General features: G+C 41.4%; 3 protein-coding genes, 1 long non-coding RNA gene, 2 other non-coding genes and 1 pseudogene across 11 annotated transcripts; 3 read left to right on the forward strand and 4 right to left on the reverse strand.

Annotated features, from left to right (window-relative positions):
- Positions 1-24,859: 24,859 nt before the first annotated feature.
- On the forward strand, positions 24,860-34,290 carry LOC103286625 (thymocyte nuclear protein 1-like; annotated as a pseudogene).
- Positions 34,291-37,547: 3,257 nt separating this feature from the next.
- APTX (aprataxin) lies at positions 37,548-53,325 on the reverse strand. 4 transcript variants are annotated; one of them, XM_008141993.3, is made up of 8 exons: positions 53,271-53,325; positions 47,423-47,559; positions 45,735-45,781; positions 45,196-45,498; positions 44,510-44,569; positions 43,519-43,745; positions 38,561-38,664; positions 37,548-37,817 (listed from the first exon to the last, which is right to left on the reverse strand). In XM_008141993.3, the coding sequence occupies exons 2-8, from the start codon at positions 47,553-47,555 to the stop codon at positions 37,663-37,665; spliced, it is 1,029 nt and encodes a 342-aa protein (XP_008140215.2). In that variant the 5' UTR covers positions 47,556-47,559; positions 53,271-53,325; the 3' UTR covers positions 37,548-37,662. The 4 variants fall into 4 exon arrangements, with proteins under 4 accessions (XP_008140215.2, XP_054583520.1, XP_054583519.1 ...); XM_054727545.1 differs by lacking the exon at positions 53,271-53,325 and adding an exon at positions 52,961-53,101; XM_054727544.1 differs by lacking the exon at positions 53,271-53,325 and adding an exon at positions 52,788-52,933.
- LOC114231759 (small nucleolar RNA SNORA79) lies at positions 45,927-46,063 on the forward strand. The gene has a single exon (XR_003617753.1). It is a non-coding gene; the product is annotated as a small nucleolar RNA SNORA79 (small nucleolar RNA).
- Positions 53,326-57,699: 4,374 nt separating the features above from the next.
- On the reverse strand, positions 57,700-70,772 carry LOC129151614 (uncharacterized). The gene is made up of 3 exons (XR_008558253.1): positions 70,685-70,772; positions 59,648-59,726; positions 57,700-57,871 (listed from the first exon to the last, which is right to left on the reverse strand). It is a non-coding gene; the product is annotated as an uncharacterized LOC129151614 (long non-coding RNA).
- DNAJA1 (DnaJ heat shock protein family (Hsp40) member A1) lies at positions 70,566-81,740 on the forward strand. 2 transcript variants are annotated; one of them, XM_054727024.1, is made up of 9 exons: positions 70,566-70,686; positions 71,780-71,921; positions 72,076-72,253; positions 74,195-74,299; positions 75,342-75,569; positions 77,793-77,907; positions 79,395-79,510; positions 79,829-79,929; positions 80,525-81,740. In XM_054727024.1, exons 2-9 carry the CDS (start codon positions 71,790-71,792, stop codon positions 80,741-80,743), a joined length of 1,194 nt encoding a protein of 397 aa, XP_054582999.1. In that variant the 5' UTR covers positions 70,566-70,686; positions 71,780-71,789; the 3' UTR covers positions 80,744-81,740. The 2 variants fall into 2 exon arrangements, with proteins under 2 accessions (XP_054582999.1, XP_054582998.1); XM_054727023.1 differs by lacking the exon at positions 70,566-70,686 and adding an exon at positions 71,055-71,127.
- Positions 81,741-90,423: 8,683 nt separating this feature from the next.
- SMU1 (SMU1 DNA replication regulator and spliceosomal factor) lies at positions 90,424-110,665 on the reverse strand. Of its 2 annotated transcripts, XM_008141992.3 has the most exons (12): positions 110,544-110,665; positions 106,608-106,818; positions 105,154-105,306; positions 104,043-104,153; positions 101,874-102,002; positions 100,296-100,415; positions 97,911-98,027; positions 97,137-97,264; positions 96,500-96,626; positions 94,708-94,875; positions 92,747-92,899; positions 90,424-90,924 (listed from the first exon to the last, which is right to left on the reverse strand). In XM_008141992.3, the coding sequence occupies exons 1-12, from the start codon at positions 110,567-110,569 to the stop codon at positions 90,826-90,828; spliced, it is 1,542 nt and encodes a 513-aa protein (XP_008140214.1). In that variant the 5' UTR covers positions 110,570-110,665; the 3' UTR covers positions 90,424-90,825. The 2 variants fall into 2 exon arrangements, with proteins under 2 accessions (XP_008140214.1, XP_054583212.1); XM_054727237.1 differs by lacking the exon at positions 100,296-100,415.
- LOC114231742 (U6 spliceosomal RNA) lies at positions 98,298-98,401 on the reverse strand. Its single transcript, XR_003617742.2, has one exon. It is a non-coding gene; the product is annotated as a U6 spliceosomal RNA (small nuclear RNA).
- Positions 110,666-121,310: the final 10,645 nt, after the last annotated feature.

A 121,310-nucleotide genomic window follows, 5' to 3' on the forward strand; every position in this document is an offset into this window, starting at 1 on the left:
CCTGAAGAGTATTATACTAAGCGAAATAAGCCAGTCAGAGAAAGACAAGTACCATATTATTTCACTCATGTGAAATCTAATGAACAAAATAAACTAACAAGTAAAATAGAAAAACATATAGATAGAGAAGAGACTGACAGCTGTCAGAGGGGTGGGGGGCTAGGTAGAAAAGGTGAAGGGATTAATAAAAAAAAACACCTCATAGACTGACAACAGAAAGGGAGGTGGGGGGAGAAGGAGAGGTCTAAAGTGGGGGGTAAATGCTGATAGAAGGAGACTTGACTTGGGGTGGTGAACACACAATACAATGTACAGATGATGTATTGTAGAATTGTACCTCTGAAATCTATATAATTTCATTAACCAATGTCACCCAAATAAATTCAATTTTTAAAAACCATCTTACATCTAGAAAAAGAGACTGCTGTTAATTCTGTTAAACTTCTTACATTCAAGTAATATGCTTGGCATAAAAAATGGGAAATTACTTAAAAGCTCAAAGGCTCTGTGAGTGCGGCCTTCACGGAGCCCAGAGACCATCTGGCATGAAGTCTTTACTCTCGATGCCCTAAGCGACCAAGAGGAAAAGCCGTGGAGATTAGTTTGTGAATCCAGAGGGCTGTAATGATGACAAACCTGCTCCCTGAAGGGCTGAGCCTGTCACTGTTGGCCTCAATCCCGCCCCTTCTGGGAGTCCTGGGGAGCTGCATTACTGAGGCAACATTTTGGTGGTACTTGCCAATTCTAGAACTTGCTTGGGAAAGGAAAGCTTATTCTAGGGGTGCTTTCTGGGTCTTTCTGCCTGAGGCAGGAAACAAAGAAAGTTCCTGAGAAGGATTGGGTAGGGAATATGGGGCCCTGCATCAAGAAAACGTGTGTAGAAAGAGCTTCTACTCAAAGTTCCTCTATGTCCTCAGAGGCTCAGTGTCCTGGGTAAGGATGAATTTTGCCTCATAAAAGCCTCCTGTCCCCATCTAGCACTTGAAGAGTCTGTCCAGGGCTGCCCCCTGATCAATCTTCCAAGTCTGCTTGTTCCATCTCTGTGCCTCAAACCTGAGTTTGCCTCTCCACCCAGCCCCTCCAGAATAATGTTGCAATCAGCATGGTTCTTGACTCTGAATTCTCCAAATGCTGAATGCATATGTCCTATGTCTGTATTCCCAAAACCAGCTCAGGCCCCAGAACCCAGCCAGCGCTGCAGAGCCACACTATGATTATCCAAAGACACTAGGAGCTCTAATGCAGATATCTCTAGAGCTTCTGTGTAGAGATTCAGCCAGAACCCTTGAGGAAGGGGACAAGTTTGACCATGGAGTAATAAACCCCCTTTAGTAATTCATCAGTACTTATTGAGTACCTATGCTATGCAGGAACTATGCTAGGTACTCAGGGTACAGCAAGGAACAAGGCTTATCTGGGCCCTGTCCTCACAGAGCTTAGAGTCACCTTCTGACCTACTGAACACATAATCTGCTTCCTTACCCACTGTTGGTAGCACAGTGGTTTTGGCTTCCAGAAAATCTTGCATCTTTCCAATTCTGATATGAGCAATGAGAAAGGGTACACCCTCATAGACCACCACCAGCTGGAATAGCAATAAAGCAAAGCATCAGTACAGCCAAGGTTCATTCCATCCCTTCTACCTGATTCCCATTCTAGTTCATGCACTGTTGTCCTGGGATATTCATGATCTCTGGGTACCTCCAGAATATATCCATCAGTCGCTTCAAGTTGCAGCTTTAGGGCAAAGGAAGAAAATATGATAGATGATAAATATCCTATGGCTATTCGTTGTAGTGCACGTTAAACCTATCTTTCCACTGGAATAAGTATTTAGCTCATTAGAGCATACATGACAGCAAAAAAAAAAAAATGTAGCTCGTGAGACCATATTTATTTTCTATTAATCTTATAACAACACCCTTCATCCAGATTAAAATACTCATAACCAAGATTCATAGTCACCTGTAGGGCTTATGACTGATTAGAAAGAAGCCTTCCTAAATCATGTTGCTGATTCCTTGAAGAGGTGATACAGGAGACAGACTGTCTGCTCTCTTACAGATCTCAAGATAAGGCTTCTCTTATCTATGACCATGGATGCTGGTTTCTCTGAATTTTGCAAAGCTTCTAATGTCTAAACTAAATCCCTCCAAAATACCATTTAATCCTTACTGTCTTGTGCTATCCTCAGTGATATTCCATTTTGAAGATCACATATACATCACTTCGGTAATACACATTAGCATTTTGTTGTTGTTGTTAATCCTCTCCTGAAGATCTTTTCCCACTGATTTTTAGTGAGAGTGGAAGGGAAGGGGAGAGACAGAGAGAGAGAAACATTGATGTGAGAGAGATGCATCAATTGGTTGCCTCCTGACTAGGGCCAGGGATCAACCCTGCAACCAAGGTACATGCTCTTGACTGGAATCAAACCCAGGGCTCTTGATTGGTCATCCACTGGCCAACGCTCCATCCACTAAGCCAGACCAGCTAGGGCCACTTTAGCATTTTTAAATTATAAAATTATTTTTAAATTGGCTAATTCATAGTCTTCTCTACATTCACTGCAATCAGATGTATCTCACTTTGTGGAATAAATGCATCCCAGAAGGTTCATTTTTAAAGTGAACCTTCCCCCTCCAACATTCATATCAAACCAGCCCCAAGACAACGAAGATCACCTTTAAGGATGTATAAATCTTTTTTTGAAACCACACATTTAAATGAGAACTTTAAATAAAATAATAATAATAATACATATATGAAGGCTAAAGTTTCTTTCGTTTGGCAGAATCACTTCTGGAGTTAATGGGAAAACAGCAATTATAGCTTAGGGACAGAACATCCTAGGCTAAAAATTCACTCAGCACTTATCAAATCTCCTTGCTATCATTTTAGAAAAGAATAACAGGAAACTCTCCTTAGGTGCTCAGACCTTGTTTCCTAGCAATTGATGGAGTCTGCAGGCTGTTAGGAATAAGCAATTGAGCTAAGGCTGAGGAGAGTGATGATTGAGGTTCCAAATACCATAGGAAGCGGATCAATAGGCAATTATTTAAAAAGTAGACTTCCTTCTTATGTGTTCCTAGTGTTACCTGTCCCAATTTAAAGTTGGGCTTTAGACATCAGATAATAATTCCTTTAATCAACCAGAATCCATAGACTATATATTCATAATGGCTGAGAAGGGGGGTGCAAAACAGGTAGGAAACAAAGTAACTGTATAGTAAAAGGAGCCCCAAATGTAGAGTGTTGCAAATGCAGTTGCAGAGTGGCCAGGAGTTCAGCACCTGCCCAAAGGCACACATGCACACACAGATACACACATGCACACACAGATAACAGTATAGAAACAGCACCATGTCTTTCCTAGGGGTTGGTACAGACTGAATCAGAAGAAAAGATCAGGAGGAAAAAACAGAATACAGATCTGAACATACAGTTGACTTACAATTATGTAAAAAGCAAAAGGAAATTCACCAAACTTCGACTATGGTTATTACTAGGCTGTAGATGATTGTGGATGGTTTGTCTTTGCACTTTTCTGTATTTTCCTAATTTCTACAGTGAGCATACATCTTTGACTTTCTTACAGCTTGAGCTGTACAGAAATGTCTGCTCCAGGTATATTTTAAAGGATGTATGACCAAATCTGGAGCACAATTCTTGACAATTTTATAACCTGGTACTCACTAATAAAAGAAAGGTTTCTTTAATGAACCAATTGCATTTACCATAATACGCAGTGCAGGAATATTCACTGCCATGGGCACAGTCTAGAACAGGGATAGCACAAATGTGGCATCCGTGCTACCAGCCCATCTCCAGTGACCATAACAGACACCCATCAATTGATACAATCTTTCCTGCTGAACAAGGTGTAGTCTCAGAAACTTTCCATTGTAGTTCTCCAGGCTGTCACTCCTAATGGATTAGAGCTGGCATAGGAGATGAAATCTACCTGTCATTCCTAGCCTGTGGGATGGTTAGGGTCAAAATGTAAATGTGGGGACCAGTGTGCAAAGATCCCACCCCAAGGGTACACAGGGGCTGCTGGAGCTGATGATGCAGAGACGAACTGACTGCAGAGCTAGCCTGCAGAAGGCCAGGACGCCTATATTATGCCACCCTTCTCCCTAGGCCACAGCTGCTTGGATCAGAGATGAACATCTGACCCAACTAAGCCAATCATCTTCTCTTTCCTGGGACTCGGATTGAGACAGTTATATGTATAGAACAGTGATCTCTGAACTATTTTGGTTGTATATCAGTAAAAAGATTTAACTACACTTTCAACAGATATGGTTATTTTGTTTTGTTTTTTTAATGTATTTTTTATTGTTGATAGTATTACAGCTATCTCCCATTTCCTCCGCACCCCTCTCCTCCTCCCCCTGCCCCCAGGTCTTCACTACCCTATTGCCTGTGTCCATGGGCTACAGATATGTTTTTATTTATAAACTGCATTCATAATTATATTTTTCGTAAATGACATATGATTTTCTATTTTTTAAAAACATTTTAAGTGAGATAAGTATTTTTAATATTTTAATTTTATGACATACAAAAATATTTTATTCTTTATTTAAAATTTATTAATAAAGCCCTAGCCAATGTTGCTGAGTGGTTAGAGTGTTGGCCCTTCCACTCTCTCTTAAAAAAAAAAAGGAATGGAAAAAATATCCTTGGGTGAAGATTAACAATTTATTAATAAAATGGCTAATATTTTATTGATTTAAGAGACCTCATTCAACTCTATGACACAAATATTCACGCTGGATGCTATATTCATATATAATAGTTGGTTTTAATAGCTGCATGGCTGAAAACCTAACTCAATAATGACAATATGTCCAAATAGGGGGAGAAGAGGAAGATAGGTCATTGGCAGGATTTTCAACATTATGTGTTTTTTTTAATATATATTTTTATTGATTTCAGAGAGGAAGAGAAAGGGAGAAAGAGATAGAAACATCAGTGATGAGCACGAACCATTGATTGGCTGCCTCCTCCAAGCCCCACTCTGGAGACCGAGCCCGCCACCCCGGCATGTGCCCTGACTGGGAATTGAACTGTGACCTTCTGGTTCATAGTTCGATGCTCAACTACTGAGCCACACCAGCCGGGCTCAACATTATGCTTTTTAATCCCAACCACTAATTATGGGAAGGCTTTTGTTGAAATTAGGCTCGGAAATTCCGCCTTCTCTGATATCAATCAGTTCTTAGAAACTAATCAAACCCATTGACTTGCTCTTCTGGAAATTTTTATGCTGGTTAGAAAATTCTGGTTTTTAAAATACAGAACTACCAAGGTTTTTGTGGTTGAGACACATCATTTTCAACCACAAAATCATATAATGATAGAAACATTCCAAACATCCATTTTTAAGATGTTCTCTCCATAGCAAGAGTTCTTTTGAAAAGCAGGTATTTTCTCTCTCATTGATAAAATCACCTTTGCCTTGAAAAAGCAGAATAAACTTAAAATAAATAAATAAATAACTGCTAGGCCCTGGCCAATGTGGCTCAGTTGGTTGGGCATCATCTGGTGCACCAAGAGGTCACTGGTTCAATTCCTGGTCAGGGCACATGCCCGGGGCTTCCAGGCTAGATCTCCAGTAGGGGGTGTGCAGGAGGCAGCTGATGGATGTTTCTCTCTCTCTCTCTCTCTCTCTTCCTGTCTCTCTCTAAAATCAATAAAAACATATTTTAGGAGAAACCAAGATGGCGGCATAGGTAAACACCTGAACTTGCTGCCTCGCACAACAACTTCAAAACTACAACTAAAAGACAAAACAGACATCATCCAGAACCACAGGAAGGCTGGCTAAGTGGAAATTCTACAACTAGAAGGGAAGAGAAAAGCACACTGAGACTCAGAGGAGCTGCGGAAGTGAGGTACAGAGGCGTGCACGCGGAGAGGGCTGGCAACTGAGTATGCGGCTGACTTTTTCAATCCGGAGGGAGACACAAGCTCCCGACTGCTCTGAACTCCAGTTCCGGGCAAGACTCTGGGGACCCAGACTCATGCAGGGAGAAACTGGACTGTTTGTCAGCAGGTGGAACTCGAAGGCGGCTTTCTCTCAGAGGTGCTTGCAGCGATTACCAAGGGACACTGAGACCTGGGGGCCTCTTAGGGCAGGACTGATGGGAAGCCATTGCTGTTTGCTCCGCCCTGAGACTCCACCCCATCCAAGCTGTGCACAGAGGCTTTTGCATATGAATGGCCTGGTCCTTTGAAATCTAAACTTACCTATCAAACTGCAGCTGAGTCAGAGAGACCCAGAACATCCAAAAGAAGGCCCAAGGCCCCGCAGCAGCTTGCATTGCTTCACAGCTGGGCCTCATCTGGGCACCTCCAAAACCCAAACAAAGAAGAGGAATCTGCAGATCTCTCCTAGCTCCCACTGAGTGGCCTCAGGCAGAGGCTAAAATTAGCACCTCCTTGGAGATCCAAGAGCCAGTGTACCCAGGGGTCAGAGTAGGACCATCCAGATTACAACTCCTCAGATCCATAAAGGACATATTCAGGGGGCAGACTCAGTGAGCACCAAAGCCCAACTGAAGCAAGTCTTGCCTCATAAGTGTGTCTCCAGCACAGAAGTTCTCCCATCGTAGACACAGCTGATCCTCACAGCCAATTGGCCTGGAGGTCAATTCCTCCCAGTGATACCAATAACAATCAAGGCTTAACTACAACAAGACTGTGCACACAGCCCACAAAGGGGTGCACCAAGAGTGTCCACCTCAGGTAACTGGGGAGGCTGAGCCACTGGGCCCTATAGGACACCTAGCACACAAAGCCACTCTATCAACTCAGGGAAGCAGCCAAAATGCAGAGACAAAGAAACAGGTCACAAATGAAAGAAATGGAGGAAAGCAAATGACTGGATATATAGTTCAAAACCACGATTATAAGGTTTTTCAAGAATTTCCTAGAAAAGGCCGATAAATTTAGTGAGACCCTCGAGGATATGAAAAAGTACCAACTAGAAATTAAACATACACTGACTGAAATAAAAAATAATATACAGAGATCCAACAGCAGACTAGAGTATCGCAAGAATCAAGTCAAAGATTTGAAATACAAAGAAGCAAAAAACACCCAACCAGAAAAGCAAAAAGAAAAATAATCCAAAAAGTTGAAGATAGTGTAAGAAGCCTCTGGGACAACTTCAAGCATAACAACATCAGAATTATGGGGGTGCCAGAAGAAAAGAGAGAGCAAGATACTGAAAACCTATTTGAAGAAATAATGGCTGAAAACTTCCCCCACCTGGTGAAAGAAATAGACTTACAAGTCCAGGAAGTGCACAGAACCCCAAACAAAAGGAATCCAAAGAGGACCACACCAAGACACATCATAATTAAAATGCCAAGAGCAAAAGACAAAGAGAGAATATTAAAAGCAGCAAGAGAAAAACAGTTAGTTACCTACAAGGGAGCACCCATACGATTATCAGCTGATTTCTCAACAGAAACTATGCAGGCCAGACGGGAGTGGCAAGAAATATTCAAAGTGATGAATAGCAAGAACCTACAACCAAGATTACTCTACCTAGCAAAGCTATCATTCAGAATTGAAGGTCAGATAAAGAGCTTCACAGACAAGAAAAAGCTAAAGGAGTTCATCACTGCCAAATCAGTATTATATGAAATGCTGAAAGGTATTCTTTAAGAAGAGGAAGAAGAAGAAAAAGGTAAAGATAAAAATTTTGAACAACAAATACATATCTATCAACAAGTGAATCTAAAAATCAAGTGAATAAAAAATCCGATGAACAGAATAAACTGGTGGATATAATAGAATCAGGGGCATAGAAAGGGAGTGGGGGGTGCGGGAAGAGACTGGACAAAAATCGTACATCTATGGATGAGGACAGTGGGGGGGTGGTAGGGCAGAGGGTGGGGTGGGAACCGGGTGGACGGGAGCTATGGGGGGGAAAAAGAGGAACAATTGTAATAATCTGAACAATAAAGATTTATTAAAACATATTTTAAAAAATAAGTAGCTGCCAGTGTCACAAAAAATATCAGTGAATTTTGTGCCTTGGAAAGCGTCGCGGTAAAAAAAAAAAAAAGATCAGTGAATTTGGAATACTTGTTGAAAAAGAAAAATGTATGACTCATCTTTAAGAAGAACCACTCTTTTCCCACAAAGTAACCAAAAAGCTTGTGATTCAAAAGGTTTTCATAGCCACTCCCTTTCTCTTTACAACGTTTGGGAAGATTCTATTATTAAATCCTTGTTTTTCTCAAATTAATCCCATTAATTGCCTCCACTAGCATGCTGTACTCCTCTGACTTCAATTCTTTCCTACATTAGATTAATTATCAATAACAGTGAATGAATTTCACATGTGGATCCAACACCATAGTCTCACCCAGAATTATATTGTATTCCAAACATAGCAATTACTCCATTAGTGGTTACACATAGGCATGAAACATTTTATTAAAGAATTTATTTCCTGTGTGACTATGGCTGAGCAGTATGTTCAAACACATATGTCTCATACCTTGGATGTCCAGTTTCACTGGGTCATTTGCCAGCAGTAGACAGAGTATGAGTGAATATTGTCCATCATCATATATTTTATCTTTCCCCTTTGTAGGAAGAAAGAAGTTGCTTTACTAACAAGAGATACAGGTGAGCCGAAACGGTTTGGCTCAGTGGATAGAGCATTGGCCTGCGGACTCAAGGGTCCCAGGTTTGATTCCGGTCAAGGGCATGTACCTTGGTTGCGGGCAAATCCCCTGTAGGGGGTGTGCAGGAGGCAGCTGATCGATGTTTCTCTCTCATTGATGTTTCTGACTATCCCTCTCTCTTCCTCTCTGTAAAAAATCAATAAAATATATTTTTTTAAAAAAAGAGAGATACAGGTGAGAAAGCATCAGTTACAATGACAAGAAAGTGTGAAGCAGCCCAGATGGCATGGCTCAGTGGTTGAGCATTGACCTTTGAACCAGGAGGTCACGGTTTGATTCCCAGGGCTTGATCCAGTGTGGGGCGTGCAGGAGGCAGCCGATCAATGATTCTCTCTCATCATTGATGTTTCTATCTCTCCCCCCTCTCCCTTCCTGTCTGAAATCAATAGAAATGTATCTTTAAAAAAAGAGTTAGCGTTTTAAATAAATATACTTATTTATTTAAATATATTTTAAAGCCCTAACCGGTTTGGCTCAGTGAATAGAGCATTGGCCTGCGGATTCAAGGGTCCCAGGTTTGATTCCGGTCAAGGGCATGTACCTTGGTTGCGAGCACATACCCAGAGTGTGCAGGAGGCAGCTGATCGATGTTTCTCTCTCATTGATGTTTCTAACTCTCTATCCCTCCCCCTTCCCCTCTGTAAAAAATCAATAAAAAATATATATATATTAAAAAGAAAGTGTGGAGCAAAAAGCAACTGAGAAAAAAAATAGTGGTGGTATTATTTAAGCCCTTTCTCCTGATTAGGGCGACTCTGCAGCAAATGCAGAGTGTAATCACTCTGAAGAGCTCTGAAACTGGTTAATTTAGCTCCCTAGTCAGAATCTAATGGAACTAAATGGAATCCACCTTTTCACACACACACACCAAAAAAAAATTTCTTTTCCCTGTCTTTTGTTCTCAAAGAAAACCACAGTAAGGAGCTGGATACTCAAAGTATAGTTATTATTTTTAAATGCTCAAATAGTTCGGCCTATGTACACTCCAAATATTTGAGTCACCAGAGGAAATGAAGAAAATGTATTGGAGGGTTAGAGAGATTTCCAAAGGAATCATATTTTCACCTCAAATCAGAGACTCTTGGCCTGCCATACCCATAAGCTTTGGCTCCTATTTTCACTCTATGTGAAATATTTTGAATGTTTCTTACTATTATAAAGATTTGAAATTTAATTTTAAAAACTCTCATAGAGCCCTAGCTGGTCTGACTCAGTGAATAGAGCATTGGACTGTGGACTGGAAGATCCCAGGTTCGATTCCAGTCAAGGGCACATGCCTGGGTTGCAGGCTCAATCCCCATTAGAGGGCGTGCAGGAGGCAGCCGATCAACGATTCTCCCTCATCATTGATGTTTCTATCTCTCCCTCTTCCTTCCTCTCTGAAATCAATAAAAATATATATTTAAAAAATTAAAAATGGAATTACCTTATTTTTTAAAAAGTCTCATAGAAATGACATTTCCTGAATTAAAAGTAAGCACAATCTTTATGGCACTCTTCATACAAATACCTTTCAATCTTAAAATTAACAAACCTCCTATGATTGCTAATGGAATTTAAACCTGAACCTACTGTGACACCCCCCCCTGGTGGGTGGGTCTTTCCTCGCCATCACTGAGAGGAGTCTTTGGGAAGGGTTATCAGTCCTATATATATTTGTTAACAGGACTGCTTTCTGTTTCTTAGGATAAGGTGCTTAAACATCTTTATTTTTTAAGTCTGTTTGGAGGTGAGAGGATTCAATTCAACAGACATATGTTGAGCTCCTGCTTTGTGCAAAGATGCTTTCAGTTTTGTGAGGGCTTCAAAGATGAAGAGGTTGCTGCCTTCAAGAGCTTCATAGGGGAAAAGGTAAGTTCATTTAAAAAAAAAAAAAAAAGCTGGGAAACTCCAAGATATAAGAGTGAAAACCTATTTAAAACCCATTTTGTCACATTGAAGATGCCTCAAAGGTTCTAAAGATTAAAAAGCAAACTTTTTTTCCTTTGTGAGCCTTTGAAGCTGGTATTCAATACTACAGAAGAGATTTTGAAACTTAGATTCTTAAATGGGAAAAAAAGAAAAGAAAAAGATTGGCCTGAGGTTTGAAAGAGGTTGTAGCAGCCACCATGAGGCATTCTGCAGGAAGAACAGTGCTCCCGGTGTTTATGAGTTATTCATTATACAGGCAGAGTCTAGCTGGCTGCACTGTGGGTAGTGTTAAGGCAAATTTTTCATCCTGGCTGGAGGGTAAGAGCTGTAAAGCCAGGTAAGGGCTGCCGTGTATTTCTGGAGGGCCATTCTAAATCATAAGAACATAGAGAAACAGAGAGAGGACAGGAGACATGAGAGAGAGAGAGGGCTTTGTTGTTTTGTCCATGAAAGGAAATGACGTGTCAGAGGCAGACCTGCGGAACATCGTTAGTGAGGGTAGGAGGCAAGGAGGAGACCTCATTTCGAGAAGACAATCAGGGATCAGAGCAGCTACCATAACTTTTAAGTTCAAACGCTAGAGTGGTACAGCCTCATGACTCTTACTCAGATAAAAGATTGTTAGTTTGAGACCCAAGATTATTAAGTAGATAAGGTTTAAAGATAAGTGATTCATTGAAATGGATTACAGGTATCCTTCGCTTCACAGGTTCCAAGAGGTACAAATTTCAGTTTCCATGGTTTAGTTAAGTAATACCACCCAACTAAACAATGCAAATTTCAGTTACAATTGTATATTAATTGTAAACAATTGGCCACTGAGCACTCTTTATTCAGTTCTTGCACAGACATTAAAGAGTATAGTTGTGTTGCCTCCTTGTCTCCCAGTGATAAACTAACAAAACATTTTACAACAAAGAATCAAGTACACCAAAGAAACAAAAAGTGATAATGCTGAAAGTAAAATAGGATGTAATTAGAAGACTTAAAAAATGGCAACAGGAAAACAAAGATAGGATGAGATCTAGACTTTCAAGAAGCTAGGGTATAAACTATATTGACAAAATTCAGTGAATATGAAAACAAGGTAAAGTTGCTGCAATATATTTTAGTTTAAATTGTAGTAGGAACAGAAAGCCAATTGTGGTAGAAATGTGGCACTTACTTGTCTATTTTGGATTGAAGGCTGCAATACAAAATAATACCAATAAATTCCACCAGGCTTCAGGCCAAAGTGTTAGAATTAGCTGCCATAATGAAAGAAAACAGTAATTGTGCCCTAGCTGGTTTGGCTCAGTGGATAGAGCATTGGCCTGTGGACTGAAGGGTCCCGGGTTCAATTCCTGCCGGGATAGAGGGCTGTGCAGGAGGCAGCCAAACAATGATTCTCTCTCATCATTGATGTTTCTATCTCTCTCTCCCTTCCTCTCTGAAACCAATAAAAATATTTTTTTAAATCTATTAAAAACAAAACAGTAATTACAGGGAGACCAAAAAAGAATCTTTTACTGCCAGTAAAGGCTGTTTTCATTGTTTCAGATGTCAGCATGAGTTGATTAATGTTAAATTAATCTGGTGAAATGACTAGCACAAATAGGAATACTGCTGTGAAATTTGAACCCAGCACATACTCAATACATATGCACAGAACACACACACACACACACACACACACACACACACACACACACACACTAACAGTAACATGTGCTACCTCCACTTATGGTATAATTGCACCTTTCATTTTCAGTGTGAGTAGTACAGCTCTGTAGGGGCAATTGTTTTAAACTTGAAAATGCCTGAATTAAATGACAATTTTAGTTAAATTTTTATAGTAAAAAATGCAGTTTACATTAACCAAAAAAAAAGTATAGGGCTTCAAAAACCATGCTGTTAAGCTTACAAAATCACTGCAATTTTAAAATCTTGAATCTGCCATTAGGGGGAAAAGGAAATCTATTTTGTAATCTGGCATATTCTCACAGTGACTTTTTTACTGTGACTCATGCCTTGTACAAATGTAAAAGAAAATAACCGGACTGATATGTGAAAAGAATTTCCATGATGGGGGAGAAGCTGTTGGGAAGGTGAATAAGAGTACTTCCCAGCTTTCACTGACTTGGTGGGGCTCTTCAGACTGCCCAGGTCATGTTAAAAAAAAAAAAAGTTTTCTCATAGTTGGGAAGAGCTTCGTAAAACACCGATGAAAAATAAGAGACAATTTTTAAATCTGCCCTTACCAACACTTCCTGTGTCCACTGAAAAACACTCTCTTAAGCATAACAGCCTGTTATCTAGTTCTTTTATTCTCCCAACTTAGAACCTTATGGCTAAATGTGAGTGGCCTCAACTGCCTTCATGCTTAGAGCTGGGGAGGGCAAATGGAAAAGAAAAAAAGAAGTCAAGGATGTTAATTAATGGGAGATTAGGCTGAGTGGATTTCTCAGAGGCGGGGCAGGGGGCAGTAGAGAAGAGGGCAGGAAGAGCATAGGACTGAGGAAAGTGGGTCATGCCCATAACTCAGAAGTGTGTGCCCTATTCTCAATAAAATATGTGCCAAATAAGTTAATTAAATCCACTTTGTACGGTGCCTTAATGAGTTTGGTTTACATTGCAATTTGGGGTTACCCTTGACCATGTAATTATCTCACCCTATTACTTATTGCATTGTGTTTAATTTCCAGGAGGCAGAACTGTTGAGAATTCTTTTTTCTTCATCTACTATCATAGAAGAAATCAGGTGTATGTTTTTATATAAGTGTTGATTACAATTCACCTTTAAGGAAGGTCTTAGAAGTTTATTGTGCATCATTTACAATACTGAACAATGTTTGAACCATTCATTGTGCTTCTTCATAAAGACCACTACTAATATAATATAAAATTTAAATATTTGATAAGTAATAAATACAATATTATAATTTACCTAAACAATATTTCATAAGTGTTAGAGGCAGGAACTTTTTCAGAGGGTTTATTGTGTGCACAGGAAAGGAACTAAAGGATTTTTTTAGTACAAGAAAAATTCTTATCTTCTCCCTCGATGTCGGAAGCTGGAGAACAGTTAGTTCAATCAAAGCAAATGCATTTGTCTTGGGAGACTTTTCTTGAAACTTCAAAATCTAGCTAACAAGCACTTTACTGATAAGTTGACTTCTGTTCTTAAAGGGGGGAATTGCATTTCTGTTCTTATAATTACCTTTCTTTCTAAAAAAGAATTTACTTCCATATCCAAGTTGACATGATTTGAAAATAACATATCTCCAAGGTACAGATCATTTCTGTGCTCTGTAATCCATTACAGAGCATTAAACTAAGGAAACAATTTCCTTCACTTAACAAAATGTACACATCCCTAAATAGTAAAACAGAAAATGAGAAATCAAGTCAGTCAGAAATATAAATATAAGTTTTAGGTTCAAGACAGGGATATACAGTATTACAGCTATCAGTTAACATTGCCTTTAGAGGATTTTGGCAAATGGGGGTGAGAAGGCAATTTAAAAAATAGATATAGCCCTAGCTGGTTTGGCTCAGTGGATAGAGCATCAGCCTGCGGACCAAAGGGTCCCAGGTTCAATTCCGGTCAAGGGCACATGCCTGGGTTGCAGGGTCGATCCAATGTGCAAGAGGCAGCCAATCAATGATTCCCTCTCATCATTGAGGTTTCCATCTCTCTCTTCCTCTCCCTTCCTCTCTGAAATCAATTAAAATATTTTTTTAAAAAATAGATATAACTATCAGAAAAGAGAATTATCACATGATAGTCTATCTAAAAATTTCAGGATATCAACTGCCAAACTAGCAGAACATTCACAAAATAACTAATTTTAATTATTTCTATTTTCTTGTATATTTCTAATTACTAACTTTCCTATATATTAGCAATAAGCCAAAAACATGATAATAAAAATATAAGTGCCACTCTAATAGCAACAAGATCTCTTTGTATATAATGAATAACCACTAAGATAAACAAGAAATAAGGAGGATATAGATTGAGAGAAAAGTTACAAAACTGCTGTAAGACATAAAGGAAGATTTGAATCAAACAGTTTTAATGCAAGTTCAAAAGTTGTACAACTGAAGTCCACCCAGACCAACTGACATCCATTAAAGGCCAAAACCCAGTAACTTTGTAATGCCCAAACCTAGAGAACTGGCTTCCTGCAGGAGTCTAGTCATCAGCCATTGGACCATGGGAAGACATTATGCCAAAGGCATCACCAGGCCCATTTGTCACCATCTTTTTTTATATACTTGGGCTTTGTTTTTTTAAATTTTTCTTTTTCTTTATTGATTAAGGTATTACGTATGTGTGCTTATCCCCCTGCCACCATCTTTTAATGGTAAAGAGACTTCACACAAGAATATACAAACAAGTGGAAGTGGATTATCCCTGCAGATTGCCAGGTTTCCTAAGGTAGGACTAGGTTACTCAGTATTAGTGGAATATTTACTGCTGTTAAAATAAACCCTATTTTCAGAATAGCTGAACAAAATGAAAATTAGAGAGACCTTGCCATACTTTCTTGCTTATCTAAAAGTCCAATCAGCTCGGGATAAGAAGAAAGGACAGGAACTAGGTGATGGGGGCCCTCCCATCTTTAATACATGGCTTTTCAGGTTGCCCAGAAAATCTGTGTCCTATTAGCAGATGGGAAAAGAGAGCGAAGGATGTTGTTTATGAGCCCGATCACCACTTCTACTCACATTCCCTGGAGACAATTAAGTCTCATAACCAACCAACTTCACAGGAGCCTGGGTGGACTCACATTGCTTCCCCATCCTCACAGAAAGAATGGACAACTGGGTTTACTCAAAAGGCAGAGAAGCAGCTGCCCAATTATCTTCTTCTAACGAGAGCTTTTTTCAAGCATTTAATTTTTATTTTTACTTTTATATTTTAAAGATCTGTTTATTGACTTTTTAGAGAGAGAGGAAGGGAGAGAAAAACATCGATGTGAGAGCAAAACATCAATGGGCTGTCTCCTGCACACCCACTACCTGGGATCAAGCCAGCAACCCGGGCATGTGCCCTGACCGGGAATCAAACCAGCAACCTTTCTTTTTTTTTTTTTTTAATTTTATTTTATTTATTTATTTTTTTAATTTCTTTATTGATTAAGGTGTCACATATTTGTCCTCATCCCCCCATTCCCATCCCACCCCTCTCCCCACGCATGCCCCAATCCCCTGTTGAACTTAACCGTTGGATAGGCTTATATGCATGCATACAGGTCCTTTGGTTGAACTCTCCCCCTCCCCCCACCCTCCCCCTACCCTCCCGTATCCTCCCTCTGAGGCCCGATAGTCCGATCGATGCCTCCTTGCTTCTGGTTCTGTTCTTGTTCCTCAGTCTATGTTGTTCATCATTTCCTCTAGATGAACGAGATCAAATGTCACTAGATATATACTAATAAGAACTGAATGTGAGACGAGCAATAATATTTATGCTGACAGGCAAATGAATCAATCTGTAGCGAGCTTCCCCCTGGACCAACAGTTCTTTTGAGACCCAATTTCGATGTCCAGTAGTTCCTTATGTGTACATGTCAGCACTGACCCCTCAGCTCTGGATGGTGGACAAATGGTGGTAATGGAGGTCTGACTCCCTCTGGTTTGGTCTCGGCCGATCCCAGGGGCACGGCGTCACCTGGACTAAGGGGCACGTGGCCTCACCCATATCCAAGGGGCGCGTGGTCTCACCCGGGCCTGGGACCCAGCCTCACCCGGATGGATCCAGGGGCGCACGGCCTCACCCGGACCCAGGATCTGGCTTCACCCGTACCCAAGGACACTTGGCCTCTCCCAGACCCAGGGGCACGTGGCCTCACCCGGGCTTAGTTGCACAAGGCCTCACCTGGATCCAGGGACACATGGTCTCTCCCAGACCCAGGGACGCTTGGCCTCTCCCAGACCCAGGGCCACTTGGGCTCACCCGGGCCTAGGTGCACGAGGCCTCATCCGGATCCAGGGACGCATGGTCTCACCCGGACCCAGGGACGCTTGGCCTCTCCCAGACCCAGGGGCACGTGGCCTCACCCGGGCCTAGGTTCACGAGGCCTCACTCGGATCCAGGGACACATGGTCACACCCAGACCCAGGAACGTTTGGCCACTCCCAGACCCAGGGCCACTTGGGCTCACCCGGGCCTAGGTGCACGAGGCCTCATCCGGATCCAGGGACACATGGTCTCACCCGGACCCAGGGACGCTTGGCCTCTCCCAGACCCAGGGCCTCTTGGGCTCACCCGGGCCTAGGTGCACGAGGCCTCACCCGGACCCAGGGACACATGGTCTCACCCGGACCCAGGGACGCTTGGCCTCTCCCAGACCCAGGGCCACTTGGGCTCACCCGGGCCTAGGTGCACGAGGCCTCACCCGGATCCAGGGACACATGGTCTCACCCGGACCCAGGGACGCTTGGCCTCTCCCAGACCCAGGGCCACTTGGGCTCACCTGGGCCTAGGTGCACGAGGCCTCACCCGGATCCAGGGACACATGGTCTCACCCGGACCCAGGGACGCTTGGCCTCTCCCAGACCCAGGGCCACTTGGGCTCACCCGGGCCTAGGTGCACGAGGCCTCACCCGGATCCAGGGACACATGGTCTCACCCGGACCCAGGGACGCTTGGCCTCTCCCAGACCCAGGGCCACTTGGGCTCACCCGGGCCTAGGTGCACGAGGCCTCACCCGGATCCAGGGACACATGGTCTCACCCGGACCCAGGGACACTTGGCCTCTCCCAGGCCCAGGGCCACTTGGGCTCACCCGGGCCTAGGTGCACGAGGCCTCACCAGGATCCAGGGACACATGGTCTCACCTGGACCCAGGGACGCTTGGCCTCCCCCAGACCCAGGGCCACTTGGGCTCACCCGGGCCTAGGTGCACGAGGCCTCACCCGGATCCAGGGACACATGGTCTCACCCGGACCCAGGGACGCTTGGCCTCTCCCACACCCAGGGCCACTTGGGCTCACCCGGGCCTAGGTGCACGAGGCCTCATCCGGATCCAGGGACACATGGTCTCACCCGGACCCAGGGACGCTTGGCCTCTCCCAGACCCAGGGCCTCTTGGGCTCACCCGGGCCTAGGCGCACGAGGCCTCATCCGGATCCAGGGACACATGGTCTCACCCGGACCCAGGGACGCTTGGCCTCTCCCAGACCCAGGGCCACTTGGGCTCACCCGGGCCTAGGTGCACGAGGCCTCATCCGGATCCAGGGACACATGGTCTCACCCGGACCCAGGGACGCTTGGCCTCTCCCCGACCCATGGCCACTTGGGCTCACCCGGGCCTAGGTGCACGAGGCCTCACCCGGACCCAGGGACACATGGTCTCACCCGGACCCAGGGACGCTTGGCCTCTCCCCGACCCAGGGCCACTTGGGCTCACCCGGGCCTAGGTGCACGAGGCCTCATCCGGATCCAGGGACGCATGGTCTCACCCGGACCCAGGGACGCTTGGCCTCTCCCAGACCCAGGGCCACTTGGGCTCACCCGGGCCTAGGTGCACGAGGCCTCATCCGGATCCAGGGACACATGGTCTCACCCGTACCCAGGGACGCTTGGCCTCTCCCAGACCCAGGGCCACTTGGGCTCACCCGGGCCTAGGTGCACGAGGCCTCACCCGGATCCAGGGACACATGGTCTCACCCGGACCCAGGGACGCTTGGGCTCACCCGGGCCTAGGTGCACGAGGCCTCATCCGGATCCAGGGACGCATGGTCTCACCCGGACCCAGGGACGCTTGGCCTCTCCCAGACCCAGGGGCACGTGGCCTCACCCGGGCCTAGGTGCACGAGGCCTCACCCGGATCCAGGGACACATGGTCTCACCCGCACCCAGGGACGCTTGGCCTCTCCCAGACCCAGGGCCACTTGGGCTCACCCGGGCCTAGGTGCACGCAGCCTCACCCGGATCCAGGGACACATGGTCTCGCCTGGACCCAGGGGTGTGTGGGCTCTCCCAGACCCAGGGGCGCTTGGCCTCGCCCGGGCATGGGGTCCAGCGTCATCCGGGTCCAGGGGCACTTGGCCTCAACCGGACCCGGAGTCCGGCCTCACCTGGACCCAGGGGCATGTGGCCTCACCTAGACCCAGGGACGTGAGGCCTCACTTATACCCAGAGGCATGTGACCACACCCGAGTCCAGAGGCGCGCAACCCCGCCCGCACCCGGGTCTCAGCGGGGCCCCGTCTTCCCGATCCCAATTCCTGCCGGTCAATCCCCCCTCAGCAATTCCCCTGGCCATCCTTCCAGAGCTCCAGTATGGCTGCTGCAGAACTCGTCGGGCGGCGGCTCGGCGAAGTTCCGGTGCACCCGGTGCATGGCGGTGGGCCAGTCTGGCGTCGCTGCGTCGGCCCTTGGGTCTGCATAGGTGGCCGGTCGCCGAGCATGCGCACCTGGCCGCTTCCGGGGCGTTGAGATTCTTGACGGACTCAGAGGTCAGCAAGCGCGGAGTCTCCCACCCCATGTCTCATAGGGGCTCGTCTGTCCGTGCTTGGCTGCCAGTGGAGCCGTCCCCTCAGCCGGAGACCGCCGAAACCAGCAACCTTTCATTGCATGGGATAAAGCCCAACCAACTGAGCCACGTCAGCCAGGGCTAAACATTTAATTTTTAAATTTTACGTATCTTGATGAAATTGTTCCAAAACTGCATGACAATTTTCCTGTTCCAACAGAGTGGGCAATAATGAGCTTTTTCCTATAGCTCAGGACCTTCATTATGAAGAGCCGCTCTCTTCCTGGAACTGCCTTTGGGAACCCTTGAGGAAATGCTGATCCTTTACATCTAAAAGGCTCTGGAACACTATCCTTTTTTTAAATAATCGGGTCTTTTGAAATGTTTTTTGGGTCTGAGTCCTTCCTCGGAGTAGAATGGCACTTGTCACTTCTTGCAGTTCATTTCCCCACAAATGCCTTGCTTTACTAAGGGTATATACTAAGGTACAAAATTGTGTGTAAAGGAAAAGCAAAAATCTGGCCTACTCCTGAGTAAAGAGTATGAATTTCTATCACCTGGACCTGCTACCATTTACTTTGGTTATCTAATGTCCTTTTTTAACTTTCTCCTTCCAAGTTTTTACTGCTTTCAGAAGTTGCATATAACCAGATATAATAAAGACCTAAAGTCAAAAAACAAAAGTATAAAAGCACCGAAGAAAATATAAGAACATATAATAAGGAAGACCTACTTAAGCAAAATATAAAACCCAGAAACAATAAATTAAAAAGAATGCCTTATTTGGCTACAGAGTAATTTTAAACCTCTGTATAACGAGAAATGCTATAAATAAAATTAAAAGAGTAAAATGGTCAAAATTAATAAAATATTTGCAATATAACTAATAAGTAAAGGAGAAAAGGAGAGGCAACCCAATTTTTTTTCCTGTGCAAAGGAACATTGCCAGGGACTGTTCAATATCTCCAATTTTCATTCTGTGATGTCTCTATAATAATAAAAATTCTAGTTGGGCATGTAGTTGCCCAAAATAAAGGTATTTCAGAGACTTTCTTAAAGCTTAGTCACTTGTAGCATGTGACTGAATTCTGGCCATGGCAATATAAAGAAGGGTCATGGAGGAACGTCTAGGAACCTTCTTAAGAGATAATATGTGTGCGTCCTTGAACCACTTCTTCATATTTTCTCCATCCTGCTGCCCAGAATGCAGATGTTTCCATCTTGGACTTGCAGTCCAGGCAAGGAGTAGTATTTTAACAAGAGGAGGGACCCCTTTTTCTGTGGAAGAAAGTCAGGAATGGTATACATGTAGATAGATGAGTGGCAGTGAGGGGGATGGAAATTTGAGCAAGATAATGTTTCATGGCTTCCATTTTTTTTTTTTTTTTTTTGAAGTAGTAGAAAATATAGTTAAGAGTAAGGAAAGTGAGAACTTATTGACCTGGCACAATTGTTGAAGACAATGAAGGAAGAGCCTGAAAACAGCCAACCCAGAGAATGAGAGTGCTGAGAGCTTAGAATGGGTTTAAGGCCATGAATGGGTAGTGGTACCAATATGCAAGGTTTATTGTAAGGTCTACTGAATTTTTTTCTAACATTGATTAACTAATCTGAAGATAGGAGCAAAGGAAGAAAATTGTGGCATTGATCCAACACTGGTATATAGTGGAATGGGTTTAGCAGTAGGATAACTTATATCAACCTATGAATCAAGAGGTCACAGTTTGATTCCCGCTCAGGGCACATGCCTGGGTGGTAGGCTCGATCCCCAGTGTGGTGTGTACAGGAGGCAGCCAATCAATGATCCTCTCTCATCATTGATGTTTCTCTCTCTCCCTTTCCCTTCCTCTCTGAAATCAATAAAAATGTTTTTTTTTAAAGAAATAACTTAAATAGCTTTGTTCAGTGCCCAGCACAACTAAGCTCTCAATAATTGCAAAAAAAAAAGGGGAAAAAAGAACATAGGTGTCCTGTTATTCTGCCTACTATTAAGAAGCATAACACATTATTGGATAGAAAATGCACTACCTTTAAAATTGATGCTAATTTTGCCTCTAGGCAGCAAACATTTCCAAATTCTAAACAAATGCCTAATTAGAAACAAGTGAAAATCCTAATCCAACTATGAGCTCTTAATTTTCCTTGATTGAAAATGGCTTAGAATATAAGTGAGCATTATGGTGAGTAGTACTTCAGGAGGGTGCCTATCTTTATTATAAAAGGAACACCAGAACGACCAAACGACTGGTCACCAGGAGGTGCATTGATGGGTCTCGCTGCACAGTGGGAGTCAGTCTGGGTCTCACACTATTTCACGAGTTTGAATTCTAGTTATAATTATAATTTAACTCATCAAGTACAGCAGAAAATCAACCCCTTCAACTAAGCCAACATTTCGAAAAGAGCAAAGAAATATTTTTAAATGAAAAAAAGGAGACTATCTCCAGATAACAAGTAAAAAATGATAATAAATAAATGGACAACAGAGCCAGTGTGCTTGGAGATGAAAGAATTATTCTTGGTAAAGCTAGAAAGGACATGAGAGTTACCTGGGCAATCAGTATGCTCAATGTCAGAAAGCTTTCCCTTCTCCATATGCCCTTATCACTCCTCCCTCACTCTGTAAACTATTGCCTGAAGTGTGAGAACTGGATACCTGATATCAAAGGTATGAAATAAACCACTTCAGCAGAATCTCTTACAATGTGGTTGAAGAACAGGGATAGCCCCTGTCATGGGCTGAAGTGAATACAGACTTGTTATCTGTTAGTTATGTTTGAGAGCATATGTTTGCTCTGTGATATGCCAAACTCCATTTAACTCAAATGGCTTTAGAACACACAGCTATGGGGCAATACCTGCTATTCATTGTCTAGCACATACAAGGTTCTCAATGCAGGTTAAAATTCATTTGTTTATTTATGCAGCCAACATTTATTGAGTGCCTAATATGTGCCAAACATTGTTCTAGACATTAGAAACAGAAAAAACACATTTTTAATTTTTTAAATTTATTTATTTTGCATTACAAAAGTAAATATGATTGTTACAAAAAGTGAAACATAAAGATGTATCAAATTTTCTTTGTGGTCAAATGTGAAACCATCTATTTTATTTTTATTTTTAATATATATTTTATTGATTTCAGAGAGGAAGGGAGAGGGAGATAGAAACATCAATAATGACAGAGAATCCGAAACCGGTTTGGCTCAGTGGATAGAGCGGTCTGCGGACTGAAAGGTCCCAGGTTCGATTCAAGGGCATGTACATTGGTTGCGGGCACATCCCCGGTGGGGGTGTGCAGGAGGCAGCTGTTCCATGTTTCTCTCTCATCGATGTTTTTAGCTCTCTATCCCTCTCCCTTCCTCTCTGTAAAAAATCAAAAAATATATTAAAAAAAAAAAATAATAATGACAGAGAATCATTGATGGCTGCCCCTGCACGCCCCACACTGGAGATAAAACCTGCAAATCAGGCATGTCCCCTGACCAGGAATTGAACCTGACCTCCTGGTTCATATGTCCAACACTCAAACACTGAGCCACACTGGCCATGCTGAAACCAACTATTTTAAATGTTTTAGAAAACGAGTTTACTTATCGTGTTGTTAAATTCCTATATGTCCTTATGTGTATTTTGCTTCCTGGAGATGTCCAATTTTGATAGTACTAAATCTCTCACCATAATTATTTTACTTATCTCACAGCCAATAAAAAATTAAGATTAAAGACTCACACAACAATAAATTGAGATGCAAGAGTTAAAGCAATTCCTTTGCTAAGCACCAAATAAATCAGAAAAACATTAAATGCATTCTGTCAATAGAACTGTCTATAGCTAAATCTATGGTAAATTAAATTGCAATTTTTTTTCTTCAGAAAATCCTTTGTTGATCTCAAATTACCTAAAGCACAAGAACTACATATCAGCTTATTTACCTCTTCCCTGTCTGCAAGTGGTAATTATTTCCCTTGGCTGGTTTTTAATGTTGGCTTTTATATAGTTGAAAGTAACTGTGCAATTAGGCAATTCTGTTAAAAAGAGAAAATGTGGGTTTTTATCTCAAGAAACAGAAGCCATATGAATATAGTGATGAGAAATTAAAAAGCAATTCAGAAATACTGTTAATTATAACACAAAGTTCTGGTAGGCTAGCTACACATGTGGTTGGAAGCAATGAGCCTGTCTGCATTGTTGCTCTTTAAAAGGTCCCTTTCTTTTCTTTCTGATAACTCCTCTTTGGGTTTTACAGAAAGGAGTAGATAATGTGCAAAACACAGTTATGTGCATAGAGGAGCCCCATCCAGAAAAAAATGGACCACAGAAGAAGAGAGGATGGATGTCTGTTGAACATCGTTGCTATTAGTCACATTAGTTTAAAACCTCGTTGGTTTTGTGAAGATAGGATCCTGAGAGTGGACACTATGATAATGAGAGGTGTTTGTAATTATACAAAAAGTTTACCTTCCATACAGGCACAACAAATGAGTTGGAATGTTCATCTGTGCTTGGCAAAATGACTGGGAGTTTAATCTTGAAGTTGGCTGTTGCTCCAAACATATGGGAAGTAAATTCACCTAAAATCTTCACCTATCAATTACTTTCCACTTTAGAAACATAATAGTTTACTACTTCATATAGAAACTACCATTGCAAGCTCTTACCTATAGAAGAGGGACTAAATTATTTCATTTCTCAAAATTCTTTTGAATTAAAAGTAATTTGTTTTGTCAATGATGTTTTATATGGTCCTAAACCATATTTGTAATCTACCAACATTATTTTCTAAAGCCTGCTCACTGTTGTGTAGTTCCTTATCAGAAACGAAAAGAAGATTCCGATTAATAAATAGATTAAACCAATTCCACAAAGTCTCCTTTGAAAACAACTATTTTCCATAATCATCATAGTTAGTGACCATCTTACCAAGTGCTTTACCCTCATTATTTCATTTAATGTTCAATGTAATCCTACATGGTGTTATATTAGTGTCCCTGTTTTACTGGTGAGAAATTCTAAGATCAGAGAAGTTGAACAAATTATCAAGTGCCGTACAGTTGCTGAGTGATCTAGGATTGAACCCAGGGGCTCCAAAGCTCTACTGTGGCTGTCATCTAGGGTGTGGGTCACTTTGGTTAACATGAGAGACTAAGAAAAATCAAGATTGGTCATTGAGGATAGAACAGGTGCAAGTATTTCATCAGGAAGTGACTGAAAAACCACTTTTAGACTGAGGGCCCTGGATCCCTGAGGAAATTTAGGTCCCCTTGCTCACAGCCCAGCCTCTAGGAGTTCAAGCACTGGCCCAGCAAGTCACCAGGCGAGCTGCATTTACCTCACTATCCAGGATGATGCCCTTGCCCGGGTAGAGCAGCAGCCAGCAGTTGTGGTCTCTGCTATCCAGATCATGCCAGGTCCGGGTCCATGATGAGCAGCACCTGTTGGGGCAAGAGCCTCCCTGAGCCTCCCACAACCCCAAACCTCAGGAAGATCCCCACACCCAAGCTTGTTTCTCCCCTCTTCCCGCACACAGCCCCAGCAAGCTGCTACTGTGGAGGGGAAGGTGCTTCTTGTAGGCACCTGGGGGAGGATGGGGCAGGGGAGGGGCTTACCCTCCTTTTGCCCAGCCTTCTGGGATCCAGGTCTCCCTATGAGTCATCATCTCCCCTGTTCCCCACCTCCTCTGGCTCAAGCCTGCATGGGCAGCCTCCATAGCCACCAAAAAACCAAGGGACCCACAGAGCCCAGGGCACTCTCGTGGTGGGTTCCCATGGTGTCTCCTGAAGCTTCTCCTTCCCGCCAACTCGATGCAGAGATCCTGCTGGGCCCTCAGCCCATCTCCCCCAGGAGGAGGGGCGAGGAAGAAGGCAGGTAAGAGCTTCAGAGCTGCAGCCCCTTGTCCCCTCTCCCTAGCCTACCAACTTCCTCCCCTTCCTGGGGGTTGTGGGTCACACCTTCCTGGTACCTTCTCCCAGGCAGGCCCTCCATCCCACCTCTACGAGAATTAAAATCCACTGTGCTGGGCACTTTAGATACTTTATTTCATTTCTTATAGTTTTAACTGCTGACTTAACAGCAAAGGAAACTGAGGCTCAGAAAAGCAGCCAGAGCAGGGAGGACCCAAACAGTCCAAACCTGCTCAGTCTGCTCTCTGCCCTTTCCACCTCACCACCCTCAGTGGCAGCGGAGGTTTTACTGAAGTCATTTTTTAGCTATAATTTCCCCTTTCTCTGTTAACACAGTTAAAAGAGAATGCATTGGGGAAGCACTGGTGCTTTCCTGAAGGGTGGAAGCAGGTGGTCCAAATAACATGCCCCAGCCTTCAGAGTTAATCCCCTCAACTCAGCCAGGTTTGGTCATTCTCAACTTGCCTAACATATTTTGACTCAAATTTGAGGCTCAGTAACCAGTTTAAGGGAGATGTTATATGTGGGTACGGAAGGAGACACCTGGGTGTGAGGAAAGAGTTCTATCTCCTGACTGCCCTGTCCTCCACCACCAACCCCAACCTGGTCTGTGACATAACCACTCTGAGTTGTAAGTTCCTCAGGCAAAGTGAAACTAAAGTCACCTGCCTCATGGCACTGCTGCCAGGGTTGATGCCTGGCACAAAGGGTACCTTGATACTGTTGATGTTGGTGCCTCTATACCCAGCAGACAATATACCCTAGGCCCCAGCAGTGGGGGGTAGGGACGGGGAAGGGTGGGGAGGAGATCTCATCTTAAAGAGACCAGTTTCTTTTTCTCATGGTTAAACGTAGCATGGGAACTACTTGTCTCCAAAGACCTCCCTGACCTCACTGCTCACACATGCGGGCAGCCTAGTGTTCCCTGTGCCCATCTGCCTTTCACAAATGAGTTCCCATCTCTTTTTCAAAAAGTGGACACCACTCTGGTGTTCCTTCCACCACCAGGAACTGAAACACAAACTCTGCCTTTACAGAACACTGTGCTCAGCAGGTCAGCTGGCTCCTGCAAATGCAAACTGGAGTCTTTAAAAGATGAAAAGATTCCTGGAGGATTTTGTGGTATTTTGGAGAGTGCCTCTGGGCAGATCACACACTGTGACAAGTTCTTTCCAAATTGTGACATTTCAATCATGCCTTCTACAAACAACTGACTTTTCACATTTAGCCTAGATGGTACCTGCCCTTGCTCATTTTCTCCTAATCTTAAAGTGAGTCTGGGATTTGATACGGAGGCCAATGCAGTTTTCTGAACACTGCCCCCATTCCGTGGTGCCTGGGAACTGGCAGATGAGCACAGGCAGGAAGTGAGGGGCTTCTACTGATGGTTACTCTAGAGTTAGAAATAGCGTATCCAGCCCAGGGAAGGCAACGGCTCCCATAATCCCACCTCCCTCCAGCTATGAGAGGAGAATACAAACAAAAAGAAAAAAACAGCTGAAGGAGTGGAGGTCTCACACTCTAGCCTCCCTAATTTCCATGGCTTTCTGCTGGCAATTGTATTATTTTCCTTTGAAATTTTTCTCTTTAATCATAGATTCTCATTAGTAGGAAAGTGGAGCACTGGGAGGGGAAAAAAGAGATGCTTACTTCATATTTAAAATTTCCCCCATCTGGTAATGCTTTAAAATCCTTTAAATGAACATTTGCAGAAGAAAAATAATGTAGACGCAAATCTTACACCTTTCACAAAATTAAATCAAAATGGATCATAGACCTAAATGTAAAATACAAAACCATAAATTCCTAGAAGATAACATGGGAGAAAATCTAGGTGACCTTGAGTTTGATGATGACTTTACAATATTAAAGCATGATCTAATTGGGGGGGGGGGTTGTTTGATAAGTTGTATTTCATTGAAAGAAAAATCCTTTCACTGGGGTCAAAATGTTTTGTTGTACAAATAGAACTGAAGTGCAGATATCTGGAAGAGATAAAATCAAGGTTTAAAATTCTACTATAGTGCCCTGGCTGGTTTGGCTAAGCAGACAGAACAGACTGAAGGATCCTGGTGAAGGGTCCTGGATTCAATTCCGGACAAGGGCATGTACCTCAGTTGCAGGCTCGATTCCCTGGCCCGGGGCGCCTATGGGAGGCAACCAATCAATGTGTCTCTCTCTGTCTCTCCCCCTCCCTTCCACTCTTTCTAAAAAAAAATCAATGGAAAAAATATTTTTGGGTGAGAATTGACCAAAAAATAAAATAAAATAAAATCATACTAAAGTATAAAAGACTAATAGTAGATCCTTGCCTAGGTCACATTGTGTCATTGCTGTAGTGCAGGTAAGAAGAAAGATGAGAGCACCCTAATAAAAGTATTCATTTATTTTTTAAAAAGGAAGAAAAAACTTTTGTGAAATGTACAAGGAACAAAGCCTTAACCTAGGGATAAGCACAACAATTCCACTTTAGCATCCTGAACATCAGCCTTCCCTGATGGACATAAGGAAACCTGATGGTTCTGGTCTAGAAATTAGAATAAGTATTTCCTTGTTATCAACAGCCAAGGCAGTCTCAGGTCTAGCCCAGAAAATTCGTTAAATACTTTCATTATTTTAAAAATTGAATTATTAATAAAAAATATTTTAACAGTAAAATATAGTAACTCAGTATTTGACTCAAAAAACTTTTTAAAAATAATAAAGCAAGAGAAAAGAAATAGACAAATGCAAAAACAAAATTATAAACACAATATGAAGCCCAGACGGCATGGCTCAGTGGTTGAGTGTCAACCTATGAACCAGGAGGTCACAGTTTGATTCCCACTCAGGGCACATGCCTGGGCTGCAGACTTGATCCCCAGTGTGGGGCATGCAGGAGGCAGCTGACAGATGATTCTCTCTCATTATTGATGTGTCTATCTCTCTCTCCCTCTCCCTTCCTCTCTGAAATCAATAAAAATATATATTTTTTAAAGAGACAATTATGGCCCTAGCTGGCTTTGGCTCAGTGGATAGAACGTCGGCCTGCAGACTGAAGGGTCGCAGGTTCAATTCCAGTCAAGGGCATATGCCTGGGTTTTGGGCTCGATCACCAGTAGGGGCATGCAGGAGGCAGCCGATCAATGATTCTCATCATTGATGTTTCTCTCTCTCTCTCCCTCTCCCTTCCTCTCTGAAATCAATAAAATATATATATATATATTTTTAAAAAAAGACAATTATGAAGGTAACAAATCTAAGAACTGCTTTTCTAAAAAATATCACTTAATAATATAAGCAAACATCTAGCAAATGTAATTAAGAAGGGGACAACACAAAATGGAAGATAGGAGAAATGGAGTAAGAACAACAGATATCAAAATTTTCCCAAAAAATGAAGTATATAATCTTTGCTTGTACCTCTCAAAAAACATTGAAGTCAGGATTCAAGTCACAGCTAAGGAGGACAACACTTCTCCAAGTTCCTCTCCTCCCTTCCCCAGTCCTCCTCACCATTCCAAAAGTTCCCACTTCCCAAATACCTCAAAGTCTTCCCCAAATGTTCACTTCACGTATCTTTTTCATCTTTTGCCTCTCTCCCTCTTCATTATGTAGATTGGTTTAACCTCTCTGACTTCTTTTTGTTGCCTTTCTACCTCTCCCATTACTTGATCTTTCTACCACAAAGGATATCCTAAGAACTGACCCAGCAAGCCACAATCCTACCCATTCTCCTGATTCCAGGTCCTATTTTCTCCTCCTCCTCTTCTGATATTTTATGTCAGAAATCTGTTTTCCAGGCCACAAAGCACTCACACGTGAACTAATCTATAAACCTTATTCCCTCATCCCGTCAAAAATGTTTCCTGGAGTCCAATTCAACATTTGAAAGAGCAGCCCTCAGGAAGCCAGAAAGCTCATTCCCAGAACTCAAGAATGGTTCAATAATGAAACTTATAACACTAGAGGCCCGGTGCACAGATTCGTGCACCAGTGGGGTTCCTCCACCTGGCCTGTGCCCTCTCGCAATCCAGGACCCCTCAGGGGTATGTCGGACTGCCCTTTTTGGCCTGATCCCTGCAGGCCAGACCAAGGGACCCCACCAGTGCACGAATCCGTGCACCAGCTTCTAGTATGCATATAAGATCTTTGGTTAATCTCTTCCCACCCTTCCCCCTCCCTCCTTCCCTCTGTGATTCATCAGTCTGTTCCATGTTTCCATGCCTGTGGGTTGAGTATCTGCCCCCTGGTGGTCAGTGCACATCAACAGCTACCAATCGAATGGTCGAACAGTCGCTTAGGCTTTTACATATTTAGATGCTGCAGTAACATAACACGAGAGAAATCATGGGACCTCAGTGGCTGCTGAAAGACATTTGCAAATACAAATAGGAAGTTGCTATGAACAACAATATTGAAGAAAATGTAGTTAATGTCTTTGTGAAAGAGACAGGAGATTGAGGTTGGGGGCAAACAGAAAAAATTCACTTTTCTAAATCCAGTGATTGGGCAATCAGATCAACAACATGAATTACTTTCATTTGTGTCATCCTCAGGGCCAATTTAACTTGTAAACACTTGAAATTTGGCTCTGCAAGATGTCTTTCTGTCTCTAGAGGACTGGAGAACTGAGTGGACTTATTGAAATTATTAGCCATTTTTGGTTTTATATCAGCTATTGATTTAAATAATGTTGACTGCATTTCCTTGTGACCTACTACCTTTTTTAAAAGTAAAACATGTTTTCTTCACATTCCCAAATATATATTCATTCTAGCTAATTAGGTACAGTGAATATAACACAAGAATATAACAAAATTTAAATTACCCATGTGTTCACCATCCAGAGAAGGCCACCCATTAACACTTTAGTATATTTTCTCTCAGTATGAATTTGTGAACATAGCATTTTTGGTGTTTACTAAAGACATAAGTTTGCCCAGCCAGTATGGCTCAGTGGTTGAGCTTCGACCTCTGAACCAGGAGGTCATGGTTCAATTCCCGGTCAGAGCACATGCCCAGGTTGTGGGCTCAATCCCCAGTGTGGGGCATACAAGAGGCAGCCAATCAATGACTCTCTCTCATCATTGATGTCTCTCTCTCTCTCTCTCTCTCTCTCTCTCTCTCTCTCTCTCTCTCTCCCTCTCCCTCCCTCTCTGAAGTCAATAAAAAATATATTTTAAAAAAATTAAAATTAAAAGGAAGGACATAAGTTTGTCACTGGTGTTGTAACAGCCATTACTGTGTCTCAAACTACTCAATGGAATATCAGAGGCTACTAGATTAGCTTTAACAGATTCTCGAAGCACAAGATTAAACATTTGTCTGCCCCCAAAGCACCAGAGGCATTAGATGCCCTTCCATTGGTAGTAGAGTGTCTTTCTGGTGTAGTTTAGAAAAAAAGCCTTACCACATGGTTCAAAATAATTGAGGCCTGAAGAATGTACACACACAAATACACACTCCAGTTGAGAACCTCTGCCTTAGGAAATCCATAGACAACTGATTTTTATGAAAATGTATGGGGAGAGGGACCACAGCTTCCACCAATTTCTCAGAAGCCCTGGTTTAAAAAGTTCCTTCCAGCTCTAATATTCTGGTACTATTTCAGGCTGTGGCACTAATTCTGTCTTAGAAGACAGAAGTCTTAGACAAGCTGGACGACAGAAGTGAGGCGAGGTTCTTATATCAGACAGAGGTTTGGAGGGGAGTTGGCCCATGAAAAATGAACACAAGCCCTTTACCTTCTCTGTGTATCATTAGTCTTGCTTTGACAGTGCTTCCTCTAATATCAAACCATCAGAGACTTAACAACAAATATGTCCACATAAAAATGATGCCACTTTTCAAGGATATGGCCGGGAGAAGTGTCTGCTCCCAGTGCTACTCCCAGGTATACTTGTGATGGGAACAAAAGTTACTAACCTTGGGGTCAAATTAAGAAAAGAGGAAATAAGCTAGCATATTTTCAATGTCTAGCATGCATTTGACATGCCTTAAGACCCTCATCTTATAAATGCCAGTATCAGGCCTCAACCCTGGCTCTCACCAATTTAGTCTATTTAATCTGCAAGCCAAACAACCTCCCCTTATCAATCGTATTCTTAACCTGTACCCTGGTTTTCTCTCAAACTTCTATTTTAATTTGGATATCAGTTAAACTCTCACCAGTCTCTCAAAAAAAACACACTTGTGTATTTTATTTTGAAACACTGATTCTGAAACATAAAAGAGTTATATAAAACTTATTTCCAAAAAAGTTTTGGATTATAAAAAAGATTAAGAATTTATTGTTCAAAGGCTGCCATCTGGTGGCCAAAGATAGTAAACAAAAAAAATAGATCATGGAAAACACCAATATCCCTAATCACCTGGTTTGTTAGCAAAAGTAATAATCTGGGAAAATATTATCTGGAGCATTATGTGGGAAAATATGAACATGTTTATGTTCCACTAATTCTAATCTGTGAGATACTTTGCCTGTAAACAGTGGTAGCAGGATGTTTATCAAAATGTTTCCAAAAGCCAGATGCAGCCCCACCAGACAACACACTTGAGAGCTAAGTCCAGCTGCACCAGAAAGTTATGGGTTTTTTTTTATGCTTTTCAAGTATGACACAAGGTTTCATTCACTCAACAAAATTCTATTGGATCCTATTATGTCCCAGGTACACTGAATTTCATTGGCTACATGATGAAGAACAAAAGAAACAGCATCTATTCTGGAGAACCTCATGGTCTGGTAACAAACAGAGGCCCCAATCTGTAAGGTTGTGTATTTGTGCCCTACATGGGCCTTAGCCTCCAGGGTGAGAGTATTCTAAAAGCTGTCTGTGAGGCAGGGGGCACTCTTTTCTCATTCCCATTAAGGGGATAAATGGGCTAGCAGCTTCTCAGGTGGGGAATTTAGATACCTTGAGTCTCTTCGCTAATGCATGACCAGCTAGAAGGATCACATTTTAATATTTGACCTATTTCTTCCCCTTGCTCTGTCATAAATATTTGCCCCCTTTACAGGTTCTTGAAAACAGAAGTAACAGTCCCTAGTCACTGGGCAATTCTCTAGGAATACTTAGGATAGTGGAAATGCTAATAGTAGTAGGTAAGAATCCAACCTTCAGTTGGGTTTTCAGGCCTCCCTCAATGCCCCTTCCTCTGCCTGGCCCTGGCTTCCTTTCTCCAGAGTGCAGCCAAGGAAAGAACAGCAAAGGCTGGTGGTCTGCTGGTGAGCCAGGACAGGGAGGTGCCCCAGGACCCTGGCGACTCCAGCCAGAGTTGTAAGAGTACATCCTATAATTTCTGGAGGTTTTCCAAAAGGCCCCTGGCCAGTAACCAATTATTCAATTTGAATATATTGGTTTTTCCTCCAACCAAAGGAAACAGTACAAGTTGGGGGTGGGGTCCGACTTTTCACTACTAACTGCCAGAAGTCCAGGGCTGTTTTCCTTCTTTTTAGTCCTAGATACCAGGACAACAGCCTGGGGCCAAGGGAGCTACCAGCTTGTTGGGATGACGTAGGCAGTCCACAGAGTGATAACATCAATTGTTTTTCAAACTAGCATTCCCAGCTCCAGGTATTCCAGTGAGGCCATCAGTCCCAAGGCACTCCACAAGAAGGTCCTGTTACTCATGATAGCCAGAGTATGCCATCCCCCTAAGAGACACAGTGATTAGTCCAGAGATGAGTATGTGACCCAAGCAGAGGAGCCAGAGTCCTTTCTATGCTTTGATAGGAATGGTAGGGGGGAAAGTCTCTCTCTCTCAGGCCCATAGCTATTTTTACTGCCCTCTCAAGAGATCAACACAGGAAGCAGAACTAAGAGATGGAAATAAAACGGATTTGACTATGTCAAGAATTCAGAATCAGCATAAAGTGGTGCTGATGAAGACTTCTTTCAAAATTTACTTGACTTTCCATGCCAATAATGCTCTTGCAACCACAGTAAATGTTCCTAAAACCTGGTGGACTTTCTGTAATGAGTGTGGCAAGCATCAACCCATAGAGTAACACAGTACAAGTAGGGCAAGGATTCTGTCTGCACAGGGAAAACAGAGTTATGACAGGAAGCAGAGTGGTTATGGTGGGCAGACTAAGCCGATTTTCCACAAAAAGGCTAATTCTACAGAGGAGATTGTGCTGAGGTTTGAATGCATTGAGCCCAACTGCAGATCTAAGAGAACAATGGCTATTAAGAGATGCAAGCATTGCATCTTATCTGGGAGGAGATAAGAAGACAAAGGGCCAAGTGATCTAGTTCTAAGCTTTATATTTTGTTTTATAATATGACAATAAAATCTTGAGGATACGTTTGCTTGCTTCATAAGAAAAAAAAAACTTACTTTAGGGGCTGGAGTTGTGTCTGAGTAGTGGTTTCTAAGGGCAGAAAAAGAGTTGCCATCTGTATCTCTCAGTAGATTCCAGAATCTTCCACTCTTCAGCCCAGGAGGAGGCTGGCTTGGGCTGCTGGGCCAGACAAAAAGGGACCAGCAGGAAAGCATACCAAGATTAAGAACTCAGGTTAGGCATAACTAAAGTGGAGAACTCCAGCCCTTAGAAGACTTTAGGCTCTAAAAAATATGGGAGAATCTAAGCAGTTACTGGTTGATGAAATCAGAGCCAGAGAGCTGACTAGAGAAAGATGTAAACGTGAAGTTCAACACCGAGGATCTCAAAGCAGAGCCCAAGCAGACAGCATGCTGGGATGGGTTCACAACTATCAGGCCTGGAACCTCCCTGGAGCCAGGAAGCTGGAGGAGGAAACCTTGTACCATTGCAGGACTTATGAAGATTGTGAAGGAGGCTTACCCAGACCACACACAGTTTGAGAAAAGCAATCCCTATTATGATCCATCCAGCAAAAACCACCACCACAAATGGTCCATGGTCGATGAACAGTTTGCTCGAATGATGAAGTGTTTCATTCCCATGGCTGAGTTCAAAAACCATCACCAACCTTACAAAGCCATTGAGGGCCTTTTGAAAAATATGGTGCTCTGCCCGGCCAGTGTGGCCCAATGGCTGAGTGTCAACCTATGAACCAGGAGGTCATGGTTCGACTCCCCGTTAACACGCCAAGTTGTGGGTTCGATACCTAGTGTGGGGCATGTAGGAGGCAGCCAATCAATGATTCTCCCTTGTCACTAATGTTTCTATCTCTCTCTCCCTCTCCCTTCCTCTCTGAAATCAAATGTATTTAAATACATACACACACACACATATTGCTCTTCACTCTCCTGACTCTCTCAGTTCCACCCCTGACCCAAGAAGAGTTTAATTTTTATTTTGAGTCTGGAGGAAAAGGAACCCAGTTAACTGAGATACTTGCTGGAACAGGCAAGGTATTACTCCAAAGAAATGAAGCTTTTATAAGACAACAGAAGGTGTGAAGAGGCTTGCTTGTTATGTTCAGATGAACATAACACAGGTGGGTTTTCTGTACTTTTCAATAAAACACTATTATAAAAAAACACACGTAACTTGATAGGTTAAGGCATAGATGTGAAGAATCTCCTGTGCTTTAGAGAACACATCTACCAATTTTGGCCTTAGAAAAAAAGGAGACCTTAAGGACAGAGCAATAGGAGCTAACCAGCTAAAGCATGAAGACTTGAATCTTACAGGGACTTTAAGTATAATCTAGTCCAAGGCCCTAGTTTTAAATGTGAGACATCAAAGCTGGGAGGGAAAACAGGCTTGCTAGAGAGAATTCTTGCTGGGGTTCAAGTTTAGCAGCAAAGACTAGGATTGATGAATGCGCACCACACAAGTATCTGGCCCTATCAAGTTCATGCTTGTTTAATCCTCAATCTGGGAAGTACGTATTTTAGCTCCATTTAACAGCTGATGAAATTGAGACCAGAAAGGATAAATGACCCATGTCACACAGCTAACATGGAACAGAGGTGAACCTCATACAAGCCTAAGTCCTTTTTATTTCCTATTTCACCTTTAGATGAAAAAAATAATTATGAGGCAGGACATAGGAGTGTGTCAATCCTTCATAAATATGATGTCAGTGATGTCAATCCTTCATAAATATGATGTCAGTGCCTTAGCAGTGATGTCAATCCTTCATAAATATGATGTCAGTGCCTGCGAGCATCTGGGAAAAGTCAAGGAAAGGACTTCAATAAAGGGCAAAACCTAGTTTAAATTACTAAATGAACCAACCCCTTAAACCTGCATATCCCAGCTGCCTTCTAAAAATTTAGGAAGTTGAAATAGATGGTCTCAAAATAAATTTGCAAGATAGAACAGGCAAAAGGAGTTGAGTAGTGTGTGACCCAGAATCCTAGAGGTCTAAACTCCTTTCCCACTTCCCTACCTGACCATTCCCTTCCCTGAGGTTTGTTGTGTAGAGAGCAACTGCGACAGGGGAACTCTTGGGCATTTGAATATGTCACTGATTTTATGAGTCATCTGACAACTGCCTGTATAATGCTCACCTACTGGCCCCTCCCTGAGTCAGAAGCATGAGAACCCTAATCATTAGGAGACTCTAAAACCCAAAGCCCATTCTCTGGTAGTAGAATTGGACTGTTTGCTTTAAAAAAAAAAAAAAAGTTAACAGATTAAAATATACATATCTGATTACTCCAATTCAGAGTCTAAAGGACTTTGAGAGCCCTTTTCTCCAGTTCTGACTTAAGATTTGTTATTAACTGCTCAAGATCTGTTCTCCATGCTCTCATAGAAAGCATTCACTTGCTCAGTTTCAGGTTCCAGTTCAGCTCTGGCTGTCACATCGTATCTACTTAATTTTACAGCAACAGAACTCCATAAATTTGCCTTCTTAGCTAGAGTTAAAGTAACCATCCATATTCAACAGCTTTATTTTAATAGAACTGCTGCCTTGCCTGTCTATGATGAGGCCAAGATAAAAGAGGATACTCCCTAATGGAGGAAATACTACAACCTGGCATCACAAATGTGATTTACATGTTTTTGGTTAATGATAAATCTGAATTACATAAGCAAAGAAAGATAATTTTTTTCTGGTAATAATGTCAACAATAGCCCATCTGGGAGAGGGCATGGCATGGGGCCTATCTACCTCAATACCTCACATCCTTTTTCTGGCCCCTCCAAGTCATTATTTACATTTGTTCTTCTAAAAGAGCTATTATTCAAGGTCACTGAGTAGCCTGGCTGAACAAAGAATGTAAGGGTGGTCACTCACTCTTGCAAATTTTCCTTCATTAATCTCACATATCATTACACAGTCTGTGGTACTATACCCACGCTCACTAAGAAACCACTGTAGCATCTTGTTTATTTGTGAAAGACAGTGAAGTCAACTGTGGTCTCTATGGATTGAAGTTTTCTCTCTCCAGAGAGAAGTTATTGTTAGGGTGGGGTTTTTTGTTTGTGTGTGTGTGTGTTTTTGTGTGTGTGTTGTTTTGTCCCAATAAACTCAAGAACCAAAATAATTATATCCCCAAGCAAATCAACATTTAATCAAGAAACATTAGACTTCCCTTTACCTTTAGTTCTGTTATCCAAATTTGATCCAACTGTTCTATCCAAATTCATTCTAAGTGGAAAATTATGCTATGGGATTCAATGCAACTTTTTCATTAAACAACTATCTTTTCATGTATCAGAAATTACTTTGTGACTGTTGGCTAAACTGTTAGTCTCAACTACCTAGGAGAGATGCCCCAAACAAATGAACTTTATTTTCAAACAGATTCAAGCAGGCCAGCAAGAAGGCTTGCTCACTGAACTGTGATGAACATATGGCTGAGTATTTCCTCACCATCCAGGAGCCCCTGATAGTAGAAGAAAGCCCCATCCCTCCACCTACTCACCTAGCCTGTTTTCTCAGCGTGAAGGAGAACTTATGAGATAGACTTCCTGAAAAGGTAGTATTTGGGTGGTTTGGGGTAGAAAAATATGAAAGGGACAGAAGAAACTAAACCTCCCCATGAAGAAGGGAAAGAGAAAGAATATTACAGAACAGATTAAGATCAGAGAACAAATACAGCATAGGAAATATAATCAGTAATATTGTAATAACTGATGGTGCCAGCTGGGTACTGGAAATATCAGGGGGAACACTGTGTGAAGTATATGATTGTCTAACCACTATGCTGTATGCCTGAAACACAAAATAATATTGAAAGTAAACTGTAATTAGGGGGCAATGGTAAGATATGTACATATATAATACCTTAATAAAAAAAGGAAAAAAAAAGAAAATAAACTGTAATTTAAAAAAATTTTTTTAATTAAAAGAGATCAGAGAACTAGACCAATGCCTTCAGGATAAACAAGAGACCCCTCCGGCTGCTCTGAAGAAAGGGTACCTCGTGCCTCCGGGAGGGAGGATAAATATAAGGAACAGAAACATATTATCTGCCCTCTACTTCCATATCCTGCATTAGATCCGTTTGTTCCCGTTAGAGCTGATATGGGTCCTGGAGATGGTGGTCAGGCCTATCCCAGCCACTCTCGCCAACCAGAGAACACTTCCATGACAAACCCAAATTCCTAACTCCTGACCTATTTTGAGTCACCCCACATTTTGCCACTTAAGAATAGAACAAACTTTGTTTAAAAAAAAAAAAAAAAGCCTGTATTTTTAATTTAAGAAATAAAAGTTCACAAGCAATCCAGAACAGGTGCCAGGAGTTTGCTCTAAACAATCACCATACTTGCTGCAGAAGTTCAGGTTCCACAGAATCACTCTGGCCAGTGCTTCCTGAGATGCTCTTTCAGCTGAGGAATGGAAGGCAGCAGCTGCTGGCATTCATGACAACGCAGGGGCAGCTTCAAGAGCTCAGGCATACCATCTCGGACAGTCACTCTGCCAGCCTCTTGTATCATCTTGATCACAGCTGCAAGCAAGGAAAAAAAGTTCAGAGCCTAGCTGATCTGGAAAGCCAATACAAAGAAAAAAAATCTGACCCCAAATAAATATATGCCAGGTATCCTAAAGCTAGTAAATTTGAGGTTAGACTCATTGCTGGTGAAAGGGGCTTGATCAAATTCTCAATCTGAGCAACCTATTTTGGATATTACATTCTGTTGAGATACATTCAAAGCAACCCGTTACTATGTCAGAGCCTTATCACAGTGCTTTACCACTGACTGACCTTTGGTTGATGGCAGCTGTCACTGTTAATCCCCCAGCATACTGAACTTCCACAGAATATACACTGGGAAATGTTCCTCTGCACACACGCCCTTCCCCTATTAATTAACCACTCCTAACACAAGGCAGACCCATGCTCCTGCTCAGCTGATGGCAGAAGAGACATAGAACTCTTCAGAGCTTTTCAATCTATGAACTCCAATAATTTTCAGAACAATTTTTAAGTACCCTGGTATTATAATAAAACACCTTTTTGACCCTGATATAACAGCTTTCTAGGTCCCCAAAGATGGCTGCTCACAGCAAACTGACAATCCCACTACAATTCAAATAATCCAGTTTCTTTTAGTGGGACCCTCTTTATAGGGAACATAAAGTTAAATATGGGTTTTTGAGACCAGATTATTATTTAGGGAAATAACCAAGTCAAATATAAGAACAGCTGAGAAAATGAAACAAATGTGAAAAACAAAGAATACTGTTTACCTTGAGATTCTAGGAAGTATTCTGTATTAAAAGAATTCCAATGTTTTTTGTTTTTAAGGCACGGAGAATCAAAATCCTGGCTGATCACATGAAGGTGTACATGGCTAGTTGAGAGGGGGGGAAATAGACGATTAAATCCATGAAAGACTATGGTTAAATTAAAAGGACAAACAGTAAAAGTATGGGTATGTAAAATATTGACTGTTTCCATTCAATTCAATTCATTCATTCACTTAAGAATATTTAATGCTCATTATCTACCTACTAGGGCCACACACTGTTCTAGCACTGGGAATTTAGCAGTGAACAAAATGGGAAAGACCTCTGTCCTTATAGAAATTATATTATCATGAGGGGAGACAAATAAAGTATAAGTAAACCAATCAACAAGGAGAATTCAAATAATTAACATTGCTTAGAAAATAATAAAACAGAGAAATGTGATAGAGTGCCGAGGGGGCAGAGGTTGCCTCTTTAACGAGCTTAGGGTGTTCAGGGAAGGTCTCTCCCAGGCAGTGATTTGAGCTGAGAAAGCAGTCAGGCAAGCAAAGAATCTTTGGGGAAAGAGTATTTCAGAGAGCGGGGAGGCTAAGCGCAAAAGGCCCTGAGATGAGAAAGAGCTTGATACAACCAAGGAACAGAAAGGTAATATGGCCAGAATGACTGGAGCCTTGGAGCAGAGATTAGGTAGGAGCCAGATCATAAGGGTCTTATAGGTCAGCAAGGGGTTTGCACTATATTCTGATTATATTGAGGAGCCATTAAGGATTTTAAGCAGAGGAGTGCTACTATCTGAGTTATACTTTTTAAAGATGATTCTTGCTGCCGGGAGAAAGGACTATGAAGTGGGTAAGGATGTATACAGAGACCAAGCAGTCCAAGTCAGAAATAATCAAATCTTAGACTAGAGCTATAATAGTTGAGATGACAAGAAGCAATCCAATTTTTAATATATTTTGGAATAGGACTTATTAATGAATTGGATGTGGGTTTGGGGAGTTGCCACCTACTGAGATGGAGAAGCTTATGGGAAAAGCAGATTTGAGAACGAAATCAAGAGTTTGCTGTTCAACTTGTTAAACCAGGTAGGAAGCCTTTTTGTATAGCTTTGAGTAATAGCTAGTGTTGTTCAAGGGTCAACTGTACTAGAATTAAACAAATAAGTAAATTTAGTGTAGCTAATGAGAACCAAATTTCTCACTGTTGGAGAAAGAAGTTATAATAACGGAAATCGGAAGACAAGAATGAACCTTGTGGAGTTGGACTGGAATAAGAGGTATCACTATGAATTCATAGTTTTCTTTCTTTTTTTAAAATATATTTTATTGATTTTTTACAGAGAGGAAGAGAGAGGGATAGGAGTTAGAAACATCGGTGAGAGAGAAACATCGATCAGCTGCCTCTTGCACACCCGCTACTGGGGATGTGCCTGCAACCAAGGTACATGCCCTTGTCAGGAATCGAACCTGGGACCCTTGAGTCCGCAGGCCGATGCTCTATCCACTGAGCCAAACCGGTTTCGGCTGAATTCATAGTTTTCATATACACACACAGGTAAATAAATAGAGAGGTGTGTGTTACCAGTGCAGGTTAGGATTCATGCATTTATTTCCTAGCTCTATCTACTAAGAGCAAAAACACCCTAGAATCAACATTACAGAAACCTAGTACCCAAGTCTTGGTTTATAAATATCCAATAAAAGGAACAAGGACTCTTGGCAGAAGTGGTTCATTCCAAGGCTATAATGAGCCAGGAACATCTTATTCCAGAAAATAAGTGCTCAAAACATGTTGGAGGTATGTCAAAGTGCTACAGGGGCCAGCCAAAAGGAGCATCCAATGATCAAAGCTGGAATGACTTGAGCAACAAAATAAATAATGACAGACTGAGTTAAAACTTATAGAATAAAATAAATATCCATGAATCTGCACTGATAATTGAATAAATATGTAATTGGGGCAGGGATTGGGGGGAGGGGTGCTCTTCCACATGGAAGAAATGTAATTAATAAATTAGAAGGGCCCTAGCCGGTTGCTCAGTTGTTAAAGTGCCAGCCCTTGAACTGAAGGGTCTCGTGTTCGATTCCAGTCAAGGCAGTACCTCGGTTGCAGGCTTCATCCCCAGCCCTGGACAGGGCACACGCGGGAGGCAACCAATCGATGTGTCTCTCTCACATAGATGTTTCTCTCTCTCTGTCTCTCCCTGTCCCTTCCACTCTCTCTAAAAATCAATGGGTGAGTATTAATAAAAAACAAAAAATAAATAAATTAGAAGGAATGAGGGCAACATAAAGTCACCATTAGGTAAACACCATAGTAATAACTATTGCAGGCCAGATACCAATAGAGACGCTAAAAGTACTGGGCAAAAGTTTGAACAGAAATACGATAGTAGCATAGTCTCAAAATATTCAATAGTAACTTTGAGTAGAGAAACCTGGCAGATACCACCTTACAAAGTGATCAAGGTTAACATCATGAGTAATAAAACATCTTGACATCATGCAGTCCTTGCTATGAGGCACTGAAATGGACATATCACTTCTGTGGCATGTTGGCAAGAAGAGAAAAAAGCATAATTTCAATCTAATCATGAAAAATCATCAGACAAACCCAAACTGAGAGATATCCTATAAGATAACTAGCTATTACTCATCAAAAGTGTCAAGGTCGCCCTAACTGGTTTGGCTCAGTAGATAGAGCGTTGGCCTGCGGACTGAAGGGTCCCAGGTTCAATTCTGGTCAAGGGCATGTACCTTGGTTATAGGCACATCCTCCGTAGGGGGTGTGCAGGAGGCAGCTGACTGATGTTTCTAACTATCCCTTTCCCTTCCTCTCTGTGAAACATCAATAAAATATATATATTTTATAAAAAGTGTCAAGGTCATGAAAACCAGAAAAGGAAGAGGAAGTGTCACAGATTAGGGGAGACTAAGGAGAGACAATAAATTCAATTGCAGGACCTTAGATCGAATTCTGGAGCAGAAAAGGATTTAAGAAAAATGGGTGAAATTCGAATAAGGTTTACAGTTTAATTAGTGGTGATGTTATGGAAGATTTTTGTCCTGCTTCACACTTTCTTTTTTTATATTTTCTGAATTTAAAATATATTACTTTAACAACAGACAAAATGATCTGTTACCTTTTCCTTTCTATAAACTTCATTCAAAATTATATAATAAAGAGTGGTCATAAAAGAGTATGTAAGTGGCAACTTTACTTACTGCTCATTTCGTTTCCCACCCACACCTGCCATAGCTCTTGCTTTTAGCATTCTCCTTAGCACAACAGTATTCATTATATGAAAAAGGCACGGACACCATGGTTACTATGTGAAAAGGGCTCTGTAATCATTAGCTGTTAGTCACAGGCTCTGAAGCATTAGGGAAATAGGACTATGGGTGACATGCAAGAATCTCAAAATCATTTCGCAGACCAAAGAAAGCCAGAATGAAAAAGAGCACACATTACATGGTTCCATTTACATGAGAACAGACTAAACCAATTATGCTGAAAGAAGTTATAACAATGCTTGCGGAGGATTAACTGGAAAGAGCACAAAGGTGCTTCCTGGGATGAGATGATAGAAATGTTCTGTATCTTGATCAGAGGGATAGTTGCATGGTATGTACATTTGTCAAAACTGATCAAACTATAAATCTTATTATGCATTTTATTCTATATATGTTATGCGTCCTTTTAAAAGAGAGTATTGATGGGGGGACATATGTGGCACAAAAATTTCATTACATTAAAGTAGCCAGTAATCTAAGTCATAATTACCCATCTAAAAAAAAGTGAAGAATAATGGTGCTTATTAAAAAGAACCCTAAGGCCGAAACCGGTTTGGCTCAGTGGATAGAGCGTCGGCCTGCGGACTGAAGGGTCCCAGGCTCGATTCCGGTCAGGGGCATGTACCTTGGTTGCGGGCACATCCCCAGTAGGGGTTGTGCAAGAGGCAGCTGATCGATGTCTCTCTATCATTGATGTTTCTAACTCTCTATCCCTCTCTCTTCCTCTCTGTAAAAAAATCAATAAAATATATTTAAAAAAAAAAGAACCCTAAGATATTCTGATACATGGTACAACATGGATGAACTTTGAAGAATTATCTTAAGTGAAATAAGCCAGTCACAAAAAGACAGATCCTATATAATTCCACTTATATGAGGTACCTAAATTAGTTAAAGTCATAGAGACAGAAACCAGAATGGTGGTTTTGAGTGGTTGGGGGAGAAAGGAAGATGGTAGTGTGGGAAGAAAGTTCTAGAAATAGTGGTGATGGTTGCACAATGTAAATGTACTTAATGCCATTAAACTAGACCTTGAAAATGGTTAAAGTGGTAAATTTTATGCTATATTTTATTGCAAAAAAAAAAAAAAAAAACAAAAAACCCCAAGATAAAAACTCTGAAATCCATTACTCTGCTTATCTCATTCAGGTAATTTATCCTGTGGAGAACTGCCTTGGATGCATTCTTTGAAAAGAATCAATCCTTCCTTTCTGAATCCTTCTGGGAATGAGCCAGGCTCTGCACTTTTCTCTCATTTTATCTTACATCTTAGATCTACTAAGCTGTTAGGACAGAAATCAGTGATGTTTGTGTCCTTCAGAGCAATGGTCCTTAATCACTTAGGAGTTTCTGAACAGTTACTGACTACAATTCTTTAATTCTTCATCCCAGTGTAATAAAGCTACTTCGTCTAGTTCATAAATTAGGTCCTCAGAGGTTTACACTTTGAGAGGAACAAAAAAAAAAAAGTATGTAACCGAATTACAAGCAGAAGTAGGAACTCAAGGCTTACAGGCAAGTCAGACAGAAGAACGGAAGTTTCAGCTCACCTGCCGTGGAAACCCCCCTGGGCCTTGCAGCTAACAGCACACGCAGCAGACCCAGGCTGAATCCATCTCCACCTACACATAATCAGGATGCACCAGCACTCCCCACAGGGCTTACCTCATGCTGGGAATGGCGTGGTAGCCCAATCGGAAGCGGAGTTTGCTGGACCCAGCAGCATCTGCAATCACCTTTTCCCCCACAGTATGCATATGTTTGAGGAGCTCAAGATGTTCTCTGGTCACAGCCTTCAGACTGGAAAGTGAGGCCCATGGTAAGACCAGCCAGTGGTGACGAGCCTTGGGGTATTTATCCTTAATCACCACCACCTGCTCATCTTTGTAAACCTACCAGAGGCAAAGGAGAAGGAAACAGACATTTTCCATGCATCTTCTGTGCCAGGTGCTGTTATATTCATTAACTCACTTAATCCCACCACAATCTTCTGTAAAAGTTTTTAGTATCCCAATTTTGACAGATGAAAGCACAGAGACTCAGATAAGCTGAGTGTCTTATGCAAAGTCACAGTTACTAAGCAGGAAATCTAAGATTGCAACCCCAACTTTAGTCTGTGTTTTAATCACCACACTACACAGAAGATGCACAGTACGAAGTAGTTGCTAAGGATCTGATGTGAAATCCCTCCAGGCATCAATTAAATGCTCCCTTCTCCACTCTACCACAGCAGACCATATGACATCTGCACGTGTATTCCAAGACACTCTCAGATCTGGCCCCTTGTCATCCCAGGAGATAATTTAAGAACTCAAAGACCCCTCCTAGGGTGATACCGGACTATTAATCCCAGGATAGGCCAGTAACCACAGTCATATTATCTGATGCTCCTGAAAGGGACCACAGTAAGGTTAATTCAACTTCCCTTAATAGTATGCAGAAATTTAAGAAGAACAAGGCAGAGGGGATATTCATTTGAAGAACTTAGTTTCTTTCCAAAGAATTTCAGGTGCTCACTTATTGGGAATGATAAAAGCTACTTGTTCTCACAAATAGCCCAATAAAACAAATCTCATTCAGAAACACTGATGGCCTTTGATTTCATTTATAGTTATGACCTCTGACGATTATTTCAATGCCAAAATTTTATTCTGACCTGCATTTTGGGATCTTGCATAGAAATCTTCAAGCCTTGACTCCAGTGGCCCAATGATTCCTAAAACAATAAAGAGCAATGAAAATCTCAAATGCCAATAGTTAAATTTGGCATTAGTTCACATTGAATGTCAGCAAAGTCCAACCAAACTTGGAAATAAAGTTAATTTTTAAGAACTAAACTATATCCCCTTTATATCAAACTTATGCCTTTGTAATCATAAGCCATCCCCATTTTCTCCCTATATCCAGAGCTGCATGTCTAGACAGAGGCTGGAAATGCCAGAGTGTGAACCACATCTTCTGTCCTCTCCCACTCCATCTAAGCCTGACTAGGTTTCCACTTTGACATCAGGATGTGAATCACATGATCTATGAAAAGTGTTCCAATGCTAACCTTCTAGAAATACAAATGACTGACACATTTTAGTAGCTCAGTGTTAAGTATATTCCATTATCGCCCTACCTTCAAGTGGCTTACCTCAGGAATTCAAGAGAAAAGCACATAAAGAGACATTCACCCAAGTGACTGGTGAAACAAACAAGTGACTCTTTCATCTTGGTTAATAACCCCTATCATGGTTAATAACCCCTCACGTGTGCCTGGCTTTAGAGTGTACAAAACAATTAAGCCGTCATTATATCTCATTTAATCTCCACATCATCTATCAAGCAAACTACCCTCACCTTTTTGGTAGATTCATCTGTCCCCTTGTTTGGGGGCACAAAGCATTGGCTAGGGTCACTCCCAGGTACCAGTCCTGTACTGGGCTCAGCTTCCTGGGCAGCATCCCTTTCTAAGGAATCGCTGTTGCCTGACCTCTTTCTCTTCCTGTGTGTTTCCAGGCCAGGGCTCTTTGCCTCTTCCTCGAATTCTACAATATATGGATAAAGTTCATTCACAATGTGGAGAACCTGGCCAGGCTGCAGCTTCACCTCTTGGTCCTTCCCAATTATGACTGAGTCAATGCTGCTGGGATTGACCCCTACCTATGAAATAATCAGAAGGTAATTACAAAAAAAGCAACAATTCCATCACTAATATAGCCACTATTATGTTAACCACTTACTATGTGCCAGGAACTATGCTTAATGTTCACTTATATTACTCCATCACTTCCACACATGACTGAGAAGACTTACTGGCTGGCACTGACACTCTAAAGTCAATAGCCTAAGAAAATCATCAAGTATAAAATGGAAATTCAAGTCACAAACAGACATACCTGCTTTACCTTGACATATCCTTTGTTACACTCTGCTTTCAACTGCACTGAAAGAGATTAAAAAAAGTCAAACCCAAATACCATGAAGAACCAGGCACTTGCTCCTATTCTTTCTACAGGACAATGAAGCCTCAAGAAGGCAACTTGACATGGGTTTCCTCAAAGGCCTATGAGCAAAACTGCCCATTATACAGGTGACTGGGGCTCCAAATCCTTCCATAAAATGTCCAACAGGTCATCATAAATTAAAACTTTATTTTCTTCACTCAGAGAATATTAGAATGATGGGACTATCTGTTTATTCTCTAAATTTACAGAATCAAACACTTTAAAAAAAGTCCAACAGTGTACATACTCCCTTAGCTACTGCTAATATCCCTAAGAGGCAGCTTCACTGAGTCTCCACAAGTCTTCCTATTCCAGAGCCCTTGGCCCACCTGGGACCACAGTCAGGGAAGGGGACCCACTTCTCTTACAAGCTCTTCACTCAAGATTAAATCAGGCTTCCGCTATTATATAAAATTATCAGATGCCTTTAACAGAGAAAGGGGCAAATGATACATTCCGGAAAAACAGACGTTCAGCTGGCCTTGGGTAGGAGGAGTGGAGAGAACAGTCTAGAAAGAGGAACAGTCAGAACAATCTGAGCATGTGTGGGAAGAAGTAACATTTATCACTCATGTTCAGGTAAGTAAGATAGGGAACAAAGAAGAGAGACACCACAGCTGCTCTCCAGAGAGGACAGGCAGAGGACAGGCGGACACACACACTGCCATTGTGACCAGGAGGACAGAGAGTGAGAAGCAGCGTCTGCCTATGTATCTTGGGCCTAGCCAGGTCAAGCATGACTTTTTTTTCACCCATTTAGATTAACTCATGTGGCAAAACCAATAATCCGTGCTGCAGACTCCAAACCTCAGAAAACCCTGCTATGGGGAACATACTGCAGGTGGGAGGCCTGGTAGCAGTGAGCATGTCCAGAAGTTTATAGGCAAAAAAATGAGGTATATGGTAAGGCTTTTTCCTAAGGACTTTCATTTCATTAAGTTCCAGGGATGACACTTCAAGAGCTAGATACTATCACCTTATAAAGATACCACCCTCTGGGAAAGATAGAGGTCAGGAGGTAGATGGGGGGAGATTCACTGGGAAACTTATATGTATATATGCATTGCCCAGGGACACAGACAATGGTGTGGTGAAGGCCTGGGAGGGGTGGGTGCCAGGTAGAGGGAGTCAATGAGGAAAAAAACAAAGGGGACATTTATAATACTTTCAACAATAAAGATAAATTTTTAAAATAAATAAAAATACCACCCTCTGTATGAGGCAATATGTAAAGGATGGAACCATCCCATCACTTCTCAGACACAGTTTCAGCCTGGAGATCCCAGAATTCAACTGTCTCACTTCCCAACTTGGACCCTTCCTAGACAAAGCAGGGTGCAGGACTCCACCACCAATAGTAACAGGAAGGACCCGCCTGTTCCCAACACTGAATAGTAACTGCTTTCAGAGGATGGAATCAGGAGTGAACGGGCCCGGGGTTGGCTAAGAGCCCTGTTCCTGAGTTTTGTTTATGGCAGACCAAAGGTTTTCCATCATGACCACCCAGAAAATGCGCACCTTTGGTTATCACTACTCTAAGGAACTGAGCAGGTGCTCTCCACAGTCTTGTGACCAGTTACCTTGCTGTCGAGAACATTTCTTATCAGTGATCTTGGTCTCTGGGCCACGCCCAACCACGACTGCTTCCAAATGTGGAAGTTTGATTCGCTGGTGCCGGTTGTCCTGTCTCACCAACCAGCACACCCGCATCATTACTCTGAAAGACAAAACAGAAGAGAATCATGGAAAACTAGCACAGGTCCTCCAGGGCCACACCCCAGATACCACACATGCCATATACCATCTGTTCATCTTGAGGCAAGTGACTTCACCTCCCTAGTCTCAATTTCCTCACATGTACAATGTGATAATGACAGGATTCATATGGCTGTTGTGAGAATTAACTAAGAAAACATGGGTAAAGTATTCACCTCTGTGACTGAATCATGCCAAGCAATCAAATTTGTTATATTTATTGATATACTTTATGTGCTGGGCATTAGGCTACAGGTTGAGGATCAAAGAATGATTAAACATTGTCCCTATTCTTCTGAGGCTTGGAGTACAATGGGACACATAGACTCATATACCAATTATTAAAATGTAATGTGATGAGCATGTAAGAAGGAAGTAACCAAATATGGCATTAGCTCAGGCAAAGGAATGACTGACTCGCAGAGAGTATCAAAAAAGATTTGTGTTGCCGAAACCGGTTTGGCTCAGTGGATAGAGCGTCGGCCTGCGGACTCAAGGGTCCCAGGTTCGATTCCGGTCAAGGGCATGTACCTTGGTTGCGGGCACATCCCCAGGAGGGGGTGTGCAAGAGGCAGCTGATCGATGTTTCTCTCTCATCGATGTTTCTAACTCTCTATCCCTCTTTCTTCCTCTCTATAAAAAATCAATAAAATATATTTAAAAAAAAAAAAAAAAAAAAAAGATTTGTGAGCCCTAACTGGTTTGGCTCAGTGGATAGAGCGTCGGCCTGCGGACTCAAGGGTCCCGGGTTCGATTCAGGTTGCGGGCACACACCCAGTGGGGAGTGTGCAGGAGGCAGCTGATCGATGTTTCTCTCTCATCGATGTTTCTAGCTCTCTATCCCTCTCCCTTCCTCTCTGTAAAAAATCAATAAAATATATTTTTTTAAAAAAAAAAAGATTTGTGAAAAGGGATATTTATAATGGGTTTTAAAGGACTGAAAAGGAGTTTGCCTGGCAGAAAACTAAGGACATAGAAGAGAAGATATTCTTTAGTCTATAGGCACTTTTTGTGTATTTGAAGGTTTCCCTTCTTTAACTGTCAGAACATACTGATGTTAGAATGATGTTTTGCTGCCATCTGCCAGAAGACTGTCATAATAAATATGCAAACATGCAATTTCCAAAGTATGACTGCAGCACCTTTGTGCAATACACAACTTGCACAATAGTGGAGGTGCTGGCATTCTTTTGAAAAACAACCCTTAAGGCCATGTAGAGTTTCAGCAGAAGAGAGAGACAAGAAATTCTGCCCAAGCAAAGGCAGAACAAAGGGGATGGAGAGGAAGAACAGCCAGAAGAAATCATGAAGGTAGACTTAATTACTGACTGCATTTGGGGAATGACAAAGGAGGAAAGGGAGATAACCAGGATTCCTACTTTGGAAATACTCATTAACCAAAAGGAAGAATATACAGAGACATAATTTGGGGATAAACGTAGGTAAAGAAGAGATGATTTCAGATTAAAACACAATTAGATTAAGTTGCCTATGAAAGATCCAAGGGTCAAGGTGGGATGGATGGGTACAGATGATAATTAAATCTCCTTGTATACAGACTGCATCACTGTCCATCCCTTCAGAAAATTTGGAGGAAGGCTCTTGGGAGATCACTGCCCTGGGTTAGGCCTGGTCTTATACTTCTAAAGCCCCTGGTGTTCAGCATTCTTTTATCAAATGCATACTATGTGCTAGACATTTGCTAAATATCTCATTTATATCGTCTCATTTAATCTTCACAACAACTCTCAGTTCAAGGAAGCGAAAATTTAAGGCTTAGAGAAGATACTAGTAAGTAATGTGTTCAAGTCATACAGCCAATGTGTGCCAGAGATAGGATTTGAATTAATTCCAAAGAGCAGGTTCTTTTTTTATTTTTAATATATTTCTATTGATTTCAGAGAGGAAGGGAGAGGGAGAGAGAAACATCAGTGATGAGAGAGAATCATTGATCAGCTGCCCTCTGCACGCCCCCTACTGGGGATGGAGCTCACAACCTGGGTATGTGCCCTTGACCGGAATTGAACCAGGGACCCTTCTGTCCACAGGCCGACGCTCTATCCACTGAGCCAAACCAGCTAGGGCCAAAGAACAGGTTCTTAATCACTGCACCATATACCTTTTCTCTTCACTCATTTGATCATTCAATCAAAATTACTGCATGCCCACTATGTTCCTTGTGCCAACCTAGTGCTAGGAGTAAAGACGTAATACATTTCACTTGCACTGTATGTTACAGGTATAATATATCATACCTGCCATCACAGATAGGGCACAAAAGTGAAGTACCCAACCCAGAGTTGGAGAAAGGTGTCAAGAAAAGTTTCCTATAGGAGTTGAGCCTAAAATGAGTCCTATATAAAAACCTCGTTAATTAGGTGAAAGGGAGCAGCCTAACTGAGGAGAAGTGGAGAAAGAGCCTGGCTGGTGTGGCTCGGTGGTTGAGCGTCGACCTATGAACCAGGTCAGTTCAATTCCTGGTTAGAGCACATGCCCAGGTTTCGGGTTCAATCCCCAGTAGGGGGCATGCATGAGGCATATCAAGGATTCTCTCTCATCACTGATGTTTCTATCTCTCTCTACCTTCCTCTCTGAAATCAATAAAAAGATTTTAAAAAAAAAAAGAAGTAAAGAGCCCTAACCGGTTCGGCTCAGTGGATAGAGCGTCGGCCTGCAGACTCAAGGGTCCCAGGTTCGATTCCGGTCAAGGGCATGTACCTTGGTTGCGAGCATATCCCCAGTGGGGGGTGTGCAGGAGGCAGCTGAATCGATGTTTCTCTCTCATCGATGTTTCTAACTCTCTATCCCTCTCCCTTCCTCTCTGTAAAAATCAATAAAATATATTAAAAAAAAAAAAAGAAGTAAAGAAAGAAATCGGGGAGAAGACTCCAACAAAAGTGAACAGCAAGGGCAAGTGCATGAAGGAATAGCACTGTGCATATGCAGAAGCAGTTCAGTGTTGCTGCAACCCTAAGTATGAGGCAGAGAAGAGGCTGGAGATTCAAGCAGGTCCAAATGAAGCAGAGCCCTGGAAGCTCAAATTTTAGAAGTTCCAATGAATTTTGCAATTCAGTAAACAATAAATATGTGCTGAATGAATGAGCAAACAGATGAAAGACAGAAAGCTCTTTAAAGATTATTAAGCAGGACTTTGACACAGATTTGTTTTCAAAGATCATTTGGGGGAGGAGGTAGGTAGTGTGGAGAAAAGATATGTGGGGAACAGAACTAAATGCGGGGAAACCAGTTAGAAGCCCATCATATTTCAGGTGAGAGAAGATGAGGTCTGAAGTAAGACAATGGAAGGACAAAGTAGAGAGCACAGACTTGAGAAACATTTAGGGGGTAAAATCATTAGGATTTAGTGATGGGTGTGATAAAGTAAGTTCAGTTTTGGGCCTCTGAATTTGAACTGCCTATGGCAGAGCTGTACAGGAGAGTAGTCAGAGGTGAGGGTGAAACTCAGAAAAAAGGTCTAATATGACAACTTCTATTTGAAAGCATGAGGGAGTTAAAACCAAGCCAGGTGATGTGCTCACTCAGGCATTATGTTCAGAATGAAATGAACAGCCTGGACAGGATGGCTCAGTGGTTGAGTGTCGACCTATGAACCATGGAGGTCATGGTTCGATTCCCAGTCAGGGCACATGCCTAGGTTGGGGGCTCGATCCCCAGTAGGGAGCATGCAGGAGGCAGCCGATCAATGATTTTCTCTCATCATTGATGTTTCTATCCCTCTCTCCTCTCCCTTTCTCTCTGAAATCAATAAAAAAAAGTACCCACAGGAGAAATGACTGGTGAGAGAGGAACATGGAGAAACAGCTAGAATATAAGCTCCTTAAGGAAAGGCACGTTGTCTTGCTCATCTCTATATCACAATAAATGTTCACTGAATAAATCAGCTGAGTGTATTATCCTGGAAAGCAAAGAAGGGAGTAAGCCCTAGCCAGTTTGGCTCAGTGGATAGAGCATCAGCCTGTGGACTGAAGGGTCCCAGGTTCGATTCCAGTCAAGGGCATGTACCTAGGTTGCAAGCTCGATCCCTGGCCCTGGTCAGGACGCATGTGGGAGGCAACCAATCAATGTGTCTCTCTCACATCAAGGTTTCACTCTCTCTCTGTCCCCCTCCCTTCCACTCTAAGAAAAATCAATGGAAAAATATCCTCGGGTGAGGGTTAACAAAAATAAAAAAGGGAGTGAGAGGTATCAAGTCTCAAAAGCAGCAAGGGAATCAAGTGATGATTTTTAAATGACTATTTGGTTTGAGGAACAATCACTGGTGACCTTAGGGTAAGATTTCAGGGGAATAATAGGTCGGAAAGCAGACTGCAGAAGGGAATGGGCGTTGAGAAAATGGGGACAGAACTTAGAATACCCTTTAAAACAGTTTGGATAGGAACGAGGAAGAGTCACTGGATGACAGCTAAAGGAAGATGATCACCAAGAACTATTTTCTTTCTGGCTTGCATAGGGGAAGTGGGGATAAGAGATGGCCAGGGATCTGAGAAACATGACTTTGTTTATACATGACTGGGATAGGGGCAGAAAAAACAAATGAAAACAAGGTCTCATAGGTGAGAGTATAAAAGATCAGAAACACAGGTAAAGGGATTTGCTTTGATCAGGGGATACAGCTCTTCCTCATCCTCCGAGACTTAAGATCAAGATGAGTATAAATCTAAATGGCTTTGTAAATGGGAAAGCAAAATCAGAAATGTGAGGAAAGGCACCTCTGATGACCTAAATTTTCTCCATAAAATAGTAGATAACAACAGAGTGAGGTGTTAGGGCATTTGACGAGCAGCTGAATAAAATCAATATAGAATAGTGGATAGCATCCAGGCTTCTAAAGTCCAAATGCTTGAGTTCAAATCGTGGCTCCACAACCTACTCACTGTGTGACTTGAGACCAGTTATTTGACCTAAGCCTTTATTTCTTCAGCTGTAAAACAATAACTGCTCAACACTACAAGGGCTAAATGAGTATGTAAAGATCAGTGTCTGGCAAAAAAGCAAGCATTATCACTCTTGTTAATAGTACAGGTAGGATGAAAGCAGGTGCTCGTGACCATCCCAGGCGGTGCAACTAACATGAAAAGGCACAAATCTGTATTGTCTCCCCACGTGGAGAGCCCTGTCCCAAGTGTTCTAACGATCCCCAATACGTCAAATTCCCAAAAGGCTCCAAACCTGGGCCACATTGTTCCAAAGGGAAATTACGCCCCAGCTTTGTTGAACGGCTATCCCTGGTCTGCGTGACGACAGGCTTGCCTCTTCTGGCCTTCCCATAAGGCCTGTGAGGACGCTGTGAGAGGCCCTCGGGCTCCTTTCAGGGAGCGTTTCTGAAGGAAACAATGTCCTACCTGACAAACCCACGGTTGGACAGTGCCCACGCTCTAATATTTTCTCCGCTTGTGTTGCGGCCAAGCTAGGTACGGGTGTCAGGGGCACAGGTGAACGGACGCGAAGTGGGGCGGAGCCAAACACGGCCCAAGGGAGCCAGAGGGAGCTGAGAGCCCTGGAGCACGGGGGAGGAGCAACGCCTGCCGGGAAAGAAGCCGTCAGAGCGTTATTCAAGGCACGTCACTCAAAAACAGCAGCGAGCCCGGCATAAGGCCCACGCCCACGGCTTCCACCGCGGCCAGCACAGGAGGTAGGCCCAAACCGCCTTACCTCAAACAGCTGAGTCGGGCAACTTCGCGTCACTCCTTTTCCGCACCACTTCCGGCGCTGAGGGATGACGTCGCCAAATTGGCGCGCAACGATGTGCGTCACCAGTGCCGGTCATAAGATTGGCTGATGTCTCCCCTAAGGTCCAGAGAGTGAACGCCCGCCCTTATTGGTCCCTCAGTGGGGCGTGGCCCAAGTGTGGTTGCGCCGCTCCCCTGCCGCCGCCAGTGCCTGAGTCGGGAGACTTGGGGCTACTATCCCTGTGGCCGTTTCTAGGCAGCCTGCGCCTCTTGACACTCCCTCCATAAGGAGAAACTCACAACCTTTACTAAGGCTAAATACTCAAATAAAATGTTTAAATTTTTCATGAGAAACTTGAGCATGTTTCTGTGAATATTACCTGTTTGACATTAGGTTTCATGCTTAAATAGGTATATAATTTCCGATTTAAATTTTTTCCAGTTTTTTTAACTTTATTTAATTCTTCAATGTTGAAAGTATTACATGTCAATTTTTTCCCCCATTGACCTCTCCCAGCCTGCTCCCCCTCAGCACAGGTCCTCAACCCCCTATTGTCTGTCCATTGGGTATGCATACAGTCCTTTGGTTAATCTCTTAGCCCCTTCACTCCCCCCCTTCCCCTCCCTTCCCTCTGAGGTTTGGTGGCCTGTTCCATGCTTCTATGTCTCTGGATCTATTTTTGTTCATCAGTTTATGTGGTTCATTATATTCCACAAATGAGTGAGATCATGTGATATTTATCTTTCTCCGAATGGCTTATTTCACTTAGCATAATGCTCTCCAGGTCCATCCATACTGTTGCAAATGGTAAGAATTCTTTTTTATAAGAGCATAGTATTCCATTGTGTAGATGTGCCACAGCTTTCTAATCCACTCATCTGCTGATGGGCACTTAGGCTGTTTCCAAATCTTAGCTATGGTAAATTGTGCTGCTATGAACATAGGGGTATATATATTCTTTCTGATTGGTGTTTCTGATTTCTTGGGATACATTTCTAGAAGTGGGATTACTAGGTCAAATGGGAGTTCCATTTTGAATTTTTTGAGGAAACTTCATACTGTTTTCCACAGTGGCTGCACCAGTCTGCATTCCCACCAGCAGTGTACAGGGGTTCCTTTTTTTTTTTTTTTAATATATTTTTATTGATTTCCGAGAGGGAGAGCGGAGAGATGGAAACATCAATGATGAGAGAGAATCATCGATTGGCTGCCTCCTGCACGCCTCCTACTAGGGATCGAGCCCCAAACCTGGGCATGTGCCCTTGACTGGAATCAAACCCAGGACCTTTCAGTCCCCAGGCCGAGGCTCTATCAACTGAGCCAAACCAGCTAGGGCCCTTTTTCTCCACATCCTCGCCAGCACTTGTCTTTTGTCGATTTGTTGATGATAGCCATTCTGATTAAAATGTTTTAATAATCTTTTCAAATTCTTGATAGTCATATCTGTAATTGGCACACCAGTAGAGTTCCACATCATAGTGTAAACATGCTAATGTATCCTTTAACTATAACCTACAATTTAAAAGCTTCCATCTATAATTTACACGTTGTTTTCAACTCCTGCTACTATTAGGGCTGGGTAATTTATCCCACTATGTGTTGATTTCATAGTTTAACTCTCTCAAGATTCTAAATTTTTAAGAGTTGAGGAGATTGTCACTATAATCCCAAGTACTGACATTTATACCATTGATGGTTCAAGTTAGACCTTTTATTTCAATTCAGTTCTTATTTGTGTAAATCATGGATGTTGCGGTGGTCTCTCCTGAAAGTTCTTATAAACATTAAAAAGAAAGTCACCGAAAGCCCTTCTAATTTATCCTGCCTTACCTCCCACCCTCTTCATTCCCAGCCTTGTACCAGCAATATCTTTCAAACTCCTTCTCCCCAGGACTGTAGAGAGATAAATGAAAGATCTTTGCTAAGCCCTGGCCCAACTGAATACTCTATTGTGTTCCTTGATGTTCATGCTAGTTCCTCTGGAATGTTTTTCTTTATTTTTTCCATAATTCACTCTGACCCCCCTCCAATCCATTCACACTTCAGCTAGAGAAAATATTTCTTTTTTTTAATTAATACTGATTTTAGAGAGAGAGGAAGGGAGAAGGATAAAAATGTCAATTGGCTGCCTCCTGCACGCCCCAACATCAAGCCCGAAACCTGGGCATGTGTCCTGACCGGGAATTAAACCAGCAACCTCTTGATTCCTGGGTCAATGCTCAACCCCTGAGCCACACTGTCCAGCCAAGAAAATATTTCAAAACACAAATCTGACCATATTGTTCCCCTGCTTAAATTCTTTCATGAGTTTCCACTCCTCATCCACTTAATACTAAACACATTTGTTTAGTCTTACTTTTAGAGACGGTCTTATCTATTCCTATGTATCACTCTCTCCTTGTCTATCCACATACCCAAACACAGGGCTTTCTTTCAATTTCTTGAACCTACTCAGTCAAGGTTTTTGGATTGGAAGCAAGAAAACTACTCTAGCTGACTTAAAGATTGATGGGACTGCCCTTTGTACCATTCCCAAACCATATGAATCCTGTACTATCTAGGCCCTCAACCTTACAATTACAGATACTTAACAGTAACTCCCAGGAGGGCCGGGGTTCTTGGCATTGTCAGCTCTTCCCATTAGTCTAGTAGGAGAGACAAAGCTATAGGAGTCCACGTGGACACCTGCATTCCACATTCTCCAGTGTCTTGGCCTCTAGCCAGATGAACTCACAAAAGCTCTAGCTCTTCATTGGCTGGTACATTTATTCATTCATTCAATAAGTGGTGTGTGTGTTGTTTTTTTAATATATTTTATTGATTCTTCACAGAGAAGAAGGGCGAGAGACAGAGAGCTAGAAACATCGACGAGAGAGAAACATCGATCAGCCGCCCCCTGCACACCCCCCACTGGGGATGTGCCCGCAATCAAGGCACATGCCCCTGACCGGAATCGAACCTCAGTCCACAGGCCGACGCTCCATCCACTGAGCCAAACCGGCCTCAGCTCAATAAGTGTTTTTGAGTACCTTCTACATGTCAGGCATTGTTTTAGGTGCTGGGGCTACCACAGTGAACAAAACAAAGTTCCCGCTTTCAAGGAGCTTACAATGTAGTGTGGAGAGGCAGACTATAAACAAAGAAATATACAGGTTATGTAGGGATAAATTCTATTAAGAGAAAGCAAAGCAGAAAGTGATGACGAGCCTGGGTTGGGTCATCAGATGAGTGGAAAGGGGTGGCCACTGGGGCAGGATGCAGCAGCAGGGCATGTGAGGGCACAGGAGGTGGCAGTGCTATGCCTGCAGTGCTGAGTGCCAGCAGCAATATAGTCAACAAGGTGATCCGGAGACCTTCCCATTCCCTGTGACCCTGTGGCTGTGCCACATCCTGGTGCTGTCACAGGCCTCCCACTGCCGCTGCGTGTTTGGCACGTGTCTCCCCCGAACCTCAGTCACCCATTATGTGAATCAGCAAAAGCACCTCCTCCCCATCATGACAGGAGACCCTCCTATTCCTGGAAGATGCCAAAGCCAACCATGGAGGAGGCTTTTTCAGACAAGACAACTTTGTCTTGCCGAAAGACAAACCGTCTACTCTCCTTTATGAGGCAGATAGCAACTTCAAGCCCTGGATGGGTTGAGACCTGCACAGGCCTCCATCAAAACCCATATTCTCAACCACTACACGCCCTCTTCCAGTTTCCTATCCCAGGTCTGGCAGGGCCAATGCTGTTGAAACAAGAACAAGGTAAAGTTATACACCAGAAGACAAGATCTTCATCATCATTGTGACTGCAGGTAGAAAGCTGCACATAGGGACCACGTCCCTGCTCTGAAGCACCTTTACAATATCAATGACAACAGGAAGATAACAGTCAGAACTGAGAGGTGGTGACACCCACCCGGAAGAAAAGCCCTTACACCAAAGCCCTACCCCCAAGCCTGTAACTCTGCCAACTAACATGACTCAACCCTAACCTGTGAACTCAACTCAACCCCAGTTCCCCTACAGGACTGTAAAGAGCCCTGGGTGAGTAGCTCAGCACTCAGTCTCTTGTAATGCCAGTGATGCCATTACCTGTGACTGGGTCTTTCTGTTGCTCAGCAGAGACCCATGTCCAAAGGCCCACGGTGGCACCATGACCCACCCTGCCTCAGCTCTGAAGGATAGCCTGGATGTGGGAGTCTGGGTCTAAGCCAATAGTACTCTCAAGGTGACCTGCAAACTGGTCTTCCAGTTTGATGAGTATAGTACTTTCTAGACCTAACACTTCCACCACCAACACTTCCACCACAACAACTATGTGTACACACATACAAATATCCCTGGCCTCATTCCCATATTTGGGGAAGACATGAGAAATTTAATGTCAAAATATTGAAACGGCAGTTTAACCCAACAGTAGAAGAAATATTGCATAACTGTATTTATTGCTTGATAGCTACAAAAGGGGTACAAAGTTGGAGAGCAGGATTTTAGGTCTTGATAATCGGAAGACCTTTCTAGAGGGGGTCTTTGAACTGGATCTTCAATTGACATTCACTCAAAAATACTTCTTGATACCTGCTATATGCCAGTAACTGTAGTCCAAGAGATAAAAACATTTTATCAGTGCAGCCATTATCACTGAGCCAGTCCCCTGCCTCAGAAGTATTGCTTTAACCCATGGACTCGCTTTTTGGTGTGTAGCCATCAGGCTGTAAGAGGCATCCTTGTGAACTGGTCACCCTGTCAGGGATGCTGTCAAGGACACTGCTGCTCATATAACACAATGTTCTCTTTATGAGTGTCCCTGGGAGACAGTCCAATCTGATCTTAGTTCCGGGAATAGTTTTTCTCCAGAGTAACGGGTTTGTTTTTTATCCATAGATATCATGAATTGTGGGACCAATGAAACTGTCAGCTTAGAGACAAATTCATGGCCCAGCTGTAGCAAATGTGAAGGTTATTCCTATATTCATTTTTAGCTTTGCCTCCATTTTGTTTCTACCCATGTTTTTATTTCTTCATTCTCTGATGTTCTTTTTTTTCATTCTCTACACTTTTAATTTATGGCATCTTGGAGTGTGTGTGAATGATTTTTGTGTTGGGGGGGTTTTCCTGTATCTTTGGAAATGGCTATGAATCCTTTCTGGAAGAAGGTATCCCCATCAATTTTTATAATGTATACTAGTGGCCCGGTGCACGAAATTCGTGCATGGGGGCAGGAGGGGTGTGTGTCCCTCAGCCCAACCTGCACCCTCTCCAATCTGGGACCCTTCGGAGGATGTCCGACTGCTGGTTAAGGCCCGATCCTAAACCAGCAGTCAGACATCCCTTTCGCAATCTGGGACTGCTGGCTCCTAACCACTCACCTGCCTGCCTGCCTGATCGCCCCTAACCACTCTGCCTGCCGGCCTGATCACCCCCAACTGCCCCCCATTCCAGCCTGATCACCCCTAACTGCCCCCCCACCAGCCTGATCACCCCCAGCTATCCCCCCTGCTGGCCTGAATGCTCCCAACTGCCCCCCTGCTGGCCTGCTCACCCCCAACTGACCCCCCGCCAGCCTTCTCGCCCCCAACTGCCCCTGCCTGCCAGCCTGATCACCCCCAACTGCTCCCACTGCCGGCCTGGTCATCCCCAACTGCCCCCACCTGCCAGCCTGCTCACCCCCAACTGCCCCCCCCGCACCGGCCTGATCTCCCCCAACTGCCCCCCCCCCCCCTGATCACCCCTAACTGCCTCTGCCTTGGCCCCGCCACCATGGCTTTGTCTGGAAGGACATCCAGAAGGTCTCCAGGAAGGTCTCCCAGTCTAATTAGCATATTACCCTTTTATTAGTATAGATACCTATTTATATAAATACTAGGACAGAGATGTGTCCACAAGTCAATGTGAGCACACTAAAGGGCTCATAAATCAGAGCATTATAAGAGACCTTACATAGAGCTCATCGCTTGAGTTTTTCTTTTGTACTTTGTTTTATTGAGGATGTTTTAGAGTTTATTCACAATGCAACAATTGTTACACAAACTTAAGTTGTTGCAAGAAGATGCTAAAAATAATCTTGCAGAGTAGATTTTTATGTCATATCATGGGTTTATGGGACATCATAGAAACTGTTTACAATAAATTGAGGCTACAGTCCCAAGAGTTTCCTTTATCAATATTTTTTCTAACAAAAAGATTATGGGGCAAAACAATTCATACCTACAGAATTAAAATAATTATTTAGAAAATATACCTACACAAAATGTTATCAACTGGATTATTCAAATAAATGAGGACAAACAGAGTTTAGGAATTTAAATTATCTAGATGAAAAGTCTCAGATTTGGAAGCAATATTAAAAATCATTTAGTTCAGCTCCATACCTGTGCAGCAATGTTCTCCCTTAATTCTTCATCCCATCTTACAGAGTTTCCCTGGCTTGCGTTGTGTTTCCCTGGTTGCCTATGTGAGAACATAGTGAGAGAAAGAACAGTTGCTGACATACTGTTTTAAGTGTGCTGGATCAGCAGATTATTTTTAAATATACTCAATTTAATCTCCTTTTGTTTTCTCTTTTCTTAAGAAAGAGTTCTAGCAATATAAAACCTCTTTTTAAATATATTTTATTGATTTTTTACAGCGAGGAAGGGAGAGGGATAGAGAGTTAGAAACATCGATGAGAGAGAAACATTGATCAACTGCCTTTTGCACACACCCCACTGGGGATGTGCCCACAACCAAGGTACATGCCCTTGACTGGAATCAAACCTGGGACCCTTCAGTCTGCAGGCCGACTCTCTATCCACTGAGCCAAACCGGTTAAGGCACAATATAAAACCTCTTATTGACAAACAAGAAACAGGTCAGGATCTCATGAATGAAGCATTCCAAAATGTTTCAAAAAGACAGCAATAAACATGTTTATTGCACATCCTCTCATTCTTCAATAATTTGAAAAATTACAACCATCTTCCTTCAGGTGAAAGGAGGGGTGGCATGAGAAAGAAAAAGAAGAAGAAGGGAGGGAGGGAGGGAAAGGAGGGAGGAAAAACAAGTTAAACCAGATATACCCCCATGACCTTTTTCAGCTATCTGCAAGGCCCAGCACTTTAAAGGAAATACTTGTATTCTTCTTTGCATTCGGGAAAAATGTTGACTTTTAACTTAGAATAACTAAATAGAATGCATTACTCTCTTCCTGTCCTTCTATTATAATTTTTTTAAACTTAAAAGCAAAACTACCTGAAAATTGCTCAGTGCTCAGAGGAAAGGCCACTCTGAACTCAGCTATTAGTCACTCTGACATTTCCCAAAGGAGGGCAGCCCAGGCGGGCAGAAAAACCACCAGACAGTAATGCCAGGCTGGTGTTCCATGAGGGCTGAAACCAGCTCTTCTTTTTCACAACTATATACCCAGAGCCTGGCTAAAAGTCTGGCACAATGCATATTCATTCATTTGTTCAATAAATACCTCTGGTTCAGTTCCTACTCTGTACCAGGCAGTGTTCTACATGCCTGGGATACATCATAAAACAAAACAAAGAGCCCTGCCCAAATGACATTTAAATTCTAGTGGGAAGTGGGTGTGGAGAGAAGAGACAACAGGTAAATATGTGTTACGTCATAAGTGTAGTGGAGGATGAGGAGAGCAGGTGAAGGAGGACTGGCAGTGCTGAGGAGCAACAGATTGCAACTTAGAATAGGGTAGACATTGTAGACCTCACTGAGAAGGTAACCTTTAAACAAAGACCTGAGGGAAGTGAGGTGCTCGATAAACATTTGTTGATTAAATAAATGAATCAGAGCAGTATTAAGGAGGCAGGAAAGTACAAGGCACATTCTGGGGATGGTGAGAAAACGAGTTTAAGAAGGGAGGAGATGATTCTGGGAAGGAGGTGAGGTGGGAAGCTCACCAAGAAAGGTCCTGGGTTCAGAACTAAAAAAAAGTATGAACTTGTAAAATTTAGAGTTTACAAACAACTTTCATGTGTAGTCTCATTTAATTTTCACATCTCTAGTAAGATTAACTTCATCTCCATTTACCAATAAGGAGAGCATGCTCAGAGAAGCTGGGTAATTTTGCCAAGATTTTACAGCCAACAAGAGGCAGAGGCAGCCGAAACTGGTTTGGCTCAGTGGATAGAGCGTCGGCCTGCGGACTCAAGGGTCCCAGGTTCGATTCCGGTCAAGGGCATATACCTTGGTTGCGGGCACATCCCCAGTAGGGGGTGTGCAAGAGGCAGCTGATCGATGTTTCTCTCTCATCGATGTTTCTAACTCTCTATCCCTATCTCTTCCTCTCTGTAAAAAATCAATAAAATATATTTAAAAAAAAAAAAAAAAAAAAAAAAAAAAGAGGCAGAGGCAGAACTCAAATGTGAGCTTCGGACTTCTATCTTCAGGCTTTCCCTATCACCTCCCCCAACAAAAAACACACAGGTAATGTGATCGAAAGAAAAAAGCATTATACAACATACTACTAAAATATGGAAATGCTCATGTCAGTAATCAAAAATCATAAAGATACAAGGTAAAACTAAAGTTTAATATAAATTTTCAAAGTTATACACCCTGTAAAGGAACCAATTCATTGTGGGTACTCAGTAAAAGTTTAAAAAGAGCCTATTTTGAAACACATGTAGTGTGGTATGGGCAACAGAAAATACATGGTTGCAAATCTATTTCTATCATAAATGCCTTTCTTTTTACTATAAACTTTTGAAACTTTTACTTTCAGATTGACTCTATTTCTCTTACAAATACAATAATACTTTGTGACTTGATTTCCATTTAAAAATTATTTCTCAGTTATATAAGAAATACATGAATACTTTCTTTAAAAGATTCAAGTCCTCAGCCAATTGTCCCCCTTCATCCTGGTCTTCATCTGGGCACTATCATTTTGGAGTGTATACCCAGCTATTTTTATATGGCTACTTATATATCCAAGTGCATCCTGAATATCTACACTTGGATGTTAATTTTTAAAACTGAACTCATCCTTTTCCCAAGGCCAATATGGTCCTCTTTGATTTCTGTGCCAGTGAATGGCTTCACCCACTCATCACAACTAATCATCAATCAATTCCTATAGATTTACCTCTTTAATACGCTGTGTAACCACCCTCCATTCTCCGTTCACACTTCCACTACTTTAATATTGGCCCTCTTTTACCTACTACTTCAACTACTGCAGGGCCAACTTCATGGACATGTGACCTGTACACTCACATAGGTCTCATCTTAGAAGGGCCTCCTGTTTGGTATAATGCTTTGCTGTCAGTGTATTGGATTTCTTATTAATCCTCACCCGAGGGTATTATTTTTCCCCACTGATTTTAGAGAGAGTGGAAGGGAAGGGGAGAGACACAGAGAGAGAAACATTGATGTGAGAGAGACACATCGATTGACTGCCTCCCGAACATGTCCCAACCAGGACCAGGGATCGAGCCTGCAACCGAGGTACATACCCTTGACCAGAATTGAACCCAAGACCCTTCAGTCCAACACCTAAGCAAAACCAACTACAGCTGGAATTCATTTTGCTCTAACACCTAAGCAAAACCAACTACAGCTGGAATTCTTAATGATTTCTGAACAAGGGGCACTGTTTTCATTTTACGCTGCCTCACAAAATATAAAAACAGTCCTATACTACTGTAATATCTTAACTGGTACCCACTTTCCCAGGAAGGCCCTGCTGTAACCCACTCTTCATAATTCTATAGAGAAGATATTATATTAAAATTGGATCGAGCAATACTGAGCACAGAGATCTGCCCAGTTCAAGACTGAGAGTTCTAAGGTATAACTTTAAATTGAAAAGAGGAATTAAATTTCCATGTAACAAGTTTAACCACGTTATCTATGGACACTTTTGCATTACCAGTACTTAGGGAAGATGGCCAAAGTAAACACAACCCTCTGTAAAGCCAGATGGTACAGGCAAAGACCACAGACTTTGTATTCAGCAAGAATGGGTTCAAATTCCAATTTGACTACTTACCCTGTTACTTTGAGCAAGTTACTCAAATCCTCTAATTTTTATTTTCCTATTGACAAAATAGAAAAAATTATCTGGCAGAACTTTTGTGAGACAAAATAATAGGGACCCAGTCCAGTTCAGCAAATACTACTCTGTGCCTTCAAGCCTATGACATCAAGGTAAGTAAGACTTCCTTCTAAAGGGTAAAGTATGGAAAAGCGGGAGAGCAGAGGAATAACTTCACAATGGAGAAACCCGACAAACACTACCTCGGCCAGGTAGATGATCAAGGTCAACATCAATAGTAATAAGTTATGTTCATAGCATGTAGCTGGGATATATGATGAAACAAGCACTTTACCTCTGTAGTCTTCCTCCCCAAAACCCGTAAACCCGCTCAAACCATGAGAAAAACACCTTAGATAACCCAAACTGAAGGACAGTCTACAAGACACCTGGCCAGCACTCCTTAAAACTGCCCAGGTCATCAAAAATAAGGCAAATCTAAGAAACTGTCACAGTCAAGAGGAGCCTAAGGAGACATGACGACTAGAAGTAACGTGATATCCTGCCCTGGCCAGCTGGCTCAGCTGCTTGGAGCATCATCCTGGATACCAAAAGGTTTTGGATTTGACTTCTGGTCCAGGCACATGCTTGGGTTTGATCCCAATAAATGTTTCTGTCTTACATCGATGATTCATTCTCTCCCCCACCCCTTTCTCTCTCTAAACACATCCTCTGGTAAGGATTAAAAGAACGAAGATAAAAGTAATGCGATATCCTGGATAGGGTCCGGGGACAGAAAAGAGACAATAAGTAAAAACTAAGGAAATTCAAATAAAGAATGGGCTCTAGTTATTAATAATGTATCAAAATTGGTTCATTAGTAGTGACAACTGTACCATTTTAACACAAGATGCTGATAATTCAGAAACCTGGGAGCCAGATATATGGGAATCCTCTGTCCTATCCTTGTAACATTTCTGTAAATCTAAAACTACTCTAAAATTAAAAGTTTATTTTAAAAATAACAATTGGGGTTTGGGGGTTGGAAGGAAGGAGAACAGCTCATCAAGAAGACTGAAACCGTGGGCATTCACAGTGATAAGAGGAGTACCAGCACAAATTGGTGACACTAAAAAAAATTCCCACCCCTACTAGGCCTCAGTCAATTAAAACCTAAATGCTGCAAGAAATTTAAATTAATTTATACAAGCATAAATAGTATTTTGACTACAATTTACTTCCCATTTTGTATTTTCCAATAAAATGTTTCTTTTCTTTTTTAAATTAAAGAAAAAAGGATAGCAGTAATTCTGCATATCCAAAACTGGATTCATCTTGCCCCCTTTTCCAATTCTGCCCCCACCACAGCCTCCTCTTCCTCCTCCTTCTAGGTTGTCCCTCTCAGGAAGGGCATCTGCAGCCATCCTACTGCTCGGTCCAGAAGGCAGGATGTCAGTGATGACTCCTTTTCCCTCATCTCTGCATCCAGTCACCAAGACCTGCAGACTTCACCTTTGTATTTATACTTCCCTCCCTTCCCATTTCTCCTGTTTTGGCCTTGTCACTTACTAATCTCATCCTCATCATAAAAGATTTCTAAGAATTCATCCTTCACATTAGCACCCAAATGACTGTTCTAAAAAGTACATATGATCAAATCGTCTGTAAAACAGAGTTGTGAGATTAAAATATGACACTTGTAGAGTTTAGCACAGTGCCTGATAGGAACTAAAAAAAAATAAAAATCAGGAGCTAAAAAAAAAAATCAGCTGTTAGAGGTTATATCACCCCACCCTTAAAGTCTTCCAGTATCTCTTCAGAGCTTTCAAGGTAAAATTCAAACTAACAGCATAATGCGTAAGCCCTTATGACTTGGCTCCTGCCCTGCCTCCAGCCATCTCCAGCTACCTGCATGGCCATCTGCGATCTGGTCACATGGTTACTGAGAGTGCACCACGCACAGGCACTGAGATAAAATACAATGGTAAGAAAAGAGGCCATTTGTGAAAACAACAAGACAATGTCCAGTGACATCTTTAAGAAGAAATAATATTCAGGACCTAAATTTTTAAAAAGCATAAACACAACAAAGTGAACATACAGTTATATGCAATATACCTTTTTCATGGGTAGGAAGATTTAATACCATAAGCATTTTAATGCTCCCCAAACTGACTGATATATAAAAGCACTATAATCACAATCAAAATGACAGTGGGAATGGGGGAATCTTCCAGAAATATTCATACATTTACCTGGAAGAATAAAAATCCTATAAAGTGCCAGGAAAATTGTAAAAAGGAGGAGCAATAAGGGGAACTACCAGAAATTAAAATGTATTTTAATGGGAGTTTAGTATACAATAAAAGTAGCATTTTACATTAGTCAGGGGAAAAAAAAGTACTAAAATAGTGTTAGATAAACTAGCCCTCCTTTTGGACAAAAATAAATCTCAATTACTTAAAAATAATCCTCAGCCCTTACACCAAAATAAATTTCAGGTGAATTAAAAATTTTAATGTAAAAAATGGAACCATAAAAGTACTAGAGAAAAACCTGGGAGGATATATTTATAATGGATTTGTGAAGGCTTTCTATGTATAACAAATAAAGGAGAAGGAGAAGGGAAAAGAAGGGAGGAGGAGAAATGCAAAAGCCAAAAAGAAAGTGTCACAACTTATTTAACCCTCATTGGATAGCTAAGCTGGTTAGAACATTGTTCCAATACCCCAAGATTTCGGGTTCAATCAAGAATCAAGGGAAAGCCGAAACCGGTTTGGCTCAGTGGATAGAGCATCGGCCTGTGGACTGAAAGGTCCCAGGTTTGATTCCGAGGCAGCTCGTCGGATGTTTCTCTCATCGATGTTTCTAGCTCTCTGTCCCTCTCCCTTCCTCTCTGTGAAAACATCAATAAAATATATATATATTTTTAAAAAGAATCAAGGGAAAGAAAAGAAAAAAAGAATCAAGGGCACATACAAGAATCAACCAACAAATCATAACTAAGTAGAACAACAAATAGATGTTTCTCTTCCTCTCTCTCTCTCTCTCTAAAAACCAATAAATTAAAAGAAAAGAAAATTTAGCCCTGGTGAAGTAGCTCAGTTAGTAAGAGCGTTGTCCTGATATGCCAAGGTTGTGAGTTTAATCCCCGGTCAGAGCACATACAAGAAGTGACCAATAAATCAATTTAAAAAAATGTTTAAGGTATCTACATAAAAATTAAAACCTTCATATGGTATATATATATATGAATATATATATATAGAGAGAGAGAGAGTGTGTGTGTGTGTATGTGTATATATATATATATATATATATATATATTTATATATTTATATTAGAGGCACGGTGCATGAATTCATGCATGGGTGGGGTCCGGCCAGCCTGGCCAGGAGGAGGGGACATGGGCGGTTGGCCAGCCTGCCTGCTGGTCGAACTCCTGGTCGAGGGGACAATTTGCATATTAGCCCTTTATTATATAGGATATACACTGAGTGGCCAGATTATTATGCGTTCAGAGATCATAATAATCTGGCCACTCAGTGTATATATGCACACACACTATCCCTAACATAAAGGTGCTGTTATATCACATTAAAATAGTGGAGTTACATACTCTGGTTTCTCTTCAGATCGCATAAATCTTTCGCCTTTTACTAAAATAGTGGAGTTACACTACAGAAAAATGATCAAATAACAAGAAGGACCACTGACAGAAGAAGAGTTGATAAATACTTTTTAGAAGATGCTTCACCATACTACTAAAGAAATTCAAATTAAAACAATAGATACCACTTTTTAATCTCCATGGTTAGCAAAGACTAAAAAAGATAAAATCCCCCATATTGGCAAGGCCCACTCACACATTGCTGGCAGCAATACGAAGTGTTATAGAAAAGTATTTATTACTATTTAAAATCTGCATTTACGTTGGCTCAACAATTTCAATTCTAGATGTCCATCTTACAGAAATACTTGCATTAATGCCCAAAGATGGATTTGAGAATTTCTCAACAATAAATATCTATTATTTGCTAAAACCGGTTTGGCTCAATGGATAGAGCGTTGGTCTGTGGACTGAAGGGTCACAGGTTCGATTCCGGTCAAGGGCATGTACATTGGCTGTGGGCACATCCCTGGTGGGGGGGGTGCAGGAGGCAGCTGGTCGATGATTCTCTCTCATCGATGTTTCTAGCTCTCTGTCCCTCTCCCTTCTTCTCTGTAAAAATTCAATAAAATATATTTTTTAAAAAAATATCTATTATTTAACACTGTTTGTAAAACATTGGCAATTGCCAAAATGTTCATCAATAGGGCAAAAGTTAAATTATAGTGGCCTGCATCCTACATTCTATGAAGTCGTTAAAAATAGGGTAGGTTTATTTATCCGAACATGATAAGATGACAATAAATTAAGTGAAAAGGGCAAAGAACAAGCAGCATGTATATGATCCCATTTCTTAAAAAAAAAACACACCACATAATTATTGTTACTCTTTTTCTGTTTTATGTAAATAAGAATGCGTCCTAAAAATGTTAAGCCAGCCGAAGCCGGTTTGGCTCAGTGGATGGAGCGTCGGTCTGCGGACTGGAAGGTCCCATGTTCGATTCCGGTCAAGGGCATGTACATTGGTTGCGGGCACATCCCCCGGTGCAGGGTGTGCAGGAGGCAGCTGGTCGATGTCTCTCTCTCATTGATGTTTCTAGCTCTCTATCTCTCTTCCTTCCTCTCTGTGAAAAATCAATAAAATGTATTTTTTTTTTAAATGTTAAGCCAGAATATTCATCAGGACATATTTTCAGCATCATTGACATAAATTTCTATGAGGAAAAAAATGTCAAACACATCATATGATGTTTTTTAATGTTCAATAAGTACTACATTCAAATATGTTAAATATTCCAAAGTCACAAAAGGTTATTTGGTAATATGCCTTCCTCCCATCTGCCTCTCTCCAATACCCAGCTCCCCCCCACAGGCAAACCATATTACAAGTTTTGGGGTATCCTTCTGAAATATTTTATGCACATACAAGCAAATAAGTACAGTCAGTTTTCCTTTTTTTAAAAATCAACTTGTATACCCCTTATCTTTATTCTTAATAAAGAATTAAGCTCACTCAGTGAGCTTGCAAATTTTTAAAGTATTTCCAATATCCTATTTCATGGCCTTATGTTGATGGTCTCAAGAAGGTATCTTCATGTTTATATCATGCTTCCATCTTTCTAAAAGGTGTGGGAATTTCAATTGGGTCCCTCAGGCAAAAAGAAACACTAATCGTGGCCATATTTAAGAAACACGAGGCATGGTAATATTTATTGTGGAAACTCTTGAAGTGTTTTGCTATAATGAAGGGTTGTGCTTAACCAGTGTTAGATTCACAAACGTTTTAGAGCCAAGTATGGACTTTAGAACTATAATGCTTACATAATACATGAACAGTGTGTAGTTATTGTTTTCTCTTAATTGTTCATGCTTTCACAACTGTTGGTCTCTCAGCCTGGGATATTTATTTAGATGGTGCAAATTTTCCCTACTCAGCACCTCAATAGACTCTTTCTTGTTGGGGTATATTCCTCAACTTCTTTATATGGTGAACTTCTTGAGGACAGGGACCATAACTTGTGTGATTTTTATATTCACAAACCCTAGTGCCCTCCCAGGAAGCATACCTTCAGTAACTGCTGATCAGAAGAAAACAAACAAAACAACTTTATACCAGGGGTAGTATTTGAGAAGATAACATCTAAGACTGGGAAAATTAGGTGTTTGTCAGCCAGAGTAAAGCAGAGAGAGGTGAAAAAGTGCATCTGGGAAACTGAAAATAGTTCGGTGCAACTGGTGCACGCAATTTAAAGAGATAAGGCTGAAGAGATACACATGGGGGTGCCTCCAGGGTAAAGTTCGGAATCCTTAGTTTGGCAAGGTACACCCCAACTGGCTCTGAAGCCTCACCTCCTGCTATTTCAGATCCCTTAGGTCTGGCTATATCCAATTGCTTGCAATTTCCTAAAAACATCAGATTCTTCCACCTAGATAGCCAAGAGATATCTTGACTACGTAGTAAAAACCTTTTCCACCCAGACATTTTTGCACATTTGTAAGGAACAGATTCAGAATCTCCTCACTTAACTATAACACTGACATCAGCAAAGTACTTTGTCCTTTGCTGCGAAAGCTCTTCTCCCTTCTTCAAAACTCAGCTCAACCACCACTTCACCAGGGAAGCTCTCCCTGTTCCATCAGATTAATATGCAGGGGCCTCTCCCCTGCTAACCTCTGTATTGGGGTTCACTTACAGTTCGTTGACGTGTACGGCTGCCTACTAAAATCTAAGCAATGTGAACCGGCTTTTTTTTCAATTTCAGCTTCCTTGGAGCCAGATAGTACTCCTGAGTTGGTTGTGCTAATGAATAAGAAAAACGGCCCCCCTTTTTCCAATATGCTCCTCTCCCTACATTTGAAAAGCCCAGAGACTCACTTTGCAGACTGTAGATCCAGGTTCACAGACTGGTGGTACTTAAAACATCAAATAAAACCATCTGTCCGTCACTCTTGGTGCTACTCTTGTGTCTCCCGCTAGCCAACCAAGCGAACACCCGGCCCGAGAAGAGTTCACGGCCCTCCGTTTGCCCAGAGACATTGCAAACGTTTCTGGTTTGGCGCTGGCCTGAGCCCAACGAATAGGAGGCTGCAAGGCTCAAGGCAGACGGCGTGTGTGTGTGAGTCTGGACTTGCAAAGCGCTCTCCCAACCTCGCGGTTTGCATTACCAGGTCAGGGGCTGCGTGTAAAAAGAAACAAGATCCAAGGCCTGTGAGGCTGCTCCGGGGCCCAGGCCCGCCTGGCTCAGCGTTTCTGGCTCAGCAGTTCCCAGAACCTCGGCGCTCAAGAACTAAGGCGGTAAGAGTCGCCGAAAGAGGCAAATGAGGCGCCACCGGGGTGGAAGCGCTGCAGGGCTTTGTTCTGCGAGACACCCGCTCTGCACACGGCACCCGCCCGCGGTCCCGTCCTCGCAGGCGGCGGCCGCCCCCCTGATTACGGAACCGGAGGTGCAACGCTCCTGGGCAACCCCTCTCCCCGCTTGACAATCCCGACCTCTTGCACCCAACCGGGTGGAAGAAAGGGCTCCAGAAAGTTCCAGGAGCACTAGGAACCCAACCCCACAAGGCTGTTCGGCACAGCCCACTCCGGCCCGAGCGCCCCCGCGCCGTTGCCCGGGTAACCGCGGGGCGGTGGCAGCGGCGGGAGGGGCGGGACTTCCTGCGGGTGACGCGTCTGGGCTCGGCTACAAAAGACGACGGCTGCGGCGCGCCGGGCGGAACTTTCCAGAACGCTCGGGGAGAGGTGGAGGAGCGGCGGCTGCCTGAGCTGCGCGCAGCAACGCGCTCTTTCCAGCTCCTCCACGCCTGCCTCGGCCCGCTCACCGGTGAGTGTCAGCCCCGGCGCCTCCCCTCGACCCAAGGCCGGCGCCATTGGTGGCGCCGGGAAGCTGGATGGGGCCGCGGTCGGGAGGCGGTTGGCTCCGCGTGGGCGGGAGGGTTATGGGTTCTAGGACCCACGATTCCCTTTTAGGTGGGGGGAGGGCTAGCCGTCCCCGGCACGTAGTGTGTGGGCCCGAGACGTTTCACAAAGCTGCCCCCGCCCCCCGTCCAGCCCGGGGTCTCCCGGACCTGCCGCCGCAGGCTTTCCGCCTGGCGCCCCCTTCCCCCCCCCGCGCCCCCTGGGGGTGGGCGACCCAGCGCGCAAGCGCAGAAGGAGCTCAGGGTGAGGGGCTGCGGGAGGAGCGGGGCGGAGGCCGCGGTTTCGCTCCTCCGGTCTCCCCTCCTCTTTGTTGCGGCCTGGGCTTCTCCCACCCCCTTTCTCCATGGTGAGCGGGGAAGGGGGGGCGGGGGGGGGAGAGGAAGGAAACCTCAACGATCCGCGCCTAGTGCAGGGGGGTCACCGAACGACGTTTTTTCGCTACGCTGGCTGGTGGGAGCGCGGGGTTCGGCGGTCTGCGTGGAGGCGCCGTGAGCCCTGTAACTGAGAAACCTACTCAGGGTTGCCATGAATCGTTTCATAAACCGCTCCCTGCCCCTTTGTACCCAAATGTATTTTTTTCTAGGGAGTGTGTATGTCTTGTCATATTTACCCGAGACCATGGTAATGTAGTAACCGGCGGACTGAACCTGTTAGTGCGCCTTTTGGTCCCTTCCGTCCCTGCTGGGGACGGGAAACAGGAAGAACCCCGATCGTGGGGAGGCTTTCGTGTGGGAGAATGGGGAGCAGCTGCTGGAGGAAGCTTTTGAATTATTCCTTGATAATTATTAGCTTATATTTAACCTGTTAGAACTTATTGCTGAATTATCAAAGGAATTGTTACCTTCTCTGAAGTTTAGGGAAGGCAGGGTTTTTACAATCAGATTTGGCAAAGAACAGATTTCTCGGCCATATCTATGATTTAACGAAATTACAACTACCAGTTGAAAGTCAGTTAAAATTTAGGGTTTGTTTTTTGTTTGTTTGTTTTTTAATTTCAGGCTGTCAAAAATGGTGAAAGAAACTACTTACTATGATGTTTTGGGGGTCAAACCCAATGCCACCCAGGAAGAACTGAAAAAGGCTTATAGGAAGCTGGCCTTGAAGTACCACCCGGATAAGAATCCAAATGAAGGAGAGAAGGCAAGTTGTATATTCATACTCAAACGTAGCCTAAGTAGTTTTTTTTTGGCCAGGTGTATGGTAGTTCCATAACAACCTGAAATGTAGTATGTCCATGTAGTAGCTATGCTTCATAATACTCTTTTAAAGTGAGATTTATTCTTTTCTCAAACAGTTTAAACAGATTTCTCAAGCTTACGAAGTGCTCTCTGATGCAAAGAAAAGGGAATTATATGACAAAGGAGGAGAACAAGCAATTAAGGAAGGTGGAGCAGGTGGTGGTTTTGGTTCCCCCATGGACATCTTTGATATGTTTTTTGGAGGAGGAGGAAGGATGCAGAGAGAAAGGAGAGGTAAGAATAATCCAGTCTATATGCAGCAGTTCACGGTAGCCCCTTGGTCAAAGCAAATTCTTGAGAATTCATCTAATTTAAATGTTGGTTTACATGTTATAATTTTGCAAACTGTACACTGCCATTTTTATTTGTGGTATAGTTTTTTAAAGTAAGATTTGATGTCACTAAAATTATCTAGACCAAGTGCTAACAAGTGAGTGCTTCTAAAGCTCTTGGACAGTGGGACACAAACTTCAATAAGATTGTCAAGCACTAATTAAAGGAACAAAGTATAAGAACATAATTTTCAAAGCCCTTTTTAAGATATTATTTGACACCCCCCCAACCTAGTAGGAGGTACTCAGTTGAAAGTGAGTTAAAGTTAAGAAACCTAAACTTCCCTCCCGTTTATACAGCAAGGCATTAGTAGTCAGGATTGGAACATAGATTCTTTACTTACAAATAGCCTGCTATCTGTTTAATTTTGCTGCATCTTTATTATATCTTGATATGTTCCCTTAACATTTATCAGAAATGCCGTTTCCTGGCTGTAGAAATATTCTTCATAGGAAAACAGTGTTTGGGTCAGAGTCATTTATTCCCAATATAGTTTACATAAATAAGGGCCAATGGGTAGAGTCCATTTTAGAAGGAATAGGGAAGCCATTAAATTTCACTGTGAGCTTTTTAAAATTCAGAAAGACTAGAAATTGTTTACTTAGTTTTTCCTGAAAGGAAAGGGATATGTTTTTACGATTATCTTTTTAATAATGAATTGACTGGCAAACTATGTGATTTAGATCAATGAAAGGCCTCTGTGTGGGACACTAAAAAATACTTGCTTAATCAAATTTAATAAGCTTTTTTCCCTTCTTTATACTCTCAAAACTTTAAAAGCTAAAGTAAGAAAGGCAGCTTTCAACGTGCTGGAACCAACTGTATGGGGCTATATTTGTGATATAGAACCCAAAGATGAAGCTAGGAGCAAAAGGATATAGTTAATGGCGCTTCACACTTCATTGGAAACTAAAAATGTTCACAACAGGCATATTGTGCAGATAAGAGTTTGAGAACTTGTTTTCACTTGGGCATAAGGCAATACTGTTTTGTGGTGGATGAAGTCCTTGTGAAAGAATTATTAGCTGGGAGCATATTAACCATTGACAGGTGACTTCATATCTGTAGCCTCAGTGTCCTCATATGATCTCTACCTTCCACTTCCTATTCTGAAATGAGTTATGGCACTCCTTTGTAGCCACTGGCCACAATAAATTTAGATCCATTAAAAAAGACAAAAGTTCAGTTTTTCATCTGCAATAGCCACATGTGACTAGTGGCTACCGTGTGGGATAGCATGAATATAAAACATTCTTATCACTGCAGCAAGTTCTTTTGGACAGCACTATGATACAGTGCTAGTCAAGCAGTAAATGCACTATTCCTACTTCATGTACAAGTAGGAATTGATATTCTGTGGAGATTGAATAAATGCATCAGCTTCCCCAGCCAATCTTGATTGGTTGTAATTTGGAACTTAGTGTGCTGAAGAATTTTTGGATGAAGTAATAGGCCATGTTGCTCAATATCATGGTAAGTGAAAGATTGAAAGAATATATTGGGACAGAAATGCAGTTTGAAATAATTATTATGAAATGTGCCTCTATAAATGGCATTGGTTCTCAACTAATTTTGCAGTTCATGTTTTTGATTGCTATAATTTATAAGATAGCCACAACTACATTTTTAGGCAAATTACTTAATCTCACCCAGTTTTTCTCATCTGAAATTACAGTTTGAGGGTTATGTGGGTATTGTGGCCAACATTCTATGTATATAATAGGTACTTAACAAATGTACCTTGTGAGCCTTATCTTTTATTATTATTGATCATTTTGATGGTGATTGAACACAAACAAGGTACGTACATCTTAGATTTTAATGAGCATTATTTTGTTCTAGGTAAAAACGTTGTGCATCAACTCTCCGTAACCTTAGAAGACTTATATAATGGTGCAACGAGAAAACTAGCTCTACAAAAGAATGTGATTTGTGACAAATGTGAAGGTATGGTCTTCTAACATCTTAAATTAACTAAAAATTGAAATAAAGCCTTTCTGAAGATATAAAACTGACGAGTAATACACTGCCTAAATATTGGAGAGTGCAAATATAAAGAACTACCTATACCTACCATTTAGAGAATATTAGCAAAATGTGCGCACTTTTTTATGTGTATACTAGAGGCCCGGTGCATGAAATTCGTGTGCAGGTAGGGTCCCTAGGCCTGGCCTGCAATCAGGGCCAATCTGGGGGGTGGCTGGCAGTGCGATCTGGGCCCCCGCTTGCACCTGCCTTGGCCTGACGCCACCCACTCACCTGCTCCACCATCCCACTGCAGTCCCACACTCATCAGGGCCCATTGGGGCCAGCAGCGCCTCCACTGCTGCTGCCAGCGCTGCTTCACCAAAGCCTGTCGTGTTCCGTGCCGCCCCCCGGTGGTCAGCACATGTCTAATTCCCGGTGGATCGAACTCTCGCCTGTGGGGACAATTTGCATATTAGTCTTTTATTGTATAGGATTTTCAATGCAGTTGGAATCTAAGGTACTGTCATTTTTTTTCAACATAGTTCAAATGAGCACTTCATATTATCTCTAACACTTAATCATTCCAATGATTTCATAATCTGTAATAGGATTTAAACAGTGACTTCTTTGCATTTAGAGAAGTTATTGGCTCTGATTCTCTAAGCCTTTTATAAATACAAGTTATTTGTTGGAAATATGGTATCTAAAGAGAATAAACTCCTTAATGTTCTCATCTCACAGATTAAGGATGTCCTGTGAATTGTGATTTGGGAGCGCGTTTAAAATTCACAGTTCTAAAATGGTTCTTTGGGAAAACAACAGTCAATGTTTATAGATAACAAGCTGGCTGCAGCTGTATTTTATGAAATAAAAAGGCTAAATTGTAGTTCTTGATGGACAGGCATCGCATCACACTTGGAACTGTTAATGTTGTGTCTATTAAAACTATCTTATTAAAACATTCATCATTGTGTCCGACACTAAGTTCAAACATAATTCAATTTCTTTTTAAACTATTTAGGCCGAGGTGGTAAGAAAGGAGCAGTCGAGTGCTGTCCCAATTGCCGGGGTACTGGAATGCAAATAAGAATTCATCAGATAGGCCCTGGAATGGTTCAGCAAATTCAGTCTGTGTGCATGGAGTGCCAGGGCCATGGGGAAAGGATCAGTCCTAAAGATAGATGTAAAAGCTGCAACGGAAGGAAGATAGTTCGAGAGAAGAAGATTCTAGAAGTTCATATTGATAAAGGTGAGTTCTCAGCCACTTTTGAATTCTTGAGTGCAATGGCAAGATTATTTACATTTTAGAGTTGTTAAAAATTATTCTCAGTAGGGTTATATGCATGGTCTTATCACCTAGAGATACCTTGACTACATAGTAAAAACTTTTCCACCCAGACATTTTTGCACATTTGTAAGGAATAGATTAAGAATCTCCTCATTTACTATAACACTGACATCAGTAAATGATTAAATGGTGTTCTGGATTTAATTCACTTGCATTAAATTACTAGTTCTACCTCTTTAAATTGTAATTTTTGCACATGTTAAGTTCCTTAGGAACTGCTAGGGTAAAGAATATATGTACTTCCAAGGACTTGGGGGAAGGAGATATGGGTGAATTTAAATTATTTCCTTAAGATTTTTCTAAACTAATGAAATGTGTTACTTTTTTTTATTAATTTGTAAGAGCTTAGATTAAAAATACTGCTTTTTTTTTAGCCCTGGCCTGTGTTCAGTTGTTAGGGTATGGTCTGTACACTGAAGGGTTGCCAGTTCAATTCTCAGGGCACATGCCTGGGTTGTAAGCTGGATCCCCGATGAGGAGCGTGCAGGAGGTGGCCAATTGATGTTCTGCTCTCACGTCGATGTTTGTCTTTCTCCCTCTCTCTAAAAAATCTTCAAAAATATTTAAAAAAATAGTGCTTTTTAAAATGTTTTGGTCAACCGATGCACTAAAAGGTCACATGCCCGGGTTGTGGGCTTAACCTCCAGTGGGAAGTATGTAGGAGGCAGCCAATCGATGATTATCATTATTGATGTTTCTCCTTCCCTCTCTGAAATCAAAAATGTTTTTTAATGTTTTTTTTTATAGACTGTAAACCTATCTGTAGGTTTCTGACTCTGGGGCTCGGTTATAACTATATAACTTTTTAGAAATGTATATAACTCCGGAGTAAATTAAAGTTTCTAATTTTGCTATTCTGAAATAGTAAATGTTCTAATCTTCAGACTTTGCAACTAGTATTATACTGTACATACTGATTTGGAACTATTAATATTATGAACATCTCATATTAATACATATATCTACATTATGTAAGCCCTGCAATATTTTTCTAGAGGTACTGAAGTATTTGTGGGTTAATTCATGTCTGGATTTTGCTTCAGATATTGGGGGGTTGGACAAGGATGAAGGTATATATGAAATATTAGTCATGAGTTAACTGCTGAATCTGGATTGATATATAGATATCCATTGTACTGGCTGTGTTTATATAGGTTTAATTTTTCCCATAAATTGTTCTCTTTGGGTGATGTCACTGATTGGTTCAGGAACTTTGCTGTAGTATAATCTGCAAACACATTACATGAGTTAAGTTTAAAGAGATGTTGTCTAAGGCCTTGCTGAACTAAAAATATGTGGGTCAGAGGTATGAGGGAGGGAATCTCTCAAAATAAGTTGGCCTTTAATAAACACTGCCTTTTTTAAAAACATTTTTTAATTTCTATTTTATTTATTGGTAGAGGCATCAATTTGTTGTTCCACTTTCTTAAGCATTTATTGGTTGCTTTTTGTATATGCCCTGACCAGGGATTGAACCTTAAACCTTGGCACATCGGGACAACGCTCTAACCAACTGAGCTATCCAGCTAGGGCTAACACTGTCTGTATAATTATTCAAAGTGTGTGCATACATTTTGGGGGGACATCCTGTATTTCCTATATGTAAATAGTGCTAATACAATAGAGAAACGAAAGTCTTGATTTATGTTACTGTTAGGCTTAATAGGAATAATTGAATACGGGTTCTTTTAAGTTAAGTAATGACATTGGAATAGTTAACATTTATGGTTATAATGTTTGCGTCACTGATTTGTTGCCAGCATGGGCCTTTTTATTTAATCCTCACAACAATCCTCATGAGGTAGGTCTGTGTGGGACAGTTGATAGTTAGGAGTTAAGCAACTTGCTTCCCTGGGATAATCCAGCTGGTAGTAAGTAGCAGCTCTGAGACGAGGCCTGATCTGTTTGCCTCTAGAGTTTGTATTCTCTGTGATATCTTTCTTAAGAAATTGGACTGGTCTAATCATGTGGGCATTCTTAGTCATCTTCATAAACCTTAGCACCCACAAAAACTTGAACTTGCTTTTTTTATGCACAAACATGCATCTGTGTTTCTTAATATATTGAGAATCTGACCTTAGTTGGATGTTAAATAAAAATATAAAATTAACCTTCTGTTTTTAGGCATGAAAGATGGCCAGAAGATAACATTCCATGGTGAAGGAGACCAGGAACCAGGACTGGAGCCAGGAGATATTATCATTGTTTTAGATCAGAAGGACCATGCTGTTTTCACTCGGTAAAAATTTTAATCAGCTATTCAAACTGACATCGTGCATACTTGGAGTGTTTTTTTTAAATGAGCTTTTTATTATTCTTAGAACATAGTTCTTAGAAATACCCTGGAAAAATATAGTGGGAGAGTTAGGCTATATATATCTTCTCTAAAATGTTAATCATTAATGTTTTCATCTGGAAAGAGGCTAAGAACAAAAAAGGATCAGATTTTAGCTTTTTGTCCAAATTTAGGTAAATTGATTACCTAATCTGGAATTTGAAGAATATACTTCAGTTAGATGATGTTTTGCATGAATATAATAAACCAGGTGGATTACGGGAAACTTCCCTAGACAAAATTGTGCCCTAAAGTTCTCACCACTTGAAATCCTTGAGTTCACAATATGTTCAGTTGCTTTTAATTGTAAATAAGTCTCTAGAACCATCTGTATTAAAATCTGTAAATTCAGGCCTATTGCTGTGAAATATTTAATAGTATTTACAATGAACTTGTAGGGAAGCACAAGAAAAATTGATGGTAAACAGTGAATATGTCAAATACATACCCATGGCTGACTTTAAAACAGACTGGATTGGGGTTCTAATAAATCTTGTCAGGATTTACATCTGAAGGGAACTGGTTTTAAGAAAATTATAATAGAACATTCCCCATTCGAAAATGCTATTAAACTCAGAGGATTTTTTTTTTAATGTATTTTATTTTTTACAGAGAGGAAGGGAGAGGGATAGAGAGTCAGAAACATAGATGAGAGAGAAACATTGATCCAGCTGCCTCCTGCACACCTCCCACTGGGGATGTGCCCCCAACCAAGGTACATGCCCTTGACCAGAATCGAACCTGGGACCTTTCAGTCGGCAGGCCAACGCTCTATCCACTGAGCCAAACCAGTTAGGGCTAAACTCAGGATTTTAATGCCATCATTTGAGGTGAATCCTCAGGAGGTTTTCTGGAGAGTATCCTGTTATTAATATGGATTGGAAAAGCAAAAAAGTCTAAACACCAAGGGAGGAAATGGGCTGTTATTAAATATAAAAGATTATGTTCATAATGTGCCAAGCACTATGTTAATTTATGTACATCAAATTTTATAGAGCCTATAATCTAGGGCCCAGCTGAGGTCTGTTCATCTTATAATCTCCCTAATATATGTTCGCTTTTTTTTTTAAGCCTCACTGTTACTAGAATTTTTTCTTCTCTATGTGAGCAACTAAATTTAAAATTAGGTGATGGGACAATTCAGGGATGGTAAATGGTAGAGACTACCTAGAGTGTGATTAAGGATTCCGAAGCCTTGTCCAGGAAATGGGGCTGGCAGGTTCCATATATTTGCTGCTCCTGGTTCTCAGCTCTGTTTTTAGAATGGGGAAGAAAGAACACCTTTGTAAAAGATACCTTGCTGTTACTAAGAAAACAATTGCCTGCTGTAGTACTTAAAATAATTGGTGATTTGAAAGATCTAAGTATGTGCTAAATTTATATTAATACAGACGAGGAGAAGACCTTTTCATGTGTATGGACATACAGCTGGTTGAAGCATTGTGTGGCTTCCAAAAGCCAATAGCTACTCTTGACAACCGAACCATAGTCATCACCTCTCATCCAGGTAAGGTACCTGATAGATGAGTTTCTCTCTCTATTCTAGTCATTTATTTTCATTGTCTGCAGATAGCTGTGTAGGCACGAGGAAATGGATATTTTACTTGCTCAGTTACATATCCCTTTCATGAGCTGAACTAAAATTGTATGATCTTGGCTCCTTTTTTGGAAGCCCCAAGAAAACTCATAAATGAAAAATAAAGGGTTGCTTCACATAACTTCACCTCCTGTCAATGAGCTAGGACATTTTTCTCTGTTCTTTATTTTCTCTATTTCATGAAAATGTGGCTGTATTTAAAGAAGAACCTGCCTTCAATGTTTTTAGGTCAGATTGTCAAGCATGGAGATATCAAGTGTGTATTAAATGAAGGCATGCCAATTTATCGTAGACCTTATGAAAAGGGTCGCCTAATCATCGAATTTAAGGTAAGCTATAAAGTACTCTAGGAATATTTGAGTGATTACTTACTAAAATCTGATAACAATTACATTTTCTGAATGTCAAGAAACATTATCCAGGAAGAAAGACATTTATCTAATACTTCTGTCAGGTTGGGATTGGGTTTGTTTACATCATTTGGCTACTTAAAAATTGGTGGAGGAAGAGGTTACAAGGCCATAACTGGGATCTTAAAGTTCAGTAGAAGGACTTAAAATAACTATTGTGGATTTTTAGCAAAATACAGTGGTTGGTTTGTTAATGGGGTGGTTCATAAAATGTGTTTTAGGAAGGATTCTCATGTATAATGTATTTGCTGAATAGAACAATGGTAGTTACAGTGCAATTTTACTAGGATCATTCTTTTTTAAAAAGACCTTACTTGTGCCATCTGCCCTAAACTGTAGTTCAGAGCACTGGATGCTGTGTCTTTTAGAGCATGTATTCTAACCTGGGATGGGAAAATTCACTGAAAAATAGTGTTGTGGTTACCTGTTTTCCTGGGGGAAATGGGTTGACTAATTCAAGGAACTAATGATGAAGTAAACCAAATCAAACTTATAGAAGTTCCCTTTTTTATAGGTAAACTTTCCTGAGAATGGCTTTCTCTCTCCTGATAAACTCTCTTTGCTGGAAAAACTCCTACCTGAAAGGAAGGAAGTAGAAGAGACTGATGAAATGGACCAGGTAGAACTGGTAGACTTTGATCCAAATCAAGAAAGACGGCGCCATTACAATGGAGAAGCATATGAGGATGATGAACATCATCCTAGGGGTGGTGTTCAGTGTCAGACCTCTTAATGGGGCCAGTGAATAACACTCACTGCTGGCATTTTATATACAGTAGTGAATGAGTGAAGGACTGTAACCATAATATGCTCACTACTTGCTATTGTTTTTGTTTTAATATTCAAGTATAGTAGTGTTTTAAAAGGTAAATGAAGAATAAACTCAAATATAAAAGCTCTGACTTTGCCCTGTATGTATGATGACTTAAGTGTGCAAGATAAGTTTAATACCTGTAAAAAAAATTCCCCTAGCATTTGCTAGGCCATACTTTGTAATTAATTTTGGCTATGTATATGGAATAGCTTAGACTGAAATGCTAGATATATGTATTGACTTTGGTGTGTGACCCTTAATTGTTAAGCTATGAAGTTAAAATTCTGTATTTAACTGGCAGTCAGACAAAGAACTTAATTTGTAGAGAAGTGTTAGTTTGTATAGTTGTATTAAGTGGGATTCATTTGTGATGCCTCTGCATTTATTCTGTTGCCTCAACTGTTACTTGAAGGTGGCATGCCATATAATTTAACCTGTGGTATCGATGATAGAAATGATACCTTTCCAAAGAAGGGGTTTATCATAATCTGCTTCTTGAGGGCTTGCACTTGTAGAATTGCATTCCCTTCTGTGGTGCCATCTTTTTTTTATTATTATATAAACTATATTATCAATCCTTGGTTACATTTTTTCCCCCTTGTCTTTGGACCATAAGCCTTAGAGTAGTGACTTCTGGAGTAGGCTAACTTAGAAGAAGTTGAGTGATGAAACCTTTACATGGAGAATTTGCATGTACGAGATAGGAAGGTATGTTTTAGGTATGTTACAGGCTTACTTTAAACCATTTAACTTATGCTCCAAAGTAACTGTAATTTAATGTTGGTAGTATAGCAAATTATGAGTAGCTTTAATTGTATGTTTAAAGTCATATGTTCACAAGCTTAAATCTGGATATCAGAATTTAAGCAATTCTTGAAATGTATGAATATCTCCTTAATACACTGATTACAAAGTATTTCCAGTGTGTCACTATAGGCTTTTTTATTTTTCCCCAAATGAAAGTATTAGCTGGTCACTAAGATATGTAACTTTTCAATGGACTAGTTAAAATGTTAACACTCAAAATTATTAACTATAGTTAAATATTTTCTATTAAGTGGGTGGAAAGTGAAAAGTTATCAGTCATGAGGGAAAATGCAAATCAAAACCACATTGAGCTACTACTTCACATCAACTAATACAAAATCTAATTCAAAATGAAAGCAAATGAGAATGGAGAAGTTGGAACCCTGCACATTGCTCATGGGAATATTAAATGTTATACCTGCTATAGAAAAGTTGGGCAGCTCCTCAAAAACCCAAACATGGAACTGCCATATGACCCAGTAATTACACTCCTGGATTCAGATACTTGGCATGCCCTTTGTTGCAGCATTATTCACTAGTACCCCTGCACACAAATCCGTGCACCCGTAGTTCACTGCTGCCCTCCTGTAGCTCCCCTCCCCCGCCTCATAGCTTGCTGCCCTGCCCCCTCCTGTAGCTCTTTGCAGCCCACTTGTAGCCAGCTTCCCCACCCTCCTGCTGATCCATGATCCGGTTATTAGGCCGACTGTTGCTTCACGGTGTAATGACCATTTGCATATTACATCTTTATTATATAGGACTAGAGGCCCAGTGCATGTGATTAAATCATGCACGTGTAGGGTCCCCTAGGCCTAACCTGCCATCCAGGCCATATCTAGTGCTCCGCAAAGCCTACCACGCTCCACAGACACTGCTAGCAGCCTGCTCCCCGCTTTTTTTTTTTTTTTTTAAATATATTTTTATTGACTTTACACAGAGAGGAAGGGAGAGGGACAGAGAGTCAGAAACATCGATGAGAGAGAAACACCGATCAGCTGCCCCCCTGCACACCCCCTACTGGGGATGTGCCCGCAACCAATGCACATGCCCTTGACCGGAATCGAACCTGGGACCCTTGAGTCCGCAGGCCGACGCTCTATCCACTGAGCCAAACCGGTTTCGGCGTGCTCCCCGCTTTTGATGGCAAGGGGTCCGCTGGTGCTGGAGCGGACACACAGCTCCCCGCTTTCGATCGCGGGGAGTAGACAGACAGCCAGCTCCCCTGCTTTTGATGGTCCGCAGCAGGACGTGGGCTCGCTGTCCCAGAGGCCCCTTCTGTGCCGCAGCACAGTCATGGCGCAGACGCTGGCCCAATCGGCCACCCCGAGTCCCACCCCCTGTGCCTCCCGCTGGCCCAATCGTGGGCGTAGCCAAGTGGTGGTAATTTACATATTACCCTTTTATTATATAGGATAGCCAAAGGGAAAACAACCGTCTAGCCAATGGATGGTAAATAAAGTGATATCTATATAGGGGTTGGCAAAAAGTGGGTTTACAGTTGGGAGTATGCAAAAGTTTATTTTTTTATTGATTTTTTTTTTTTTTTAGAGAGAGAAACATTGAAGAGGGAGAGCCATTGATCTCAGCTGCCTCCTGCATTCCCTCTACTGAGAATCAAGCCCACAACCCAGGCAGGAGTCCTGACCAGGTATTGAACCAGTGACCTCTTGGTTCATGGGTCAACGCTCAACCACTGAGCCACACTGGTCAGGCAAAAGTATATTGTATTTTTCATACGAAGAACTGTAAACCTTTTGTCCAACCAAAAATGACACATAAAGGGACAGATACTACATGAAATATCTAGGCAAATTCAGAGACATTACCAAGGGCTGGGGGGAAGAGGAATAGAGAGTTAGTGCTTAATAGTCTCTGGGGTGATGAAAAAGTTTTAGAAATGATATTTATATAATGCTACTGAATTCTACACTTAAAAATGGTTAAAAGTTTTATATATTTTATCACAATAATCAAAACCTTCGAGAGAAAATAGAAATCACTAAAAGAAAATAGTTATGTCTGGAAAGGCAGAAGCTTACAAGTCTAGTAAAAAAAAAAAAAAATCTCTTAGAACACTGACCCAGGTAATCACAGAAATAAAGCGCATCCACACAAGTGCAGTTCCTGGCTCCAGCACTACTGCTTGTTCAGAGAGAATTATGTCCCATGCTGTGTAACGTCGTGACCAACCTTCCTGTATGTGAAATGAGCATCCAATCTTCTCTGCTTATGGCACTGGTTTTCAACCTTGGCTACAAGTGGAATTACCTGGGAAGCTTTAAAATTGATTTTAGTTCCACCCTCCAGGGATTTTGGTGTAATTGAACAGGATAGTCAAGTACTGCCAAGTTTCAACACTACCAATATGGGGACATACTTGTATTAACCTAACCACCTAGGACAGAAATGCCACTTAGGATTAATGTGGGAGTTCAAACAGTGGCACCCCGTGCTATTGCAAGTGGGAGTTTGAGGCTCAGGACAAGGGAGCATCCAAGCTTAGAAATAACACTTCATCAGTTTCTTTTGAAGTAACATGGGAAAATAAAGCACAGGCTCTAAAAGCAGGGAATGAAAATGCTAGTAAGCTACAGCAATACAAATACACTCAAGGGCTTCTGAAGTCTTGTACCTTTATCAATTTGGTTTCAGTAACCTTGCGAGACTGACAGAACAAGAATCAAAACACACAGCCCTGTGTATTCTCAGATTCTGCATCCATGGATTCAATAAATTGGATTGAAAATACTCGGGGGCGGGGGGGCATCCCAGAAAGTTCCAAAAAGCAAAATTTGAATTTGCCACAAGAATAAGGTGATGTGTAGATATACCTGCTGTAGCCTATATACAAATGTCATTTTATATAAGGGTCTTGAGAATCTTCTGAATTTGGGTATCTGCCAGAGGTCTGGGAACCAATCCCTTGAGGGACAGCTATACTTTATAGGTGAGGAAACTGCTCTCCAGACTACTAGTTCCCAAATTTGTGTGTGCTTGCTGAGTGCCACTGTCACAGTTTGATTCTATAGGTCTTAGGGTAGGCCTGAGATTTTGCTTTTTCAAACAAGTTAACAGGTAAGAGAGCCATTGTTCTGGCCCAAATAAAAGCCTGGAATCCAGATTCTTGTAATTTAGTTCTTTCTACTCATCTCACTGCCTGTGGCCAATTTAGGTAAGTTTTAACAGAAGGTGGAGAAACAAGCTATGGATTCTTTTTTTCACTTCTGCCCAAACCTAAAGCTAGAGAAGAAACTGACAGCAGTTTGACTGAATGAAAATTAAGAAATTGCATTTTGGAATCACCTGGTGTCAGCTCCATGAGCAACGTGTGGAACCTTTGTTCCTGTGCATTATGGGAATAATAATAGGCTGTACTCCATAAAATGGTCCTGAGAATGAAATAAGGCTGCTTACATAGGAAGTACTGTTTGTTAGTGCCAGCAATACAAGTTGAAAATTTTAACAATTGGCTGAAGAAGATACAGAATTGTTCCTGAGACTGTTTATTAGAAAGAAAAAAATGGGTATTTTCCAGAGTCTAATTAAACAACTGATTGAGAAATAGGGCAAATACCCTCTCTCTCACCGGTTTAACTTTAATGCCAGGTATTTTAAGTTTTAAGACCTAAAGAGGAATATCAGCTAAATTATCAAGCTGCAGCCGAGCGCCTCTCTAGGAACCTGACAGTTTCACAAGGGAGTAGCCACTGATTATCGGTATCCAGCTACCATTCGTTGAGCTTCTACAACTGGCCTTGTGGTGCCAATTAGGTAACGTGAAAAGCAGCCCAGTGGCAAAGTCAGAAGCCTCCAGCCACTGAAGGCTGGTTCCAAGGAGGGTGTGGGGTGCACCAGCAGCTGGTAAGGGCCTCCACTGGCGCCCTGGTTCACCAGACCAGGGACTACCGCAGGGGTGCACTGAAGCACCTTGGGCATGCAGGGCATGCCCTCCTCAGCCATCTCCCCCTCTCTGTGCAAGACAGCAGGGCAGTCCAGCGGCTGTTGCATGGACTTCCCTTCTCCCATCTGGGCCTCTGTCCCTGGAGCTCCCCCTGCCTTCTGTACTTAAATGGTCACATGGGCCTTAAGTAGAAAATTTAAGTGGAGTAAGAAGCACCTGTTTTCACTTTTGAATAAAAGTTAACACTGTGTTTTTAGGTTAAGTTGTAGACAGGTGCCTAAATGTTACTGGGAAAAGCAGAAGATTCCTTTTCTTTTTCAGCTTTGTGTTCACTTATTACACCAATGTATTACTTTACTAAAAAGAAAAAAAAAAAAAAGCGTACTTAATGGCTCCCAATCAAGGTCTCTCCCCTTTGCCTGGTCTCCCCATACACTACTTCTACTTAGACTGCCAAGTCTCTTTACCTGCAGTTCCTCACGGTCCTTTTATGCTCAATTCCAGGAAGCCTTTCCTGACTCAGTAGGGCTGGATTAGGTGCCCTTCCTCTGTTACCAAAAACAAAACAAACAAAAAAAAACAACTCAAGATTTTCTCTTACTCCACTATTTTAATTACTCCTTTTAACTTCCTTTTCTTCCCTATCCTATGCCAGAAGCTGGTTTTTGTTGTTGTTGTTGTTTTTAAACCATCCTCAGCACTAGGTGCTGGAACAGAAGAGTGTTTGATAAAGAGTTCCTAGAAGGAATAAACATGTGCTGACCGGATCCTTGCCCTTCGTTAGCCTGGGCACAAAGCATGCATCTCACAACTGCCAGTTCATGAGGCCAGGGGCTAAAGAAAAAAATCCAATGTCATGAAAGTTTTTCTAAGAACTTTAACAAGCTGTTTCTTTTCCACTTTAAACTTCTTTTACTAGTACTTAAGCAAAGGCTTCTTTTCACTGGGATGGCAGGCTACATTCACATGAATTCATGGATTTATGGCTGTGTTCAAATCTCAAAATGGCAGCATATGACACATTCTGTTAATAAAAAAACCTAGGTTTTGTGGCTACAGGAAAAATTTTTAGTTTGGGAAATGTGACTGCAAAGGGGAATTTCTTACTGCTATTAAGAATTAATTTAGCCAATATGGAACAAACTATTTGCTAGGCATAGGATTAGGCTGTATTTCAAATTACAATCAAAGATAAATTATAAGACTGCAAAACTTTTAAAATCTCTCTCCAGCCCTAGACGGTTTGGCTCAATGGATAGAGTGTCGGACTATGGATTGAAGGGTCCCAGGTTTGATTCCAGTCAAGGGCACATGCCCAGGTCACGGGCTTGATCCCGTGGGAGGCGTGCAGGAGGCAGCCGATCAATGATTCCCTCCCATCACTGATGTCTCTATCTCTCCCTCCCTCTCCCCTCCTCTCTGTATTCTAAATTATATTTTAAAAAAAAAAACAACAAAAAACTCCATTAGTTTGTACCTAATAAATGCTAAAATTACACAGGGGCATAAACGGACTATACAAACTAATAAGGTTTCACTTTCTTGAAATGGTACCTAACACAATACCTTCATATATTAACACAGATGCTCCATCTTCCAACATTTTTGTTTGAAAGATAAAAGAGACACCCACATGCAAAATACTTTCAAGGATTCTGTTGGCTTTTAACTTTTTTTTTTCACTAACTGGTAATGATGTACATAGCAAAGACGACTTTTCTGAATCTCAGGTCCTTTATTAATTTTCCTTCAGAACAATAGCACACTTGCAATGCCAAGCCCTCCTTCAACAAAGGGAGGTGCCAAAACTGAATTCGTATAATGGATCCTGCAACTAGTTCTATCCAGAACATTCAGAAGATATTTCCTGGAAGTGGCCAGAACATTTGAGAAGGCACAGCTAATAAGAATGAGTGTGAAAAAAGAGAACCAAGATGGCAGCGTACGTAAATGCCTGTACTCACTGCCTCCCACAACCACATCAAAATTATAACTAAAATACAGAACTGCCTGAAAGCTGGCTGAATGGAAGTCCTACAACTAGAGAAATAAAGAGAGCACACTGAGACTGGTAGGAGGGGCACAGTGGGCTGGTCTGACACTCATGTTTGTTTGTTTTTTGTTTGTTTAACCGGGAGAGAGATCATCTCTGCAGAGGCCACACATGAGCAAGGGGTCCCAGCTCCACACCAGACCTGCAGCCCAGGGTCCTACAGCTGTATAGAAAAGTCCCCAGAAGTATGGGACTGTGATTGAGTGACATGGAGGCTGCTGGAATTCCTGGTGTTCCTCTTAAAGGATCTGTGCACAAACTTAGTCCTGCTTCTTCCAAGCTCCAGTGCTGGGGGACCCAGACACATATGGGGAGTAACTGGACTGTCGGGCATTGGGGCAGGAACTTGGGGGCAGCTTTCTCCCAGGAGGTGCTCACAGGGGTCACTGTTCCTGTGCTGGGACCTCCCCTGCCACAGGGCTGACTGGCAGCCATATCTGAGTCTCAATCTGCCTGGAGCACACTGTTAGCTCCACCCTTGTGATTCCCTGAGACCCTGCCCCCTCCAATCTGCAGCTCCACCCAAGCTATTTGCAGCAGCTTTTCCATATGAATGGCCTGTCCTGGCTCAGGCTTCAGACTTTACTAAAATCTCTCAAACAAGCTGCAGCTGGTGACAGCGTTCCCCAAACTTACCAATAAAAGACCCAAGACCAGGCTCTAGCACCAGCCTGCCTTGCTTCACAGCTGGGCCTCACCTCTTGCACAATAGCCCTCCCACTGTAGTCACAGTTGGTCCTTAAAGCCAACTGGCCTGGAGGTCAACTCCTCCCAGAGACACCAACAGCAATCAAGGGTCAACTATAAGACTGTGCACACAGTTCACAATGGGGCGCACCCAGAGTGCCCAGCTCAGGTGACTGGGGAGGCTGAGCCACTGGGCCCTATAGGACACCTATTACACAAGGCCCTCTACCAATTCCAGGAGAAATAGTAGCTCTACCTGATACACAAAAACAAACACAGAGAAGCAGCCAAAATGCAGAAACAAAGAAACATGTCACAAATGAAAGAAATGGAAGCAAGCAAAATACTGGATATAGAGCTCAAAACCATGGTTATAAAGTTACTCAAGGATCTTCATGAAACTTTCAAGGATCTTAGAATTTCAAAGACATGAAAAAGGACTAGTCAGAAATTAAGCATACACTAACTGAAATAAAGAATAATTTACAGGGATTCAACAGTAGAGTAGAGGATTCTGAGAATCAAATCAATGATTTGAAATACAAGGAAGCAAAAAACAACCAATCAGAAGAGCAAAAAGAAAAAAGAATCCAAAAATATGAAGATTAAAAAAAAAATGAAGATAGTGTAAGGAGTCTCTGGGACAATTTCAAGCATACCAACATTCAAATTATGAGGGTGCCAGAAGGAGAAGAGAGAGCAAGATATTGAAAACCTATTTGAAGAAATAATGACAGGAAACTTCCCCTACCTGGTAAAAGAAATAGACTTTCAAGTCCAGGAAGCACAGAGTCCCAATCAAGAAGAACCCAAAGAGGCCCACACCAAGACACATCATAATTAAAACGTCAAGAGTTCAAGACAGAGAACTTTAAAGCAGCAAGAGAAAAGCAGTTACCTACAAGGGAGCGCCTATATGACTGTCAGTTGATTCCTCAACAGAAACTTTGGAGGCCAGAAAGGAGTGGCAAGAAATATTCAAATGATGAATACTAAGGACCTACAACCAAGATATTCTACCCAGCAAAGCTCTCATTTAGATTTGAGGGTCAGGTGAAGAGCTTCACAAACAAGAAAAAGCTAAAGGAGTTCATCACCATCAAACCAGTATTATATGAAATGTTGAAGGGTATCTATATAATAAAAGCCTAAGTGACCGTTATGGCGGAACAACCAGAACGACTGGTCGCTATGATGTGTACTGACCACCAGGGGGCAGACACTCAATGCAGGAGCTGCCCCCTGGTGGTCAGTGCGCTCCCACAGGGAAGCACCGCTTAGCCAGAAGATGGGCTGACAAGAGCCTCTCCCACTTCCGCGGCAGCACTAAGGAAGGAGCAGCAAGCCTAGCAGTAAGGAGCAGGGAGCAGGTGGGCAGTAAGAAGCGAGGGGTCCCAAACTGCAAGAGGGATGTTCGACTGCTGGCTTAGGCCCGTTCCCCATGGGGAGCGGGCCTAAGCAGGCAGGCGGACATCCCTTGAGGCATCCCGGACTGTGAGAAGGCACAGGCCGGGCTGAGGGACCCCCCCACTCGACCCCTTGGGGCACAGATTTCATTCACCAGGCCTCTAGTTATTTAAGAAGAAATAAAAAATATGAACAATAAAATGGCAATAAATACATATCTATCAACAATTGAATCTAATAATAAAAATAAGTGAATAAGAAATCTGATGAACAAAATAAACTGGTGAATAAAATAGAATCAAAGGCATGGAAGCATAGAACAAACTGACGAATCTCAGATGGAAGAAGAGAGGGAGGGCAGGAAGAGATTAACCAAAGATCTTATCTATGGACACAGACAGTAGAGTGGTGAAGGCCTGGGGTGAGCAGGAACTGGGTGGAGGAGGAATGGGGGAGAGAAGAGGGGACATCTGTAATACTCTCAACAATAAAGATTTTTTTTTAATTACTTAGAATAAAAAAAGCTATTCATTTAAAATTAAAAAAAAAAAAGAATGGAAAGGTACAGGCAGTGAAATGTGATCCTATGTAACATCCAACCTTTTCACATAGTTTCTTCTTCTACCCAGAAGTTGACTTCCTACTGTATTTAAGATTCAGGCATAATAATGTCCATGTCCCACTCACCTCATTAGATTCTAATATGCTAACTAGATAAGCACTTTCACATTTAAAAACAAAGACTCCAGAAAGGTATAAAGTTTATTACCATCTAAAAAAAAAAAAAAGACTAGCTACTGAATATGGGATAGTTCCTTATTTACAAGTTTACTGCAAGGAGGCACATTTTAATCAGCATTGCAATAATCAAAGGATTATAATTTTTTTAGAACTAGCAATTATTTCATTCTCCAGGTAAAAGATTATTGAAAACATTAAGTGATCGCCCCAATTAGAAAGACAAATGAATACCTTAAAAATGTGTAGAAAAGGGTAACTGCTAACTTAAACATGAACTTTCACAAAATTATTCTTGTGCCTAATTCAGACAAGTTAGAGAAACTGGCACACAAAAAAAAAAGCAACATATGAATATGTCTGCATTTAAGTACATGCTCTCAAGCTAGTTTAAAGAAAAAAGACTAATTAGGGTTTCCAGAGTTTTAGGAGTCCATCTTCACTGTAGGTAGCAATCAGGTTCTGATGAGGATGATGTGCAATCCCAATCACATCCTTCTCATGGACCTGGAAAAAGTAAAACATAGGGTTAGAGTACATAATGCTATAAAAAAACCACTCTGAAGAGGCTTCCAGATCTGAGTGGGAGAGAATAAGAGTGAAGCTTCCACTTTCCACCAAAGGAATCAAGTCTAAGGCAACACACAAACCAAAAGCTCAAACGAGGCTATTACATTGTTGTTTATATTTTTTGTACTGTTTTTCATAATGTGTAAATAACACTTTGTCCCAGGACAGTGGGTAAGACTAAATGATTCCTTCAACTCAGTGAACTTCGACTGGCCAGGCCCCTTAGCTAGATACTCTCCACCTCACCTTGTTTTGCTCACATATTGGAGGCTTCCCAGGGCAGGTGTGCCAAAAGTTCACTCAAGAATGATACAAGACAAGAGATTATTCTCTAACATGGGTACGTATATAATTTTTCATATGTTCACCATACCATTTCTTCCTGGGCCACAGAGATTACATTTTCCCTGTCCCCCTTGCATTTGGGTGTGGCCATGTGACTGAATTCTAGCCAAAAATGAATGAGGAACAAAGTAATATAAGCCACTTCCAGATGTGGGTCTTAAAAACATCCAATATAGCCCTCCTCCTATCTTTTACTCCTGAGATCTTGGAGTCCATATATTCCAAATGGCACAGCTAAAAGATGGAGGAGGGCTATCCAACTCATTTATATATATAAAAGCCTAAGCAACTGAATGACCGAATGATCGGTCACTATGACGCGCACTGACCACCAGGGGGCAGATGCTCAATGCAGGAGCTGCCCCCTGGTGGTCAGTGCGCTCCCACAGCCAATCTCCCGTGGCTGGCCAACCTCCTGCGGTCCCTCACACTGGCTCCAATTGGCCCTGATTGCTGGCCAGGCCGAGGGATCACACCCATGCATGATTTTGTGCACCGGGCCTCTAGTATTATATAACCCTATATAATAAAGATATAATATGCAAATGGTCATTACACTGTGAAGTGTAACAACTGACCGCGTAATGACCGGATCACGGATCAGCAGGAGGGTAGGGCAGCGAGCTACAAGCGGGCTGCGGAGAGCTACAAGAGGGGGCAGGGCAGCAAGCTATGAGGCGGGGGCAGGGGGGCAGAGGAAGCTACAGGAGGGCAGCAGCGAGATACTGGCTACAAGCGGGGCAGAGAGCTACAGGATGGGGGCAGGGCAGCAAGCTATGAGGGGGTGTGGGGGGCGGAGGAAGCTATAGGAGGACAGGGCAGCAGGTGTAGAGCTACAGGAAAGCAGGGCACTGGGCAGAGAGCTACTGGCGCACGGATTCATGGGCAGGGCTACTAGTAAATAAACTTTGATTGTGGTAAGCCACTGAAATTTGGGGGCTATTATTACAACAGCTGTAATAATAGTAAACAGTACTTTGGTTTACTGACATTAATTACTCCTTATAGTGACTCTGACAACCTGAGCAATTTAAAAACATAATCAAATCAATTTGATAGGATAATGTGTCTTTGTAAAGACATGGACAGAACTAGCTATATCTGTCATTCTCCAATCCCCCTGAGGAATATATGGGTAATTTAGGTGGCTATCTAGACATATTCCCTTTTCTTCTTCTCTACTTTATGTACACCCACCCTATCCACTTGAAGCTAAGGGCTCAATGAAGGATGACTTTTCTTGAGAGAGGAAGTAATTCCATATAATTACTTATGGACCCTTTATTTTATTTAGTGATAAAATTTTTATATCAAGGTATACACTGACAGCAGTCAGGAAAAGGTTTACAGAGTTCGGAAAGACACAAGCATTAACAAAATTTCTTTAGACGGCCTTTAAGTCAATAATACTCACTGTCAGCGTTCTCTCCAGTTTGCCAGTGACTGTGCTAAAACAGTAGAGCACAAAGTCCTCTCCCACACAGTAAATCCATTCACCACGGGGAGAGAGGGCGCAGCAAACAAAGTCACCACCTTCTCTCTTACCAGAGCTGAAGCTTCTGACAATCTAGATCATATCACAGCCCAAGGCAAAAAACAAAACATCTGTATTAGCAGCAGTTTATTATTATTATTATTTTTTAATATTAGCAGCAGTTTAAATGGACATCTTTACATTGTTATTTTGTACTTTGGTTTACTGACACGTATAATTAGATCACAAATTCCATTCATCATATGCTAAATCCTCTTGCCTGAGAAATATTTGAAGATCTTTAGTTTATTGAGCCATTTTACCATGAAGCAAATTCATTACCACACATACAATTTCTAAGTCAATATACCACTGTTTCTCAATACTTTATGGAATCATGCTCCCCAGTTTCACTTTCTAACAGAATGAGATACTCTCCCCATGCAGGCTGGAACTGTCTCTAAGACTTTGTTTGCTCTATTTTATATACCACTTAAAATCATCACAAATCAAGCTGAAACAAATAGCAAAGATTATAAAAGGTTACATACCATATGATTCCTTTATCCACCACTCCCAAAATGACAAAATTATAATAGTGGAAAACAGACCAGTGGTTAATGTTGTTTGGGAAGGTTTGACTATAAATATGTAGTATGAGAAAGTTTTTTTGGGGATGATGAACAGTTCTTTATTTATATATATATATTATTGATTTTTTACAGAGAGGAAGGGAGAGGGATAGAGAGTTAGAAACATCTATGAGAGAGAAACATTAATCAGCTGCCTCCTGCACACTCCCCACCGGGTATGCACCCGCAACCAAGGTACATACCCTTGACCAGACTTGAACCTGGGACCCTTAAGTCCGCAGGCTGACGCTCTCTATCCACTGAGCCAAACTGGTCAGGGCTATGATGATGATGAACAGTTCTTTAGCCTAACTATGGTGATGGTTACATAATTCTACACATGTAATGAAATTTCATAGAACAATTAACTTCCTGCCTCAAAATGAATGAATGTAAAAACTGGTGAAATCCAAATAAGGTTGCATTTGAGTTAACAGAATTGTAGTAATGTCAATTTCTAGGTTTTGATGATTATACTATGGTTATAAAAGATGTTATCATTGGGGAAAGAGTACACAGGAACAACTTCTTTATGAATCTAAAATTATTTTTGTTTAATAAAGTCTTTAAAATGTCAAGTAGAAAATGAGGAAGTAGGCACCTATAGTTACTAGGCAGGGCCCAGCAGATACCACAGACCAACCATCTCAACCAAGGATCTTAAAGTACTAATTCCTATTAATTATAGGGACTAGAGGAATAGAGTTCCATACACAAGCCCCTGGGTCTCCTTCATGTCTCGGCAGAATCCCAAGGGCACAAGCCAACATTTCAACAGCACCACCACATGTTCCCAGGGCTCGAGACCTCAACCTTGAAGCTTCTAATGTCCCTGGTGCTACAAAAGTGAGGTTCCTTGGGAACCATGCAAATGTGCTGATTACAAATACACAGCATGAAAATATGATTGCCCTTCTCTTATCAGCGTTCTGAGATCATGTGGTAGCTAGATGTTCCAAATTGGTAACTGACACACTCTATCTCCCTCACTCTGACAGGAATTGTTAATCTTAAAATCTTCAATGAGATTCTGCAGAGCCAAGAGCCTCATTTACCCCAAGGATGCACAAGAACAACATAATATACAAAGACCCTGGGGAAAGGAGAGAACTTTTGAAAGGCTGAAGAATCCAGTTTAAATAAACATTTGAATAACAAATACAGTGTATATGCTTTTTGGAGTGGTGAACCCATATTTGGTTACTGGAAGGGCCAGGACCAAGACACGCTGACTTGGGAATGGTCCACAGGCAGTCCCCGAGCACTCACCTGCCCCTGCATGTTCATGATGACCACTGTGTTTGATCTGTTGCACACCACAAAGTGCTCTGGGTTTTTAGGAAGCAGGATCACACTGTTGACAGTGATGTCTGTCCCTGCAGTGCTGCCCAGGGATTTAAAGGTATTTGAACATTCTGTGGTCTTCATATTCCATATCTATGACAAAAAAAGAAAAAAAAAATTAAAGCCTAAGAATTTCTACAGTTGTGAGGTTTTATTTATTTATTTAGTTTGTTTTAAATATAAACTTTATTGATTTCAGAGAGAAAGGGAGAGGGAGAGAGAGAGATAGAAACATCAATGATGAGAGAGAATCACTGATCAGCTGCCTCCTGCACACCCCCTACTAGAGATTAAGCCTGCAACCCAGGCATGTGCCCTTGACTGGAATAGAACCTGGGACCCTGCAGTCCGCAGGCTGACGCTCTATCCACTGAGCCAAACCAGCTAGGGCTAGAGTTTTGAGGTTTTTAAACAATGAAAATTAGATGACTAAAACAGAATAAACTGACTCAGAAAATAAAGTTACTGACATCTGAGATGCACTCAGAAAAGGAATGGATCAAATACTGATGGCATAAGCTTTTGTCTGGATACCACTCACTTAATGAGGCATAAAAGCCTCAAAGGTATGGACTATGTTGTGTCTTCAACAGAGCTTAGCACAAAACAGATACTGAATACCCATAAACAGAAGGAAATAGGTGCCCACTAGTTAGCGCCCTATTGTTTATTTTCCTAATAAACATTGTAATTATCCGTCCCAATCTTCTCTAAAGCCCAGTTACCTAGAAGAGAAATGAACATTTCAGATATCAGAGTTCAAAGGGTTTTAGTGTTTTCTGTCTAAAAAGTCAGTGAGATGCTTTATCCTTTCTACTGTGGAACTAAAGGAAAAGACCTCAAAACAAAGAGGCCTAGTTAACCTCCCTCCCTAGGGCATTTTACATCTTGTGAGGTCCTATACATAGTACAAAGAGGGAAAATCCCATGACTAAAATACTAAGAGTCCTGTTTATTTTCCCATCCATCCTGAGGAAAAGTATATCTCCTACCCTCAGGTTTCTGGTTAGATTCCCAAGCCAGAACAAACCTCAGAGTGTGGTCTGACTTTTAGGGGTTTGTGTTAAAATGTTGAGGTCTTTCGCTACAAGACTTGCAAAAGGTAAGCTCTAGAATGTAAATGGAATGTCTCAAGATCCACTACTTGGACTTCTCATCTTTTCTAGAAAATGAGGCCCTCTCTTAAAATAGGTCTCTTAACATACTGAAAATCCGTTGCTTTCAGCTGAGGGCATTAAATAAGTCTCTGAGAGAGGGCTTGGTTCTAACTCTCTACCTCTTCTGTTCCTCTATAAATGCTACTAGGAAGACCCTAAATGTGGGGGTCAGGAGTGGGATGAGGCTGAGCAACAAAAAAGATAGCTATTTATTTGGCCATTGAGACCTTTGTGAATTTGTGGTGGGTGGACCATACCTATGACAAGATCAAATTTAAGCACTGTAAATGGGGGATGACTTAAACCTAGGACTCCACACCTTTCCTCTTTTCCTACACATGCTAAAGTCTGATTTTATAGATTTGAGATTTGAGGTTCCTAGGCCAATAGGAATTACCCACAGAATATTATTACTGTCTCAGACTCACCTCAATTATAACTAAAATAGCTAGTAAAGAGGTTTACTCCACCACAATTATCACCATTACCACCACTGAAAACTCCTTAAAGAGCAAAAATGGAATAGATACTCCAAAATAATCCAGTAGCAAATACTTAACCTTTACAGTGCCATCAGAGGATGCACTAATAATATAATGTCCATCTTGTGTAAATGTTGCTTCATTAACAAAGGAAGAATGGCCACGAAATTCCTTCAGGGTCTTCCCAGATTTTAAACCATGAATTCTATCACACATTAAAGGAAATGAAAAAAACAATTAATATTCTATATATTATGGTTGAGACCTAGTGTTGAATGCATTTTAGACGAATTACAGAAGCTCTTGTTATAATATTAAGTGAAGAAACAGGGCTATGCATTTACATATGCAGTATAATTTTCATTATGTCAAACAAACAAAAATAAAACAAAAAGTTGGCACAGAAACTGGTATAAAATATGCCAATAATACCACAGGTTTCTGTTCAGGGACAGACTTCTAGGTCTTGGCTAGATCCCAGGAATCTGTACTTGCAATATGCCCTCTAACATGATTCTGCTGCAGGTGGGTAACGACTCAAGTAGACAAAATTATAGCACTGTGTCAGCTGTACTCTGCCTGGGGAAATGAGATCTCACATACCTCACTCTCTATATAATACCATCCTGGTGAAAGTGTAAGGAATCACTAGTACCTCCCTTCAGAGCTTCATCACATCAAACCCAAGTAAGGGCAGTTGGGGATTCTTACTTACCTAATTGTCTGGTCAAAAGAGGCACTAAGGATTTGACTGCTATCCTTAGAAAAGCTTAGACAGGTGACACCTTTACTGTGTGCCCTTTCAAATCTCCTTAAACACTGTCCACTCTGAATTTTCCATACCTTTATTTAAAAAAAAAAAAAAATAGTAAAAACTTGTAAATAGAATGTCCATAGAGCCAAGCAAGATGCAATGCTCACTAATGTACTAAGACAGCATTAAGTACATGCTAATAGCTGAATATGTGTCTAGTTTACATAGTACAATAATAACTGAATCCTTTGAAAGTTAAACCTCTTTCCTTGTAAATTATTAAAACAAAAATTTAGACTAAGATCACTTAGCAGAGACTACTTCTGTATTTTACCTAGCTCAGGGCACTTTACCAGCAATTAAATACAAGCCACAGCTAATCAACTGCAGACTACCCCATTCCCTAAAAATATCCCATTCCCTACAAAAAAAAAAAAAAAACCAACACAAAGTACAACACATCATATAAAGTGAGTAATGGTGGTACAGCAGAAAGGGCATGAGCAGATTTGAATTGAAGTCTCAGACCTATTGCTCACTAACTGACCTTAAACAAATTATTGGAACTCACTAGCAGAGTTGTTACTAGGATTAAACAAGAAAAGATAAACTCATTAGCACAAAGTTGATGCTCAATAAACAGCTGTTATCAAGCTCATATCATATGTAGGACACTCCCTCATTACAGAACTCTCTGAATGTCTGCATACAAGAGTTTGTGCCACTTATCCATACCTTGATTTTTCCATCTTGAGCCCCAGTTGCTAACATTTCTGTATCTCTGCTGAAACACATGCAGAGAACAGCATCATCCATCATCATAAAGTTATCCTGGGCCTGGTACTTAAGATCCTAAAGGAAACAATGATAAGCAGTTATCAAAACAACACAAAACCCAGTTATCCCAGATCTCTACAAACTCACTGAAAGTAGGATAATGGCTGTACATACTCTAAATCTCCAAAGCAAATAGTAGTGGCATGCACACAAATTCCTAACAAAGGACTGATACTGCTGGGAATAAATAATTTTACACAGTTCAAACATTGTAAAAAATGTCAACATAACAGCTTATATCTTTTGCTTACTTTTTTCTTTTAAATAAACACTTGTATTACATGAAAAAATATGGAACACTTTATGAATTTGCATGTCATCCTTGTGCAGGGGCCACGCTAATCTTCTCTGTATCATCCAATTTTAGTATATGCGCTACTGAAGCAAGCATGCTTACTAATCTTTCCTAAGCAAAATTTTCCTACAATTTTTTTATTATTGACATTATTACAGATGCCCCCATCATATTCCTCACCTTTGCCCATCTCCACCCCTCCCCTGGCCTTCACCACACTGTTGTCTGTATCCATGGGTGCACAGTTTCATATTGTACATCTTAAATAAATCTGAATTTATTTATCTTAGTGGTATAATGTGAAAAACTAATGTTTTTTCCAAATTGTCAGCTCCTTTTCCTCAAACCATGTACTGACTAATATATTTAATTATCATCCATTTTATGGATGCTTATTTTTATCATCCATTATTGTTCAAACAGAAGTTCCCTATTTTTTTTTTAATTATAAACTGAGACTGCTTCATGGTTTAAAAAAAAAAAAGACAAACTATAAAAAATATAAAGTAGAAAGTGAATATCACTCATTAATTCACTATCCAAGTAGAATTTAGTATTCTATGATAAAGATTACAATTTAAATCAGTGGAAAGCTAATAAGTAGCTATTTGGGGAAATGATTAAATTTTATCTACACCAACTTTATCTCATTAAAGAAATTTCAGATGGATCAAAAATTGAACATAAAATGAAACATAAAAAGATTAGAAGAAATTGTGGAAGAAAAGATGGATACATATGATGATATGAAAGATTTTAAGTCTATAAACCAAAACCATAAGCAAAATCAAGACAAAAGTAAAAACTGAAAAATACTTGCAATACAGATTGCAAAGGTTAATTTTCTCAAACTTTAAAAAGCTCTAACAGCCTGACCAGTGTGGCTCAGTGGATTTAGTGTCAACCTATGAACCAGAAGGTCAAGGTCAGATTCCCAGTCAGGGCACATGTCCGGATTGCAGGCTCGATCCCCAGTAGGGGGCGTGCAAGAGGCAGCCAATCAACCATTCTCTCATCATTGATGTTTCTATCTCCCGCTCCCTTCCTCTATGAAATCAATAAAAATATATTTTTAAAAATCAAAAGCTCCAACAAATCAGTTAAGATACAATCCAGAAGAAAAATGGGCAGCCCTGGCAAGTGTGGCCCAGTTGGTTGGGCATCATCCCATGCACCAAAAGGTTGCTGGTTCAATTATCAATCAGGGCACACGCTCAGGTTGCAGGTTCAATCCCTGGTAGGAGTGTACAGGAGGCAGCTGGTCAATATTTCACTCTCACATCGATGTTTCTCTCTCTCTCCCCCTCTCATTTCTCTCTGTCTAAAAATCAACAAAAATATTTTCTAAAAATAAACTAAAAAAAAACAGGCAAAGGATATGAACAAACTTCACAGAATAGGAAATATTTGTGGTTTTTCACATATAAAAAGACATTTTCTCACTCATAATAAGAGAAGCACATTTAGTACTACAATAAGGTTAGATTGGGAATAAAAAGTAACTGCTTACATATACATACCTAGAATATTCCAGGAAGGTTACACAAGAAACTGGTAACCTGGCTGGACCAAGGAAAGGAACTGACCAGCTGAGGGACAAGGGTGGTAGCATGACCTTTTACTGAACAAATTTTCTGTTTCATAAAATATTGTATCAGATGTACATATCACCCATTCAAAAAATAAGTTCAAAGTGTATAAATAGCCCAGCCAGCATGGCTCAGTGGTGGAGCATCAACCTATGAACCAGGAGGTCATGGTTTGATTCCTGGTCAGGGCACACGTCTGGGTTGCTGGCCCAATGTGGGGTGTGCAGAAGGCAGAAGGCAGCCAATCAATGACTCTCTCTCATCATTGATATTTCTCTCTCTCTCCAGCTCTGAATAAATAAAAATATATTAAAAAAATAAAGTGTATAAATAACAGATGGTTTAAAAATAACAATAATTTCTTTCACTAGAAAAGTTAATATATTTTAAATACTTTACCTTCCTGATTTTTCCAGTTGTGAAGTTCCATACTTCAATGAATCCATCAACAGACCCAGTGACCAAATACTGACCATCTGGAGAAAATCGAGCACACTCCACATGTGATTTCTGACCAAACTGTTTCAAATGAAACAATGAAACAGATGCATTTTTATCTAGTGGCCTTAAAACAATTCCCATTTTAACCTTTTGGGAAACCCTGCCCTAGCATAAAGTCATAGCTAGCTTATTCTAATGGAGCATTTGAGACATTTCTGTACCTGGACACCAGGAGGTTGTGGATATATTTTCTCTGACCAGTTTTATGTCTAGGCTGTCAGCTGAAGCTAATTTTTAATGTGAAGTTGACATTTTCAAAGAAAAGTAAAATATATATATTTTATAATGGGCCTTAGAACAAATAATCCTATAACCCAAACAATAAGCTTTTACCAGAGTCAGCCACAATTAGCATGACTTTCACACTCAACTTAATATGGCATATGTTCCCGTTGTGCATCTGAGGAAAAAAGTCATTTTTATAAAATAAATGTCAGCTTTCATATACTGTTCTGTAAATGAATTTTCTATCACTGTTTCTTTCTATGACCTTCACTTAATCAAGTGATAATGTGGAGGTGACTAACTCTAGGAGAAGAAATTAAATCTAATAGAGACTTTTCATCTGGGCAATGTATCCTGAGCACTTATCAGCAATCATGCTCCTAATAACAGACGAGAACTTACAAAACATTAGCCAGATAATAACAGAGAAAAGCTCTTTTATGAATTTCAATTTAAATGCCAAAAATGGAAAGTGTTTGTAACAAAAATCTTAGCCCAGCAGCATAATTATAATAGATTTCTATTTTTCCCAAGGCTTCAGCCAGGGTAAAAGTACTGCTCAAAATCATCTTTGAATGCAAGTCAAAACATATAACCCAGAAAAGACTAATTCAATGCACTAAGCTGAAGTCAAAAGATTTGAGGAACATGAATTATTTTAAAATCCATAAATTCAATGAGAGCACAAACCCAAAAACTGTAATATAAAAAATATGCTGAAATAGCACATATACTTGTAATTCTGGAAACTGCTGCAATTACTTGATTGTGCTTTTTCCTAGAAAAGTCTCAGATTAAAAGAAAATAAACAAGAACCAGCCATAAGATGATAAATTATTTTCCTCAAATACTACACAAGCCCACTTTACAATCCATGTCTGATATTTTGGCTGACATGCAGCAGACAAAAACACAAATGTTGAACAAGACAAATACATTAAAAGTTCATAGTTAGTCCCAGGTTTAACCAAAGAGCTAATCATTCTTCCAAATGCAGGCTTCTGGGGAGAAAGTGCAAAGGCAGATGACAGGCCAAATGTCAAATGTATGTCCACTTGGTTACACAACTGAGGTGTGCCACTGCCAGGCCACAGGACCCCGTGGTCACTAACAGCAACCCTGAATGTTATCAGAGCTGGAGTTTGAATTCTGTTTTCTAACTCAAGCGCCTACCACAGGGCCTGACTGAGGAAGCACATGCTGAGTCCTCAACAGATGATTACCAACCGGCTGAGTGTCAAAGGATCCTACCTTAATATGCCTGCTCAGCTGTGTAGGAAACTTTTCTTCTTCCACATCTTTGACAGCTGCTTTGCCTCGGAACAAATCTATGGTCATGCCAGGAGGAAGCAACCCCTGGTGCTGCTGCCACTTCAGCGCCTATGAGAAAAGAAATATATCCTGGATGTTTAACAGTTTATTTAACTAATATATTAATGGACATTTACACATTTCCAATTTTTTACTCATCTAAATAATGCTGCAATGAACATCTTTGAACATAAGGCTTTTTCTATTTTGGGGTTACTCCCACCTTAGAATAGATTCCCAGAATAGAAATTATTGAATCCAAAAAAGAACACGAATGGTTAAGCCTCCCAATATACAATGACAAACTGTTTTCCCAAAAAGTCACAATTTCAACAGCACTCACAACTACATTATGAATGAAAAAATAATGGACATAAGAGACAGATGGCCCTAAGCCAGATCATTTGCCCAATGTTATTCTGATTCCCAATTTCATGAACTAAAAGAAGTAAAAGGATTTGCTAAAAGGATACCACAAAATAATATATGTCAAATCTATATGACAGGCACAATATTTATTCCTTTTTCCCTTAGTTATATCAAGAAAACTCACCCTGGCCAGTTTTGCTCAGTGGTTGTTAGAGCGACGGCCTGTAGACCAAAGAGTCTCGGATTCAATTTCCAGTCAAGGGCATGTGTACCTCGGTTGCAGTTTGGTCCCTGGCCCAGCTCACGGAACGTGCGGAAGGCGACTGGTTAATGTCTGTCTTGAATCTCTCTCTCTCCTCATCCCCTTCTCCCTCCCTTCCATTCTCTCTAAAAATCAATGGAAAAAATATCCTCGGGTAAGGATTAAAAAAAAAAAAAAAGAAGAAAGAAAACTCAACAGTTTGAATATCATTTTAAAACTCTGCTAATTTAATGAGTGGAAAGTTATACCCTGCTTTAGGCAGTTCTCTGATTAATAATTTGTGAATTTTAATGTGATCAAGTTATTTGTTATTTATGTTTGCCAAAAAGAATTTTTTTCTCCAATCTGCCTTTTTTTAAAAAATATATTTTTATTGATTTCAGAGAGGAAGGGAGAGGAGGAGAGAGAGAAACATCAATGATGAGAGATAATCATTGATTGGCTGCCTCCTGCACACCCCCTACCGGGGATTGAGCCCGAAACCCTGGCATATGCCCTTGAATGAAATCAAACCTGAGACCCTTCAGTCCACAGGCTGATTCTCTATCCGCTGGGCCAAACCAGCTAGGGCTGCCTTTTTTTTTTTTTTTTTTTTTTAATTACAGCCTTATAGCTTTCTTTTTATCTTATGTTGAACTCTTAAGTGACTAAATTTGTTGACCTTTACCTGGATGTTTACTCCCTAATCATAGGAAGTCCTTCCCTAGCAGGAGGTTTAATATATTATATTATCTACTAGTTTTTCTGTTTTCTTAAAATATATAACTTTCAATCTATCTGAAATTATGCTGTACAAAATGTGAGTGAAAGCTCTGAGCTGACCATTCCCCCCATTCTAAAGCAAGCACCCCAAACCATAAGGTGAATAATTCTTCTCTATTCCTAGGTTTGGTGACATTCCCATTATCAACTATTGAATTCTTATAAATAATAGGATCAATCTCTTGCACTGTTGTTGTGTTGGCTGCCAACAGATATTCTTGTGCCAAATACCAAAATGATTCTACGATCAAGAGTGCCCTTAAGTTATCCTAGATGAAATGTTAAATTCTATGGTCACCCTAATTCTGACTTGAGTTTATGCTCTTCTTCTTCTTTTTTTTAAAATAGATTTTTATTGATTTCAGAGAGGAAGGGAAGGGAGAGAAAGATAGAAATATCAATGATGAGAGAGAATCATTGATCGGCTACCTGCATGCCCCACACTGGGGATCAAGCCTGAAACCTGGGTATGTGCCCTGATCGGGAACTGAAACATGACCTCCTGGTTCATAGGTCAACACTCAACCACTGAGCTATACCAGCTGGGCATAGAGCTTATGCTCTTAACCACTCTTCTATAAGATGAGGATGGCATGGCACAACTGTTAGTACAAACAGCTTCACAGATAGTTATCAATACGTAGGATGTCTGATTTCTTTAGCTTGTACGTGTAGTTTATATAAAGGGTAATTTCAGTTCCACAAACTTTAATTACCTGCCCCAGCAATGCCATGAGACGAGATGGAGGCACCACACTGACTTCCCCAGCTAAGGCCTGAGCAATTGCTGCTCTTCTCTTCTCTTTGCTACTTCCATCTGGGTATGCCTGAAAAAGGAAAGGGGGTAGCATCATTTCCCAGAAATGGTTACAAGATATGACTGTACTTATTTAAAAAAAACAACAAAAAAACACAACAATCATCAAGCAGAAACACTCAAAATGGAAAACATGAAAAGAAACTACCCAGTTAAACTGGGGGTTAATTAAATCAATTCGTTTTCAAAAATGACTTCCCAATTCTGTCCACTTGCAGTTCAAAAGTATGAGCTGGAAGAAAACTGAGGTCAGACAATCCACCCTGTTATTCCTCAAAGGAGTCCAAGTAAACTATGTCAAAGCCAGGGTTGTTTTCCAGTTTTTGAAAAATCTGCACAGCCAAGGATTCTTTTATATTCTTTGGTAATTTTTTTCAGTCAAATGACCCCAGCCCATAAGTTCTTCACCACCTCTAACATTAATCCTGTCTTGGTAACCCTTAATCCTCATGGTTTCTAACTTTCCATTATCCAATGTCTATTCTTCTTCATCCATTTAGACTAGTAAAGGCTGGCTGAGAAAGAATGAAAGCATACACAAAAAAAGGTTTGAGGGAAATAAAAGATCATCAGTCACCATGCCCTACCAGTAAACATAATCGGCTGAGAAGTGAAAGCATGAGTTTCCAAGAACTGAAAGAAAGTGCAATTGTCAGGGGCAAGGGACACAAATGCAGAGAGAATATACCAGCAGTCAGGAAGCCCTTCAGGGCCAGACAAGTCTTGAGCTAATGAGGAAATGATGTCAGAATAAACTTTCTGCTTCTTGACTGACACACAAGCCTCTAAAATGTGGTATGTGGGGAAGGGAAACCCTTCAATACTCAGAAAACTGAACAAGATCAACCCCTTTAATATATGCAAATTTCAACAAACATATACAAACGGAAAAGTATTACTGAAAATTAAAATCAAAATCCCAAAAACAACCCAATGAAATGGTTTCAAAAGATTACATTATTGCATGTTTGCAAAAATTAACAAAAATTTTTTTGTTACCACAGTCATACCTCTCGAGGATCAAAGTAAGACCTGGCCAAGAGGTTCTCCAGGTGAATATACCGCTCTGGCTGTGTTTGTTTTAACATGATCATAGGGTCAGTCTGTCTCAGAAGAGACCTGGCAGCCCCCAATTCACGGAGTTCTATCAATTCCAGAACAACCTGGACAAATGAAAGAAAAGAGGCTGTTTCAATGCATTCTCATAATACTTCTTTTTCAGTACAATTTCTTATGCAGAAATGGCCTGTCAAAATGATTTCCTATATTGGGAAATACGCTTTTTCCTTTTCAGATGGACAACGTAAGTAATTGTAAGTAGTAACTTCAATCTTTCAACTTCCACCCTTCATTTTTATCTACCAATCTCCTCTCCTCTCAGGCCATTTGTTCAGACTACATATGCTGAAGAAAACTAAAGATGGGAATATCTCCATGAGCTTCAGAGAAACCTTTCTTCAGGTACCAAAATTTTCCCTGGGGAATTACTGAATTCACGCAGATTGTAAAGAAACAAACCAACTACCCTATTTTTACAAACAACGCGACATCCTTATGTCCATAAACTCCACTCTGTTCTGTTGTATAATATATAACTTGTATGATTTTTGTCCTGGAGTCCTGGCACGGAGCTTCTAAAAACCCTCAAAGTTTGCCAGTGATAGGAGTATCTTTGTTATTAAAGAGCCCCCTGCATCACCCCTAAGTTTGTGCTAATAAGATAGCTCAGGATGAGGGCTGGTTACCATGTGACTGTAGGGCTGAGGCTTTGAGCTAGCCCAATCTCAAGGCAGCTCAAGACTGAATGAAACCCCAATAAAAACCCCAATGGAGCTTCCTGGTTGGTGAACACATTAATATGCCAGGTGAGAAAGACACTGAGTCCATGGGGAGACGACATTGGAAGCTCTGTGTTCAGGACCCTCCCAGACCTCATCCTATGTGTCACTTCTTTTGGCTGGTTCCAATCTGCATCCTTGATAATAAAATTGCAATAATAAATATAGTGCTTTCCAACTCATTCTAGTGAATTATCAATTGAGGGGGTCATGGGAATCCCCAAATTTATAGCGTTAGTCAGGAATGTGGGTGACATGAGACCCCAAAGTACAACTTGTATCTGAAGTAAGGGCAATGTTATAGAGAACTGAGCCCTTAACTTATGGGGTCTGTGCTAACTTTGGGTGGTTAGTGCCAGAACTGAATTTGCAGTACACTAGTTGGTTTCAGAATAGTTGATGTCGGAACATTTAACGATCACTTAAGAAATACTTTCAATTTGGGAAATTCTTGGCTTTTCCAAGCAGAGAGAAAAAAAGTACAAAATAGCACATGAATCTTGACAGTATACGTTTTAAGGACTATTCCAGCCCTATGGTGCTTGAAGGAATGCTCACTAATGCTTCTCAGTGAGGGGTCCCACAATAAACCAACCCACGGGAGTCAGCATCACTTCCACTCTTACCTGTTCATAGAGGTCAATGAGGGTTTTGTCTGGCAATTTCAGAGACTGTATAGCCTGTAAAACAGTGTCCCAGTGGCCGCTATTAATGTCAGCCACAAAACTCTCAATGCTGTCCACGGTATTCAGAGACACAGTAGTCTCTTCCTGTAAGGTGGCTAATGCCCGGTGTAAACTGTTCTCCTTCAGGTACTGCATGATAAGACGGATCACACTGAAAAAAGAAAGCAAGTCATCCAGTTCAGGGATCCTACTTACCAGAGAGGCCACAAAATAAAAGCCCAACCCAGCTTACTTCTCCTACTCAACCATCGTCCTTTCACTACCCACTTTTCCTCTTTGTCATATGAGAAAAGCATGCCCCAAATCACAGAATCTAAGTTACAGGGGACTCTGGGGCTCATCCCGTCCTACCTCCATCTCAGAAATAGGAGAACTGAGGTTCAGGGGGGAAATGATTTGCCTAATGTCTCATAGTCAGCTAGAAAGGGAGTTGGTACAAAGTAACTCTCTTACTTCCAAGGCCAGAGATCTTTTTATTATGTCAAGTTTCTCATTAATTTATACAATTACATTGTTGCACTTTAGTGAAATATTTAAACTTAGTCTAGTCATTAACACAAGTACTCTAAATTCTTATTAGGATTATTTGGTCCATTTTTAAAATGACAACCAAAACATGTGAATTGAGATTTTTCTTAATAAGGATTTGTTGAACACAAACAAGGTGAGCTATACTGTATATAAAAGTAAAGCAAATCCATGTGTCCTCATTTGCAAAAATAACACTACCTACTGCCTCTATTACCAAATTCTCAGGACAAGTGAAATAAAAACATTATAAACTCAGTTTCCCAAGGAAAAGAGGAGTCAGGTAATTGCCAAATATTGAAATAAGCATCCATTTTCAACATGTGACAGAAAACTTATAAATGTTTTAGTTAAATATGTTTATAGTTCAAACTTCTTGATCTGGAGTTAGAGTCTAGTGAAGAATCTGTAAAAGTTCACTGTGTGATGTTGTGATACACTGTTTTCCTTCTCTTTCCTTATACATGGTTCACACTGTATTTCTACTGAACAGCACTAGTATAAAGGGTGAAATTGGGGAAGGGGTTTCAGATTGGAATTTAGTCAATTCTCTCTGGGGAGAAATAATAAACACAAAATAATAACCAATGTTTATTATGCGTTTACAGCAAGCATGTCAAACTCTCGGCCCATGGGCCGCATGCGGACCACAACAAATACTTTTGTGGCTCAGCCAATATAACAGTATGTAAGAAATGTTTTAATAAAAATTTCACAATTTAATTTTTATAATATCCTGATATACATAATTATTAATAACAAACTACAATGTTCACTAATGACTGATTACTGTACGTAATTGTGTTGCATTCATTTCCCTTACACGCCTTATGCACAGGCACACCATTTCTCTCCACTAATACTAGCAGCGAATATTTTAGCAGCCGATTGCCCCATCATTAGTCTTGTTTGGTGCTGACTTGTTTGGTGTGTGCAACAGGAAATATTTCGCTTTCGGAGAGCAAGAAAAATATGTATTTGCATTACACTTATTAATTTGTGCAGTTATTCAGTGTCTGGTAAGTTAATGTTCAAGAAAAAATATTAATTTTTATTAAAATGTTCTATTATTTTATGTTAATGGTTACTCATTTATTTCAGCCCTTGGTATTCAGCATGTCTCTATTGAAATAAACCTACATTTCTATGAAAATGGAAGCTTTTGCTTTTTTGCAGCCCACATAAATGTAAACCTTGTTTATTTGGCCTGTTGGCCTTTGAGTTTGACATGCTTGGTTTACAATATAACAAGTGCTATTCTTTAAAAAGAATATTTTTTTAAATCCTCACCTGAGGATTTTTTCCCATTGATATTTAGAGAAAGTGGAAGGGATAGAGGAGGGAGGGAGGGAGAGGGAGAGAGAGAGGAAAGACAGAGAGATCGATTGGTTGCCTCCCACATGTGCCCCCAGGAGCTCCCACCGGAGCTGGGGATCAAACCTCCAACCAAGGTATGTGACCTTGACCAGAAATCGAACCCACGACCATTCGGTGTATGGGTTAACGCTCTAACCACTGAGCGAACTGGCCAGGGCCCAAGTACTATTCTAAGCATTTTAGACATATTGTTTTACTCCTCAAAACAACTCTATGAGATAGGTTATTATTGTAATGTCCATTTTACAGATGAGAATCTCACCAAGTAACAGATATGTGGGAAAATGAAGATTCAAATTGGCTGTGATTTTAAGAAGGAAACCGATTACTGCTATTTGCAGTAGTCTTTTTTTCTCATGGCTCCTTTAAGAGATACTCGGGTTTAGATCACTGCTGTTGTAGTACCTACTATCCTCCTTAACACACTTCCATTTGCACTCCCCAAATAAGATATTCTCCCTGTAAAGACCTCTTATTTGGTATAACCACAATCAAATTTACTTCCTTCAAACACCATGTAATACATTAAGATTTAAAACTTTGGAGATAGGCTGGGATTTGAGTCAGAGTTCTGTCACTAATTGTGAGGTTGGGCCAGTCAGTTATCTCTGTGCCTGTTCTCATCAGTTAAGAATAATACCTAAAAGCGTTGACTACACTGCTTACAGCATGACTAGCATAAAAAACACTTAGTAAATAGTAGCTATTATTGATAACTAGAGGCCCGATGCATGAAATTCGTGCAAGGGGCTCAGCCCTCGCAGCCCTGGCTTCGTCCGAAGACCGTCTGGAAGGTCGTTCGGCTGTCCGGTCTAATTAGCATGTTACACTTTATTATAGATAAAAATGCACAGCAGCCCAAGAATGGGAGAATGTCAGTATCCACTAGTATTTAGGTCCTAAATCATGGAATCCTTTCCAACTCCTGCCTTTGACTTAGTTATCTTAACTCCAGCACTCTTTATCACTCTTCCTTGCTTTATTCTTTCTCCACAATACTTATCACCATCTGTTAAGCCTCATATTTTATTTACTGTTTTTGTTTGCTGTTTGCCTTCCCCAATCACTATGTATATTCTGTAAGGGCAAGGATTTTTTGTCTGTTTTGTTCACTACTGTATCGCCAGGAGTCTAGAAACAATAGACTTCAGTATTTGTTGAATAAATAAGCTCCCTTTCATCCTAGGGCAGGTCTTCAGAACAAGTCCTCTCCCTTACTTACACTCAAAACACAAATGTTATGTCTGATGATTTAACTGTTAAGTGTTGGCAAGGGCACGGTGGAGGGTGCTGTCCTGGAAAAGGTCACTAAAGGCCTTTAGTCACTCATTAGGACTGCCCCACCCCCAATCTGTCATTCTTCGGGCCAAATCTCCAGATTCTCTTTTGTGGCTACAAAGAGCTCACAGGCTAACCAAAACTCAGCTCCAAGTAGAGCATAAAAAAGCTAGTCGCCCATTCATTTCAAAGGCAGTGATCGAGTCTCTACGCTGTGCTAGAGGCAGTGGGACCATAAATAGAAGAAAAAGGAGACTCTAGGCGCCCAACACAGAGGGTGGGTTAAGTGCTGTGAAGGGGAAAGCAAAGGAGCCACGCAAGCCCAGAGGAAAAGAATCACACTTGTTCCAACGGGAGCAGGAAGAGCAGCCCCTCGTGCAGATCATCAGACGGGAGCCGGGAGAGGAGGGGTAATCTGATCCGTCACGGGGCGCCAGGAGTCGGCGGTGGCTAGAACTCGAGGAATATCCTTCCCCGGCCCCGCGCCGCCGCCCCCTGGGCTTTGGGCATCTGGCCCGCTACTTCCTTGTGCACCCGCCTCCGAGGCAGCCAGATGCAAGAAACTTCTTTGTGGGCAAGGAAATGCCCCTCCACCCCCTAGCCTCGCGGACGCCTCTCCTGATCACCTTCCGCTCCGCACCCCTCAGCTCCCGGCCCCGCCACCTCCCCAACATCCCGCGCCGCAGGACTCACTCCGAGGACTCGATTTCGATGGACATTGCGTTATACTTCTGGCCGCGGAACCCAGTCTGCTCTCCGGCCTAGCAGCGCCACACACCAACGACACCTCCGGCGGCCTTCCGACGTCACTTCCGCTCGACGTCCGACGCCCGCCCTGGAGGCGGTACGCACGGGAAAGGGGCGGGGAGTACGTGAGGGGCGGAGCACCTAGAGGCTGTCAAAAGCAGGGGTCCGTTCTCGTTTCTTTTTTTTTTTTTTAAATAAATCTTTATTGTTCAGATTATTACAATTGTTTCTCCTCGTTCTCGTTTCTTTTCTAGAGGAACACTCTGCTTAGAAACACTGGTTGGGAAATTTTGCTTTTATTTGATGCGATTGGTTGATTAGATTTAAAGTGAGGATTGAATTTACAATACTGCGAGGTTAATGCATTCGAAACCAAAGGAACACTAGCCAACCTTTGTAGGTAGAGTTCATTGAGAATGAGTGAATGAATGAATGAAGAGTTTGAATCCAAAACACAGTTTACTCAGCCTAATAATGAAAAGTTTGGAACCCAGTTAGGATGTTCATACCCACTTGTGGGAAGAATTAAATTACTTATAGCATTTCAAACTAAGTAGTTGAAAAGGGGTTCATTTCAGTGGCACGGTTGCTGGGAAAACAGTGAAACCAATTGCAAATGTGCACAGCTGAGACTCCTTTTAATAGACTTTACGCATTATTAAATCAGTAGAGACAAATGAATGCAGGGATATCAATGGATTGTATAAATAAAGGCTAGTTTTAATATATTTTACTGCCGCCCTGGCCGGCTTGGCTCAGTGGATAGAGCGTCAGCCTGTGGACTGAAGGGTCCTGGGTTCGATTCCGGCCAAGTGCACATGCCTGGGTTGCGGGCTCGATCCCCAATGCGGGGCGTGCAGGAGGCGGCCAATTGATGATTCTCTCACATCATTGATGTTTCTATCTCTCTCTCCTTCTCCATTCCTCTCTGAAATCAATAAAGAAATAGATTTTTAAAAAATAAAATATTTTATTGCCAATTTATATTAATTTAATAATATTTGCAGCACAATGGTAAGAAATCTGTTGTGAAAATTACCTATTGAAATGATTTACTTGAAGATTCCTATTGGCTTTCAGTCGTATCTGATACTGTCCCAAAAGTTGGCCACAGAACTTCCCTGTAGCTTCTTAAATACTGCTTATTTTTCCCAAATCTTTCTCTATTTCCCATCAACTCTTGAAGGACATGATTTCCAAGATCTTAAAGTTCTGGGAGTCTACGTGTTTGCTCCAACATGTGGTCAGATAAACTAGATGAATGTATGACTTCTGAGATATTATTTTACTATCCCATCCTACAACGCAACATAGAAAATTATAACATCTTCCTTAAAAAGAAGAGCCAGTTAATTTTCAATAGTATATACCTTCACTTTCTCTACCTAGTACTTGTCATGTTATTCTTACTTTAATTAAGGTTACTTCCCTAATTTGCTTATACAAATATCTTCTCTATAATTACTTAACACCAGGGTTTATTCTAGTGTCCACCACACTTCTGCTTTCATTTGAATAGAATGTCTTTCCTTCTTATGACTCCTATTAAGTCCAAATTTATTCATTAAACCTACTGTAGATGCAAGCATCTCATTGCTTCATTATGTCTTTAGTAGTAAAACCCAAGGATTTAAATATTGAAATACATATTACTATATTTTATAATAAATGTATTTATTTTTATATGTTAAGCTTTATATTGATTTTTTCATATATGTGTAAGTAGATTGTATTATCCATGAATTTCAGGACACCAAAGGAAATATTATAAAATATTTGGAGGGCCTTGAACAGATTAATACTTGAGAACAGGTTGGCAAGATCTTCATTAGAAATGATGCCAATATAATGACTCTAATCTCTTATTATTTCTTCTTACCCTCTTTTTTTAAACCTTAGAAAGATATTTTAGAACATAATGTCTCTGTACCCTGGTTGGGTGGCTCAGCTAGATGGAGCGTTGTCCCGTGCACCAAAAGGTTGTGGGTTTGATTCCTGGTCAGGGCAACTGATCAATGTTTCTCTCTCTCTCTTTCTCTCTCTCTAAAATAAAAATATCCTCGGGTGAGGATTTTTTTTAAAATATATTTTTTATTGATTTCTTACAGAGAGGAAGGGAGAGAGATAGAGAGTTAGAAACATCGATGAGAGAGAAAATCGATCAGCTGCCTCCTGCACACCCCCAACTGGGGATGTGCCTACAACCAAGGTACGTGCCCTTGACTGGAATCGAATCTGGGACCTTTCAGTCCGCAAGCTGATGCTCTATCCACTGAGCCAAACCAGTTTCGGCCTTGGGTGAGGATTTTTAAAAACCCAATTAGAAAATGAACAAAGGTCCTGAATGGATACTTCTCCAAAGAGGACATACAGGTGGCCAATAGTCATGAAAAGGTCTTCAGTGTTACTAATCATCAGAGAAATGCAAATTAAAACCACAAGGAGATGTCATCTCACACATGTCAGAATGGCTATCATCAGTAAATCAACAAACAACAAGTGTTGGCGAGGATGTGGAGAAAAGGAAACCCGTGTACACTGTTGGTGGGAATGCAAATTGGTGCAGCCACTGTGGAAAGCTGTATGGATTACCTCAAAAATTTAAAAATGGAACTGCCATTTGACCCAATGATTCCACTTTTTGGAATATATCCAAAGAAACCTGAAACACTAATTTGAGAGAATATATGCACCCCTATATTCATTGTAGTGCTGTTTACAATAGCCAAGATTTGGAAGCAGCCCAAGTTCTCATCAGTAGATGAGTGGATAAAAAATCTGTAGTACAACCCAGTTGGTGTGGCTCAGTGGTTGAGCATTGACCTAAGAGGTCAACCTTCAAATCCCCGTCAGGGTACATGCTGGGTTGTGGGCTCGATCTCCAGTAGTGGATGCAGGAGGCAACAGTCAATGATTCTTTCATTGTTGATGTTTCTATCTCCCTCTCCCTTCCTCTCTGAAAACAATTAAAAAATATTTTTTTAAAAAATGCTATAGTACATTTACACAATGGAATACTACTCAGCTATAAAAAAAAAAGGAAATCTTACCTTTTTTTTTTTTAAGGGATTATAAATTTACTAGTGGCCAGTGCACAGATTCGTGCACATTGAAAGGAAATTAATTAGAAGAAATATTTTAGTATCGCTATTTGCCTTTTTTCTATAATAAAAGTGTCAACCAAATTCATGATCGACAATGACAGATCGAAACACACACGTGTGATTGGTGCCAGCAAGAGCTTTATATGTATCGCGCATGCACAAGTCAACATTTATTTTAATTTTATTTATTTATTTATTTATTTTTATAATATATTTTATTGGTTTTTTACAGAGAGGAAGGGAGAAGGATAGAGAGTCAGAAACATCAATGAGAGAGAAACATCGATCAGCTGCCTCCTGCACACTTTCTACTGGGTGCCCGCAACCAAGGTACATGCCCTGACTGGAATCGAACCTGGGACCCTTCAGTCTGCAGGCCAACGCTCTATCCACTGAGCCAAACCAGTTAGGGATCAACATTTATTTTTAAATTGCCAGTGTGTATCATATGTACCGGCCAGTCAGTCGGATGGTCAGACAGACGGATGGACGGTCACTTAGCCTTTTATATATGTGGACTAGAGGCCTGATGCACGAAAAATTGTGCAAGAGTAGGCCTTCCTTCCCCTGGCTGCCAACACTGGCTTCCCTCCAGCACCTGGGACCCCGGCTTCACTCCTCCGGGCACCGGCAGGCACCCAGGACCTGGGCTGGCTTCCCCTGGGCCGGCTGCAGGTACCTGGGACCCCAGCCAACTTCCCCCTCCCCGCACCCCTCCCCAAGCTTTGTCAGGAAGGACTGTCTGGAAGACATCCCATCTAATTAGCATATTACCCTTTTGTTATTATAGATTAGGTCACCTGGAGACTAGATAGGCTGAGCCCCAAAATGGCATCAGCCAGGACATTTTACCTTTTACAAGAGCAATGATGGACCTAGAGAGTATTATGCTAAGTGAAATAAGCCAGTCAGAAAGACAAGTACCACATGATTTCACTTATATGTGTAATTTAATGAACAAAATAAGCTAACAAACAAAACAGAAACAGACTCATAGATACAGAGAACAGACTGACAGCTAATAGAAGGAAAGGGGTTTGGGGTCTGGGTGAAAAAGGTAAAGAAATTAAGCAAAGGAAGAAAACCTCGTAGACACAGACAGCAGCATGGTGATTACCATAGGGAAGGGGGGTGGTGTACGTAGAAGAGGATATAGGGGGGATAAATGGTGACAGAAGGAGACTTGACTTTGGGTGGTGAACCACACAATATACAGATGATGTATTATAGAAGTGTATACCTGAAACCTATATAAGTTTATTAACCAATGCCACCCCAATAAATTCAATAATTTAAATTCAATAATAACTGATAATGCTAAGTGGTTAGAATGTCAGCCGACGCACCAAAGGGTTGTGGGTTTGAACCCCAGCCGGCCCCAGTCAGGGCCCATGCAGGAGGTACCTAATGATATGACTCTCACATCTGTATTTCTCTCTCTCTAGCTCTCTCTCTCTCTCCCTCCCTTCATTCCTTCCACTCTTTCTAAAAATCAATGAAGAAAAAAATCCTCAGGTGAAGATTAAAAAATAATAATTTTTTAAAAAAGAAAAAGTGTGGTGGGGGGTGACAGGGTATAAACTGTATTCCCTCTGCAGTGCTTGCTGCTTGAGACAATCCCTGGCCAAGCCTTCTGTTTCAAGTCAGAACTTGTTATTTGCTGCTGTGTCTGTGGTTTATGCGTCCACGACAGTCAGGTTATCATTCTTGAGAAATGAAACTTTATCATTACAGTTGGCAGCCATAGATGTATCTTCATTTTGCTTCTTAGGTGTATTGGATTTTTCATCTCTAATTGATAGACGATGCTCCTGGCATCACAAACTCTCCTCATCCATATTTTCTCTGTAATAACTGACTTGAAATATGATATTTTTGTTACCATATGTAATGAAACTGCAACCTTTACCTTGTTAGGGAAGTTTCCCCCCTAAACTATCTTCTGTATCCCAACTGTATAAGCCATCAAGTTCTATTTCCTTTTCATACACAAAACATAAGCTTTTGTCATCTTGAGGATCCATTATTAGCAAGTTGATAAACTTCGGCAATTACTAAAGATCAATTTGTCTAGGAAATTTTTTTTAACACCAGACAAATGAATTCTCTCACATCTCTCTATTGTGTATAAACTCAAACAGGCAGACAACTTTTTAACCTCTAAACAGGCAGTTGTATTGATCAGGAAGCTTCCCACTCCCCATTTAAAGGTTGAGTCACAGCCTCCTAGACTAAGGTGACCAGACGTCCCGCTTTTGGCGGGACAGCCCCGATTTTTAACAATTTGTCCTGCGTCCCGCGGCGTTTTAAAAAAGTCCCGATTTTTGGAAAGAATGCACGACAAGCTAGTGAACGGCGGGAGAACAGGAAGGGAATATACGGTTTTCGGCGGCCATGTGGCTATTTAGCCAGGATATGAGTTTTATATTATTTTTGTTAATTTTATAATGTTAAACTTTAATATAACAAATAATTGTTGAGAACTGATTATCGAGAACTGCTTATCAAAGTTCGCATTGTTGATCAGTTGTTAGAATTCGACCACCATTGTTTGGACTTAATGAACAATGGCATTTTTTGGGATTGGCAATGAATGACGAAAACATTTTGTAACTGTCTCTCAGACGATACACATCGTACTGCGTGCTAGTAAGCTAGTTAAACAAGTGATGTCATTACAAATCAGCTATTCAGATAATTTAGGTAAGTAATTTATTTATTTATTTCATAAATACATAAATTTTCTTGAATTTAGCAGACAGTACTCATATTATTTATATTTTATAGTGGCGGCAAAAAGTCTAGCGCCGGCCTTGAAAGTGACACTTACGACTTACGTTATGGCAATTTCAGAGGAAAAATAATACAAGTTAGTATTGTTATAATTTAGAAAGAAATATAGGATTAAAATAATTTTTAAAATATAGTTACTTTATAACAATCAAATTAATTTAATTTATAAACTAACAATAAAATATGTTCATGTAATTATGTACCTACTTACTGTGTTTTTAAGCAATATGTATATAATAATTTATAATATAATTTAAAAATTTTTTTTAGATTTTTAACATAATGAGTAAGAAAAGAGGATGCAAATTCAACGATGATCTAAGAAGTGAATTTCCTTTTATTAAAAAAACCAAAAGCGATTACAATATAGACCAAATTTTTAATCAAGAACTCCCCCCCCCCCCCCCCCCGGGGCCGAAACTGATTTGGCTCAGTGGATAGAGCATCGGCCTGCGGGCCTGCAGACTCAAGGGTCCCAGGTTCGATTCCGATCAGGGGCATGTACCTTGGTTGCGGGCACATCCCCAGTAGGGGGTGTGCAAGAGGCAGCTGATCGATGTTTCTCTCTCATCGATGTTTCTAACTCTCCCTCTCTCTTCCTCTCTGTAAAAAATCAATAAAATATATATTTTTTAAAAAAGACACCACCACCACCACCCCCCCCACCACCCCCCCCCCCGGTCAATGGTGTCCCACTTTACCAATGTTAAAATCTGGTCACCTTATCCTAGACCTTATTTCTGGTCAACAAAAGGCCTAGAGTTAACCCAAAGGAAATCCGGTCTATTGATCACACCCTCTTTCTGGAAGGTGGGCCCTTCCCAGAAGTCCACATCTCTGCAATCCAGCTCTTTAACCAGCAGAGGGCAGGCCAACCACAGAAAAGCTGCCATTGTAAACCTAGGCTACAGGAGTCCAACTGGAGAGTAAGGTGGAGAGGTGTAGGGGAGAGAGATTGAGAACCTAACCTATACACACGGTGGGAGTGAGAGTAGCAGTTCTGAGTACTTAAGAGCACCGATTTTCTGGGTTGGAACCCCAGCTCTGTCACTTATAAGCTGTGCGACTTTAGGCAAGTTGCTTAAGCTCTCTGTGTCTTGGTCTCCTCATCTGTAAAATAAGGATAATGATAAGTCCCTACCTCAAAAGTTATGAGGATTAAGTGAGTTAATACAGTTAAGCTCTGAATAAGAGTTTGTTGTTGTTATTATACATTAAAAAGTAAAAGGCCTTCTCTTATTTATGTTTCTTAACAAATAAGAAAATTCATACTGAAAATCAAAATCAAGTCTGTTTTGGAGGGAGGGACTCCTCTCCTCTTTAGTGCAATGTTGCTCCCACAGGTGGTTTGTACTCTGCTTATGTGCAACCAGGTGGTGGATGGCTGGTCCCCTGTAATCTTTACCTTTGTCTTGACCCCTGGAATCCCTGAGCAATTCAGTCTCCATGACATAAAGCCACAAGGAGGGAGTGTTCCCGGCACCTCCTTTATTTACACAGAAGGGTTCTTCCCACAAACTTGGGGTTCAGATGTGAGGCCAGGTTGGAGTTCCCCACACCATGACTTGTTAGGATTGTGGTTTCCAGAGGTTTCCCTCAGCACACCTTTGATATGGAATCTGAACAAACAGAATCCACAGGGTGAGGCCAGGATGAGGTACAGCCTTCTGTGCATCCCGCATAGGGACTCCCCACTATTGTCCTTTTTCTTAAATAGCACCTCTGATCTCTTTTCCAAGACTACTTTCCTTCAACTTCCAGGGACTCTAAGACATAAAATAAGGACTAAGCTTATACACCTTGAATGCTTGGCCTTCCTTTATCTACATCAAGGGGAAGGTTCCAGCTTCATTGTCCATATTATATCTACTCATAAAGCAGACTGGGATTCCTCATCCTCCAATTGCAATGGATACCTTTTGGGATGTCTGGCCAATTCACAATTCTCCTTTCTCCCTGTGGTGCTCCAACTACCCTCAGGGATGGGCCTGCTACAGCCACATTTTTACCAGGTTCTTCTCTTCCCACCACACCTAAATGGCCTACTGGTAGGCACTGACCCAAACTAAGCCTATAGGATTCTCTCTCTCAACTATTAAGAATTGGGATCAAAATATCCTAGTTCTAACTGGCCTGATATGCTGAGGAATTGTGGGTGGTCATTTTCTCTTGCACGACTAAGGAGCAAAGAAAGACAGGCTGCAGAGAAAAGAATAAAACCAACTGCACAGAAAAAAAAAGAGCAAACAAGAGTGTTACCTGGGTTTCTGAGGACTTTCCTTCTTCACAAAAACCCTATGTGGTAGGGACTATTAATATCCCATTTTACAGATGAGCAAACTGAGGCACAGAATAACAATATTGTCCAGGTGGTGTCACCAGCTCCTGGATCTTGCTGTTCCTAAAAAGAATACAAAATTGGCCATCCTCGTTGTGTGAGTTGGTAAAGGATCCCTTTTTTGTCTCCTTAAGCTGGTTTGGGTTGGGATTCTGACACATTTGAGTACTGACAAAAGAGAACTGAGTTAAATTCTTTTGGCTGGATCTAGCCTTGGATGTATGGAAGGACACCAAGATACAGAAAAGAGAGGTGAGAGTGGGTGCAGCTGCAGACAAGTTTGGAGGTGAGAGGGGGCAGGAAATGGAAGAAGTTCACACCCATGGATCTCTAGGGTTTTCTTTCTGTGAGGTGATAGGAGGCAAGATCTTTGTGTTGAGATCACACAAAGCACGTGGGGTAAAGGGTGCAGCTGGAAGAAAAGAATAGCTGTAAGTAGGAGAGGAAGGCGGTTTGTATCAGGTAGAGGAATCTCCATGTGTAGTTACAGGTGATGAGTTTTAGATAGACTCAGCCACCCGACTGTGTATGATTTTGCTCCAGCAAAGCTCAACTACACGTTGGGCATTAGCTGGGTGGGGTAAAATATAAAACACATCCGCTAGAAGGTTAAGACTTTGAGGGTGCTGAGGAGAGAGCTATTAAACTGATACATCTAGAGGTCAAGGCTGAAGGAGATGGGGAGCCGGGAAAGGCTGAAGGTCCCAATGAGGTGGAAGACAAGTGTGGGGATGTTACATTGAATTTCAGCGAGACGCCACAGCCAGAGGGTCGAATTTTGGAGCTTTTATTTCAAAACCGATGACGACGGGACCGCGAAGGGATATCGCCACTCCAAACCTTGGGGTCCTGAAATGAAGTTAGGGGTAAGCTTATAAAGGCAAAAAGAGAAAAAAAACTCTAGGATTGGTGCCGTGAGACCCTATCTCAAGGCCTGGCCTGGCGCCAGCCCCGACAACTCCATCTGGCAAGTATATTAGTTTATGGCCTTTCTAATATGATAGCAATGTTTAAGCAAACAGGTCCTGCAAGATAGACAATTTAAGAGGGTGCAATAAGCAGACCATAGACTGGTAAGAACATACACCAGATTTCCGTCACAGGCTCATATTCCCAGGCCCTCCCCCCCTTTCATTTCCCCATTATTCAAGCAAGCATATTTATAGAAGTTAGAAATAGCATAGTTACTTATCTGGTTTAGTTATTCCCTGGAATCAACAGGTCAATGGACCATCTGTGCCTGAAAGGCAATCCTAACAAAATTTATGGGAATAAAATGGAATGCCTATGGTTTAGATAGAGGGCAAGGGGACGGAACGGAGTCAGTTCTTTCAAGGTCCATTCTTCAGGGAGAGTCACAATGTGATAGAACTAGAGAGAGGAGGGCATGTCAGAGCCTGAAACATTGGATTTTGAGGCTTCTCTCAACAACGACAAGATTCAGGACGTGACCACAAGAGGGAGTGGCTGAAGTGCAGTGAAGGAGAGATGTTGGAGTAGAAGTCATGGAATTTGAGGACTAAATACGTATAAATATATAGGATTAGAAACAAATGCAAACATATATCAGATACACTCAGACAAGAGTGTGCAGGCGTCCATGCAGACATACACAGTCACACAGCATAGCCAGGCCTACAACTAATTCACAGACATAGGACACAATACAGACCCTCCCCTGTCCTCCTTCCCTGCATACAACACAGACAGGTATGCACACACACAGGGACACAGCAACACGTGCATACACAGATATGAAATACATGTATAGGGACACATATAATCATGTGAAAGATAGGGAAACAGACACATACACACCACAATCTTGTGACTTAAGGGAGTAAGTTTTCCCATCTGGGAATTGTTTCTCTTGTTGATTCTGGCTATTGTGGTGCCCGTGTGGCACATATACAGTTCTTAGAAAAAAAAAACAGAAATCTGAAGCCTCTCCCAAGTTAGAAACAAAGGCCCTGGCACAGCCCAGCCCGGCTCACCGGTTCAGAGTATCTCCCTTTGTCTCCCTGGAACTGGAGTTTAGCTCAAATGCTGCTCAGGGGCTCCCAGCCAAGGGAAGCAGAGTCTCCCAGGCTGGGACAGCTGGCTCAAGCTTGGCAGTTAAGTTCTGACACCCAGAGCCTTCACCTTCCCCAATTTAAGCATCTCTTTCCCAGACAGGCCAGCCATACCCCACACACAGCCTGTTGGGGAAAGGGAACAAAGGTGAGAAGGGTGAGGCTAGAGAGACAGGTAGGAACAAAGGAAAATTGGGAGCCAAGAGGTATTAAATGGGAGAGTGGCATATTTAAATGTGTACTTTAGTGCTCCCAACACCTAGAATAGTGACTGGCGTATAATAAATATGAATGGCTCTGATAGCTTCCTATAGAAGGGGCTGGAAACTGGTGACCCTAGGTAGGAACCCCAGTCAGGAGCATCATATCTAATGACAGTGGATGGGCTTAGTCTAGGGCCAAGGAG

Source organism: Eptesicus fuscus, chromosome 15, assembly GCF_027574615.1.
Source record: "Eptesicus fuscus isolate TK198812 chromosome 15, DD_ASM_mEF_20220401, whole genome shotgun sequence".
NCBI lineage: Eukaryota > Metazoa > Chordata > Mammalia > Chiroptera > Vespertilionidae > Eptesicus > Eptesicus fuscus.

Excerpts from the sequence above, each read along its gene's own strand:
- APTX (XM_054727544.1), bottom strand. Across the intron at positions 43,746-44,509 it reads TGCAAGATCCCAAAATGCAG|GTTTACAAAGATGAGCAGGT; the intron begins GTCAGAATAAAA and ends TGCCTCTGGTAG. Across the intron at positions 37,818-38,560 it reads ATACTTCCTAGAATCTCAAG|CTGTGATCAAGATGATACAA; the intron begins GTAAACAGTATT and ends CCTTGCTTGCAG.
- DNAJA1 (XM_054727024.1), top strand. The coding sequence starts at position 71,790 with ATGGTGAAAGAAACTACTTACTATGATGTTTTGGGGGTCAAACCCAAT. Across the intron at positions 74,300-75,341 it reads GATTTGTGACAAATGTGAAG|GCCGAGGTGGTAAGAAAGGA; the intron begins GTATGGTCTTCT and ends TAAACTATTTAG. Across the intron at positions 75,570-77,792 it reads AGAAGTTCATATTGATAAAG|GCATGAAAGATGGCCAGAAG; the intron begins GTGAGTTCTCAG and ends TTCTGTTTTTAG.
- SMU1 (XM_008141992.3), bottom strand. The coding sequence starts at position 110,569 with ATGTCCATCGAAATCGAGTCCTCGGA. Across the intron at positions 106,819-110,543 it reads ATCGAAATCGAGTCCTCGGA|TGTGATCCGTCTTATCATGC; the intron begins GTGAGTCCTGCG and ends TTCTTTTTTCAG. Across the intron at positions 96,627-97,136 it reads TCTTTTGACCAGACAATTAG|AATTCATGGTTTAAAATCTG; the intron begins GTAAGTAAGAAT and ends AATGTGTGATAG.